The sequence below is a fragment of the Cydia fagiglandana genome, chromosome 13 (assembly GCF_963556715.1).
Source record: "Cydia fagiglandana chromosome 13, ilCydFagi1.1, whole genome shotgun sequence".
NCBI lineage: Eukaryota > Metazoa > Arthropoda > Insecta > Lepidoptera > Tortricidae > Cydia > Cydia fagiglandana.
In genome coordinates this window covers 16,384,609-16,487,140 of record NC_085944.1, presented here as the reverse complement: position 1 = coordinate 16,487,140, position 102,532 = coordinate 16,384,609, and the positions used below count along the sequence as shown (strand labels likewise).

Genomic DNA, 102,532 nt, shown 5'->3' with positions numbered 1-102,532 from the left:
TTATGTGCTTGCTTGCTCTTAAATAAGACTACGTAGTATGCGTGATGTACTAATAGCATTGAATTGATATTCTTTTGCCACTTATGTATCCGAATACAGACGTTACACAGACTGTCGGTCTCATAAAATGTAGATAAGGAATTCATTACAAAACAAAGGTATCCCCTGTAACGAGCTTATCGGCTTGTGTGTGTGCATACAGAAGCTACTACAAGCATGGACACCCCTGGAGAGATATTCCCATCGCTAATCAGACCGGGCAAGTCAACTGCTTAAAAAACCAGCATAAGCGAGGTTGCTATATCACGCATAGTTTCTACGAATGTCGAGGCCTGAGTTATACTGGTCGGCTAGGCTCTCAGCTTCCTCTAGGCTCGGTATGCAAGGATAATACGTAGCCAGGGCAGCCCGCACATGCGCAGAGGGTAGTAACCACACCGATCAAAACAAGACACGACGCGTTTTCCTAAATCAGTCAGAAAACAACATATATCAGTGAATACTGGAAAAATTGTGCTCGATTTGATAAATAAAATACGCGTGCGGATTCGCTCTGAGTCTAAACAAAACAGTGCTTCTGCTATGTAAACATGAACGAGCATAAAATCTTGGTTTTTATCGCGTTTTTGATACTCTATTGTTTGTACTGCCTCAACAGTTGGTTCACGTCTGAGAATGTTATAGAAGAAAACGCTCCAGAACCGCTACCTGATTTGCCGCAATTAATCCCTGAAATATCGGTCCTAGACACATCAGTCACCAAGGAAGATGTGAAAATAAAGATAAAAACAAAAACAAAGATAATTCCATTGTTTTTCTACAATGCCTGCAGCGTTTTAGAAGTGTTTACCGAAAAGCCAGCGCAGATCAAGAAAAACAAAACAAGACAGAAAGAAATAGACAATAGCAGTAACGCTATAGCTGTCATTGGCATAACAGTATTCTTAGTGGCTCTGGGTATCAACGCAGTTCTAGACGCACTGAAAGCTAAAGAAGAAGAGCGTGAGCGGAGGAAACTGAATCCGGATGGGGAAAGAAGGCAATCCTTAGCAGAGTTTGCTAATAAAAAACAGTTGAGACGAGAATCCAGCCGATTTGGGATACAATTGTTTCAAATTGCAGAATCAGTGGTTAGTGGGGAAGAAAAGAGTAGACGCCAGAGTCGTCCGTATACCCGTGGAGATTCCACGAACTCCTACTTGGCTGACAGAAAGGCTCAGACAGACGGTTCCACGCCTACGGAGACAGCGGAACCCAGACTTGTGAAGAGGCAATCGGTTGCTAAGCTCTTTGGTATGTTTTATATCTATTTTGAGATGGTTATTTTTAACTGAATCTTCGATGTTTTTATGAAGTTCACCTACAATAAGTCAAGTACGCTGACGCGTTTATTTGTATACTGGAAGATTAGTTTAAAATCAGAAACGATTGTCTTTATTGGAAAGAACCTACAAAAATATTGATAGATTGCGCAGTTTTCACAAAAATAATCGATACATTTGTACAATAAATCTTTTTTAATTTCGCGCAGTCTATTACAATTAAATTCTGAAAGAAATGTAAAAATAAATGGATTAGTTTATTGTCAGATATATTTCCTTGCATCGAAGTCAAATGTGTTTTAGGATCCTAAGGTTCTAGGTCCTACCTGTATTAATTTTTTCAATGAAGTTTAATCCATTTTCGACTGGCACATACTTGGATTTCATTTATATTTCGTTCGATTTTAAAACAAATTAAATTCAACCTTATTTCCTGCACGGTTGATTTAAAATTCAAATGCATTATTTTTGTAGGGTGAGCCCTTACTTAGAGGGTAAAATTTGATTACTAAAGATGAAAATATTTATAAATATTTAAAACGCGCTTCAGCATATTTGATTATATGTTGATTGAGAATGTTGATGTTTATGTCTAACACTACTGTTTTAACTGTTATGACTAACACTATATTTTAACTGTTATGACTAACACTATTAATTGTTATGTCTATGACTATGTTTAACTATCTAATCTCTACCTTCTGTCAAAGTTTAACTTATTTCACTATGTTTCGAAACAAGGTCTGTCTGACGACTGAAAAAGACTTTCAGGTAAATATACATATGTTATGTAACTTATATATGCATGTAAAGTAAAAGGGTAGTAAATGCATGCAAACCGTGGCTGGTTCCGCCGTCATTACAAGCTTTTATCGCCGACTGTACTTTTTTTTCCACAGGCAACTAATACTGATCGAGACAATTCTAAAGATCCCCACCCACAATTAGGTTTCGTTGTTTTATCACAGAGTTCCTATGGCCACCTCCGGTCTCCATCATCAGATCAGCTCGATGGTACCATAATATTGCATTGACATCCGATTTATATATGCATGCAAAATTTCAGCTCAATCGGAAACTGGGAAGTGGATCAAACTTGCAAGATTTGATTACACGCAGACAGACAGACAGACAACGGTCAGGTGAAACTAAATAAAAGCTTGTAATATATTTTTATGTCGCTTACATATATTGCAAATAAAAAATATAGCTGGTGTAAAGTTGTATCAAGAGATCAAGGATATGGCATATGAGAGGGAAAAATGGAAAATACTCCGCCCACAAGAGGATACTTCTGAAATTGAAGAAGAAGACATAAGGTAAATAACGTTTACCTTATGTCTTCTGACCTAAGCATAAGCACTACCTGACGGCACTACCTTATGACATGTACTGGGACGTGCTCGACGCGGTCCCAGTACATGTCAACTTGAAACTTAAGTCATTATAGAGGTGATAGCAAGGTGTCATGTATTGGGCATTACCATGTCGATCACTAGTACTAGTACGTTTACCTTATACTGAGATTACTGGGTTACCAAACTGGAAAACTGCATTCTACATAATTTTTTTAACAGCTTGTGGCATCATGGTATGTAGCAACTTTAAAAACTAGTACGTTTAGTGAGTTTTAGTTATTAACCTCGTATAATCCCGGCGTACTTGTACAAGTACCTACAAATTAAATTAGTTTTGAACTTTTATAGAAATAAAAGAAAGTTCAAAATTCAAAAGCACCTGGATCTTACAAGATCTTACTATGTTCACCTTTTCCGGGTCACAAATCGCCACGTACAACAGAAGTGGTTACTTGTACATGGTCGCCATGTCACGAGCTTTCATTAAAACAAGTCGAATGTGGCCCCTGTTGGAAAAGATAAAAGTAAATTTACTGCGATACTGCCAAACTGTCGAGAGAGGCACTTAGTATGTTGGCGACATATCGTTCTGGTTTCATTGTAGTACTATTAGGCCGATTCTAATTTCACTATTAAATTTGATATGAGGATATGTGACGTCCCACGGGTAAAGGTACCTTATGGCGGTTGGCGCTTACGCTATCATTAACGCCGCTCCAATATTATTGCGGCGCTATGCGACGTAAGCGCCGGCCGCCATAAGGTACCTTTTTCTGTGGAACGTCACATATAGAGGCTATAGAGGTACCTCTTTAGCCGTTTTTATTTCAGATTAGATATATTATAACCTCAAAGGTAGTGGTGCTTAACATTTTTCCTCCAACATTAAATCTGAGTATAGCGAATCTGAATTACTTATATAATAGTGTTGTTGATATTTCTTATTCAAAAAACGGCCGTCATATTCGGTTTCGTTAAAATCTCTCAGTAAAATCTATTTTCCTGGTTCCTGAAATACAGGCTGCGCCTAATTTGTGGCCGATGGATATTAGCTTAATTGTAAAATCAATTCTTTTTATTAAGTACCATAATACCTTCTTCTCTCTTCTTCTCTCTTCTTCACTCTTCTTCTTCTTCTTCTTCTTCTTTCTTCTTCTTCTTCATTTCTCTTTGATGTCAATTTTGAAAAAATATTTGGTAAATAAACGATTAAATTTGTATTTGTATTTTACATATAACTGTACCGCAATATTAAATACCATGGATAGCATTTCGGAAGAAAAAGTAAATTATCACTACTTTTGAGGTTAGAAAAATTCTAACGGAGTCTAGTGCTCGCAAATTAAAACTTGCCTATTAAAAATGCAATTTCGGTGTGTCAAAATAATCATCTTTAGATTCTGTGCGGAATGAGAAGAGTCATGAAATTTATGGAATCTGATACATTCTACGACTTCTCTTTCCGCACAGACCCTAGCTGCTCATGATGATCGGTGCTGACGAAATGCAATCAGCAGTCATCTTATCTATACTTGGTCAAGCAGATCTTGTCAGTAGAAAAAGGCGGCAAATTTGAAAAATGTAGGCGCGAAAGGATATATTCTCATAGAAAATTTGAATTTCGCGCCTTTTTCTACTGACAAGATTTGCTTTACCATCATTTTGCTCGCACTTAATGGTGTCAATGGTGTGCGCGATGTCAGGGGTGCGAAACTCCTCCCTTCGGGCAAATTCGACTCCGTTCGACTCAGCATTGCTCCAAGAAATAATTAGGCAACTTGACGTCCCTTTGCGTGCACGACCACAGATAAGATAATGGCTTGAATTTTGACAACCCTAAATAGCAGAAAGGGATAGTGCCATATGAAAGGGACAGCATGATTCGACCCTGAACCGCTGTCAAACTTCGATTTTGTAGGAAGTTTCCTTTCTGTACGGTAGTACTATTATTTATACTGTGGCGATGTGTCAGATGACAATGACTCAAGGGCGTATCAAAATAAGATTTAAAATGTATCAAATTCTTAAAACAGAATCCTTCTCCGTGTGACGTGATTGGACAGCCCAGATATTTCCAGCGTTAGTTTTGTGATTGTTTTAATTTATTTGCTATTATATTTATTGCTTTTTAAGCCAAGTATGTATTACCTACTCAATTTATGCTAGTGCCAACTAGAGTAGTATTAAAAAATCTACTTTTTTTGAGAATGTGAGTTTTTCTTTAGTTAGAGCTCATTTAGACGGTGTGAGTAGTCGCATGCCAGTTTCATTACATTGCGGTTTTTGATCGGTCGGTTGAATTGAAACCAACAGTCCGCAATGTATATAACTAAAATCGCATGCAGTTTCGCGTGCCGTCTAAATCAGCCCTTACCACAGATTATATAATCCCTTACGTAGTGTTTTGCATTGTCAGTGATTTTATTGTAAAATTAACTTGATTCAATTGATATTGAACGTTTTTGTTACTGAAATAAGTAGGTACCTGCCTATCTATATACATACCTAAGTACATGATTAATACCCAGTAGCAGAGCCATCATTTACGTCTGATTAGCGTCCTAAATGATGTTCCGAACGACTAATCAAAGGCTTCATATGGTTTCACTAATTTCAGTAGCTGCACGGTGCTTATTAGATATACGTACGAGTAGTTATGTTATGAATATACCTGTTTAAGTAGATGATACTAATTGGAAATTTATTACTACCAATATATCTGCAAAATCTTTACAATCTTGAGTAGGTACTTATACATTAAGTACCTATGTACCTATAGGTTGGTTGGTAAAACAAATATACGGGGTGGCTTTTCAATAACTGCATTCTCGTTGCCAGGGAAGTTTTGGGATTATATTGAGCAACTTTTACTATTGGACCAATCTCGAAATCGCGAAAAGAAAATTTGGCTGTTTCATACATTTTGGCTGGTCCATTTCCGATTTCGGGGTTGGTCTCATAGCAAAAGTTGCTCAGTATAGTCCCAAAACCTCCCTGGCAACGGGAATACAGTACTTTATTTATTTTATTCATATATACCTACATGTAGGTATTTCGTGTGTCATTTAATTAAATAATTTATCTCTGCTTTGTGCATCGTTGGAGCAGATTATATCTTCACAATGTTCATTCTGGAACGCTAGAACAATTAGAACCAGGGAATGTCGCCTCTTCACTGACTTCACCTAATAGCATTTAGAAAATACCTCTCTAAGTTGAATAGCGTCCCAGAATACCGCAGAAATAGCTAGAACGCGTCTAGAAATTAAATTAAGTCCATGGGTAGGGTATGCCTTTCGAGACATTCTAAAGCGATCTTCACATCGGATGGGGATCCGCCTGAGAGCGTTTTACATTGCCCGTTCCGATATCGGATGTCGGATGAAAGTAAAATGTGATACGTACATGTGTTTCTATAATCTTGCACATATTACAAGTAACCCAAAGAGCGATGGAAAGAAGAATGATAGGAATGATAGGAATTTCACTTAGGGACAGGAAAACAAACAAGTGGCTTCGGAAACATAGCAAAGTCACCGATGTAACCAGACGAATATCGAAACTGAAGTGGGAGTGGGCTGGACATGTCGCCCGGAAAGACGGCTCGTGATGTAAGAAGAGGCTGGTAGAGTGAGAATGGGGAGAATCACGCCCAGTAGGAAAACCAAAGATGCGTTGGTATGACGACATCAAAATAACAGCTGGATCAAAATGCGTACAAAGGGCACAAAATAGACCAGAATGGCAAAAATTTAAGGAGGCCTACATCTCAAAGATTGAAAAGGGCTAAAAAGAAGAAGAAGAAGAAGACGAAGACATATGTGTTTATCTGTATTAATTTAATAAATAATTATTACTAAGAAGCGATATGTAACTCAAAAAAGGCGGACGTCATGCGCTATGGCACTCTTCTGCAGCTGTTTTTCTCATCGTACCGACATCCGATATCGGATAAATTTAGCCAAGTCGGAGCCCCCGTCAGCTGTTGAACCGATAGTATTTGTTTGTGTGCGTATGCTCGTGCGTTGTAGTGTGTGTGACCACTAAAGACGGTCTCCTCGGCCCGTATCCGGACCGTTCTATCGTGAGTTATCCTAAATGTCCCGCTCGCATACCGGAGCGGCGTACGTGCATCCAATGTGAAGAGCGCCTAAGAGGTATATCCAGGAATGCAATAATGTGCAGGTGCCATGCATTCGTGCACTTTGTTCATTAAGCTGTTGTCAAGTTTAGTATAGATGTATAAAGGAGATCCGGTTTGGTGTTACGGGGAACTTACTCTTAGATACTAGAATACTTAGAAGAGGTAGGGAGATTGTTTTCGGGTTGCTTACTCCATTTTTAGGGTTCCGTAAGGTAAAAACGGGACCCTATTACTAAGACTCCGCTGACCGTCTGTCCGTCTGTTCGTCCGTCTGTCACCAGGCTGTAACTTATGAACCGTGATAGCTAGACAGTTGAAATTTTTACAGATGTTACCGCCATAACAACAAATGTACTAAAAACAAAATAAAATAAATATTTAAGTAGGGCTCCCACACAACCAAGGTGATTTTTTGCCATTTTTTGTGCGTAATGGTACGGAACCCGTGGTGCGCGAGTCCAACTCGCACTTGGCCGGTATTTTTGTATGTATGTGATTTTGTTGTATTACGCGATATTGTAAAATGCACATCGATACCTAGCCAAGATGACAATCGTTGAAAACGCCAATCGGAATTTAAATAATGCATGGGAATAATCTTATGACTGTTTGTATACTGTCCATCACAGGAGGTCGCCCAGTACCGATGGTGCGGCGGTCTTCCTTCCCCGCCCTGCCGCTCAACCCTGACGTGCAAGCGCTCATGCTGGGCCACCGGCAGCCATCTTGCGATAGCGACGATGAAGACGGGAAGGGACGACGTGTGAGGATCATACGGAGATACTGAATCTCTCATAAAGTCAACAGATACATCGAAGCGGCCAAGGTGTTCACAAATATCTGAGCACGCCTCTATTGTCAAGGACGCCCTATTTAGACGATGCGAGTTTCATTTCATTGCGGCTTTTGATCGGTCGGTTGAATTCGACGTAACCAAGTCCGCAATATAACTAAAATCGCATGCGAGTCCGCGCGCCGTCTAAATTAGCCCTTAGAGTGCTTGTTCAGATATTGTGAACATCTTGGCCGCTCCAATATATCTGATGGTGACTGTGTATGGAGTTTTTTTAAGCATTTCCCCATGTTCCGAGAGGCGAATGTAGATATATATATCCTCCTATTCCTCGCCCTACCCTCCATAGTCTGTATAAGCCATTTAAATTTAACCAAGTTATTTGGAAAATAGAATTGGTTTTCCTTTGGTTCACGTTTTAAGTAAAAAAAAAAAAGAATTTCCAGTGTAACCTCAACCTATTCAAAATTTGCTAAATTTGAAAATCCTCTACTTATCATGGCCAATTTTTTTCATACCTTTTTGGATGTTATAATCCTATAATTTTAGGTCGGCTACATTTGCAAAACTATTCGCCCCTCTAAAGCAGGCCACTGACGAGCCTTCCGAATGGATGCCGTTACAATGGATTCATCCAAATGGACGGCATCCTAATATTAAACATTGTACGTTTTTGACATTCACGGTCCAATTTTGGATTGCAGCCACGCTATTTGGACTGTTGGAAGGCTCGTCAGTGGCCACCTTAGTAAATGTCTAAAACCTGGTATTCGTATTGACTTGTAGCTTTTAGCACTGTTTCTTAATCAATCTTAGTTATTAATTAATTCTTAGTTAAATTATTCGAAAAACAATTGTTCAGCAAAAAACTTCTGTAACTGAACATAAATGTTATTGTTTTTTTGTTATAAAGATAAAAAGAAAAACTACTAAATTGCTAATATTATTGACCAAAAAAAAATCAACGAAACGAGTAGGCAAATGGGTACATGAGAAAGTCCCGAGTGGGCAATGGAATTTTCTTGAAAAGTTTTTTTAGCTTGCAGGCTGCCGCCCTTGCAGGTAAATATATATTGTTATTAGAAAAATAATATATTTCTTTAATAAATTATATAAAGCATTATTTGCCCTAGACAGTTATTATCTTATTTCGAATAATAAAAGTGTTAAAATTTATTTTATTTCCTTAAAATATAAAGTATCGATGTGTGATAAAGATAGGTCTAAAACTTTCAAAATGTATATGAAGTTAGCTAAAGAATTTAACATATCTCTGGAAATGCATATTTGAAAGTCTGAAACTGTAATACGAATGAATAAATGTGATAAACAATTAAACATACCTACATGAGTATGTCTGTATTAGTATGAATTAAGATATATGGACCCTTTACCAAAGCTTTGACTACCTCTGTTATCTTATTAAATATAATGTGTTGTTTTGGTATGATAGTGTTTTTAACTTAAAATTCGTAGGGTTAAGAAAAATGTTAAGCTTTAGGTAAGTACTTAGTACAATTGTCATAGGTTCTTCTCCTTACTTTTCTTGTGTGAGAATAATTTAAAAATATTCAAGAGAGATGTAACTACAAAAACGAGATGAGCTTAATTTCCAGCGTATTCTGATTTTAATAAGGGGGTGTGAATTAGATCTGGATTAGTTATGTATGGATCTGATTTGCCAGTGTCGAAATTGACGTTACTTCAACCAAAAACGTCACTTTCGGCACTGACAGATCAGACACATCCATCTTATTCATAACCTGTCATTAACATAAGAATAGTACTGATTTTTCAATGTACATGTCTGTAACATGTAAATTATAAAATAAATAAAATAAAATAGCATTTATTTATAGAACGAAGAACAGTTGCATTTCCCTCTATTATCTTCGGCAAAGGCCTCCCATGAAAATTTAATTTTTAATAACATTTCTAAGCTTTTCTGAGACTGCTGCTTAGTTACATAGTTACTTCCTATAAAATCTTAAAAACAAAACTTCGGTGAAACACCGACATTATATATTTATTTAATGATGTTATTAAGACTTTAAGAATACCTTTATCCTTAAATATGTAACCATTTTAAAGTATTCAATGGATTACGAAATACATTACTTTAAATATAAATAAAACTAAACACGAAAGAAAATTCAGAAGTTGAGACTTCTTAGGAATGGTTTAAAGTCCCTATACGTTAGGTACCATTTTTGCGGTATGGACTCCTATCTTTTAAATATAATATACAAATATTTATAATAATTCAGGGTAATTAAGGCCGTTTGTGTATTTAATCTTTATAATAATACAATAGCGTTATGTAAGAAAATTAGTCAAATTCTAATACTTTTATACTCTAAATAAACTTCAGCTGATCTAATTTCTATCTGTATACAATAACAGATGTTATAATAATAATAATAGTATTTATTCTAATGTAGACTATAACTGGACTGTAACAAATGTAGGTATACAAAAACTATATACACGTCATCGTATTTCACATTAATTCGTGTACATTACTATATAACAATTACTTTCATTGTAATTAATATTATAATAAGGTCAGATGGGGTAAGACCGTAAGACAAACAACTGGGACAAGACTAACACTTGTAGGAAATTCTCATACTGTTAGTCTTGCCCCGAGTACCTAAATTAAACTATGACTTTCTTACCCCATCTGAGAACCTTACTTTTCTATCTAAAACACGCCTTGAATACCTAATAAGTAATTAGTACGTTGTATTTTGTACATATACTTAGGGACCTCTGATTCCAATGATGTTTTAATTAAATAAATAAATTTGAAAAATTACACTTTAGGTAAAGAGTTTTATTTCTTTCTAATGTATTTCGATTGGTAACTATCGGCCCGATTCGATGTCAGTGTCAAATGTGATGTTTCTTTAAAATAAAACCGGGCAAGTGCGAGTCGGACTCGCGCACGAAGGGTTCCGTACCATAATGCAAAAAAAAAACAAAAAAAACGGTCACCCATCCAAGTACTGACCACTCCCGACGTTGCTTAACTTTGGTCAAAAATCACGTTTGTTGTATGGGAGCCCCATTTAAATCTTTATTTTATTCTGTTTTTAGTGTTTGTTGTTATAGCGGCAACAGAAATACATCATCTGTGAAAATTTCAACTATCTAGCTATAACGGTTCGTGAGATACAGCCTGGTGACAGACGGACGGACGGACGGATAGCGAAGTCTTAGTAATAGGGTCCCGTTTTACCCTTTGGGTACGGAACCCTAAAAAACATCCATTCCAACCAGCGCATGGCCATCTCGCTGGCCTAGCGCTGCGCCAGCACTCGTGTAGAGGAGCCATAACATCTTGATTTGCCATCACGCTGCCTGGCAACATGTCCCGCCCAATTCCATTTAAAGCTTGCATTTCGATTTAATGTTGGTTAGTAATATATATAATATGGGTCTTGTCTTGCAATACCTTATCAGAGATCGTGTTACACTGGCTATACAGTGTGACGAGGCCATTAGCCAGTGACGTGTGTTTGTTTACCTTCGACCGACCTCGGACGCCGCGTTGGACAGGCGCCAGACACTCGACATCTTACGTAACGTGACTTTGGGAAACGCTGGCTCTTACATGTTGGTCGGATCCCTTTGTTTGACATAATTATTGAAAGTCATAAAGTAATGATTGTCAGATTATCGTTAGTCATAATCAGAGCTCGGATAGGGTGAGCTATTTGCCTTATATATGACATAAGACATGTCAAATTATAAGGCAAATAGCTCACCCTATCCGAGCTCTGGTCATAATTCTGAAACCGGTTGTCGGATCCCTTTGTTTGACATAATTATTTAAAGTCATAATATAATCATTGTCAGATTATCGTTAGTCATAATTCTGAAACCGGTTGTCGGATCCCTTTGTTTGACATAATTATTGAAAGTCATAATATAATGATTGTCAGATTATCGTTAGTCATAATTCTGAAACCGGTTGTCGGATCCCTTTGTTTGACATAATTATTGAAAGTCATAATATAATGATTGTCAGATTATCGTTAGTCATAATTCTGAAACCGGTTGTCAGATCCCTTTGTTTGACATAATTATTGAAAGTCATAATATAATGATTGTCAGATTATCGTTAGTCATAATTCTGAATCCGGTTGTCGGATCCCTTTGTTTGACATAATTATTTAAAGTCATAATATAATCATTGTCAGATTATCGTTAGTCATAATTCTGAAACCGGTTGTCGGATCCCTTTGTTTGACATAATTATTTAAAGTCATAATATAATCAGTGTCAGATTATCGTTAGTCATAATTCTAAAACCGGTTGTCGGATCCCTTTGTTTGACATAATTATTGAAAGTCATAATATAATGATTGTCAGATTATCGTTAGTCATAATTCTGAAACCGGTTGTCAGATCCCTTTGTTTGACATAATTATTGAAAGTCATAATATAATGATTGTCAGATTATCGTTAGTCATAATTCTGAATCCGGTTGTCGGATCCCTTTGTTTGACATAATTATTGAAAGTCATAATATAATGATTGTCAGATTATCATTAGTCATAATTCTGAAACCGGTTTTCGGATCCCTTTGTTTGTCATAATGTAATCATTATCAGATTATCATTAAGTAGTCATAACTCTGAAACCGTTAACTTTTCAGGATTTTCGTAAGGATATCCTATAGATAGGTTAGGTTTATTTTATGGCAATCCTGAAAAGTTAGGCATTTCTGAGAAAAACCAAATTATGACTAACGAAGATGCGGACAAAGAACACATTATGACTTAAAACTTTATGGGAAACAATAGAGACCTTATGTTGGTCAATTAGTATAAGTATTATAGTATATGATACGTCGGTGGCAAACATGCATATGGCCCGCCTGATGGTAAGCGGTTACCGGAACATATGAACGCCTGCAACTCCAGGGCGTCATTTTGATTAGAAAACAAGGAAATTGCGATTTGGTCGGTGAAATATTGCGTTTAAAATGTAAGGAATCGAATGGTACCATTATATTTTTTCCTTTTAGGCTGTTTAAAATAACAAACATTTTGAAACTTTGAGGTCTAGTGTTTTTTTTATTATTCTAATATATTTTTAAGTTTCCAATTTATCGCGATAGATTTCTCATTTTCTATCTATATATTTAACTAGATTAATAAAATTCAACATGTGTTTCTATTGGGGATTTTGCAAATGATATTGATTGGGTTTGACTTAGGTCACAGCTAAAACCTAACTTTACGTTGGTAAGTAAGTACTAATCGTATAATATATGTTGTTTAGGCACTTTAGAAAAAAGTAGCCAACTTTTCATCGTATAATCTTGTGATCACGTGTACTAATGTACATAGATATAATTTACTAATAGCTACGCTATGTAGGTATGTGTAATACTAATAACCGGCAATATTTCGCATGCACATAATCGATGCATGACCTTAACTGCAATAATTGGGTGAATATGTAATGTTCATTTTCTTTGTTAACGATATCCAGATTCTTTCAACTCATTGATAAGTACTTTATCATGTTTGGGTAGGTATTGTTATTAAGTTAGTTATTATTTGTAAAAATAAATAAAATTTGTTAAATTTTGAATGCTTGTAAAATGGTATACTTACTTGGGCACTTTCATGCTATGCACGCAAACATTAATATAATAGTCGCCTTAAAAATCTGATCAGGTCAGCTAGTTTTAAAACTCAATCACATGTTTAGAATTATTATCGTTTTTTTAACGTTTCACCTATATTCCGTCTGGCATAATAATTCGTAGACCGGAGACCTTGCTATAGTTTTAAAAATATCACGCTTCGCGCGTTCGCCACGGGATGCAGTACTCGGCCGACGGGATCAAAGACAGCTGCTTCTTCGTTTTATTTTTAAATTCGGACTAAGGCTGCGCAAATCTGCCAAATAAAAACAAAAAAGTGTGTTTAAGTGTAATGATACTGAAAAATGGATTACAGTGAAAATAATATACCAACGGTTGTTCTCCATTGGAATTACAGAGGTTTCACCCAGTTCCCTTTACATTTGCTCAAAGGCGAAGAATCAGAAATTACGGATATATATCTAAAGGAGAATCTAATATCTCGTCTGCCGAGCGACATCGGCAGATTGGAGCATCTAGAGAGCCTTTACTTAAGCGGCAATGATATAGCGGTGTTGCCTCGAGAGATATCGAAGTTGCGAAGTCTAAAGTGTCTCGATGTTAGCGGCAACAGATTGAGATACATACCCGATGAGATAGGCGATGTCAGAAGCTTGAAGTTCCTGATATTGGATGAGAATGAATTAACGGAGTTGCCTTTGAGGATCGCGGAGCTGAGAGCGCTGCGGTATCTATCGGTTTGTGGTATAGTCCTGTTTATTATAGTATGTTGGTGTTGTGCAGCTTTTTTAATTGCAAGTATGTGTAATTGTGTATGTATGAATAAGTTTATTACTTCGCAGTACAATCAATTGGTTATCATTTGATATTTGTTGCTTTTCGGTGAAGGAAAATATCGTGAGGAAACCGAACTATGGAATGCCAATAACTAGTTTCCCCTCTGGGTTGGCAGATGGCAGTCGCTTTCGTAAAAACTAGTACCTACGTCAATTCTTGGAGGCCGTGAGCCGAGACAAAGTGCCGGGATAACGCGAGGAAGAAGAAGAGTAGGTACAATCAATATGTGCATTTTTGCATTGATGCAAAAAATTGACTCTTCCTTAAAAAAATTCAACATCAGACCAGCGAAAAGTATGAAACATCCAATTTTTTTCCGCGTTTTCGGGGTTGGTCTCATAGTAAAAGTTGTTCAATGTGACCTAAACATTAACGGGTTTGAGTATTTGCTTTTCGTTCAGTTACATACCTACTGTATTTTGTTGTCCCTCTTACACGATTTTATTGTTATTATAACTGCACGAGCTCCATAATAAAAACCATTTCTCGATTTAGAATTTGAGACTGCAAGTTAAGCTATAGGAACATAATAGCCTGGGAAATTCGACTGTTCACAAAGGTTACTGGCTAATCAACTTCAGCCCAACCATTATGATTCTGTCCTACGTATACGCGTATCTGCTTCGAATCAAGAGATCAAGTTATACTGTGAGTCGTTCCTAATCGAGAACGAGAGACTTTATGAATAGACCACCGTTTCATCGTTGCCAGCCATATTATACCTTAAGTCAATGTGGTAAGGTTCAAGTTTGTATAGTTGTTTAGTGGTTTAATGTTTGGTGCCTCGGATAACTTACTGTCTGAGATAAATCAATGTTTCCTCATTGATTTGGTTGACCTGTTTTGGGTGGTAATCGATTTATAAGATTTGTTGGGCAGCTAAAACTATTTTCTAGTTAAGGCTGTATTTGTATCCTTATCGGATCTTGGAAGATTTTACAGAATATTTTACAGTCTCTTCGGAAAGAGAACTTTTCTCTTTCCGCACAAATTCTAGTAGACCAAGAAAAGTCTGCAGCGGATTTGATAGCCCACGCAGTGCAAGTGTCATTTTAAACGTCAAACTTCTATGAAATTATGACGTATAAATAATTTAACACGCTGCGTGGGCTATCAAATCCGCTGCAGACTTTTATTTATACCTACTTATTGACGTTTTCACAAACCTGTGGTAAGCAATAGTGATAATTCACTGTGAGGGACTGTGTCTAAAATACCAAATCAAAAATAAATTTACGAGTCCTGATCTTATGTTGTCCGGGTATTATTGGCATGTCCTACTCGGGAGCCTGGGGTCAGCCTGGGGTCCACTCGGTAAACTGATCCCAAGAATTGGCTTAGGCATTAATTTTAAACTGACATCTATGTGACTTTTTAACCCAGCGGACAATCTAGAACTTATTGGGATAAGTTAGTCCGGTTTTGCTCATGGCGTTTTTCTTCATCGAAAAGCGAATTTCGTACTATTAAAAAAAAATTAAGACGCTCACACTAGACCGGGTCAGGGCTTCGTTTTCTATGGAAATCACCACGTGATCACCGATCAGCCGTCATAGAAAATGACATGTCGGACGCCCCGGCCCGGTCTAGCGTGAATCATCCTTTAAGAATGCCTATAACTACTTACATAATTTTATTTGAAGAAAAGTACATAAATGAAAACAAAAAGAATAGATAGTATCAAGTATAGAGGGGTCCTGTCATCGTAAATTTTGTAGTTACTGTAAATTTACTGCCATCTATCGACACACGACTAAAACTCAAAATAAACACGTATAAAATTATAAAAAAAATGTATATACCTATATGGATAAATGATTTTATTATTTTTATATCATTTTGACCTATGTTTCACTGATATCTATGTGTTAAAATTGTTAAATATGAAACGGTGTCGTCACGCCATAATACCTATCTATCCGAGAATGACTTTTACTCGATTTCCGAGGCACGTTTTTTCTTTAGACTTTATTCATCTTATACGAAGTTACATATGTCTTTGATGGAAATGAAAACATTGATTTCTTTAAATTCCAGATAACAATTTGCAATGGCTGCCCCAACGGCCCGTGTATAACCAGCATCACTGCGAGTTCCGATTCTGGAGGAACAACCTGAAGGCGATACCATTTTCCTTGTGGTACCACATGTTCAGGGACCAGCAGACTAGGAGCTTCGGAATGGGGTAGGTTTAGCAATGTACAAATTGCAGAAATGTTCTCGGAAATTTCAGAGAAATTACATGAAAGAAACTTAGAAAGTTCTCTGTGAGAATGTTCCCATGAGAACTTTAACGTTTTGTGTAATATATATAATACATATGGGCCAGTCATCTTAAGCCTAAAAAGGGGGTCAACCTCGGAATGAGAGATAATAAGCTGGAAACTCGTATACACCTTCGTTATGACATTTTAAAGGTTCTCTTAAAAGTCGACGCATATATCATGTGCGCGTCACAAGTTAATCAAGGTCAAAGTTCATGAAAATCGGTTTTTTGCGAATATCAAGATTTCTATAACTCCACCGCTGTTTACATGTAGGGAAGAATTGTAGAGCATAAAATTTGTGACACGTTAAGCATCGAACATTTTTTCATGAGATTAGCCGTTTTCAAGATATAGGGCACAGAAAACGCAGTGATCAGACATAAGTACTATAAGTTGGTTTGATAGTGAATGAGACCTTACATTTTGTGAAGATGCGCTGAAACTTGGCATAGTTGATTTTTAGCTGGTCTGAGTAGATTCTGACCGGGAGACATCGAGAGCCACGGCACATTTAGTGGGGGGAGGGGGGTTAAGTTCGACGCTGCCGCGCTTCAATTGAATCATCATTTCTCTAAAGCTATACATATTAGGACATGTGATATATCATTTCCGGATAAATTATGGATGGGGAATCTATTTATGGAACTAAAACAATGTACTTTCTAACAAAGAAAACGAATAAGAATGAACTTAAAACTACTTCATCTCGCTATTTTAACAACAGATAGAGATTTCGGGAGTTAAATAAAAGCATGTGAAAACATTTTCATGTATTACTAGTCTATTCTATTCTAGTACTTAAAATCTACCTCTTTCCTGTAGAAATACCTTAAGTTAAAGGCTATAAAGCTTAATTTCCTGATTAAACCTCAGCTTATTATCTCTCATTCCGAGGTGAAAGCCTTAATTTAACTGGGCCAATATTACACGCCACATAACAGTAAAGCGGGCAGGCGAAGTATTTAAAATGGCATGTGTCTACGTCGGCCTTGACACGATTAGGTTGTTTATTAAATTTAAGTTCCAGAGAATATTCTTCATAGAAGTTTCGCAACTTAAGAAACTTCTCCTCGGTGCATTGCTAGGTAGGTTATTTACTCTGACTAATCAACTAATTAAGTATATATCCCAGAATATTAGGTATTCAAAAACTAGTAATAGCACTAAATTATAAGGACGCTAAGAATGTGTGCTTTTTTTTAACCGAATCAGGCTGCCATGTGATAGAGGATATTGACATAATTTCATAAAAGTTTGACGTTTATAATAACACTTGCGTGGGCTATCAAAATCTCTGCAGACTTTTCTTGGTCTAACTCTAAAGATTTTTTTTCTTTGAAATAGTTCTTTTTCTTATTTTTTTTCTTTTCGTTTGGCGGCTGAGTCGGTTAACTTCAAACTCGGGTAAATCCATCTGTGTATACGATTTTAGTACCTATTAAGAAAAGGTAATAGGGTAGATAATATTGGCTGAGAGGGTCGAATGTATTTACCAGGGTTTGAAGTTAAGCGACACGTTTGTCGGTGTACGATTGTCATCTTGGCTATGTCTCCTTGGATGCTTCCGAAGAGAACAGTGCTTCTTGCACGCGCCCTCAGATTACTTGACGTCATAATGTAGGTTCTTTTATGTATGCTTTGTTTGTGAAACTTATTCCGCCTTCGTTGAGGAACATTCTCTTCCCTTCAGTGCGTAATGGACATGTTTATGGCACCCAGAAACATCCATTATTGCTTGTTTTGTTTACTTGATACCCCACATTAGCTGAGAATAGATGTGTTTGGAGTTACGTAAGATTTCTTACTATAGGTAGGTACGATCATTTAGAGCTATACTTAATTTAGGCTGAAAATGCTGCAATATCTAAGTTTTGCCTCATCTTCCCGTAAAGCTTCATAAAGGCTAATATTATGTGACTACATAATTATAAAAGTATAAGTACCTAGGTATATACGCCTCCACTCCACCATCTTAAAATATACATACTTAGGAACTTAATTTTTTAATGTTCCCATGGAACTATAGTAGATATGTAAAGTCAGAGCAAGAAAAGTCTGCAGCGGATTTGATAGCCCACACAGTGCAAGTGTTATTTATACGTCATAATTTCATAGAAGTTTGACGTTTAAAATGACACTTGCACTGCAGGCTATCAAGTCCGCTGTAGACTCTTCTTAGTCTGACTCTACCTATATGTAACGTACTTCAACAGTCAAATCCATGCTTTGCTGTCGAAAATTCTAATATCTATTTTTGTTTCAGAAAACCTCAAGCGATTTATACAAATCAACAAGTATGCCGACTGACCGTAGTGAATGAGAATGGTTCATATAAAATAGATATCCCATGTCCACCGCAACACCAAAACATATTAGAAAGTACATATTCCCCACCAAATCTGTACGAACTGTGTCGAAGAAGACTGTATGCAATCATATCAGAAACTGCCAGAAAACTATCAACAGACTCACCAAGCATTTATTCAGATTATTATAACAGAAATGTATCAAATATTCAGAACAACTTCTTAAATTTTAATCTAGAATCTAAAAATATACCCAGCGAAGATAAAAATGGTAATTACGAATTCAAAGTCATACCATCCGTTTTAAAAAATGGGAATAAAACCAAAGAACAAAGAATTTACGCACCATCTGATATAGTGGATAAATACCACAGTTTTCTACCAAATTTTATGAAGAGAGAATTAAGAGTTGGACCTATATCAAAGTGTGAGAACGCCGCTTGTAAGAAACCTACATTTGATTTCGTGTTATATGAATTCTGCCTTGGGTAAGAAATTTCCTGATTTACATTTCGGACGCTCATATTTTGAGTAGGGTTTTAGGGCTTCAGATGATCTAGGCTTGTCGAGAAGGATTTTATGTGATCTGAGTTAGAATTTCGTAATGTAATTTATGGGACGGGCTTAATATTCGTACGATAATATCAATGTCTATAGTTCGTGTTTTTTAGCATTAGAAAGAATTTGCAAGAAGGTAAGCGATCTTGACATGTCTTTTAATAGAAAAACGCTTTTTAAAAATCAGTAACTATTACTTATGAAAGCAGAAGAATATAAATGATCGTACTCGTATTAGATTCATAATTGTTACATATTTGCCGTGACTTATTTTTTAAACATGATTTTCAATAAAAAGACGCATCAAGATTGTTTACCTTATTTCTAATGCTAAAATAAAACCGGGCAAGTGCGAGTCGGACTCGCGCACGAAGGGTTCCGTACCATAAAGCAAAAAAAAAACGGAAAAAAATGCAAAAAGAAAACGGTCACCCATCAAAGTACTGACCACGCCCGACGTTGCCTAACTTTGGCCAAAAATCACGTTTGCTGTATGGGAGCCCCACTTAAATCTTTATTTTATTCTGTTTTTAGTATTTGTTGTTATAGCGGCAACAGAAATACATCATCTGTGAAAATTTCAACAGACGGACAGACGGACGGACGGACGGACGGACAGCGAAGTCTTAGTAATAGGGTCCCGTTTTACCCTTTGGGTACGGAACCCTAAAAACGAAGTATAGGTATACTCGCCTGTCGCCATTACTTATGCAAGCACCATGTTTGTATTCTGTGTGGCAATAAAATAAATAATTATGATTCTTATTCTTATTTGCAGCATATATTCGGACCAACGGTGAATAATTGATACTCGTTGGTATTATTCATGTTTTTTCTTTTCATTTCAGGGAAATTATCCTCATCGATAGAACGGAAACTGTCATTCTGAGTGCTGTATTCTGTTCGAAAACCTGTTCAGAAGTATGGAAGCGAGGTAGAACGAATGTTATACCATGGACCTTAGTACAAAATAACTAATAAATAAATTATTCAAATAAAATGTGTTTTCTCGCTTATTAGGTACTATATAATCTATCCTTCTTCCTGCTTCCTGAATGCGCAAAACACAAGTAACTGCTATAAATGATTCTATTAATTGAATTCGTTCTAGTTATAAAATCGTACACTTTATACACACCTAGGGTTTTAACCCAAAACCCAATCCCTATCTGGCCTGCCTCCATCGATGAACAACTGCTAGGTAGCTTTATTAAGAAGAATATCATAAAAGCACATTAGTGCGTTAGGTACTCTTTATTCCTCTCTAGAGAGTTTCTTTTGTCAGAGGTGGAGGTAAATCCTCTCTGCATACTGCCAGCCCAGCTTCACTAGAGGGGTTTGGTTCAGTTTGGTTGCTAAGATATAGTTTGTCAAACAACTTTGTTAGTAGCAAAAGGGACTGTGGAACGAAAACCCTTCGCGCCTTCCATTTTTTAAATTTGTTGCTTTTTCTACTGACGAATGTCGCTTGACAAACTATACAGGCCTAAATTATAAATTACAAATTGCAGTTCTACAAGTAAAGTAAAAAATAGGTACCTCTGGGTTTGCCCAATTTGATGGTTTTTTTTAAAGTCGTTACACAGTTTGGTTGGTCGACACATTACCAGTGACTGCTTTTGGTGTGAAGGGATTGGTGTCGTGACCGAAAGAGCCGCGGCACCATCAACCCAATTTGATGGAGTTAAGTCTCCTTTTGGTAGGTAATGAAGAAACAAATAGTCTGAATTAGCTCCGGCTTGTGCGGAATGTTTGACTGCTTCTGTTGTCACCTGTCCATACTGACAGACAGCCATCACTGAGCATATAATCACTACGTTTTATCTGACAACACTGACTGTTGGAAAGCGTTATCTCAATATTTGTAAAATGTAAAAAATAATTAATATAATCATGTCAACTGAAAATAAAACCGATCAAAATACAACTAATAAAATAACTGATAAGTGTGAAGATTGGAAGGCAAGGCAGAAGTATTTCAAACTACACAAATGTTCTCTGAGTAACCTGCAAAACAAATATGAGATTAAATGCAATTGGATTAGGAAATTCATTTTGGACCTCAGTTCGGTTAACTTTCACGATATAAGAGCTATCAATATGTTTAAGTGAGTACATAATTATACTTCTATAGATACCTGTCTTTATTGAATATACTTCACTGAATATTGGCTATTTTGTACTAGGGTCACCCCAGATATACCGATGCGCAAGCAGAAGCCGATAGGAAAAAGTTTTAGTTTTATGTCCGCGCAATAAGAGCGAAAAAGCCGTCGACGTGTCGGTAGGCGCCAGCCGATGTGAGCGGAGCCGAATGAGGTCTTTTTCACTCTTATTGCGCAGACATAAAGCTTTTTCCTATCGGATTTTGCCGATTCCGCTTCGACATAATATGTGGCCCCTAAGTTGTCGAGTGGACCCTCATGCTTGCCGAGTAAGCCATGGCCAATTACAAGCTTTCGAGGGCCTTCTAGCAAAAAGAAACCAATATGTTTTTCCAAAAAAATATGAAAACTGGTCACAAACCTTCCGCAACTTGAACATCTTTTGACGTATTTTCTTGGTGATAAGTAGCTGAGCGAATTGCAAGATTTTTTAGCATTTAAATGGCCGAGATTAGTGATTCCATGTGTTTAAAATAAAACATTTTAAAAGGACATTCTTACACAAATCGACTTTATGTTGAGATGGAGTTTATGTTAAGTTTACAGTGAAGATTAATACTGTAGGTCCTACGCAAGCTTGTGCGCAGAAAGGCACCGCCAATTCACCAAGTACCCGTTCACCATACACCCATTCAGCAAACTACGTATGTGGGCTGAGGCGGTCGTTTTCTCAACACTCCTCCTCATGATATTGCTCCTGCCGATCTGGATCTCCAGCACAAGCCCTAGCGATGACGTAAGTATTTAGATTGTGAACAGAATCAGGCGTTACTTTGCGGAAATCCATATTAGTTAAAACCAAAATCTTTGCTAATCCGCGAAAAGATAACGTGCTAGTCAATCAGTGCTAACCCGTTATACTTACGTACTTGTTCCCACACTACCACTACTATTTAAGGGTAGATTTTGTTTAGGTACTTTTATACCTAAAGATACAGAGTAGGAACTATACGGTAGATAAAGGTTATGTTACAGGCCATAACCTTTATCTACCGTTCTAATGAACCGTACGTTCATTCCGTACGAAAGCGAGACAGCACCATGCATTTGTAGAGCGACGTCCCGTTCCCACCTGTCATTCCGTGCGGCAAATATATAAGTGGGGTCCCATACAACAAACGTGATTTATTGCCACTTTTTGCGTAATGGTACGGAACCCTTCTTGCGCGAGTGCGACTCGCACTTGGCCGGTTTTTTTGAAATCCTGTTGGCACCTCAGACAGTGGAAAGACACTCCTGACTTCGGGCAAACCCGGCTCAGCATTACTCCGAGCAATTATTAGGTTTGGCACCACTTGACGTCCTTTTGCATGCACGACCACAGATAAGGTAAGGACTTGAATGTTGACAACCCTAAATAGCCGAAAGGGATAGTGCTATACATTAGAAAGGGATAGCATGATTCATCCCTGAATCGCTGTTAAACTGTCACTGGTGGAAGTATCACAGGATAATTCCAAATCTTTCACACCAAAGTTAAGTTTTTTCTGTCCAAAGAGGAATTCGGTTTTCGTCCGAAAAAAATAGGCTAAAATTTATCCTGACGAAAAAAGAATCTGACGAATGTGTCTTATATCTCGTATTACAGGCCACAGACTGTATTGTCCCTAATAAATTAGTCAAGATCTCTTCGCGCCCAATAAATACAATTCCATGTTTTAGCAGTCAGCTTATTAAGTAATTATATTATGTTTTTCCAGGATCCGCTCTATATTTTGTTATTATGCACCCACGTTGTATTTGTCGCCGTCAATATCCCTATCAATATACTTACCGGCTTCGTGGATGGTAAAAACCGACAACGAATAGAACTCAACCACTACAAGATTTTAAAGAACTATATCTTATCATGGATGCTAGTGGATTTCGTGCAACTGTTTTGCGTGCTTCACGAAACGTCAATGCTACCAGAACCAAAAAGCTACCCTCATATTGTGCGAACTGTGTGCTCAGTTGTTTCCATTGAATACTTCGTTATGGTTAAGTATCATAGCAATATATGCACGGTTTTGAGAATGAAGGTAAGATTCTGTCCGTTGGTATCGTCTTAGGTCGTCCCATTCGTTTTTCGTCAAGTTCTTAAATTAGTTCTATTCTGCATTCGTCACTCATTCTACATTCGTCACAATCGTCGGTGGCTTTCAATGTAGAATGAGTGACGAAAGCAGAATAGGACTAATTTTAAGAAGGAACTTGACGAAAAACGAATGGGACGACCCAAGACGATACCTGTCCGTTTAACCAAATGTTATGACTTTAACACGATCCGTTACTACTCCCTCGCAGCAATAAGGAGCCACGCCTTAAACGAATCTCAGTCCATCATGCGCGCACCAATAAGCGCAAGCCATATCAAAATTATAACAGATTTACAAAATCTGAATTCTTCAGGATTTTTTTTTTTATAACTAAATTATTACTTAGGAATAGAGATGAGCAAAACGCTTCACTGAGTTTTAGACGATTGATTCATATCTTTCGCTCGCGGTGCATGATATGTATCACTCATTTCATTTCGCTCAGTGGACCTGTAAGCTAAAAGCTATATTGTTCACGAGTGAGTAGAGAGAGATGTCAATCAATCAGATACACACAACCATAAATGCGAACAAGATGGAGAATAACGCGATACGATTCGGCCATGTTTTCCCATCACCCTCCGAATTCTTCCGAACCGCTCCGAAAACTATTCGCATCATCGTCTCACGGCTCGATTCGGAAAATGAATTAGATTTCTACTAGACTTCAACAAGTTACGATATGGAGAATTTAAAGATATTTGTAAGATAGATATGTCTTTGACGGTTCCGCGATTCTGGAGGTCCTCTTGAACGATTTCGACAAGTTATGACTTAGATATCCAAGTCACATCTAGTCGATATCTAATGTAGATCTAGTTGGTCTCTAAATCGTCTCTAGTTCTTGTGATTATCTCGAAATCCGAATAGGCCTGTCAGTCGCTCACCCGCTCGTCACGCTCGGCCGGCTCATTCGAATCATGAGTGGGAAAGAGCGAGCAGGGAACACTGAGATCTTATATGAGTTACTGAGCGAAATGAGCGATTTGAATCTGCACTGAGTTGACCAGTGAGTGAGTTCAGTCAAATGATACAGTTAATTTAAATTATTTTAAATCGCTCACTCGTGAAGGACACATGTCTAAAGGAAAGTTTAGTGTCAATCTATGGAACTTAGTAACTATGTAAACAAACCGCTAATAACGCACTGAAAAGTGAAATCATCATTCAGTGGCGGTTTGTTTAGATAGTTAGCAAGTTCCATAGAATGACACTTTAAATGCCCTTATCGGCATTCAAATCCAGGATCGACTAGGTTTGAGATGATTTTAGTCTATAACTTAATAGATTATACACGGTGTAACATGAGGAAACCGAATAATTTTAACCACGCATTTCTGAGGTCAAAAGAAGTAAAAAATGTAATATAAGTTTAGGTCATTTTCGCCAAAATAAAATTTTTTTTTGTTTTGTGTTTTTCAATTTTTTGAACGTATTTGTACATAAAAAATAAATGTTATTGGTAAACTTGTCATTTAAAATTGATTTTTACATTTTTTTTCGTAGAACCTACATTTTGCAAAGCGATACTTGTCACTTTTTGACATCTATCAATAAAGATATTTAGACTACGTCCCATAGCAGCAACATCACCAACAAAAAGGCCTTTTACGCTATGTAACAATAAAAACTTGTTTTTTTTTAATTAATAATATCTCTGAATCTAGGCGAATTTCAAAAAAGTTTATAGGACATTTTTGTCTCTAAATATGATCAGGAATACGCTGTTAAAAAAATATTCGGTTTACTCATGTTACACCGTGTATATGTAATCCAGTAAAAAAATATCTACAGGTGCCCTTAAAAACCGCTCTAGAGGTCTTAATGCACGGGACAACGTATTTGTCTTGGAATGTGTTGATCCAATTCGTGGTCGAGTATTACATAGAGGGGGACTACCAGCCAGTGCAGCCAAGGAACAGCTCCTGGATTACTATTGGAGACTTGTGGGACAAACCGGGGGAGGTGCGGCTCATGTATAGTCTGATGAGGGCAGGTGAGTGTTAACCTTTTGGACGCCAATGACCGATATATCCGCACCGCAGGTTCATCGCCAAAGACCGATTAATCGGTCACAGACCACAGAGCAACATACACCTACGTGTGTACCTATGCATAAAGTTCAATTTCAGTTTTGACACTTCGGTGACCTGGCGTCCGTGTGACAGCTTTTGTGTTTGACATGGCGTCGAAAAGGTTAACAACGGGCCTTTGCGTTTTCCCAGTTGTATCGTAAGGATCCGTGTTGCTCTGTGGTTTGTTTGTTACTTGTTTGTTACCGATTAATCAGTCTTTGGCGTTGAACCTGCGGTGCAGATATATCGGTCATTGGCGTCCAAAAGGTTAAAAAATAATAAAGCATGATAAACTTACGACAGTGTGTGCTTGTGCAAAAATACTAATTCTTTCCTTTCCTTAAGAAAATAAATACTAACGGCTCGATTCGGAAAATGAATTAGTTTTCTACTAGACTTCAACAAGTTACGATACGGATAATTTAAAGATATTTGTAAGATAGATATGTCAAATTTGACGTTTCCGCGATTCTGGAGGTCCTCATGAACGGGTTAGTATCGTTTCGTCTAAAAAGCAGCTGGTCTATGTAGCATCTGGTCTAAAAAGCAGCTCGTCTATATTGCATCTGGTCTAAAAAGCAGGTGGTCTAAAAATCAAATCGTCTAAATAACAGCTCGTCTATGTAGCATCTGGTCTAAAAAGCAGCTCGTCTACGTAGCATGTTGTCTAAAAAACAGCTCGTCTATGTAGCATCTGGTCTAAAAAGCAGCTCGTCTATGTAGCAACTGGTCTAAATAGCCACTGGTCTAAAAGTACCTCCTCCTGCTCAGCCTATATACCTACGTCCCACTGCTGGGCAAGTGGGCACAGGCCTCCTCTCATGCATGAGAGGGTTTGGGCAATAGTCCCCACGCTTGCCCAGAGCGGATTGGGGACTTCACATACACCTTTGAATTTCTTCGCAGAAGTATGCAGGTTTCCTCACGATGTTTTCCTTCACCGAAAAGCAACTGGTAAGTATCAATGATATTTCGTACATAAGCTCCGAAAAGTTAGAAACTAGGTTTGAACCCGAGGCCTCCGGATTGAAAGTCTAGCGTACTACTGCCACGCCACTAGTGCTCGACAAAAAGTACATTTTATAATTACTAAGTGTTTTAAAACGCTGATGATGTAATTAGCAAGCAGTCTTAAAGTAACCAAGTCCACTCTGTATCCAATAAATCAATCTGTTTGCAATTCATATTGAAACTCCTTTACATCGGAAACATACTGGCCACTTTAGACTACATACTGATTCCGTATTTGATTAGATTAATGACAACTACATTCTATTATGTGCTGTTTTCCTGCGATAATGCAATATTATTTTATGGTTATGTGAAATAGTTAACATAAATTATGAATCCCGGACCGAGTAGTGGAGAGCATACACAGCAGGAACTGGTATTTATAGAGAGCCAGAGAGGAGGTAAATCGCTATTACATGACGGCTATAGATACAATTTGAATAAAACTAATAAAGACAGCACTACACTATGGCGTTGCGTAAACCGTGCCGACTGTAGTGCATCTATAAAATTAGGCCCGCAGCGAAACAATGTGAGGACACCCCCAACTCCACATTCCTGCCGAAGAAACAAATTTAGAAATGAAGTAGATTTGATAATTGATTCCTGTAAAAAAGAAGTATGTAAGAATTATGCCCCCGTTAAACAGATTTTTGAAGAACAAATAACTAAATTGAATTTACATGAAAAGTCAAAAAGAAAAATAATAGAAATGGATATGTATGTGTCGAAAAAAGATACACTAAATAGAAAACGAAGAAAATTTCTAAATTTACAAAAAACCAACCCCCTAAATTTAAATGACGTCGAAGTACCTGAAATTTTGGCCACAGACTTTTTGGTATGGTGTGATGGAGACAATAATGACAAAATATTAGTATTTTGTACCAAAAAAAGTCAAAATACAATAAAAAACATTAAGGGCAAACAGTTTTTCGGAGACTCCACCTTCAAAAGAGTTCCCAAACCCTTCAAACAACTTTTCACGTTACAATTGGATATTGGAAGTAACGAAAACCATACGAATATTGTTCCAGTTGTCTATGCCCTCCTCCCTGACAAAACAAAAAGAACATATATCAGATTGTTTGAGGCACTTAAAAGAGAATTATCGCTTGACATAGACTTTTTCAAATGTGACTACGAAGTAGGCCAATACAAAGCGTTCAGAATGGTATTCCCTCAAGCTAAGTTGACTGGATGCTACTTCCATTTTAACAAAAATGTATGGGATAAGGGTGAAGAAATGAATCTCACATCAACAAAGGAAGGACGCCACGCTGTCAGATTGACCGCGAATTTACCATTGATTCCCACCGCTTGTATAGCCGACGCTTGGATTAATATTATACAAATAACACCTGATACGGACGAAATGCGGGATTTCCATCGGTATGTAAACAAGCAATGGCTTTCATTACCCATGATAAGCTGTGCCAAGGAAAGACATCGCACGACGAACAGTGTCGAAGCTTGGCATAGAAGATTGAATAGTCGAGTGGCCCGAAAGCCCACATTTGTTTATTTCTTGCAAAAAATACGCGAAGAATCCAAAATCCAAGACATTAAACTGTGTAAAAACATTTTCAACGTCAACAACAGAAAAAAGGTTGATATAAAATTCGACACTGAATATACTAAGCTGTTGACTGCGTTGGAGGAGGGTTTGATTACGCCATTTGACTTTCTGGAGAAGGTTACAGAAGTGAAAAAGTATTTAAAAATATACAAACGATAGGAACGGGATAGGTGATGCAAGAATATGAGAAATGCCACATTAGGAGCAAGAAAGTTTTTAGTTTAATAAGAAGCATTCTTTAGTTTAAAAAACGCATTTTCTCTTTGATAACAAGCATTTTAGTCCAATAGTTTAATTAAGAATAAAATGTTATTTTCACCTACAGCCTGGCGTATTATTCTTATTTACCTTACTACAGTCGCCATCAGTCGCAAATACTTCTGAGCAGCGTTAACCCATTCATTGCCGACGCTTCATATTTTTAATCATCACAGTGCCGCCTCCTTCCACGCGACGACGCGAATTCGCGTCCTCGGTATCACGTTTAGGCATAGACAGGACGCGAATTCGCGTCTTCGGCACTGAATGGGTTAACGCTGCAACCGGGCGACGATGTATATAATATATATTGACGAACACAAACACAGAAAACATCCATGACTCAGGTACAAATATCTGTGATACTTACACAAATATATACCCTCACCGGGGATTCGAACCCGGGATCTCCGCTTAGCAGGCAGAGTCACTACCAACTAAGCTACGCAGGCCGTCAAAGTTATTTCTAAGTTTCAACTTACGCACTAAAAAAACACTTTTCATATTAAAATCAGTAGGTATTATTTATTATACACCGAGGCCCTGAGGAACCCAAAAGATTTTAACAGCGTACTTCAGATGATATTGATATTACTATTAATTAATGCCTTTATTGATAATAAATATGTACACTGTACAGCAAACTAACTACTTAAATCTAGAAATATTAACTAGCTTAAATCTAGAAAATTAAATAAAAACTTTAATTAATGTTATATCCAATTAAGTATTTTAACAAAATATTGTTTAGAACCAAACTAATTAATAAAGCTAAGCATGTCCATGTGAACAAATCATTAGATGAATGAAAGAAAGACAATACTATCCCTAGGCGAGAAACACGTCCCAATAAGCGGTTTCTGTAGCCTGTGGACGCCTGTGACGTCAGAAACACAATTTAGACAAAATGCATTGTAGACTACTTGCATTAAAGACGAATAGCGTTTTAGACAAGTTGCGTCTTAGACGAGAGGTATTTTTAGACCAGTTGCTTCTTAGGCGAAAAGCATTTTAGACCAGTTGCCATGGGCGTTTTAGACAAATTGGTTTTTAGACCACCTGTTTTTTAGACCAGATGCAATATAGACGAGCTGCTTTTTAGACCAGATGCTACATAGACCAGCTGCTTTTTAGACGAAACGATACTAACCCTCATGAACGATTTCGATATGTTATTACTTAGATATCCATGTCACATCTAGTCGATATCTAATGTAGATCTAGTTGATCTCTAAATCGTCTCAAGATCTTGTGATTATCTCGAAATCCGAATAGGCCTGATAGACGGCATAGACCGGTAGGTACTTGTCTGTAAAAACGGGCTAAATAGCCAAATTCCGACACATAATTTTTTTTTACAGTGAACATGTTAAGAAAGAATTCAAATTTACATCTCCTCCCATACGACGGTGACTTCGAAATATTTACCACTTTTGCCTTTATTATTGCTCAAGTAAGTTTCACGCTCATTTACCTGCTTGTAAAGTTTCTGTACCACCTCACCACGCACACCGCACCACCTCATCTCGTCCCGTGGGTGTCTTATAAGGCGACTAAGGGAAAACTGGCGACAGATATGCATATGAGCAAGGCTCGCCCGTTTTTTTTTTTTTTTTTTATAATAGTGTGAATATGTTCCGGAAACGCGGCGCTATCGGTATACACGTTGCTTCCGGGTGTGTAATTGTTCTAGTCGGGATATGGTGTTTGTGTTTTGTGATTGTTAAGTGTAGTATGTGTATCCTTAGCGGGGTCCTTGCTCACAAGAGCTGTGTGCGCGCCACATCGAAAAAAAAAAGTAAAGTTTCTGTTGTGTTAGGGCCACCCCACACATCTAGCGTCCCTCGAGCGTCGGCGTCTGGTCAGCGCCACTCAGCGCTATGGAAAATGACGTCGCTGCGCAGTTGCGTCGAGCAGCGGCCATAGAATTGTAGACGCCGACGCCCGAAAGACGCCAGATGTGGGGTGGCCCTTAGATTTAGATCACGTATACAGTATCTACATTCATCTTCAAAAATACCGACTACAACTACATAATTCGGTCGTGGTAATCGGTTTCCAGAGGTTCTATTCGTCCTGGGGCCTGTTCCTTAAAAGTTTGTCACGTAGGTACTAGCTTTTGTGAAACGGTCCACATATGGTACTCGACGATTGGCATGGAAAGTAGCGAGGGAAGTTATGCAGAGACGTAGGTAGTGTGGCCATGCCGTCATGCCCATCGCTCTCTTTCCACGGATTTCCACTTGCTACGATCCTGACATACCTCTTTCGCTTCCTGCACTTTCATAACATTAATCATACACGCTTCGCCGGTTTAGGGTGCTCTTGACCTAGCCTTTCTTCAAGATTTCCCCGATCTGATCAGAGAAAGTCCGCCGAGGTGTACCCCTTCCAACTCCCACTTCCACTTCTCCCTTATACACTCTCTTCGCGCTAATTTGCTTCGCGTCGCGATTAATCGCGCGAATAGGTTCGGCATGTCGAACGTGGTTCGCGGTAGGCTCTCAGTTATTATTTTGATTGCAGTGCGTTGTGTTACACTGCACATTAAAATACATGATAGCTCTGTTCGGCACGCAATCCTCAAAGGCGAAGTACTACATGATGTCCCACCAGATTCAGACCTATATGCACAAGAGACGCTTCCCGACGTGGATTAAGAAGAAAGTTCTCAAGTTTTATGCGATCCGGTTTAGGTCACACTTTTTTGTGGTAAGCATACCTATCATTAGAGATAAACGTATTGGTTATATAAAAAAATATGTTATGGTATGACTCACGAATTCGAGCCAATCGACCAATCGCGACCAATGTACGATCGGCTCGAATTCGTGCAGTGCAGCACACCGCTGTAAGTACTGGCCCCATTCTTATTGTCCATAAGGCCTGTCCTTAATGTCAATGGTTAAATACCTTCTAAAAACCCTTGGTATAATTTTGAGCTACTTAAATCGTCGATTCATAGCTCGGTTCCAAAAATAAATGTAAAAAAGGTGAATGAAAAATTTGTAGGATCCTGAATAAACGACCGGCCATTATGGAGATCCCAGGGGGAGATCTGTGTCCAGCAGTGGACGTCTGTTGGCTGAGCCGATGATAGCGTTTCATTCACTAAACATCTTTTTTTTAAAGAATTTTTTTATTATGATATACTTAGAGAACCACTTTTTGCTACTGTTTCTGAAATTCACTTCAACCTTTCGTAATGTTTTATTGACATGTAAAATCTCGAGATATACCTACTTGCAGATTTAAATTTGAATTACAGGAGTCAACTATGCTAGATTGCGTCACCGGCCAATTACACGAAGACATCATAATGCACACGGGGCGGCATATGGTGCGCGAAGTGACGTTCCTCAAGCAGCTGCCGTGGGCTGTTCTCATAGAGATCTCTCTCAAATTCCAGCTTGCTATCTTCATTGAAGGGGACATTATTTACAAGATTAATACTATAGGTAAGCAAATCTCACCGGGACAAGTCCATTTATTACCAAGGAGTTAAGGTACTAATGTGTAATTTTGACGTTGACGTTAAATCACTCAATTATAAGCTTTGGCTAAGCGTGCGACTAACGATGAAAATGTGCCGAGGTCATTAAGTACCAATCGTTTACCAATGAGGGAAAACATCGTGAGGAAACTGGACTAATTCCATTAAGGACTAGTTTCCCTTCTGGATTGAAAGGTCCGATGGTAATGGCCGTGCACGGAAACATTACAATGCAAACGGGCCGGTATATGGTGCGCGAAGTGACGTTCCTCAAACAACTAGGCTGCTCTCATAGAGATCTCTCTCAAGTTCCAGCTTGCTATCTTCATTGAAGGGGACATTATTTACAAGATTAATACTGTGGGTAAGCAAATCTCACCAGGAAAACTCTGTACAGAGGGGGAGAATTTGGCGCTACCCACTAAACCCACTCCGGTGTTTTACCCTCTTTGCCGTTCGTGACACTGGGATAATAATTGGTTTTACAAGGGGGCAAAGTTGTTGTTTAACCGCTCGAGCTAATATTGATACCCGAGCAAGCGAAAAATTCCAAAATTGAACCACGAGCACAGCGAGTGGTTCGAAAAATGGAATCTTGAGCGTTGCGAGGGTTTCAATGCACGAGGGTTAAACAAAATTTGCCCCCGAGTGATACACAAAATTTTTCACCACACCAACCCGAAGCAAATGTTAAATGTAAAATATCAAACAAAACCAAACCAAATCAAATCCAAATTAATGTTATTAAATTTGTATCATCCAAAATTATCATCTAAAAGTCAATTCTACCAGCAAACACAAGAAAACAACTCAAAATTTGCATTTGATTACTTTGCCTCAAATTTTTTTTTTTTTTTTTTTTTATTATGAATGGGCTTACTCATGGCCACAGACTAGCCGAGGCGTAGACGTGGCCTACGATGGAGCGAGCAAAGTTGCATGTGAATAAAATGCAACTTTGCTATCGGTTTTTGAAGTGCAAAGTAAGCTGGTGTGGTGAAAATGTCATTCCACCACGGCGCCCTCCGGCAGCCCCGGCACCCTCACAATGCAGGGAGGGATCAGAAACGCTTGATTACCATGCATTTCCCACACGGTTGTACGTGGACCTTATGCCTTTTGTAATAAGGTCCATTGATGTACAGTTAGGAGTGTTGCTTGTACTATCGATCATTGAAGAACTAACGCTTTCCTGACGTTAACTACCGCTTACTAACGCTTTTTTTGTTCCTGAGTCATGGATGTTTTCCACGTATTTAAGTATATGTATATCGTTTCCTGAGTACCCACATCACAAGCCTTCTTGAGCTTACCGTGGGACTTAGTCAATTTATGTAAGAATATCCCTATTATACATATTTATTTCTTTCTTTCTTTTTTCTACAGGCAATTGTATGTACTTCATCAACAAGGGCACCGTCGCGTTGTACACGAAATCCGGGTATGAGCTAATTCATATTGAGGACGGTGACCATTTCGGCGAGACCGCGCTCATGAGTGAAGACGTTAAATTGCGCTTTGTCTCGGCCGTCGCTGTCACCAACTGCGAGCTGTTTAGTTTGTCGCGCGAGAACTTTGAGATTATCGAGCGATACAGGACGGCGTATGATGAACTTAAGAAAGTTGGTGTCAAACGACACCAGTGGGCGATGGTGATGGATGAACAGTTTAAAGCGCAGTTGAGAGAACAGAAGAATGATAGATATAACTCAAATAGCTAATAACTTAGCTTTGTATAGCTTGCTAAGTCCGGTCACAGGGCGGACACGCCATACATCAAAAATCATTTGCGTTTATATGTGTGCGCGGCACGTCTGTGCATGCGTCATTGTGTATGTGTGACTAAGTCGCTTTACTGAGAAGACGCCAGAAGTCCGCCAGATTCATGTCGCGGCCAGTCGCGGGGCGAGGTAATGCGAGTCGGGGCGGGGCGGTGCGTGGCCATTCTGTATGATAATACTATTACTGATGATGTGGTCCGGTTCATTTTTGCAACTTTGATAGGTACTTATAGTTTGGCCCAAGAATATCTCATTTCAAACATTGACAGAGAGAATCATACTGTCTTTGTTGTAGGTACTAGCACCCAAAAGAAAGTTATGAGTACTTATAGTTTTTTCTGGTTCTGAACTATTAACAGAAGCATGATAAATATAACTCAAATAGTTAAGATGTTTAAGTACTTAGCTCTGTTTAGTTTGAGTAGAAAAGGTGCTTTTCCCTTCAAAGCGGAAAGTATACGTTACCGACTACAAGCATACTACGTAGATCGCAATTAAGTTCATACTACGCTTTGGGGCGTAACATAGACGCGGTCATCAACTCGGTACCTATTGATTTTTGTCAGTGTGTTATTAATGTATAATTAATATGTAAGGTAAATAATTGTCTTGTTGAGTATGAATAAAACGACTGTAATTTATTTCCGCCTTTATTTAAATTAAACTTGCCCAATAATGACAATGATAAATATTATGAAATGACTCGGTCATGATCAGTCTGTAGGCAATAATAGCAAAGAGAATTCGAAATAGATAGTTACTGTTATGGTAAATTATGTAGCTACAGTACATGTACTGCCATCTTTCGACAGAGGATTAAAACTGTTAGAACGCCATTTGACTTTGATCATTATTCGTTCACTGATATGTGTTAGCTTGTTAAATATTAATATTAACGCCATCTACTCGAGAGTAGGCTGAAGGTTATGGCGCCATCGCTAGAAAAGATTGCACCATATTTTTGGCTTATAGTTGAGTAGATGGCGTTAATATTAATATTTAATAAGTTAACACATATCCGTGAGAAAAATGGTGTTCTAACAGTTTTATGTTCTGTCGAAAGATGGCAGTAAATTTACAGTGACTACATAATTTACTTTGCCAATCCGTCTCTATACACTCTATTCTCTTTGATAAGAGCAAAGAGATTGATTATAAGTAGTGATGTAATATAATACTGCCTCTAACTTAGAGAATATAACCAAACGGAGTGGTCATTAACAAGCGTTCCCCTCTGTCGAAAAAAGGCGGCCAATGGTCAACCACATGTCCAACACATGTATGGACTGACCTTTATCTGACATGGCTATGTTGACGTTTCGTATACATTTGATGTGCCCCTCCCCCGCAAGAAAGGGCAGACTATTTTGTTCCGAAAATTATAAACATGGCGTCTCCGTTGGTTATCTCTGAGGCCTCCAAATTCGACAGCTAAGCAGATGGCGCTGTACAGCGCAATTTTTCTTAGTAATTTGCTTTCCAAGCACGAATGTCTTAGAGTTTACATCTCTCCTACAATCATAACTCTCTGATTTAGATAAAACCTACTTGCACATTGCCATAATAGTTAAAAAAAGACTTACACATCAATAATCTCTACAGTCTTAAACTTATCTCAACCCTAACCTAGATTGGAGATGAAAACAGGGGCCCTGTTCCACCACGCTGACAATTGTCGCCTGACATTGACAATCGTGTCGCTTAACTTCAAACTCGGGTAAATCCATTCAACCCTCTCAGCAAATATCTACCCTATTATCTTTCATAATACCAAAATCGCATAATCTGACAGATGGATTTAACCAAGTTTGAAGTCAAGCGAGTCATTTCACCTACATTGCATATAAACGGTACGATATATTCGGTCGTTACTTACAGATGCAGAAATGTACAGGAAATTGAGAGTTTCAAGTATCAATTGTCAAGTTAGTGAAATAGGTGCCAGGGTTAATGAAGACTAAAACAAAAATGCTAGTGAATCATTTATGTTTGTTATTTTAGTGAGCTTTTTAGGGTTCTGTACCCAAAGGGTGAAAAACGGGACTAGTACTAAGACTCCGCTATCCTGTCCGTCCGTCTGTCTGTCACCAGGCTGTATCTCATGAACCGCTATAGCTAGACAGTTGAAATTTTCATAGATGATGTATTTCTATTGCCGACTCGCACTTGGCTAGTTTTTTTTCATGTCATGTAAAGAAAGGACGCTTTGCCCATGGAATTTCGTACATTGACCTGTCCCAATCTCTGTCGCTTATGACGCTAAGGATAACAGACTGCTACTAAAAATATGTCGCTTATAAGCTTAGTCGGGTAAAAATCGTGCCCAAAGGGTAAAAACGGGTCTCTATTACTAAGACTTGGCTATCCGTCTGTCTGTATGCCCGTCTGTAGGAGTGTCACCAGGCTGTATCTCATGAACCGTGATAGCTAGGAAGTTGAAATTTTCACAGATGATTCATTTCTGTTGTCGCTATAACAACAAATACTAAAAACAGAATAAAATAAATATTTAAGTGGGGCTCCCATACAACAAATGTGATTTTTTTTTGCCGTTTTATGCGTAATGGTACGGAGCCCTTCGTGCGCGAGTCCGACTCGGACTTGGCCGGTTTTCTTTAAAGTCCACGGTATTAAAAACGTAATGCTTTAGGTGTAAAGAGCCTAAAAATAAATAATAATATAATTTTGTTTTTATGGTGTATCCCTCTCCCACACATGTAAAGTGTCAGTATACGGTCATATATGTTTTATTTGATCTAAAATGAATTTTGTTTGTTCTAAAATGCAGTATCATATTTCAGATTGTAATCTCAAAAATAGATCTAGCGATTTCAATGTATTTTTCTAAATACTTATTCATAAAACTAACATTCTTCATACAAACATATTTTCCTCTCTGAATATTTCAATGTGAAAGTTAGATTCCAAAAAAATTTAAAAATATATTGGAACTTCGAACTCTGGTACAAATTTGATGCGAAAACATCTTCAATATTTATAGTAGATTGTTAACCAAGGGTTGAAATGGTGCCTTTCACCCGAGTTAAACACTCTACTTTTCATATCGAATGCGAGGAAACCAAACAAGACAAGGCAATTTCGCAAAATTACATACAAGTTTCGCCTTTACCACGATCTCACTAAAATAATTTAGACTTAACCTAAAATTTCTTCATAATTTAAATGTTTCACTTGATTTTGTTCAAATTTGCTCCTTACCACGCTGCATTAGGGTTCATTATCCGCTACTCGTTGTACATGCTGTAATGTCCTTCGGCGATGACTTGGTAGAACATTTCGTTCATGTTGTATGGACCTATAGCCCTGTAAATGAAATAACAGCTAATGAGAAAAATATACCTTAATTCTTTGACATAAGGCTGACATTAAATTGATGATAGTTAGACAAGGCTCAAAACTTGCTAATTTAAAAGACAGGACATTACTGTTTTACATGAGTTTAACGGCTCGGCCACCACATTGAGAGACTTGCGACGGCGGCAGCTATAACCATAGGTTAGAGTGAGACACAGCGATCGGACCTTTCGTTCTCGCTCGACTACCACTCCATTTTTTTGCTCGCCGTCCAGTATAAGAGCAAGTTATTACACAATCTAATTTGAACACTCACCCGTCGCTATAAGGGCCATATTCGCTCAACTACGACTAATATTCTATGCTCGCCGTCCAGTGTAAGAGCAAGTTATTATACAATCTAATTTGAACACTCACTCGTCGCTATAAGGGCCATACTCGGTCGGCTATGACTCCTCCTGCTTGAGGCTCGCCGACAAGTAGAAGAGCAAGTTATTATTCAATCTAATTTGAACACTTACTCGTCGCTATAAGGTCCATACTCGGCCGGCTATGATTCCTCCTGCTTGAGGCTCGCCGACGAGTAGAAGAGCACGCAGGGCGTTTTCCACCACGCGCTGAACTGGACCACTTCTGACGCTGACACTGGGGTTATGCTGCGAATAGATATAAAATTCAATATTAAAAGGGGATACGATACTAAAAAAAGTATTACTGACAACTTGAAATTTTTAACTCAGAAAAAAATGGTCGTCACTTTTTATGTCGCTTACCTGACGCCGTTGAACATGTGCCACTCCTCCCCTATCTGCACGTAAGCGACCAGGCTCCAATTTCACCACGGCTACAATTGTCAGTGACATATGTCGAGCGACAATTGTCAAGCGACATTTTACAATTTTATAAAATATTTTCTACAGAAATACTTACAAACATGACAGGCATTTTGCTACAATTGTATATTACAATTATGTTGTGAAACAAGAATTTTTTTTTCTAGTCGACATATTAGTAGAATTGTCGGTGAATCTTGACAGGAAATTAGTTATATGTCGGAATTTCGTTACAATTGTAGTATTTCTTGTGACAATTGTCATAAACTTAGCAAGAGAAATATCTGTTTTTTTCCGATATAATAAACTTTTTTTAAATAATGTAATGATGGTGGCAAACAGCAATACGGCCCGCCCGATGGTAATCGATAACCGTAGCTCATGGATGCCTGTGACGTCAGCAACAGTGATGTTTTACAATTGTCGCACCTGTCACCCTGGTGAAATTGGGGCCAGGTTCTTCGGGTTATCCTCAACGCATATAACGGCAGCTGACAAGTTGTGTTCTTCTCCTGAAATAGTCGTCGCTTGTTATGTCGCTTACCTGACGTCGTTGAACATGTGCCACTCCTCCCCTATCTGCACGTAAGCGACCAGGTTCTTCGGGTTGTCCTCAACGCATATAACGGCAGCTGACAAGTTGTATTCTTCTTCTGAAATGGTCGTCACTTGCTTCTTCTTGTGTTTATCTCGGTTGTCGTTCGATGCCTCGTTCTGGGGGAAAGCAAATTAAATTAAGGTACTTGAGTCATAAATATTTTCTTAATATTGTGCTTTTCTGTTCAGCCTCCCTGGTTACAAAAGAATATTTGCAAATGGAAATATAAACAACAAAAAAATTATGTGAAAATTGTGTGGTGTGTGAATTATGTGGAATTATTAAGAACAAATTAAATTACTTTCTAAGAAAATATTATAATTTCTGTTATTCCTAGTATTTGGGAGGCGTGCGCGGAGCTGAAGCCACGTAGAGGCCCTTTTGACACTTTAATGAAATGTAAGGGGGACACCGAGCAGATGCCTTTGCCCGTGTCATGGGCAGAGGCAATGTACTAGTTTCTCTTTCGATTTCGGTCCGAGTAACTTTTTGATCGCAGAGTTAGATCCGCTGTGTAGATCCGTGGTATGAATAGATTTGAGAGTTTTGTTTGTCAGCTTGAAGTAGGTTAACTGTACATCGGTGGACCTTATTACAAAAGGCATAAGGTCCACGTACAGTTAATAGTGTGGGCGATGGTACCTTATCATTGATAATGACGTCGCCGTCCGACTGCAACCTGATCAGCAGCTGGTGCGGCAACACGCAGTGAGAGTCGGGGCTCTTGGACGAACCTTGGGACGGACTCGGTCTGTAAATGCAAGAAAACTGTGGGTGGGTCAACTGTTTTGACCGTTTGAACGCCACGCCTATCGTATGTGGCGCGTCGTTGTGAACATTGATGGTATGCACGAAGGTTTCAACCCACAGACAAAACATCCTCTTGACTGAGCATAGTCGCGCTACCCCCTCTGCCACGCATACGGTAATTTTACTCCATGTTCGAATCGAAAGTGTCTTTGTGTGACGTCCGTGTCTTTGAACGGACCAATCACGACACGGGATTTCGCTCACCTCGTCCCGCGCACCTCCGCATTTTTGACATCATCGGTTGCATGAAATAATTGCTCTAAACTCGGTCTAGAGGATTTCTAGTCTATGTTTCAACCTTATCCTGATATCAATCGGGCAGTAGCCGCGCGCGTCATTTGACGTCTTTAGCGGTCAGATGATTAACACAAATTAAAATACATAAAACATCTCAAGTATGATTTTTGTAATTACAGATGTGCAAGTTGCGGAAAGTTCCCAAACAGGTAAATTTAATAAAAGCTTAAGTTTTTAAACTATTTCAATCACAACAGTAACTCGAGTCATATCGTTTACAGCACACGTTCATTCATTGACCAATCTTAATCTCTATTTTAATGACATAAGGACTAGCAATAGTCATATTTATAATCCTGTGGATGTAATTTACCTGTCCGGGTGTTTGAACCGGCAGCCCGGCCTCGCACAATGCATGCCGTACCGGCACGGCTTGCCGCTGCTACCGCGTTTTGTTGAGTCCGGCTGAAAATATTACACTTCGGTCAAATCAAACAAAATATACATAGTTGAGACGAGAGTAAATATAGTAATGATAATTAATTCATATATTGTAAATTGCGCCATTTGCGTATATTATGCATTGAGGGTAGCTGTTTCCCAATTATGTATTTCTAAACTGGTTTAGTTGCGGTTTTCTGTAAAAATGGCTCTTAGATAGGTTGAAGATGGCACTGTATTTAATAACTTTGTCGGGTATTTCAAATATATGTAGATTCGTCTTATTTGGTTTGGGTTAGGTTCGAATGAGGAATAATTTTAACGGTTTAGAAGATATTAGCGAACGAAGTTACCTCAATGAATTGTGATTAAAGAAGTACGTAGTTACCGTCTCCTTCGGTGTGCCTTTAGCCCAGTAAGCTTTCTCGTGGGCAGTGACACCGCCACAGTTTATTGCCAATATCGGCGGTAACCTGTAAAAAATATAGATATTTGCGAATTTGGCTTCATTTTTAAATCATTTGGAAGATACGTTCGTGCGGCTCGTTATCTAGAAGATGCCCAATATTTTACGCCCCAACCACATTTCGTACGTGTCTGTTCTGACAATTGTTTACGTAGGGAATAGTCAAGATTTAAGCTCTGGTTTCCTAGAATAGCGGTGCCGTCATATAGCCACCGTCTCTGTATAATATACTACGATATCAACATTACAGCAGCAGCATTACTTACGTTGATGAGACTCATTTCACGGATCATAGCGCACTACTTTGGCTTCATAAGTTGAAAAACCCACATGGAAGATTGGCACGCTGGGCTATGACACTCCAGGATTTCGATTTCGACATCATTCATATAGGTAGCGGCCGTCTCCGCTATATGACTGCACCGGTATCCTAGGAGAAGCAAGGTTTACCGTATGACCCTGCCCTGCTGCTGCGTGGGCGTGAAGCGTGCGCAGTGGTCGCACCAGGCGGGCGTGGCGCGGCGCGGCGCGAGCGAGGCGCGCGCCAGCTCCGCGAAGCCGCGCGCCGCCGCGGCGCCCATCGGGTACTGCAGCGCGCACGCTAGCACGACGGATGACCGCTCCTCCTGCGAGTACAGATGTGACAGGTCAAATAATAATCCGAGTTGAAAATAGTTATCTGGGGTTAAGTCTGTAGGTAGCAACCGATTCCAGACGAGCGTCGAGACAGATACAACGAATATACAAGTGTGTTAACCTTTTCGACGCCGTGTCAGACACAAAAGCTGTCACTCGGACGCCACGTCACCGAAGTGTCAAAACTGAAATTGAACTTTATGCATATGCACGTAGGGCTATGTTGCTCTGTGGTCTGTGACCGATTAATCGGTCTTTGGAGTTGAACCTACGGTGCGGATATATCGGTCTTTAGCGTCCAAAAGATTAAGAGCTATTTATTTCTGCTGCTTACTTTTTAGTAACACGCTCAATAAGAGCGTGTTAATAAAATCAAAGCGAAGAACTTCCACTGTTTCATCTGTCAGTCGCTCTACGCTGTCATTCGAATCGCGAGAACTACATGCGATGCTTTCTCATGTTTATTTACCGTTTTTCCAAAAGTTGTTACTCCTAAATAACTTTTGGCATATGCATATTAAAATTAAAGGCTTAGCAAGAGAGAGGTTATGTGTCTCGTACATTGTACCTCTTTATATAGCTCTTCAAGCACCAGTGGAGCTGGTTTAAAAACTCATCCTCTTACCTAGTTGAAAGAGGGAGACAAATGGTAGATAAATTATATGACGTAGAATACATTTCCCATGTATTTGTATAACCAACAATAATACCTCCTTATTGCACTTCAAGCACCAGTTGAGCTGGTGTCGGCCGATATCGAACAGTTGCGATATGTCCGACTCTTCTCTGTCCACTTGCTGGTTCGGTAGCTCATCCTCGCTGAGTTGAGAGTCTAGACACTTGGTAGATGTAAACTATAGGAGGTAGAATACATTTCCCACATAATATTACCTCCTTATTGCACTTCAAGCAGCGGTTGAGCTGGTGTCGGCCGATAGCGAACAGTTGCGATATGTCCGACTCTTCTCTGTCCACTTGCTGGTTCGGTAGGTCATCCTCGCTGAATTGAGTCTAAACACTTGGTAGATGTAAACTATAGGAGGTAAAATACATTTCCCACATAATATTACCTCCTTATTGCACTTCAAGCAGCGGTTGAGCTGGTGTCGGCCGATAGCGAACAGTTGCGATATGTCCGACTCTAATCTATCCACTTGCTGGTTCGGTAGGTCATCCTCGCTGAGTTGAGAGTCTAGACACTTGGTAGATGTAAACTATAGGAGGTAAAATACATTTCCCACATAATATTACCTCCTTATTGCACTTCAAGCAGCGGTTGAGCTGGTGTCGGCCGATAGCGAACAGTTGCGTTATGTCCGACTCTTCTCTGTCCACTTGCTGGTTCGGTAGCTCATCCTCGCTGAGTTGAGAGTCTAGACACTTGGTAGATGAAAACTATAGGAGGTAAAATACATTTCCCACATAATATTACCTCCTTATTGCACTTCAAGCACCGGTTGAGCTGGTGTCGGCCGATAGCGAACAGTTGCGATATGTCCGACTCTTCTCTGTCCATTTGCTGGTTCGGTAGCTCATCCTCGCTGAATTGAGAGTCTAGACACTTGGTAGATGTAAACTATAGGAGGTAAAATACATTTCCCACATAATATTACCTCCTTATTGCACTTCAAGCAGCGGTTGAGCTGGTGTCGGCCGATAGCGAACAGTTGCGTTATGTCCGACTCTTCTCTGTCCACTTGCTGGTTCGGTAGGTCATCCTCGCTGAATTGAGAGTCTAAACACTTGGTAGATGTAAACTATAGGAGGTAAAATACATTTCCCACATAATATTACCTCCTTATTGCACTTCAAGCAGCGGTTGAGCTGGTGTCGGCCGATAGCGAACAGTTGCGATATGTCCGACTCTTCTCTATCCACTTGCTGGTTCGGTAGGTCATCCTCGCTGAGTTGAGAGTCTAGACACTTGGTAGATGTAAACTATAGGAGGTAAAATACATTTCCCACATAATATTACCTCCTTATTGCACTTCAAGCACCGGTTGAGCTGGTGTCGGCCGATAGCGAACAGTTGCGATATGTCCGACTCTTCTCTGTCCACTTGCTGGTTCGGTAGCTCATCCTCGCTGAATTGAGAGTCTAGACACTTGGTAGATGTAAACTATAGGAGGTAAAATACATTTCCCACATAATATTACCTCCTTATTGCACTTCAAGCAGCGGTTGAGCTGGTGTCGGCCGATAGCGAACAGTTGCGTTATGTCCGACTCTTCTCTGTCCACTTGCTGGTTCGGTAGCTCATCCTCGCTGAGTTGAGAGTCTAGACACTTGGTAGATGTAAACTATAGGAGGTAAAATACATTTCCCACATAATATTACCTCCTTATTGCACTTCAAGCACCGGTTGAGCTGGTGTCGGCCGATAGCGAACAGTTGCGATATGTCCGACTCTTCTCTGTCCACTTGCTGGTTCGGTAGGTCATCCTCGCTGAATTGAGAGTCTAAACACTTGGTAGATGTAAACTAGAGGAGGTAAAATACATTTCCCACATAATATTACCTCCTTATTGCACTTCAAGCAGCGGTTGAGCTGGTGTCGGCCGATAGCGAACAGTTGCGATAAGGACTGTATCGTTTATTATAAATACAGATAAAACCTGGTCTAACTGTTGACGTGTGTATTATTTTGTATTACTATGTTCTTAAGGTATAATCTGGGGGTATTTTTAAGACATATCTGATATAAGAATGTTTTACATTTATTTTATTTTAGGGACTTTATGATGATTTTAATACCTTCTAGCAAATGTAATTCGGACAAGCCTATCGAGCTTAATTTGAGACTATTTCACCGATTCCTTAGTACGATTTAAAGAAACAAAAGGTTAATATGCTGCCAAAATATGCCATCTAAGTGTCCTTTTCATGATTGCTCAATTGAACATCCACAGAATAAATGTGGTGTATTTTATCTTTACATGAAAACGACTTTTTATGCAACATTTTGGATTCCCGTCAATTTCTGACGCCAGGGAAATGACGGAAACAGCTAAAAGAATCTACCGAAATCCAAAGCCTAACGGACATTCATGGCGTTGAACCATGGCTAGAACAGGTCGATAGAAACGCTCCATGATGGTTATATTGTATACCAAAGTCGGGGTTGTCGTAAGTAACATGCCATATTTTCAAAAAGGCCACCAAGCACAGATCCAAAACTTTTTTTCCAACTAAAAGAAATGATTAGACTATGCCCAGATGTTTCGCTTTACGAATCATATGTAATTGCTGTTTACATAGTACGATTTTTTTTGTGTAATACTTATCTTGTTCGCAAACCGTAAATTTTCTTGTAGTATTTGTCCGAAATCGTTGTAGTTACTCGGGAGGATTGGGTAAATATTGTCCAAACCATATGCTTTACGTGATCTCCCAGGACGAAATGTTACTTATTATTAAAGCACTAATTAAACTATATGTGTAATTTTTTAATAAAAACATAATACCAGAAAAAACGGCTAAGTAAAGTTGTATTTATAATAAACGATACAGTCCTTATGTCCGACTCTTCTCTGTCCACTTGCTGGTTCGGTAGGTCATCCTCGCTGAATTGAGAGTCTAAACACTTGGTAGATGTAAACTATAGGAGGTAAAATACATTTCCCACATAATATTACCTCCTTATTGCACTTCAAGCAGCGGTTGAGCTGGTGTCGGCCGATAGCGAACAGTTGCGATATGTCCGACTCTTCTCTATCCACCTGCTGGTTCGGTAGCTCATCCTCGCTGAGTTGAGAGTCTAGACACTTGGTAGATGTAAACTATAGGAGGTAGAATACATTTCCCACATAATATTACCTCCTTATTGCACTTCAAGCACCGGTTGAGCTGGTGTCGGCCGATAGCGAACAGTTGCGATATGTCCGACTCTTCTCTGTCCACTTGCTGGTTCGGTAGGTCATCCTCGCTGAGTTGAGGGTCTAGACACTTGGTAGATGTAAACTATAGGAGGTTGAATACATTTCCCACATAATATTACCTCCTTATTGCACTTCAAGCAGCGGTTGAGCTGGTGTCGGCCGATAGCGAAGAGCTGGGATATGTCCGACTCTTCTCTATCCACTTGTTGGTTTGGTAGCTCGTCGTTCACCTTGTTGAGTTGAGAGTCTGGAGATACTGAGAAAATAATGATATTAGTCTGTCATACATAAAGACAAGGATAAACGATTGAATTATTAGGGTTCCGTACCCAAAGGGTAAAACGGGACCCTATTACTAAGACTTCGCTGTCCGTCCGTCCGTCCGTCCGTCTGTCACCAGGCTGTATCTCACGAACCGTGATAGCTAGACAGTTGAAATTTTCACAGATGATGTATTTCTGTTGCCGCTATAACAACAAATACTAAAAACAGAATAAAATAAAGATTTAAATGGGGCTCCCATACAACAAACGTGATTTTTAACCAAAGTTAAGCAACGTCGGAAGTGGTCAGTACTTGGATGGGTGACCGTTTTTTTTTTGCTTTTTTTTTGTTTTTTTTTGCATTATGGTACGGAACCCTTCGTGCGCGAGTCCGACTCGCACTTGCCCGGTTTTTTTTTACAACTTTTAATCTTGACATGTATAGTTGTTACCTGAATATTCCACAGGTCCAAATAAGGCTGCATGTACAACATTTACTGCATTAAACGTTAATATAATATTAAATTTTGGACAGGACAGCCGACAGGTTATAACTGGGTCGATCAACTATTTCTTGTTGTTATTCTGTCCCATCAGCCAAGAGACAATAGTAGCATAGTTTGTTAGAAGAACTGGTGCACCATGTTCTACAAACGTGCTGAGTAGGTGTCCCATAATAGAAAGGCCTTATAACAAATTCAAGTTTGGTTCATTTAAATACAGACTATATTTGTCTTACAAAAGAGAGCCATTCGTTCTATATATAATTTAAGGGTGCGTGAATCATTAAGAGAACTTTTTAAAGAAATTAATATTTTAACTGTAGCTTCCCAATACATATATGATAGTATTATTTATGTTGTTAAGAATCTAGACTCCTTCACTAAGAATTCTGATGTCCATAACTATAATACTAGAATAAAAATAAGCTTGCTATCAGAAAGTTTCGTGTTCGTAAAGTACAGAAGTCATTCGTTGGGCAATGCATTCATTTTTATAACAAGTTACCTGAGGATGCTTTAAGATTACCCTTTCCAGCTCTTAAGAATTACTTAAAAAAGTCATTGATGTTGAAGGCTTATTACAGAGTCGAGGACTACTTGACAGACAAACATGCATGGTCCAAACCAGAAACTGTAATAACGACAAGTAGCAATTAAAAACATTGTATTATGTGTAGAGTTAAAGGTGACTCAGCTCAGGTAAGAAAGCACATCAAATTGTATGAAAGCATCTCATAACAATCAGTTAGATTCATATAATATGTATTCTCATTTCTTCTATTGATTTTATTTTCTTTTCCTTTTGTAAGATTTGATTTGTTTTCTGAAAGAGCTACGTATTTGTGATTTCATGTGCATATATGTTTATTTTTTATATCAAATTCTATAAAGTTATGTACTCACTGAGTATAATTGCATGAATTCTATAGTAATTTAAATTGTATTAATTACTCGTAATGCATGTTAATTATAAGATGTAATAATGTTTTGAAAAGATGTGTCCCGCCGAGTTTGTTGCCGGTCCCATATTGGGATACCCTCCTCCAATTGAGGGGGGATTTAAATCTTCTCGGGGCAGAGGTGTACGGTTGGAGCCGGTAAAGGTTTATTTGACGTTCATAAGCGCATTGTAATATGCCTACTTGAATAAACTATTTTTTATCTTATCTTTTATCTTATCTTTTACGAAAAAACTAGTATTTTAGGAGTGACACAGGAGACCGTAACCATGGCAACTAGTGACAAGAAAAAGTTGATTCACCCAACTGACATTGAGAATAATATCAGCTATGGCTTTCTATCCGCATAAGTGCATTAACATAACACCCTGTACTAATAGTAGAGCTATTCAGGTGAATTTATCGGGTTGGGGTGTTGCGAGTGAAAAAACTTCACCTGATATTACAAGTGTGATGACAATATTAACATGATACCTTCTTCCTGACTCAGGTTATGCCAACCGTCTTCTCTCGGCTCGCCATCTTCAAACTCAGTGCTGGGTCCGAGGAACTCCAGCTCTGCGTATTGATATTCTTCCGGATATCCATTCACCTGTTTGGGATTTAAATGATTAAGCATTCAGTCATGTTTTTTAAAATACAAATATATTATATCTAGTATTTTATGTTGCAGTTTGCGAGAGCTCAAAAAAAGCGGGAGATGCATCCACAACAGAGCACAATATAGGCACTTTAAGCATCATTTGAGAGCCATAGAACGACTCCATTAAATATTTTAAACTTTCGCGTTTTCAATACATATTAACTCACATTATAGACGGGTCTAACGCGAATTATATTCAATTACCTTGATTTACCGACGTTTCGACACACGTTTTGCTGGGACATCAGTCACCCGCGACCACGACCAGTGAAACCTGTGTCGAAACGTCGGTAAATCAAGGTAATTGAATATAATTCGCGTTAGACCCGTCTATAATGTGAGTTAATATGACTCCATTAAATATTTACTTGTGGCGTTTTGTCGAGCTAAACGTTATAAATGGAGGTTATAAAATAAGTTCATTCGTCTAAATATTCCATTATGTTCCATTTGTTTTTGTTGGACCCTCGCTATTATCAAAGAGGTTTTCGGAATTTATGTACTAAACATCATTTGATACCAGTAGCTTGTCAGAGACGGAGTTATCCCATAGAAACCCTGTTTACTCTTCGGATTGGACGGTCAAAGGGCAGACACTTTCGTAAAAAGCTTACAGTTATTTTCCATCGTATTTTCACGGAAACTTACGATCGTGTCTTGCTATTTCAGTCAGTCTCAGTACAAAAAGTACGGCTGAGGTCGACTGAAGTAGCTTGACAAATACGACCGGTCTGGCCTAGTGGATATGGGTAGTGACCCTGCCTGCGAAGCTGATGGTCCTGGGTTCGAATGCTAGTAAGGGCATGTATTTGTGTGATGAATACAGATATTTGTTCCTGAGTCATGGGTGTTTTCTATGCATAAAAGTATGTATTTATCTATATAAGTATATTTATATCGTCGTCTAGTACCCATAGTACAAGCTACGCTTAGTTTTGGGCTAGGTCGATTTGCGTAAGATGTCCCCAATATTTTTTTTTTTGAGTGTAATTACGATGGAAAACTTTTGCACTGCATCTGGGCTATAACTACGCCTTCATTGGAGTAAAAGAGAAAGACCCCCGCAATTTGCGAATTTCGTTTTTCGCGGTAGCCCCTCCGTACCTGTGTGGCGGGTGCGATGATGGGAGCTGGCACGCTCCCCCTTGTTTTGGGGGGAGAACTGTTAGCGAGTAGTGCCATCTCCTTTTCCTTCTTCCGTGTTTCCAGGATTTCGTAGTGCATCTGGTGGAGTATGAAACGGTTCCAGCTCTGAAAAAATAATGTAGTGATCATAGCCAATAGGCTCATAATTTCATAGTTATCACTTGTTACCGACTAATTCAAACTGTCATAACATAAGGATTCGTTATCTGAAGAGCTCAGAGGCAAAGGCAGAGTTTAACATAAGCAGTAATCTATTCTATTGTAATTGTAGTCATTATCGATTAAAAATAAGTTTTTGGCAAAAATTTCATTTTTGGTACAAGCTTTTATCGCTGACTGTACTTTTTTTACACAGGCAATTAATACTCATCGAGACAATTCTAAAAACCCCAAACACAATTAGGTTTCGTTGTTTTATCACAGAGTTCCTATGGCCACCTCCGGTCTCCATCATCAGATCAGCTCGATGACACCATAATATTGCATTGTCACCCGACTTACATATGTATGCAAAATTTCAATTCAAGCGGAAACCGGGAAGTGGATCAAATTTAACTTGCAAGATTTGATTACAGACCGACAGACAACGGTCAGGTGAAAGTAAATAAAAGCTTGTAATGAAAGTAAATAAAAGCTTGTAATGACACGATTTTTCGCTCGAAATGGTACGAGTAATTCGTATCACGCCATTCATTTTCCCGTTAGAACATGTTGTACAGCCGACGTCAAAGATATGTTTACATTTTTCGCCTTATTACAAAGGCATAAGGTGCAAAAGTGTAAACATATCTTTGACGTCGACTGTACCTACTTCTCGAATTTATGACCTGTATCAAGGCCTGGAGATTCTGCGAATCCCGTCTGTCGGGAAGAATAAGGCCCAAGGTGGCGGCCTCGGGTACGGTGCGGAAGGCTCGAAGGAAATTAGCTGCCTGACAAGCCTGAGACTGAGATTTCTATAGTTTGTTTTTTTAGCATTAGAAAGAACTTCGCAGAAGTAAACTTTTGGTTCCAAATCCGACACTTATAGCGGTAATAATTTGAAGTAAATTATATGTATTGACCATGCTACATTAGATAATTCAATAATTATTAACAATTAAAAAGCCTGCACTGCACGCTTCTGTGGAGTTCTTCAAAAAAACGAACTATACTCTGTTCCTGTAGGTTAAAGGAGCAGGGTTAGACTGACCAGATATTTTGCTTTGTACCTGTATCAAGGCCTGGAGATCCTGCGAATCCTGCCGGTCGGGTAGGATGAGGCCTAAAGCGGCGGCCTCGGGTACGGTGCGGAAGGCTCGAAGGAAATTAACTTGCCTGACAAGCCTGAGACTGAGATTTCTACTCTGTTCCTGTATGCTAGTTTCTTGCGCCCGTATATTCTGAGGTTAAAGGAATAGGGTTAGACTGACCAGATATTTTGCTTTGTACCTGTATCAAGGCCTGGAGATCCTGCGAATCCTGCCGGTCGGGTAGGATGAGGCCTAAAGCGGCGGCCTCGGGTACGGTACGGAAGGCTCGTAAGAAGTTCGCTGCTTGACAAGCTGCCCCGCCAGATGAGTCGAGCATTCGAAACAGGAAGCCTAAATACAACAAATTAAATTTAAGAATATATACACGAAAAACAGGAGTCTCACAAGGAGATAAAATAGAGGCACGAAACGGAATGTTATTTGTTAGATAGACCCAAGGCGTTAGTTTATTTCCTTTGTGTGTGGTAGAACCACCTAAGCTTAAGTAAAAAACAAACAACTACGGGCAAGGGCATCACAAAAAACGTTTGTTATGCCTAGCCTCGTAAGGCCCTACTATAGGCGGCAGCATAGGAGCCGTCAGATTTTTGACGCGAGGCGTAAATGTGTCATGCTTCCGATGTAGCCTACAAGATGGCAGAAATTACTATGCACAAGGAAACGTACCGACGAGAACGGTAGATGGTAGCACTTGCTTTGGCAATGTACATGTGCACATATGTTTCCTATTCAAGCCACAAGGTGGCAGACCCTCTAACGCGCACGGTCCTTATCACAATCTACACTCCACTTCAATCTAATTAGAACCTTTCATGAACCAAATAAAGTAGCATTTCTTTTGTCTCATTGCTTCTCAAACAAACGAAATTAATCCCAATCTACTATACAACAAGGTTCAAATTAAAAATAGGCAAATATTGAGAAAACGTTTATTAAGATAATGGAGTCGTGTCAATGAAAGATTAGAATAACTGGTTTAGACGATAACAAAAGTGGGTACTTACCTAATTCACAGCTGAGACAGAACTCTTTAGCGCAAGTGTGGGCCAGCAAGGTTGCTTTCACAGCTGGAGTGTAGTACAGAACCTGAAAAAATTATGTAATGCTTTTCAGTTTATATCAGTCAGGAGATAAATTAAATGCACAAAACAGAATTTTCTACTTTCTAAAAATCTTCCCTTCCCCCAGTCTTCCATAAAAAGAAACGCAAAATTGTTTACCTTTTTTATAATGCTAAAAAAAGAAGTATAGGCATTATGAAAATGGATAGCGATTTAAGACGAAACAGGAGTTCAGTTTTAAATATTTTAGGTAAATATACCCGTCACGCTAACGGAAGCGGCTCCTAAAACTAGTGCGATAAGGACAAGGAATTTTCCTCCTCCAAAACTTAACCAATCCTAACCAAACTTGGAAATCTAAATGATTATGAAATTATCTGTGTCGGACCGTTTTGCTTTTTTGGCTAATTGATATAAGTTTTGAATACTACGCCTCTCATTGCGGCATAGTCAATTAGGTCATTTTGGCCATTTTTGAAGGGCTCTAGCGCCTTAAAAAACAAAAATATCAAAAAAAGCAAAACGGTCCGACACAGATATTGACAATATTAATCTGTGTTGAAAAAATCATTGCTCTAACATCAAAACCCACGGAGGAAACAGTCGAGTACGTTTGTATCGATAAATGACCACTCCTGTTGGCTCTTAAGTTTATATTTATTACCTGAAGCATGGAGTTGCAATACGAATTGGGTAAAATAGCTTCTAATCCGGGGAAGCCGGGCTTGTTGCTAGTTTCACTATCTTGCTTGTAACGGCCATCAGTCTGAAAAAATATTGTAAGATATAATTCTTGTTAGGTAACACTAAATGGTATTAAATTTTATAATCAATAAGTTTTTGGCAAACATTTCATTTTTGGTACAAGCTTTTATCGCTGACTGTACTTTTCTTAAGACAGACAACTAATACTCATCGAGACATTTCTAAAAATCCCTAACACAATTAGGTTGCGTTGTTTCATCACGGAGTTCCTATGGCCACCTGCTTTTTCCATCATCAGATCAGCTCGATGACACCATAATATTGCATTGTCATCCGATTTATACATGCATGCAAAATTTCAGTTCAATCGGAAACCGGGAAGTGGATCAAATTTAACTTGCAAGATTTTATTACAGACACAACGGTCAGGTGAAAGTAAATAAAAGCTTGTAAGAATCATTTATTGTCAGGCCACAAAGGCCCTTTGATACATACCTTACAGACACTTTAATATACATACAATAACAATAATCTTAATAACAATGCCTGCTGAGACCGGTTCATGGGTGTCTATTGTTGCACCTGCGAACGGGTTCCAGCAGGCGTTCTACATGACATTAAAGCTCTCCAAGGGGCCTCTACGTGTTGGATCTGTGTCCCCACGCAAGCCTATCAAAAAACCGGGATTATAGGCCCGTGATATCCAAGGAGATACAATCTTAATAATAAGCGCTGGTGGCCTAGCGATAAGAGCGTGCGACTTTCAATCCGGAGGTCGCGGGTTCAAACCCCGGCTCGTACCAATGAGTTTTTCGGAACTTATGTACGAAATATCATTTGATATTTGCCAGTCGCTTTTCGGTGAAGGAAAACATCGTGAGGAAACCGGACTAATCCCAATAAGACCTAGTTTCCCCTCTAGGTTGGAAGGTCAGATGGCAATCGCTTTCGTAAAAACTAGTGCCTACGTCAAATAATGGGATTAGTTGTCAAGCGGACCCCAGGCTCCCATGAGCCGTGGCAACATGCCGGGATAACGCCAGGAAGAAGAGAAGACAATAACAATAATCTTAAAATCTGTCTTTTTTTGCTGAGTGATGTTTTTAAAATTAGTTTTTAGTCGTATGTTGTTTGTTGTATTGCTGATTAATATTGTGTCAGAAGATGTATCCCTAAACCTTTGGTTTCCTAGGAGAGCGGTGACGTCATTAGGGTTTCCGCTCGAGAATTCTCGAGGCGAGAAATCTCGAGAAAATTGAACTTCGTCGAAATGAAAAATAAAAACTCCATGCCTTGAGAACTCGAGAAATAAATCTCGTTTATTCTCGAAAAGTTTTAGTAGAAGCATAATTAAGAATTTAATAATAGAATATGCTGGAATAACTTACGTTTTTATATTTCTGTTAACGCGCCCGTATCTTGAATTTCAATAGCGTACCTTTTGATAGTGCTTTGGCACGGGTTGGTTCGTGAATTTGTTTTCTGTCACTTTGGCAGCGAAGAGGTCTTCCAGAGTGTCTTCTATGTAGGGCATCTGAAACAATAAACACGTACCCAAAGGGTAAAAACGGGACCCTATTACTAAGATTCCGCTGTCTGTCCGTACGTCTGTCTGTCACGGTTGAAATTTTCACAGATGATATATTTATGTTCCCGCTATGACATCAAATATGAAAAACAGAATATATTTAATATTTAAGTGGGGCTCCCATACAACAAACGTGATTTTTTTGCCGTTTTTTGCGGAATGGTACAGAACCCTTCGTGCGCGAGTCCGACTCGCACTTGTCCGGTTTTTATAATATACGTTATTCTACGACATAATTGGCCAATAATGATATTGGGGTCATGATTTTTATAGGGTAACAAAAGGAAATAATCTTAAATAAATTACATATAGTTACCTGGTTTCTTTTGAAAGTTCTAGGGTTTGGAGCGTAACCGATCGGACCCTGCATTTTCATGGTGTTGAGGACCTCTGGGTCTATCGGTTTTGATTTCCTGTGGGACGGTAAAATTGTTAACAGAAAATCATTGGTCACTGTGGAATTGACTATTACCTTATGAGTGTTTTAGCGTTGTCCGATTCGATATCGGATGTCGGAAGGAAGTAAAAATGTAAGATATGTGCTTCTCTGTATTTATTTATCCATTTAATAAATCATTATTACTAAAAACGATAAATAACGCAAAAAAGGCGGACTTAATGCCAATGGCACTCTCCTGCGGCCGTTTTTGTCATAGGCGCCTTCCAACATTTTTCTGTGTCATTCTAATTACGCCTTCATTGGAGTAAAAGAGAAAGATCCCCGATTCCCCGCAATTTGCGAATTTCGGTTTTCGCGGTAGCCCTTCTGATGACTACGCGGACGTAGGATCCTACATCCGATATCGGATCGGACAATGTGAAAACTGTCTAATTGTGATCGTGACATAAACTATCCTGATCGAACGGTGAGGCTGGTGAGACGATTTCTTCTGAACAATGAAAGGCCAAGCCACACCGGCTTGCGTGTACGTGACGTGCGTGTGTGCGTGCGCTAAAATGTTGGAGCCGCACACGCACACGTCACGCAAGCGGCGTGCCGCCTCTCATAAGAATCTGTATACTACAACGCCGCACGCGCACGTGCACGTCACGCACACGCAACCGGTGTGCACAGGCCGTAAGTGATATAGCACTGGTACAAACCTGTATCCCTTCCTAAAGAAGGCGGGGGGTAGTTCGTTGAACCACCTCGGGCCGGCGGCTAGCGGGGGGAGGGGCACGGACGAGAACTGGAAGGTGGCGTCGGTGGGGCCCGCGAAGGGAAGGTTCGGAGGGGCGTCGGCGAACTCTGTGGCTCTGCAAAGTATTAAATCATGAGATTCATGAGTTTCACTAAAAAGCACGGCGTTCAGCTTGACGTCGGAGATCGTGAATTCAATGAGACTTATATCTGTCTGCGGCCGATCGTAAGATCAGGCAGATCGTAATGTTCCTGTGTATTGTTTTGAGGATATAGTTACATTAAACCAATATAAAGGTAAGATAGGTTCGTTAGGTTGCTTCAGATGCCCGAAGGGCAAACTGCCCAGAAATAGGAGCCCCGCTACCGGGGCTCCGTCGACTCAGGGAACGAGTGAAAGATTTTCACGTTTCACGATATGCCTATGAATGTCACGATATGCCTGATCTTACGATCGGCCGCCGACATATCGACCGGGATATGGACCGTGATTATCTTTTATATTGTTTTCGAACTCCCGATCTTTCGACGCAGAAACACCAAAGACAACAAAATAATAAAACAACACTAGTAATTTAAATTCGTTATAAATATAACTCTAAATTATAATTGTGTTATCCAATCATATCCAGTGCAATATAAAACTAGTTTAAATAGGAGAATTTGAAGAAGAGCACAATGTAGGTGGACTCATTTTATGGCTCCTCGTCCATCCAGTTTTCCTTGGTTTTCCTTTGGTAGTGTCTGAATCAAATAGGAGAAAGAGAGCTTACCTGGAGAAATTGTTGAACACGGGCTCGTGATTGTGCTGGGGTGAGAAGAGATGCAAATGTCCCGCTTGGTCGCCGAAGACTAGAGCTTGGCTGGTTGCTGACACGTCCATCACACTGCAGAGCGAGGATTGGGTGTCCACCTGTGAATAAAGAACCATTATTACATACTTCTTAACACTTCTGGTGCCGGGCGTACACATACGTGTTCTTGGCAGTGAATCGCGTTTCCAGTACAAAATGAATACACATACGTGTTCTTGGCAGTGAATGTGTTAGGTAATGTAGGTATATTTTCACTGGATTATACGGGGCAATTGTCCTTTTTGTTGTACATAAGTTTTTGACACTATCAATGTCATTTTTAGTATTGTGGAATTTTTTCGTGTTATGTCAAATTACTGAAAGAAGCAGTTTTGTAGTACATGGATTAAATACATCATTCACAAACGAACAACAGCGTCGCGTGGCATTGTATTTATATCGGAGCATCGTCGTCGTAAGCGCCATCGACAATAAGGTCCCTTTTCATGAATAACGTAATAATTTAATTAATATGTGATGATCTCAGTCTCAATAATCGTAGTTGAGGATTTTAGTCAAAGTCAAAGTCAAAAATACTTTATTCATGTAGGCCTAGTAACAAGCACTTATGAACGTTTTACATAATAATATATTATCTTAAGCTAATTATCAGAGCAATTTATTGAAGTTAATATTATTCCATAGTAATATTGGATTATTATACAGATCAAATTTAATACTAAGAATTTCACAAAAAGATCGTCAAACATAAAAAAAAATTGTATAAAAAATACTAGTCTAGAATGTTTCTAGAATAAAATCTAAATGTCAATAACAAATGTCAATAAAACTTAACAAAGAAGTACATACATTGAATTATCTATTTCGAGTCACAATTAATCCCACGTTGTTTTATCACTCATGTAGTCTTGTGTGGTATAATAAGCTTTAGAAATAAGTTTACGCTTTACATAATTTTTAAATTTATTAATTGATAATTCAGTAATATGGTTTGGAAGTTTATTATAAAATCTTACACAATTACCCATGAATGATTTTTTAATTTTATGGAGCCGTGTGAAGGGCACTGCGAGCTTATGTTTATTTCTAGTATTAATATTATGAATGTCACAATTTTTCCTAAAATTAACAATATTTTTATGTACATACAGAATATTCTCATAAATATATTGACAGTGCACTGTCATTATGTCAATTTCCTTGAATTTATCTCTAAGTGAGTCTCTATGGTTCAATTTATATATTGCTCGAATAGCCCGCTTCTGCAGAACAAAAATGGTATTTATCTCTGAAGCACCGCCCCATTTATTTTGTGGGTATTAATATTGTGTAATATTTTTTCTTTAAATTAATTGACGTGTGTGTAGTTTAGGTTTAATTAGTTTTAGATGTGTGTGTTTGTGTGTGTATTTTTATTTTTGTATCTTATTGACATGTACTTTTACACCGTATTGAATTGAATTGTTGCAAAAATAGGCAACTTTTTAAGCAAGTTGTTTAACAGTAAATCTGGCCAATTGGCAAGTTTTTCATCTATCTTAGTGTAGTGTGTGTGCTATGCCTCACCCACACACAAGCATAGCCAGGGTATATAAGTGCATGTACGTGTTATTTAAGTCATTATACGTCTATACTCAAAGCTAGTTGTTTTCCTTTAACGCCCAACCTCACATGGCGATCCTGCCAGTGCGGCCTTGCGCTGCACTGGCAGCGCGCTGCGCTTGCCAGTCAAGGACGTGGAGAAAAATCAAAATTTTAAGTTGAAGGACTATGTTATTCAAAATTGTGTCGGACATTTCTGAGCAAAGTGAAAATGGGATAAGTGATATTAAAATCGTGCATAATTGGACAGTAATTGCCAGGACTAGATACATATTATTTAAAACGAACTTTACACGCGGAAGGTTCTTGTAAACTTTACACTGTAAAGCATTGGTGGATGACTTTATTGCGGAATAGTATCATAAAAACGGTAAAAGTGGACAGTTTTGATATTTCAACGGAAAGATTCCAATAAAAAGTAAAATGCTGACGGGGGCAAAGCTAGTAATGATGGTTTGCAGCAGGGCGTTATTGGTGTCCTTGGTCGAGTGTGGCGTCTGGAGGTCCAAGGACTATATGGAGCGAGTAGTTTGGTGTGTGGAAAAACGACAAAGTGATAAGTGTAGTTTAGTGCTGTGCCGTGCAATAAGGGACATTTAATTATTTTGATTGCTAATTTTTTTATGTTAGCTTCGTAGTTTAATTTTTTTTTAATAATAGGTACTTTTATTTTAACTTTTTGTTGGACTTTATATTAAAGGTCCGTATGTTAGTTTTTAATGTGGCTGAATAAAATCCTATTTTTGGTAAGTAGAACTCTGCCGCTTGATGACAAAACCACAATATATGGGGTCTAAAATACATACATTTGATAGTTTCGGTTTATTAAATGTCATACATCTTATACTTAGTAACATGACATGATTTTATTCCTTACAACTTACAAATATGGCACATAACATAACGGCGGCGCGTGCACTCCTTAAAGGGATCGGTATGCGGCGTCTGTTATTTCATCTCTAATTTCATAGCTCGTGCACTGATTTAAATTACTTAAACATTATTGTAATGATATTAAATTGAAATAAGAGTAAGTAATAATTAAAATATTTTAAATCTCATACCTTAGAATATAAAAGTATGTCAGTACCGACTTTTAACCATAAGTACAGTCAGCAGCAGATATACCTGAGCGGGCAAGGTGTCCAAGAAAACATATACACTTCAATCGTCACAAAAATAAGGACATCTAAGATGTCATTTTCACGTAGGCTATCAGTTCGTCACATAAACCTTAACTTCTGAGTTTTTCTTTAACACATACACCCTTATTTAATCACAATGACAATAACGGTTAAAAAGTCAGTGGTAACTAAGCAATCAAATTCAAGCTGCTGTCATTAATACCTACACGCACTGCCAATCACGTACGTCAGCAGCCAGGGTGCCACCAGTTGCTAAGCAGTTGTTATTTCAATGGTAACTAAGCATCAACATTTTATATGTTTAACTTTAAAATAAATACTGTAGCACTACGAATTGACACCTCCTTTCTTAAAGAAGTATTTTATCGTTAAGTGTCAAACTTAGACAATAAATAAGTAGGTTCTACGAGAACGATCGGTTTTTTTATTTTAACTGTCATATGCGGCTGTTCTTCCAAACCATAGAGCATATTATATATCTATGTTAGAGTCTGTGCGGAAAGAGAAGAGTCGTGGAATGTATGGGGCCCAATACATTCCACAACTCTTCTCTTTCCGCACAGACTCTAATATATTTATTTAGCCCGCTTATTGTACTAAAATATACTATACAGGGTGGCCCATTTAGATCGGCCAGTATGGGAAAATCTGATACTATAAGATATACACCGATTTCTTCTTAGGAATCATGTCATCGATTTTAGTAACACGAAAAACTGCATTCATACATTTAAAAAAAAATGTGTACTCAGATCGGGAATCGAACCCCGAACGTTTTGAAAAATAAAACTAAGACTATTTCTATTTAGATATCGACTGTGTAGGTCTTAAGCAATAAATGTTACTATGAAACATGATGTCTGAAATTAATAAAATGCTTTGTTTTCATGTCGTTTAATTTAATTTAGTAAGTTTTCGAAGAGACCAGCATTTTTAGGATTCCGTACGGTCAAAGGGTCAAACGAGACCCTATTACTAAGACTCTGCTGTCCGTACGTCCATCTATCCGACCGTCCGTCCGTCTGTCTCCAGGCTGTATCTCACGAACCGTGATAGCTAGACAGTTGAACTTTTACAGATGATGTATTTCTGTTGCCGCTATAACAACAAATACTAAAAACAGAATAAAATAAAGATTTAAGTGGGGCTCCCATACAACGAACGTGATTTTTGACCGAAGTTAAACAACGTCGGGCGGGGTCAGTACTTGGATGGGTGACCGTTTTTTTTTTGCCTTTTTTTGCTTTATGTTACGGAACCCTTCGTGCGCGAGTCCGACTCGCACTTGCCCGGGTTTTATTTTCAATACATTTTACATACTTCTTTTTTTAAATGTATGAATGCAGTTTTTTTTGTTACTAAAATCGATGACATGGTTCCTAAGAAGAGATCGGTGTATGTCTTTTAGTTTTAGATTTTCCCATACTGACCGATCTAAATGGTCCAACCTGTACCTATAGTACTAAAATACGATGCCCCGAATCGATCAAAGAACGAAGGAGAAAATAATTGAATTGAAACGTAACACGTTCACTGACTGCCCCAATCTCGCATGTAAACTTTATGGCTTTGTAATAGAGGCTAGCCGTGGCCCCACGTGAGGAGCACTAAAGGTGTTAAACATATCCAACCTAGCAGTAAATATCAAATGGCATTCCGCACAGGAGTAATCTAAGTAACGCTTACTGCGGGTTCAAATTCAAACCTACAAAGTCCTGATAGAAAGTCGTACATACGCTACATGTGACATATATATCTTCAAAAATTATATAAACTAATGCGAAATTAACATAAAACCAGAAGACACAAATTAATAATAGAAATGAAACCCAAAAAAAACAAAAAGCTGTACCTAATCTCTGGGTGCGTACGACTGAGATTTGAACCCGCGGTCTCTGCTTTGAAAAGCAAACGCCTGTTACTGAGACCACAACGTGCCTTGACAATTGGCTCTAAATTCGGCTTCAGTTAGCTTTTGCTATGTGTCATTCGTCTTGACGATTCTGTTAAAAGAAATAGTTTGCAGTAAGTTGAACGAGAGGCTCCTGTCAAATGGTTGAAGGGCAAAACGTGAGATAGATGTATGTGATGACAAGACTGTACTGCTTTCGATGATTGTCAAAACGCTTTACCTGAAATTAGCATGGCTATCTTTCATTCAATATTCGACCATACTTGTGTGCTTTAAAGTCTATTTTTCCATATTGTTCAGATATATTTGACACGTTGACCGCTTAGATACCATTGGTTTTTTGACAGCTAAGGTATCAATGACTTGTTGTAAGTGTAGAAATTAATGAATAGCGACTGTTAACATATTTGTGACACGTTGAGCGCTCACAAGTAAATACTACCATGACAGTCAACAACTTTTTGACAGTTTAAACGTTTACCTCTCTTTGAGCACCTGGAGTGTATAGCAACTTCTGCTGCTGACTGTACTTACTTTATTTTTAATTAGAATTTGAATTGTGTTTTTTATGATAGCGAGTTACAATTGTATCGGACAAGACTTTTTTTAATTCATGGATTGACATATTTAACAAAGAAAATAATGACGAAGTATTATAATTATGGATATCATGACTTTTAAAGTAAATAGTGGTACCTATTGCAAAGAAGATCAGTGTTATTGTAGGTATGGGCTTGTTTAAGAAAAGATTTAAACATTGGTTTTTAAAGGGCGTAAGTTTCGTATAAATGTTAGTACTTAAATGAATGTTGTGGTAAGTTTAAGAAAGGTAAGGAATGTGAAATAAATGAAATAATAATATGGTTAGCATGGTTGTCGATTGTAATATTAGTAAAATGGAATTTGTATGTTATTGGAAAAGTGATAAAATATTGATGTATGGGAAAACTTAACACGTAAGTTTTTCAAAAGACGATTAGCCTGATCAACTAAGAGTTGCTGAAATTCTTATATGTTAAAGTTTTCATGGTGTTTGAGTTATTATGTGGTTGTATTTTGAGTGATGGTTTATTTTGAGTGGTATAATGAAAGAAAGTAATTGAAAAAAAAATATATGTACCTATCGCATCTTCGGTGGCCCGAGAGGCGGCCTTGAGCGATTAGGTTAGCAAGGGTACGCCAGGATACAAGGCAGGCACGGAATCCTTGGAGGTCTGACCATGATTCGGTCGAGTATCAATCGTGGAGACTCCTTGGACACACGGAATGATATTGTGTATGGATGTGTTAAAAGAACTGCCTGTATGAATAAATAAATAGTATGTGTGCGCGCTTAAAAATAAATACTTATCCTTGTATCCTGAGCTAATAAATAAATATATTATATGTATAGTAAGGTCGGCCGACCACGTATGTAAAAGCGTTGCGTACCCTTGATCTTTGATTTCAGTGAAGCATAAAATATGTCACTATAAATGAATAAATAAAATGAGAAAACAAAGAAAATATATTTAATTGAATGACGTCATATTGTAACATAAAACTATGAAAACTGAGTCTCTGAATGAATATGTACAACATATTATAATATATTATATAGATTTTAATATCCTGTATGTTATTGTAAGTTTTTTTTACTAATTAGTTGAAATGTTAATTAAGGGTTTAATAGTCTAATTTGGTTTATCAAATCGCATTCATATGAATATGTAAGTTTATGATTAATTCCTGTTAAAGATATTTAACCAGTTCTTCAGTTGGTACTGTGTATAAGCTGTGTGTATAGCCATTTTTTTTTTCATCCAAAATAAATTAAAAAAATTAAGAGGGCGTCGAGGAGGGTAAATTTTCAGATTCTGTCAAATTACCCCATTTCACACACAAACGCAGCTCACGCACACTACCTCAATTTACTGGGACAGGTCAGTGACCCCTAATGTTTTTTTAAAGGTGCTGTTTCGAGTTTAGTGTTAACTACTGACCTTCTTTGAGGAATTTAAACTGTCAAAGCTTTCCTTTGTGAGAAGACAGAGAAAAAACACTTTTTATATATAGCTTTCCTTGTTTGTTCATGTCATGTCATAGGTATGTGACGTATTAGGTAATTAATTATTTTCGTTGTTGACTTTTGTATTAAGATAGGTACAAAACGGCGACGCTCTTAACTGTCCATCGGTAGACCTTATGCCTTTTGTAATAAGGTTTATGGACTGTCAGTTAACAGTGTGGTGGTGTGCGATGGTAGGTATGCGGTTTGTAGACATAGACCAAATTAAACCTAGGAGTTTTATTATTAAAGATATAAGAAATCGTCTACTTTACCTACTCGAAAAAAGTGGACTCTATCTAAAATTATCCCTTCATTAGTTATAGGTCTTGTAACATTTTTTACAACTATAGACGCTTATTATATTTCACTTATAACTTAATTTTTAAAGCTCTGTTGATAATAAGGCTTTAAAAACATCTAATAAAATTCAGGTACTACACTTATACTTTTGTAAGTCAGTAAGTGATGCTTACTTAAAACTTATCGGGAAATCAAATAACTCATAACTACCTATATTAAAATATTTAAATTTACTAATTCATCTCATACGTTCAATAAGGCCCGGGACTGGGCCTTGTCACCCGCACCGACAGAGGGCCTTTTTAGTCCTACATAATATTAAAGAACTGTGTCCCGGATAGTATGGGTTCTGGTCCATGACGCGTCCTGAATTAACTTATACAGGGTGTAATTGTTAAGTGTGGCCAGGCTACAATTCCGTAAATATAACAGATATCAGAAAACTTCAAATTGATATCGAAAGTGCGTTACCTAATGAGTAAAATTACATTAATAACTTTTTTTAAATAAATGCAGAAATATCCCAAACATTAACTTCCAATCAAACCCTCCCATACATTTAGTACGACGACTCAGCCCTCAAAGAACGTCGGTGTTGTAAGAGACAAAACTGCTTGAGATTCATTATTTGCGATAATAAACTGTAATAAAATAATAAAACTACCGTTTATGGAATAATAAATCTAACACTTATTTTTTAAGGACGTACATTTTTTGTTTACAGTAGTTTCTCGAAATGACGCCCTTCTTGTGCGATACATTGACGGGCCCCCTTAAATATTTCTAAATTAACTTTGCGGCGTGATTAAAAAATAAATGTTAGATTTATTATTTCATAAACGGTAGTTTTATTATTTTATTACAGTTTATTATCGAAAATAATGAATCTCAAGCAGATTTATCTCTTACAACACCAACGTTCTTTGAGGGGTGAGTCGTCGTACTAAATGTATGGGTGGGTTTGAAGTTAATGTTTGGGATATTTCTGCTTTTATTAAAAAAATATATTAATGTAATTTTACTCATTGGATAACGCACTTTCGATATCAATTTGAAATTTTCTGATATCTGTTATATTTACGGATTTATAGCCCGGCTACACTTAACGATTACACCCTGTATATCATTAGATAATTCATAGCCTATATCTATAGAATAAATCGTTCTTATGAGCGTATTTGGTGGGCATCCCTTATTAGTAAAAAAGCCTACTGCTTTATAATAGGGTGGCAATGTTGGCAGAAACCCATTTCATTTGTAAAATTGTAGGGATGAATGTATAGTTTATTGTAAATCCCAAATATATTAAATTACCCGCGGACAGAGCGACCGATTTTATTATTAGATAATTTTCACATGTATGAGCTCTGTTCTGTGTAAGTAATCCTAGAGCAGCTGTAAGCGCTGCGCGCCGTGTTTGACGGTCTAACGATCCGCCCTCGGCTGCAGCGCTGACAGCGATGTATTGTGCCCGCTTCCCGCAGGCGCAGAGAGCTAGATACGAACGTTGTTATCGAGGCTGTCATACTAAGTTGCTTTTTCCCGTTAAATTTGTGTTTTGTAATTATTATTTGGCTTTCGCTCTTTCTCCTTCTGTTTGTATAAAGATAGATAGATGTGTGTATTGTGTGTCGTAACGGACAGTAAATCGGTGTGCGAAAACGAACGCTTGGTGCCTATTATTTGCTCCTGCATCTGCACCCGCTTACCACGCCTAGCACAACTCTACCTTCCACATCTACAAAATTATCACCTGTAATTTATCTGTAAAATATTAAAACATTGTATTCACACTTTTCAAATGCCAGATTCAGTTTTTTTTTTTAATGTTTGACTTTGGCCATAATTCAATTTGAATAGAAATCATCACCGCCACGCGCTACTAATTAATATTCAGAAAAAATATATGAGTGCCTATTTTTATTTTTTTGACATTTAGATTTTATTCTAGAAATTATAGACTAGTATTTTTTATACAATATTTTTAATGTTTGACGATCCTTCTGTGAAATTCTTAGTGTTAAATTTGATATGTATAATAATCCAATTTTATTATGGAATAATATTAACATCAATAAATTGTTCTGATAGTTAGATTAAGATTAATTACGATTCATAAGAGCTTGTTGCTAGGCCTAGATTTTGCAATTTTTTATTTAGTACAAATCACCACACTGTGATTGTAAAGGCCAAAATTGTCCTAAAATTACATATCATTATCATTTATTGTGCAAAAATCAGTTTATTTGTATGAATCGTTATACCTATATACGATTATTTAAAAACTGAATTCCTCGTCCCTAAATTATACAAAAATGATATATAACTTGCCCTAGTTGCTAAAAGCATGAAGAAAGCATGAAATATAGCATAGATTGGACTTCATAGATTGGAGCCGACCATTTCCCCTCTTCCCTTATTTTTGGTATACTAAGCCACTAGTATTGGGTTGCCTATAATTATTTTTCTTTGAATGTACTCGTAAACCTCTATCCGTTAGTATGCGATTCATTAATGGACGCACCATGGCCCAAATCGGGACACGGTTCTTTAACACGTAATGTTAATAATCAGTGAACATCTTTAATTACGCTCAAATGCTTAAGTTTCAGTACAGGTAAAAGTACATATGAACTGTACTTTTAATGGTTAGTACAATCGGCATCAAATGGAGAGTGACGGCCAAAGTGACCAAATATAGCTATAGGATCTAAATGTGGACGAATAAGGTCAGGTGAAGCATATAAGGCCCACCTTTATTTTAACTGAAATAGTAATATTAATAATCAGGATATTATGACCAAATCAATGTTTCTTCATATATACCAAAATAGTTATAAAAATATTCCGGCGCTTTTGAAAAATACACGTTTTATAAAAAAACCATACCATGTTGGTTCGGAACCGGGCCTTGTTACTTGCACTGACAGTTGAACACTGACTTGAACATAAGTTCAAGAATAATAGAAAATATTACCGGGCCTTATTAGCTTTTATCATGAATTAATTTCATCTTCAATTTAAAATGGTCTATAGTAAAATACGGCCTACATGAGTCATGGAAAAACAAATTGTATTTTATTTAGAAAGTACTTATAATATATGTTGTTCATAATCTTCAGTAAGCTGACTTCTAGGAGTCTATCTATTATAATTAATGTAGATTGACAGTTTACTTAGCAAATTGTACTTTTATACCTTTGAAACAAGCATTTGAGCGTAATTAATGATGTTTACTGATTGTTAATCTTAAATATACCTATTATGTAGGGCACTTAAATTATTTTAGCGGACCGAGCGGATATGTATGTTTGTAGACCACTTTTTTATTTAAATAATTAAATTGTAATTCATTCAAAAAAAGGTTACTACAATTAGGGATATAGATACCTCACCTACCTTATTACAAAGCATTACAAAAATGTCCAAAGGCCAAAGCCACACTGATAAGACATAAGACCTCATAAATACCTATAAATAAACGTTCACTGAAAAAAACCCTAAGGCATTTCTGATAAGTAATTATTTTTCGTTACTGAGTTATCGTTTTGCACCGAATATCAATGAAATAAAAGCACGTTAATTTGATAGATACATTTATATAAAAATCGTCACATGGAACCAATATAGGTACTCGTAAACCAGACCACTGCGGTATTGGCTTTAAATATCGTTCTTTCAACTGATAATATAGCCACAAAAACTCGCTGAGACTGCAGGTCGAGTCTTGATTTCAATTTCTTGATGATATATCATTGAATTAACTTTCAAAGCACGTGATAGCTCTCAGAATAGCAACAAAACTGGTTGAAACTAAGAATTTTATTGCTGATATTATGTGAACAACATTGCTTCGTCTTCATAAATAAAATTTTAATAATTTATATTGTTTACGTTAAAATGTGAAGAAATTTGTTGATAAATTGTCTATCTAGTATATTGACATTATGTCATATATGTTTTTAAAATGACGTAATATGAATGCCAGCACAATGAAAATTTATTCCAATAAGATAAAACAAATCTTCAAACTTTTTTCATTTTTAGTGAATTAGGAAGAAACTAATTACACTGATTTGGTTGTGTTCGTATATTTTTTATATAATTTGTTATATTTTTAAAGTATTATGACTTATGAATAAAAACAAATCAAAATTTTAATGACTCTTGATCTCCGTGTGACATTATTCATTTACCCTATTTATTTTGAACACAGTTTTTCACTGGTATCATCATTCGTATACGGACATGAATTTATGTCATAAATGAACTGTCAAAATGGGAGATTTTAAGTACGCGTCCGCTCCGGACGGCCCACAGCGGGCATCTGATTCAAAGGAGAATTTGACAGATATGGCGGATGTATGGAAATTTTACGAAAGTTTACGTTTACGATTGAGTTTCTCTGTTGTCTTTAAGAGGAAAAATAGGAAAAGCCTGATTCGTTGTAGTCCAGTTATCTGGCTTTCGAAATCACTCGATTTTATAGCTTGAGCATCGAAATTTTTATACAAATTTTACTAAACGCTGACACTCGTTCATCTCGTTTTAGGTACAACTTTGCATGAGTGTATTTATTATATTGTAAATGATTTCAAATTTTCAAGGGTGATTCGTTGTAAACACACTCTTTGGGATAATAATGATATTTATTATAAAAAAAATTATCAAGAGATGTGGACGCTAGCCACTAAACGGTGACTGCCTTTTTCGCTGATTTTGCTCGATGCAGTCTTAATCCACACAGGGCGAAATTTTAACGAAACCTTTGACATTGTAATCCAGTGACATGTACATATGCCATACGATAAATAAATAATCCACACTTATTTTCTTTGGTTTGTTTTCGTGAAACATTTCTTCAAGGTTCATTTATGCACTTTTACTTTCGTTGCTAAAACTGTTTGAACAAACTACTTTATATTAAATTTATAAAAAAAAGATTAAATTTAAATAAGATTAATCTTTTTTTTCTACAAGGGGGGGGAGGTGTAGTGTGTGTGCTATGCCTCACCCACACACAAGCATAGCCAGGGTATATAAGTGCATGTACGTGTTATTTAAGTCATTATACGTCTATACTCAAAGCTAGTTGTTTTCCTTTAACGCCCAACCTCACATTAGCAACATTTCACCTCTCGATTAGCACGATTACCAGTTCGCCGGACGATATCAGCCAGTCAGTTGATCGGAACTGTCACCTTTTGCTTTAACTGACATGCTGATATCGTAGACTGGTAATCATATCGTGAGTGGTTGTCATCACTAGCGTTGACATGGAGGAGCGTCACGTGTCCGTCGCCGGACAGCGCCACGGCCTGGCCGGAGAAGGCGGGCAGGTAGTGCAGCAGCAGCGGCGGACGGAACTGTCACCTTTTGCTTTCAAAAATTCAAAAAAAAAATTCAAAATTATTTATTTTTAACACACGTTTAAAGACATAGGTGCCGAATCCTCCTTTTAAGTTAAAAACTTGTGTTAGGAGGTATTCGCTCTTTCATACAGGGTTCAGCGCTAAAAATAAAATAACCTATAACTTAAGGTAATCTTAAATACTATTGTAAACTAATTACATAAGTATTATATTATATAAGAAAAAGACATAACAGTAGGTTACCCAAGTGGTCTACAAAACAGTTAAGTATCTACTAGCTAGGGTTGAAACATGCATATTTTTACACTAATGTTTAACAAACTGTATCTCACAACCGAATTCAAACATTAGCGTGATTAATAAGTAAGAAATAAAGTACATATCCTAAACAATTACCCGTTTGCATAAACGTCCCTTGTTCCGTACCATCCGTTATACAGTTACATAATTTATTTACCTATCCTATCTATTCTATGAGTGATTCAGTCTCATCATAGTTTTTATTTTTTAACCAAGTTGATAAAAGTTTTTTACACTCTCCATAACTTTTTGTGTAAATGCTCGTTAGCCTGTTCACTTTGTTGTATAGATTGATTGATAATACATAAAATTGTCTTCGTGCAAAAGAAGTCTTAGCTGTATGAAGTTGATTAACTACCGAATGTGGATTACGTTTTTTTATTAAGTTATTATCAATTTTTAATGTTTTGTGTACCTTGAGAACACTATTTAGTATGTAAAGCTGTCGCACTGTAAGCACGTCCGCGTCACGGTAAACGTCGACAGTGCTGTATCTTATTTTTTTACCCAGAAGTGTCTTTAAGATAGATCGTTGCGCCCGCTCAAGTGCTATGAGTTTAGTTTTATGAGTACCACCCCAAACAGGTAAGCAATAGAGAATAATTGATTGTACTAGCGTTTTATATATATGTATATTAATAGTTCCTTATCTGAGACATGCCTAAGATATCTAAATAACCAGTTCAGCTTTCTTATTCGATTAGCAGTTACTTCGTTTTGCTGATTCCAAGAAAGTAGTTGATCTATATGGACACCTAAATATCTAGTACAGGTAACATGATTGATATTGGGGCATGAGCAAGTATCATTTTGTTGATTAATGCAATTGTGAGCAATTAAATTATGTTTTATCCTATCCGGTTGTGTACTGTTTAGAATTGAAAAAGTTATGTAATTGGTTTTTTTAATATTTAATGAAAGTAAGTTGGTTTGTAACCATATCATCACTTTTGAAAGACCAGCCTCAGCATGAGCATATACCTCATCCCAATTTTCCCCATGGAATAGTAAAGCTGTATCATCTGCATAAGAAATAACTAGCCCGTTTGTAAGTTGGATGTTAGTAAGGTCGTTTATGTAGGCCAGAAAAAGAGTAGGATCTAAGACACTGCCCTGGGGCACGCCAAACTGCGTTGATTGTTCATCGGAGCTATATACCTCATTACTTATTTTAACACGCTGTGTTCTATTGTTTAAATAACATGAGATTAGTTTTGAGAAGTTTCCGCGAACACCCATAGATTCTAGCTTTCGAATTAGGACGGGGACAGACACAGTATCAAAAGCTTTTTGTAAATCTAGAAAAATACATAACGTCTTTTTTTTACTCTCCAAGTGCTTTGAGACAGAGTTAGTTAGTTCAAGTATCGCTTCTTCCGTACTCTTACCTTCACGAAAACCATATTGTCGGTCTGACAGAAGATCGTATTTATTAAAATAATTTATCAATCTACGATTTATTATCTTTTCTATGATTTTAGAAATTGTGGAAAGGACTGAAATGGGCCTATAATTGTTGATATCTGTTCTGTCCCCGTCCTTGTGGATTGGGTGGATAATTGCTCGCTTAAGAGCGTCAGGAAATATTCCTTTGGAGAAACACAGTGAAGTCAAATGGCCTAGAATGGGAATTAATTCAGATTTTGCCAGTTTAATAAAAGTTGTTGGTATGTTGTCCCAACCAGATGCAGATTTATTTTTAAGATTTAGGATTGTGGATTCAATTTCTCCCAGATCTGGCTCTATTATGCCAATTGATGACGCATGAGAGTATAAGGAGTTTAAATATGTTGTGAGGTTATGATCGTAGCTCCAAGTTGGTGCAATTTTTTCAGCTAGATGTTGTCCGACAAAAGTAAAATGTTTGTTTATAAAATTAGCTGAAGAGATAGGGGAGTCAGATAGGTTTGCAAGTTCATTGTTTTTACTTCTGGGTTTATTTAAATTTGTAATATTTTTTATTGACTTCCATAATAGTTTGTTGTTATTTTTGGCCTCATTTAGAAGATCACGTTCATATTTTTGTTTTAATTTTTTCACTAGATTATTGCAGTAATTCCTATATCGGCGATAAGTAATTTGAAGTATCTCGTTAGTAGGGTCATGTCTAAGTGTCCTCTGCAATTTATTTCTATGCCGAATACAATTCAGTACACCTGTAGTAATCCAGGGTCTTAACGTCCTTTTATTGCATGGAATTCTAACTATCCTAGAACTTGTTACGATTGCATTATTGAGGTAATAAATCAATTTGTTTGTCAAAATATTGGGGTCGTTTATTTTTAATAACTCGTTGAGATCATTGTTTTTAAATAAATTAAGTGCTTGTTGGTAGTCAGTTATGGTTTTGTGAGCTTTATTAGGCATGTTTTTAGATTTAGAGTAGATATTTAGCAAAGTCATGTGGTGGTCTGTTATCGTAGTGTCAAGTATAGCTGTTCTGGAAAAGTATATATTGGGGTTTAGATTTGTGATTATGTGGTCCAGACAACTATTTATTCGAGTGTTTAGTTTATGTGTTGTCAACAAGCCGTGCGATGCTAACATATTGAGGTAATTTATAGTCGAGTTATTTTGTATCATAATATTAATATTGATGTCCCCGGTAATAATGACATTATTCCCCAAATGGTTGTTTTTTAAATACCAATCGAGAGACGTAACGAAGTTAGTAGTGTTCGTTATCGATGGAGAACGGTAAATACAGAGTATGGTAAAACATGATATAGTAATTTGTATACAAGAAGCCTCGGGTAACATAACTTCTTTTATCTGATGTTGTATAGAATTTTTTATATAAACTGCTACCCCATCATTTTGCGTTGTCTGTTTTGTAGTATTATAGCATGAGTAATTACATTTTATTGGAAGAGGTTTGTCGTGATTAAACCGACACTCCGTGAGTACCAAAACGTCCGGAATCTGTTGGAATAAGGTTAAGTTTACTTCTAGGTCATCCATGTTTTTATAAATGCTTCTTATATTCTGAGTTATAATTGAATATGTAGGTTTTTTTTTAGGCATTAAAGTGGGTAGATCCGTGATCTTACAGAAAAAGCTGCTATTATTGTCCAAGTCGTCCAGTTCGTTTAAAATATCAATCTCTAACATTAAAAAAATATTAAAATGTCCATATTGTTTGCAAAGTCGTTAATTGGTGGGGCTAGTAACATGGTATTAATAAACTGGTAGGGTTTAGGCTTTTGTATCACATTTCGGCAATTAATATATTTTTCTAAACTATTAACTTTAGACATTAGGTACTGAACAATCGAATAGAAAGTTGTCACGAATTCATTTTGATGAGACAGTATATTTAACGGATAAGAGTACTTACTATTTTTAGCGAGCACAGAGTACACAAAAAACAGGTAAACAGCAATGTTGTATAATCGTACATGCAAGTATTCAGTTGCAACGTTTTGATTTGAATCAAAAATAATCGACATAAAATAGGCACAGCTGATGACGGTAAGACATAGTCACGAATTAAAAAGACTTTGCTTTAACTGACAGGCTGATATCGTCCGGCGAGCTGGTAATCTGTGGGCCCCTTTAGAATCTTACTTGGAAAACGGAGTGGTTGTCATCACTAGCGTTGACATGGAGGAGCGTCACGTGTCCGTCGCCGGACAGGGCCACGGCCCGACCGGAGAAGGCGGGCAGGTAGTGGAGCAGCAGCGGAGGCGCCGCCGTGGCGCACGACCACGCGGCTGACGTGGCCGCGCCGCCGCGCAGGCGACGCACGTCCCACACTATCACGTAGGGCTCCGCCACTGCTACGCCGTTTACTCTGTTCACAATATTAGATTCTTTCTATTAAATGTCACGTGAGATATATTGAAGGGCTGAGGTGTTGGTGTAATTAATAGATTAATCGTTTCTTTGTGGAAATCCATAGTAATAAAAAAATGTTTTGCTAATCAGCGAAATAATAACGTGCTAATCAAACCAGTTTAGCTATTTCTAGCCTCCTGTTTAATATTTAACATCTTTAAAAATAGAACTGCCGGAATACTTCGAGCCGTCAAAGCATCAAATTTAATCATAACCCTCCTTTTGCGTTGCCGTAGTCAGTTAAAAAACTGGTCGCAAATTTCATTCGCTACTATAGTCAAGTATAACACTCACGACTGGAAACCGCACGTGATGAGCAGGTCGCCCTGCATGTCCAGGTCGGAGAGGCAGGCGGAGTGCGCCCGGAACGTGTGCTGCGCCGTCGTCGGGCTCCGCAGGTCGCGGAGGCTCACGGAGCCGCTGGCGCTGCCGCAGGCGACCAGGGAGCTCCCGCCGCCGCGAAGCACGGCGCAGCCTTCTTCTGGGATCGGCTGTGGAGATATAAACAGCTTAAACCGACGTAAGTCTTGACAGTAGACGAACAGTAAGTATACTATTTTACAGTGTAATTTTTTTGTTCGAATTTAAGCTGTTGTGAGACATACTAACATTGAAATAATTTTACGGTTTAGACTCACTTGTTTTTAGTCACTCGCGCGACATGACAGGAGACCTAGGCTCTACGAAACGTCGCGCGAGTGACTAAAAACAAGTGAGTCTAAACCGTAAATTATTTAAAAAAATTGTTGTTTTCTATTTATAATTCGAGGCATATACTCAATCGTGCCCGGGACCGTTTTTAGGGTTTCGTACCTCAAAAGGAAAAAACGGAACCCTTATAGGAGTGATCCTCGTGCGTCTGTCTGTCTATCACAGCACATTTTCTCCAAAAGTACTGGACCAATTAAGTTAAAATTTGGTACAGATATGTAAATTCGTGACCCAAAGACGGACATCTTCATCTTACGTAAACAAATGAATTTTAAACATGGAGGCCACTTGTGGGGGTTACATGAATACATTACAAAAATGTTTTTTAAACTATGTATATCGTGTTACAAATCAAATGAAAGAGCTCATTTTGAGAATCTCAAATATTTTTTTATTTGTCATTTTAAAATAAATATTTTATTAGTTATTTAAGAAAATAGCCAAAAAATTGCCATTCCCCCCTTTATCTCCGAAACTACTGGGTCAAAAATTTTGAAAAAAATATACATAATAGTTCTTTACCTATAGATGACAGGAAAACTTATTAGAAATATGCAGTCAAGCGTGAGTCGGACAAAATACTTAGTGTTTGGTTGATGGGTTTTTTTTTTAATTCACTGGCGTTTCACATATAAAAAATACATTGTTAAAATTGGGTAATGTACGGAACCCTTGGAGCGCGAGTCCGACTCGCACTTGGCCGGTTTTTCTTGAGTGATACCACGTAAAGAGGTTAAGGGAAATGTGTGTTGAAGCCTCTTGGACGTCAGATGCTGCTGCGTTGGTGGATTGAGAAGCAGTCTTTTGTATACAAACGCGTAGTTTTATTTTTACATTTTAATAAGAATTATGGAAGAAAAAATGGTCTGTATATAAAATAAAATAAAAAGTTTCATATTGTAAAGAAATACTCACAATAACAGTTTCCACCAGCTTGGTAAGGTCGAGATCTATCAACTTGTCCTGATGTCCGCCCATCATTAGCTTGGTAGAATTCACCTGGTAGAGACACTGCATGTCCGTCATGTTGCGCGACCTGTTGGCCAACTGGTGAACTTTTATGAGGTCTATGGCACAGAATAAATAATAGTACTAAGTACAGAAGACTCACTCTAACAAAACGCGTCTGTTACGATCAGCACAGATATGGCCGCTAGGTGGCGAAAGCGCCACGCGCGGCTTATGGCAAACCCCAAATGGGGGCCGAACGGATGTACTTTTAGCTACCTGTAGCAAAGCGACGAAATCGCGGATTGAGACACGCCTGCCTATGGTTACAAGAAAAAATAACATACCAACTTCATTTGTGACAAGGTAACAAAATCTTGCAAATAAATCAATTCTAACCTACTAATAATAAGTTTAGCTAAAGCTAGCCCAAGTAATAACATAAAAATTAAATAGTGTTTATTGTGCGTTTTTGTTTTAAGTATGATGGCAAGTATGTTGCCGCTACGAACTAAAGGGTTAACCAATTTATTCAGTACTCTATTTGATTTGTTTTAATATGGAGACATGGTAAGGAGCATGTTGTCTCTCACACAAAAAGCTTTTCCGACATATAAATGTGCCCAAAAGGGTACTTAATGTCGGTCGTCTGTAACGCGCTATTTCCATATAGCTACAATTTGAAACCAACCTTATCGACAACCAACAATGTGGTGCCTTTTGGATGAAAGCATAGAGATGACACGGGGGGAGGGGCCAAACGACCGAACGAGATGCACTTATGGAAATTTCAGTAGGAGTAGCAGAGAAAGCGGTATTATTGCTTGTCCTTGTCAGTCTCACTTTTTGTTTGTTCCCCACCAAAAATTTAGTATGGTTTATGGTGGGCAACAAAGTTTTTGGTATGTTGTCAGGAATGTTAAAACGTGTTTTTAATATTGTCGCTTTGCATATGTTCTGTCCCTCACGGAGGCACGCGTATAGCTCATCTATGTAATACTAGGTTTATGGTTGAAAGTCACAAAATGTATGTTACCGACCTGTGAGTATGTTTCGGAATGCCTCTCCGTATCTGATGGCGCAGGGACGTTTTCGTGAGAGCATAAATACCATTCTCCATCGTCAGTATATCCCTCACTTCTTCAGACTCATGGACTTGGAACGAGGTGTACTTCTGCATGGCTGGGCCGTAATACGATGTCACGTGGCCCTAAAATATAGCAAGTTATGATGTTCAATTTATATTTTAGGGCTAAATAGTCTTAATTAATGTCATTAACGGGTCTGATGTGATTAAATTGCATTATTTCACCTTTCCGACGTTTCAGCCAGGTTGAACTAGCTGTGTGTGTGTGTGTGTGTGTATGTGAGAGTTTAAAGTATTATAAATTGTCTTAATACTGATTGGACAATATTTGAAGATGCACTGGTAGCCTAGCCGTATACTGTGGAGCTGTCAACCTGGAGGTTCAGGTTAAACCTAAGTTAATTCCAATAAGATCTCCACAACAAAATAATTTTAATTACAGATAAGTTACTTTTTGGTGAAAGAATAAACATGATAAACCCTGACTCTCTCTCTTCTCCTGACCGATTTCAGCCACAGCATTAAATGTATTATAAGAAGTTTGAAAAGACACCTCTTGGTTACTTCTTGCTTGTGGAATATCAAACTTGAAATTTTACAAAATGAACAAATATTGAAATAATATAAGCCAAATGAAAATTTTCAAAATTCTTGCTTGGGGAATATTAAACTTGAAATTTTACAAAATAAACAAATATTGAAATAATATAAGCCAAATGAAAATTTTCAAAATTCTTGCTTGGGGAATATTAAACTTGAAATTTTACAAAATAAACAAATATTGAAATAATATAAGCCAAATGAAAATTTTCAAAATAAAACATGTTTGAAACTTGTAACTTCAACTAATTATACAAATTTGCATAACACACATACCCCTTGATTACCCATCCAGATTAACTCTTCAAACTTGTCAAACTGCACAGCGGAGACACCAAACCTGTCTCCACCGTCCACCAGTATACTGCTCCGCACTTCATACTCCCCTTCCTGTGACGGCATGATGTACTGCGGAGTGTATTCAGCTGCGTATGGGTCTAGAATGAAGAAGCATTTTGAGAATCTTGAATTTGAATGATTCACGGTTAGTTTCTCTAGACTTATATTGATCGAGGTATGAACTATGATTACCTTTTGTATTGCCTCCGAGCTCCTGATATTTCGACGCAGTTACATGCATATTGTATCGGAAATATTGGGACCTCGAAAACAATACAAAAGGTAATCATGGTTCATATCCTGGTTGATATAAGTCTTAAATTTGTTTGAATGTGAGGTTACTTGGTCAGTTTTATCCTCTAGTGCAGTGTTTTTCAAACTCTAGCAGCTATTAGGCAATACATAAGCGAAACATTTTGTACATAGGTACTAAGGGGGTCGCATCATGAAAAAGATTGAAAAACACTGCTCTAGTGATAGCACCGTGGAAAATGGCAGTCAAATTTGAATCAACTGTTTAGAAAATAGTATTGGTTTAGTTTTAAATAAAAAAAAAACTCTGATCCATTTGGTAATTATTTAAATTGAATTGGCGGTAATTTTTGCTAGTATTCCATGGGACACCAGAGATTATAGTATGAGATCTTTTATACAACATGAAATATTATTTAAATGTGTTTCAATTGTGTAAAATAAAATAAATATCCATCAGAAGAAACAATATGTAATAAGCTTTACAAATTAAGTATAACGGTCATAAAAGTTAAGGTTATTAAAAGTTTGGTTCAAGAACACCCAGAGAAGAATTTCATTTCTATAAATACACTTTGGGTTCTTATAAACTCCTTAGGAGGACTTACTGACTTGATTTAAATAAGAATATGATCTTTCAAAGTTACTTTGGAATCTGTGTCTGCAAAAATGTGAGTTTTCGACAATATTTAAAACTCAGTAGTTGGTAGTTTCTAAATTTACTAATTTCTAAAGAGGGTAAATAGTCAACGGAAATAAACAACCTGACAACTTCAAGACCTTCAAGTATCACTGTTTAACCTGGGGTTCTAACGTCTAATTATTCATATAAACATCAAATTTAACAGCTGGTACTAATGAATCCAAATTACCTGTTAAAAGATGATCGGCAGGCATACACAGATCGTTAAAATGGTACTCCATTTTCAGAACGCGAATGCGATTTTTATTTGAACTCGAAGGTAAGTAACATCAATACATTATGTTTTTAACACATAATTTAAAGAAGCTACCGGCTCTAATTATAATTTACTAATTTAATTACCCGGTGCAAAATACGCAAGCGAAATCGCATCACAAACCAACACAAACCACTTTAACCACTTAAAATAGTACAGTTGACAACATTGTTCTAACGATGTCAATGTTATTCAACATTTACGTCCGTAAAATGATTGTTTTATGGTCTAAAATCTTTGTTTATTTATAAGTTTGTCACGATTTGTGTCGCTTATAGTACTTTAGTGACATGGCGCAGCGAAGGGATAACGGATTGTTTACGCCATTGTGCCCGGTATGCAATGGATGTTGCTAAACGACAATGAATCTTATAACATTCAAAATGTTTTTAAATTGCTGTAGTGATTTTGAGTCATATGGATATTAAAAGAAGTGTCAGCCGCAACGCAAGCGATTGCGTCGTCACGACTGTCAAATTTCGTGAGGTATTTTTATGATTTTTAAACGCTCATGTGTTTGGATTCATCATAGATAAAAATAATAAATATTTTGATTAGATTCTACTTTAAAATATTAAAATTATTGTCCTAGATTGGGACTTAAGGTATAAGAACTCTTCTATACTTGGTCAAACAAATTTGGCTTAAAGGACTCGCATCCAGGCCAAAATTGTTAAAAAAAAATTGGTCAAACAAATCTTGTCAAGTCGTCAGTAGTAAAGGGCGCGAAATTCAAATGTGACGATAACCCTTCGCGCCTACATTTTTTAAATTTGCCGCCTTTTTCTACTGACAAGATTTGCTTGACCATCTATAGTTATAATTTTTAATACCGGCTATAACTTATAGTTTGTCCAAGAACTGTCTCATTTTAATCATAGATAAGACAGAGAGAATCATACTATCTTTGTCTTACACTAGTCATCATCATCATCTCAGCCATAAGACGTCCACTGCTGAACATAGGCCTCCCCCTTAAGGGGGGTGAATGCCATAATCGCCACTAGTAGAAGAGCCGGCCGCAAAATTTCTAACCGACTTGATACCACGATGAAATACACAATGGGAAACCATAAAAGTGATGCTAAGTCCGAATTCGATAGTCTGCCACGGCGGAACTTGCCGAAAGTACGAAAAAGAAGGCCACTTCCGGTGCGAAAAAAGGGGGCTGATTTAACCCATCTGATACCGAAATAATAGTTATGGCAGCAGTTAGAAATTTACATGTAGACACATAAAAGCGAAGTCTGCCAGTAGTTTTTTAGCCGGAAGTGCTTGGCAGACGCTCTCAAAGGTGGTCAACGGGACCCCTAATTTAACCCATCTGATACCACCATGAAACCAATTCCAGTCGATAGGTATGAACCCTAATGTCAGGAATATATAAGTCTGCCAAGGCTATTCCTGCCGAAACACCTCGGCAGACGAGATTATGTAAGCAAGGTCGGCATCGGTTACCCTACACTAACCCATCTGATACCACCATGAAACCAATTCCAGTCAGTGGGTACGAACCCCCATTTTAGGAATATATAAGTCTGCCAAGGTTTTTCCTGCCGAAACACCTTGGCAGACGAGATTATAAGCAAGATGACCATCGGTTACCGTACACTAACCCATCTGATACCGCCATGAAACCAATTCCAGTCGGTAGGTATGAACCCTCATTTCAGGAATATATAAGTCTGCCAAGGCTTTTCCTGCCGTAACACCATGGCAGACGAGATTATGTAAGCAAGGTCTGCATCGGTTACCCTACACTAACCCATCTGATACCACCATGAAACCAATTCCAGTCGGTAGGTATGAACCCCCATTTTAGAAATATATAAGTCTGCCAAGGTTTTTCCTGCCGAAACACCTTGGCAGACGAGATTATAAGCAAGATGACCATCGGTTACCGTACACTAACCCATCTGATACCACCATGAAACCAATTCTAGTCGGTAGGTATGAACCCTCATTTCAGGAATTTATAAGTCTGCCAAGGCCTTTCCTGCCGAAACACCTTGACAGACGAGATTATGTAAGCAGCATCCGCATCCGAGGGATCCGTATTTTGGAATTATACAGATTACGGACATTATTAATAGCTGTAGGCTTATTTATTACTTTATGCTTATACATATTTGTATTATTATCATTTATTTATTTTTCTTCTTAGGCTAGGTCATTTATAACATGAATATAAAAGTAAAATACAAAAACACATAAAAAAACAACAATAAGTATAAACACATTATAAAAAACCTAACCTAACCTTTGTATATTATTATGTTATTAATAAAATATATTTATAATTTATTAAACCTAAACTTAATACATTGGGAATTCATTACCTGCTTACGGCAGTAGTAGGGATTAGTGGGTGAGTTCTGGCTCACTGAGGCAGGCCAACAGTCCCTCCCCTTTTTTCCCATGTTGAGGCCCTGCAACCTTGCCTTGAACCCAAACTTATGTCATTGTAGCTCGAATCTAACCTAATCTATTTTTATTGCTTTTAAAATATTTCAATTATCTACTTTTGCAAAGTTAAATGTTGAATCTCTATTTCGCGAAATGGAATTTTAATGTGACTTTAATGTATGTGCAGTCTACTTAGTAATTGGGTTTAAAGATATAAAAACACACATTTTATTTCATATCCATAGTAACATCATTACTTATTCTGTTTACAGTGGAGAAAACGAATGAAATCATGCAATTTGATTTTGCTATTTTTAAATAAAGAGTAACCAAACAGTATTTTCCACAGTTGTTGGTAATGAAACCATCTCTTACAATTTCTCTTCATGAACATTTTATGATACCTAACCTTCCAGTTTTCGCCCGAATTAATCAAAAAATTCACCAACACCATTTACACCAACCAAATAGAAAACGGGTCCGTGTCCGAATTCGCGATCTCGAGTCCGGGTCCGCGTCCGGGTCCAGGTTCAGGTAGAAGTCGAATTCAAAATCTTGCTTGTTTTGCCAGTGGGGTAACTTGCTTAACAATCAATTAGAAAAAGACAAGTCGTCGAGGAGTTCCGTTCTGATCACCATCAGCAATACCACTTCATCAAATGCCACTGTTCTTAATGTAAATCCTTGTTTGTCTGATGAAAATACAAAAGTCACTATACAATGCCATTCAGATTTGTAGAGTTCCCTCGATTCCTTATGGATCCCATCATTAGAACTTGAGCTTGACGAAAATGTGACTTAAAAACCTAACGTGCTTAACAAACATAACGAAGAGGACAAATCCCCAAACATGAGCTATGCGTCGTTGAAGAGTTCCATTCTGATCATCATCAGCAGTTTCACTTCATCAAATGTCACAATATTGAATGTAAATGCTTGGTTTGTTTATAAAAACACCAGTATCACTATACAGGGTGAAATTTAATTCACTGGCCAAATTGAAACAACCGAAAGAGCTCGAAAAAATATTAAACACGTGTTTTTTCTTTTAATACCGCTCAGTACATTTTTTTCGAAATAACTCATCATCAAGTTGTCCTAAAAACCTCGTACGTTATGGTGAACCGACAACTACCCACTACACTCGCTTTTATCTTATCAGTTAAGGTCATTGACACCCGCCCCTCCCGCTGTTTGCAATCGCGTCACCAATTATGAACCCTATTGCAGCGAGATTACCTACATAAGTTGCTAATTTTTCCTTTCATATTAACGGGCTTTTAATCTAAAATGTTATTTTTAATCTAAAATGTTATTTCTGACTAATGAATGATTATTAACAAAACGTCCGTGGCTTAAAAACAATGAGCAAAAACTAGGTCAGGAATCTTTGCATTCAGGCGTATTTAAAAAATTGAATCAACTTACGTACATTTGATTAACAATCGACGCAATTAACGAAAGTCCCACGAGATGGTACTCTTGGATTCAATCCTTGTCTGCGAAGGCGTGGAACGGATTCCATTTGTGCACCACGTAAACACTCAACACTTAATAAATAACACACCGTACCACTTCGTAATATTCCCGGTTCGAAAACATTTTTTTTAACCTTAGTACGCGCGCGATGTTTTAAGGTTGGCGAGTGACGAGTGACTAATCATTTATGCTTACCGTTATGTTTACCGCTAGCGCGGAATGGTTTAGTTTAGACTACCCTCGAAATTGATAAACCTGCCTACCATCGCCAACACTAACGGGGTGGACTCTATTGCAACGATTATAAGGTTTAGTGAAGGTCAGATAAGGGTTTTGCTGATGTTGTTGTTAAAACCTACTATTAGGTTTGTTTACATTTGTGGTAATAGGGTGACCACGACTCATGGAAAATATTTAAAAATTGAAAAATGAAAATAAAAAAAAAGTGTACTCTTTTTTTTCGCTAAATAGGTTCCTTAAGTGTAACCTAGTGCCGGGAATGAATTTGGCCAGTGAATTAAATTTCACCCTGTATGTTAGGGTGGTTCAAAAAACATTTTTTTTTCCTAAGGGGCACCCCCTTATTTAGTTACACTTATTATGCTGATAAAATACACCAAGTTTCGTAATTTATCTCAACTACAAGGGGGTGCTTCACCACGTTGAAATTTTGTATGTTGTTTGAAACCCAAAAAAAAGAGTATTATTCAGAATTTTATTTAAATATCTGGTTTCACACTATTTGCACATGTGATGTATAAGTTTTGAAGTAGAAAAACATTTTCTTTCAAAAAAATATCTTTTAAATCACACTTTCAAATAAGGTGAAAACTACTACTTACATAAAAATCTAAAAAAGAGTAACTTATTTTTTTTGGATTTCATACAATTTGAAGAATTTCTAAGTGTTTGAGCACTCCCTTGTAGTTAAGATAAGATTACAAACTTGGTGTATTTTGTCAACATAATAAATGTAACAAAATAAGGGGGTGCCGCTTCTTCTAGCTACAGTTTGAATTTTTCCTATACAAACGTGAACCACCCTACTACTATATGCAGCACAACGTCCTGAGTGGCGCAGGCTGGTGCATGACAAAGTGCGCGATTTCGAGAAGCAACGTAAAGTTGACCTCGACACTAAACGCGATGATCTGAAAGTGCACCAGCCTGCTTCCATTCACTACCACTATGTGGCTGGTGTTCTCACGTGCCCTCAATGTGCACGGAGGTTCACCTCCAAGATCGGCTATGTCAGCCATATTCGGGCGCACGAGCACCGAGCTAACTAGGAGTCGAAGTGGTCGCCATGGTCGAAATCGGCCGGAAGGATCATCATCATCATTTCATTCACCTACAAGATTTGAAGAGTGCCCTCGATTCCTCATAAATCTCACCATCAGAACTGGGTTTTGACAAAGACGGAACCAATCTGTATGTATATACTTACAAGTTACAACTCAACTAAAAAAAGAATTTTCAAAATCGATCCCGAAATGACGGAGATATCAAACATTAAAAAAAACCGAATTAATACCTCCTTTTTAGGGTTTCGTAGTCAAATGGCAAAAAACGGAACTCTTATAGATTCGTCATGTCTGTCTGTCTGTATGTGTGTCTGTCCGTCCGTATGTCACAGCCACTTTTATCCGAAACTATAAGAACTGTTTAAACTTGGTAAGTAGATGTATTCTGTGAACCGCATTAAGATTTTAACACAAAAATAGAAAAAAAATACAATAAATTTTGGGGGTCCCCCATACTTAGAACTGAAACTTAAAATTTCTTTTTCATTAAACCCATACGTGTGGGGTATCTATGGATAGGTCTTCAAAACAAAAATGATATTGAGGTTTGTAATATAATTGTTTTCTAAACTGAATAGTTTGCGCGAGAGACACTTCCAAAGTGGTAAATTGTGTGCACCCCCCCCCCCCTTCAACTTCTAAAATAAGAGAATGACAAAACTAAAAAATATATATGATGTACATTATCATGCAAACTTCCGCCGAAAATCAAACTTGTTTAGCGGCGCTGAGCACTTTTTAAGGTGGGGAAAAAATGATAAACTCCAGACAGCGTAACGCGTAACACGCTGACGTCATGGGCGACGGACAATGTTCATCATCATCATCTCAGCCATAAGACGTCCGCTGCTGAACATAGGCCTCCCCCTTGGACCTCCATTCGTACCGGTTGGAAGCGACCCGCATCCAGCGTCTTGCTAGTCCGTGGTCTCCACTCGAGCACTTTTCGACCCCATCGGCCATCTTCTCTGCGCGCAATGTGGCCTGCCCATTGCCACTTCAGCTTGCTAATCCGGTGGGCTATGTCGGTAAGTTTAGTTCGTCTACGGAGCTCCTCATTTCTGATTCGATCACGCAGAGAAACTCCGAGCATAGCCCTCTCCATAGCTCGTTGAGCGACTTTGAATTTTGAGATGAGGCCGATAGTGAAAAACTACGTTTCGGAGCCGTAAGTCATCACTGATAACACACATTGATTAAAGACTTTCGTCTTGAGGCACTGAGGTATGTCGGACAAAAAGACATTACGTAGTTTCCCGAACGCTGCCCAACCGAGTTGGATTCGGCGGTTAACCTCCTTCTCGAAGTTGGACCTACCTAATTGGACTACTTGTCCTAGGTAGATGTACGAGTCAACAACTTCGAGTACCGAGTTCCCAACGGAGACTGGGATGGGCACAACATTGGCATTTGACATAAGTTTCGTCTTGTCCATGTTCATTTTCAAGCCCACCCGTTGTGAAACTCGGTTGAGGTCATCGACCATCATGCTGAGTTCCTCCATCGACTTTGCCATGACTACGATATCGTCGGCAAACCAAAGGTGAGTAATGTATTCGCCGTTGATGTTGATGCCAAGTCCTTGCCATTCCAGGTGCTTGAAGGCGTCTTCCATTACGGCAGTATACAGTTTCGGAGAGATAACGTCTCCCTGCCTTACACCTCTTTGCAATAGAATCACCTTCGCACTCTGCTCCTGACTCGGACCGACATGGTGGCGTAACTATACAAACACTTCAACACTTCGATGTACAGATAGTCAATATTGCATCGCTGAAGAGACTCAAGCAGTCTAGAGGCTAGTTTAGATCTCGTTCAAACCAATTTTCGGTGGAAGTTTGCATGATAATGTACATCATATATATTTTTTAGTTTTGTCATTCTATTATTTTAGAAATTAAAGGGGGGGGGGGGTGCACACAATTTACCACTTTGGAAGTGTCTCTCGCGCAAACTATTCAGTTTAGAAAACAATTATATTACAAACCTCAATATCATTTTTGTTTTGAAGACCTATCCATAGATACCCCACACGTATGGGTTTAATGAAAAAGAAATTTTAAGTTTCAGTTCTAAGTATGGGGGACCCCCAAAATTTATTGTATTTTTTTTCTATTTTTGTGTTAAAATCTTAATGCGGTTCACAGAATACATCTACTTACCAAGTTTAAACAGTTCTTATAGTTTCGGATAAAAGTGGCTGTGACATACGGACGGACAGACACACATACAGACAGACATGACGAATCTATAAGAGTTCCGTTTTTTGCCATTTGACTACGAAACCCTAAAAAGGAGGTATTAATTCGGTTTTTTTTAATGTTTGATATCTCCGTCATTTCGGGATCGATTTTGAAAATTATTTTTTTAGTTGAGTTGTAACTTGTAAGTATATACATACAGATTGGTTCCGTCTTTGTCAAAACCCAGTTCTGATGGTGAGATTAAGGTGGAATCGAGGGCACTCTTCAAATCTTGTAGGTATACATATAGTAGTAGGGTGGTTCACGTTTGTATGGGAAAAATTCAAACTCTAGCTAGAAGAAGCGGCACCCCCTTATTTTGTTACACTTATTATGTTGACAAAATACACCTAAGGGGCACCCCCTTAGGAAAAAAAAATGTTTTTTGAACCACCCTAACATATAGTGATACTGGTGTTTTTATAAACAAACCAAGCATTTACATTAAAAATTGTGACATTTGATGAAGTGAAACTGCTGATGATGATCAGAATGGAACTCTTCAACGACGCATAGCTCATGTTTGGGGATTTGTCCTCTTCGTTATGTTTGTTAAGCACGTTAGGTTTTTAAGTCACATTTTCGTCAAGCTCAAGTTCTAATGATGGGATCCATAAGGAATCGAGGGAACTCTACAGTCAGCAGCAGATATACCTGAGCGGGCAAGGTGTCCAAGAAAAAATATACACTTCAATCGTCACAAAAATAAGGACATCTAAGATGTCATTTTCACGTAGGCTTTCAGTTCGTCACAAATACCTTAACTTCTGAGTTTTTCTTTAACACACACACCCTTATTTAATCACAATGACAATAACTGTTAAAAAGTCAGTGGTAACTAAGCAATCAAATTCAAGCTGCTGTCATTAATACCTACACGCACTGCCAATCACGTACGTCAGCAGCCAGGGTGCCACCAGTTGCTAAGCAGTTGTTATTTCAATGGTAACTAAACATCAACATTTTATCTGTTTAACTTTAAAATAAATACTGTAGCACTACGAATTGACACCTCCTTTCTTAAAGAAGTATTTTATCGTTAAGTGTCAAACTTATACAATAAATAAGTAGGTTCTACTAGAATGATCGGTTTTTTTATTTTAACTGTCATATGCGGCTGTTCTTCCAAACCGGTGATCATATTATACAGGGTGAAATTTAATTCACTGGCCAAATTGAAACAACCGAAAGAGCTCGAAAAAATATTAAACACGTGTTTTTTCTTTTAATACCGCTCAGTACATTTTTTTCGAAATAACTCATCATCAAGTTGTCCTAAAAACCTCGTACGTTATGGTGAACCGACAACTACCCACTACACTCGCTTTTATCTTATCAGTTAAGGTCATTGACACCCGCCCCTCCCGCTGTTTGCAATCGCGTCACCAATTATGAACCCTATTGCAGCGAGATTACCTACATAAGTTGCTAATTTTTCCTTTCATATTAACGGGCTTTTAATCTAAAATGTTATTTTTAATCTAAAATGTTATTTCTGACTAATGAATGATTATTAACAAAACGTCCGTGGCTTAAAAACAATGAGCAAAAACTAGGTCAGGAATCTTTGCATTCAGGCGTATTTAAAAAATTGAATCAACTTACGTACATTTGATTAACAATCGACGCAATTAACGAAAGTCCCACGAGATGGTACTCTTGGATTCAATCCTTGTCTGCGAAGGCGTGGAACGGATTCCATTTGTACACCACGTAAACACTCAACACTTAATAAATAACACACCGTACCACTTCGTAATATTCCCGGTTCGAAAACATTTTTTTTAACCTTAGTACGCGCGCGATGTTTTAAGGTTGGCGAGTGACGAGTGACTAATCATTTATGCTTACCGTTATGTTTACCGCTAGCGCGGAATGGTTTAGTTTAGACTACCCTCGAAATTGATAAACCTGCCTACCATCGCCAACACTGACGGGGTGGACTCTATTGCAACGATTATAAGGTTTAGTGAAGGTCAGATAAGGGTTTTGCTGATGTTGTTGTTAAAACCTACTATTAGGTTTGTTTACATTTGTGGTAATAGGGTGACCACGACTCGTGGAAAATATTTAAAAATCGAAAAATGAAAATAAAAAAAAGTGTACTCTTTTTTTTCGCTAAATAGGTTCCTTAAGTGTAACCTAGTGCCGGGAATGAATTTGGCCAGTGAATTAAATTTCACCCTGTATACCTATGTTAATATATTTATTTAGCCCACTTATTGTAGTAAAATATACTATACAGGGTGGCCCATTTAGATCGGCCAGTATGGGAAAATCTGATACTATAAGATATACACCGATCTCTTCTTAGGAATCATGTCATCGATTTTAGTAACACGAAAAACTGTATTCATACATTAAAAAAAATGTGTACTCAGCTCGGGAATCGAACCCCGAACGTTTTGAAAAATAAAACTAAGACTATTTCTATTTAGATATCCATTGTGTAGGTCTTAAGCAATAAATGTTACTATGAAACATGATGTCTGAAATTAATAAAATGCATTGTTTTCATATCCTTTAATTTAATTTAGTCAGTTTTCGAAGAGACCAGCATTTTTAGGGTTCCGTACCCAAAGGGTAAAACGGGACCCTATTACTAAGACTCTGCTGTCCGTCCGTCTGTCCATCCATCCGTCCGTCCGTCCGTCTGTCACCAGGCTGTATCTCAGGAACCGTGATAGCTAGACAGTTGAAATTTTCACAAATGATGTATTTCTGTTGCCGCTATTATAAGTAACAAGAAATACTAAAAACAGAATAAAATAAAGATTTAAGTAAGGGGCTCCCATACAACAAACGTGATTTTTGAGTAGTAAATATCAAATGGCATTCCGCAGCATTCCGCACAGGAGTAATCTAAGTAACGCCCACTGCGGGTTCAAACCTACAACGTCCTGATAGAAAGTCGTACATACGCTACATGTGACATTATCTTCAAAAATTATATAAACTAATGCGTTTTATGTTAAAACCAGAAGACACAAATTAATAATAGAAATGAAACCCAAAAAAAAAAACAAAAAGCTGTAATATCTCTAGGTGCGTACGACTGAGATTTGAACCCGCGGTCTCTGCTTTGAAAAGCAAACGCCTGTTACTGAGACCACGACGTGCCTTGACAATTGGCTCTAAATTCGGTTTCAGTTAGCTTTTGCTATGTGTCATTCGTCTTGATGAATCTGTTAAAAGAAATAGTTTGCAGTAAGTTGACCGAGAGGCATTTGACCAAATGGTTGAAGGGCAAAACGTGAGATAGATGTATGTGATGACAAGACTGTACTGCTTTCGATGATTGTCAAAACGCTTTACCTGAAATTAGCATGGCTATCTTTTATTCAATATTCGACCATACTTGTATGCTTTAAAGTCTATTTTTCCATATTGTTCAGATATATTTGACACGTTGACCGCTTAGATACCATTGGTTTTTTGACAGCTAAGGTATCAATGACTTGTTGTAAGTGTAGAAATTAATGAATAGCGACTGTTAACATATTTGTGACACGTTGAGCGCTCACAAGTAAATACTACCATGACAGTCAACAACTTTTTGACAGTTTAAACGTTTACCTCTCTTTGAGCACCTGGAGTGTATAGCGACTTCTGCTGCTGACTGTACAAATCTGAATGGCATTGTATAGTGACTTTTGTATTTTCATCAGGCAAACAAGGATTTACATTAAGAACAGTGGCATTTGATGAAGTGGTATTGCTGATGGTGATCAGAACGGAACTCCTCGACGACTTGTCTTTTTCTAATTGATTGTTAAGCAAGTTACCCCACTGGCAAAACAAGCAAGATTTTGAATTCGACTTCTACCTGAACCTGGACCCGGACGCGGACCCGGACTCGAGATCGCGAATTCGGACACGGACCCGTTTTCTATTTGGTTGGTGTAAATGGTGTTGGTGAATTTTTTGATTAATTCGGGCGAAAACTGGAAGGTTAGGTATCATAAAATGTTCATGAAGAGAAATTGTAAGAGATGGTATCATTACCAACAACTGTGGAAAATACTGTTTGGTTACTCTTTATTTAAAAATAGCAAAATCAAATTGCATGATTTCATTCGTTTTCTCCACTGTACACAGAATAAGTAATGATGTTACTATATATGTTCAGAATATTATTTGAATAAACTTAGGATAGGATACTTAGGATAGGAAATAAAATGTGTGTGTTTTATATCTTTAAACCCAATTACTAAGTAGACTGCACATACATTAAAGTCACATTAAAATTCCATTTTGCGAAATAGAGATTACAACATTTAACTTTGCAAAAGTAGATAATTGAAATATTTTAAAAGCAATAAAAATAGATTAGGTTAGATTCGAGCTACAATGACATTAGTTTGGGTTCAAGGCAAGGTTACAGGGCCTCAACAAGGGAAAAACGGGGGAGGGACTGTTGGCCTGGCTCAGTGAGCCAGAACTCACCCACTAATCCCTACTACTGCCGTAAGCAGGTAATGAATTCCCAATGTATTAAGTTTAGGTTTAATAAATTATAAATATATTTATTAATAACATAATAATATACAAATATGTATAATCATAAAGTAATAAATAAGTCTACAGCTATTAATAATGTCCGTAATCTGTATAATTCCAAAATACGGATCCCTCGGATGCGGATGCTGCTTACATAATCTCGTCTGTCAAGGTGTTTCGGCAGGAAAGGCCTTGGCAGACTTATAAATTCCTGAAATGAGGGTTCATACCTACCGAATAGAATTGGTTTCATGGTGGTATCAGATGGGTTAGTGTACGGTAACCGATGGTCATCTTGCTTATAATCTCGTCTGCCAAGGTGTTTCGGCAGGAAAAACCTTGGCAGACTTATATATTCCTAAAATGGGGGTTCGTACCTACTGACTGGAATTGGTTTCATGGTGGTATCAGATGGGTTAGTGTAGGGTAACCGATGGTCATCTTGCTTATAATCTCGTCTGCCAAGGTGTTTCGGCAGGAAAAACCTTGGCAGACTTATATATTCCTAAAATGGGGGTTCATACCTACCGACTGGAATTGGTTTCATGGCGGTATCAGATGGGTTAGTGTACGGTAACCGATGGTCATCTTGCTTATAATCTCGTCTGCCAAGGTGTTTCGGCAGGAAAAACCTTGGCAGACTTATATATTCCTAAAATGGGGGTTCGTACCTACTGACTGGAATTTGTTTCATGGTGGTATCAGATGGGTTAGTGTAGGGTAACCGATGCCGACCTTGCTTACATAATCTCGTCTGCCAAGGTGTTTCGGCAGGAATAGCCTTGGCAGACTTATATATTCCCGACATGAGGGTTCATACCTACCGACTGGAATTGGTTTCATGGTGGTATCAGATGGGTTAAATTAGGGGTCCCGTTGGCCACCTTTGAGAGCGTCTGCCAAGCACTTCCGGCTAAAAAACTACTGGCAGACTTCGCTTTTATGTGTCTACATGTAAATTTCTAACTGCTGCCATAATTATTATTTCGGTATCAGATGGGTTAAATCAGCCCCCTTTTTTCGCACCGGAAGTGGCCTTCTTTTTCGTACTTTCGGCAAGTTCCGCCGTGGCAGACTATCGAATTCGGACTTAGCATCACTTTTATGGTTTCCCATTGTGTATTTCATCGTGGTATCAAGTCGGTTAGAAAATTTGCGGCCGGCTCTTCTACTACACGCTTGGCAGGCGGGTTGGCGATCGCAGTCGAGTACACCGAATTTGAGGGACGCTGCTGCCCGTCCACTGGTGGTCTTGGACGTGGTTTAAGGACATACCCGGGTCCTGGACGTAGTTTAAGGACATACCCGGGTCCTTACACTAGTACTAGCACCCAAATGAAAAGAATGAGTTTTCCTGGTTCTTATTGACTGACAAATTGGTTTGACCAACTATAATTAATTGACCAGGTTCCCAAAATAACTTCATATAAATCAAAATATTCGAGTGGAAAAGAGGATTACGCTTATGCCTATTTTTGCTAAAAAAAAAGTCGCTATACTCAGGCACAGCCTCTTTGGGCACTTTGTCAATTGAAAAGGGCGGCAAATGTGAAAATGTAGGCGCGAAGGGTTGATCTCCCATAGAACATTTGAATTTTGCTCCTTTTTACTGACAAGTTGGGTCTGTTGGAATACAGTTATTTTATAAAATAAATTATAACATAACTTTGTTGAAGCAAATATAATTATTTATTTATATGTAATGATAATAAGTATAAAATAAACTATAAAATATTGGAATAAAATAACATTAGCAGCTTCTTTTTACTTAATTTACAGTAGTTGGTAGAAAATGTTGGTAGTAGCCTTTAGTGAACTCTGTCATCAGGTCAGGCATGGCTTCGGGTAAAGTGGTGACAAAACGGGCAGGGCTGCCGGAGTATCTAGCAAATGAGGGTACTACTGTCTCGGCAGGCAGCACGGAGTTGTCTTCAATCATACAGCAGTCTTTTAGGACACATCTCCTGCCCTGTAAAAAGATATGTGTGTAAAATATTGAATTGTGAGAAAAAACTTATACCTATTTGATACCCAGCTAATGGTATACTAAGTTAACAACACGCGCTGATTATTATTTTGCTGACCGCCATAGTTAGTACTTACTATAACAACATTTTTCCCGATGTACACATAAGATCCAACCACAGCAGCATTTACCACAGTGTTTTCCCCAACGTAAACATGGTCACCCATTTGAAGTGGGAAGAAGGCTACTCTGTAAAGTAAAAAAAAAAAATTATTTACTTTTCTCATACAAACATTAGTAAAAGACATTGACATGGTTTAAAAAATGGGTACAATGAGACATTATGTGTGTGCAATCTGTAGATGTCTAGTTGTTTGTCTAGATTGTGTCCAGACTTGTTGAATGTCCGTGATTTCCAGAACGCTAACCTAGGTGGACAACGAAGCTGGTAAAATAGTAAATCTAAAAATAGAGGGTAATGATAATTCAAGTTTTAGAAACAAGTAATAAGATCACAACTGCAGCAGTACCACAAACTAAAGATCTCTTAAATTATAATATTGTTTATCCCAACCCAACAGGTGTTATGTATCATTCTCAATCACGCAGAGACCAGATTGCGTTTTGGGATGCTGTACTGCTTTTATAGCATTTCATCCTAGTTTGTACTCACCCTTTACTAAACTTCTTAAAAGGTGGTCGTATAACAGACCCTTTACTGATGATGCAGAAACGCCCTGTCTTAACATTCGCCAGGTCGCCTCTTATGATTGCTTCGCTTTGAACGATAACTTTGCCATGTAGTATAATGTTTTGCGAGCCGCACAGCACTGTTTGTCTGCTCACTTTATTACCAGAAGCCTGCGAAAAATAGTTTTATGTTGAAACTGAACTTTATGAAAAAAGTAATTAAAAGTAATGCGAACTCTACAAGCTTACTGTTTCCACATATTCAGATTTATTGTAATAAATATCTTGAAGCTCCATTTTATAAGGTTTCTGTTAAATAAATCAAGTAAATTCCTAATTTAGTGAACAATTACTCATCAACCATCAACAAATACGAAACCAGTCAACTGTCAGTGTCAGGCAGGCTGTCAAAGTGACAACTAGCAATATCTGAGTTACTATTAAAACTGCTAGTATTATAAAGCGTGTAAAGTAAATTCTTCTAGAATTTAAAAATTTAAGTTTATATTTCAAAGGAGTTAATGTCGTAATTCGAGTTGAAGCCACGTAATCTATAATAATTTAGAGTATTATTTTATTATAGTTTTATATTCTATGGGGATTAACTAGATACTGGCAACTTTCGTAAAAAAAAATATCATGTCGTAGCCATTAACTTTAGTAGGTAATAAAAAAAAATATAAGTACAACATATTTTTTTGTCCTATTAATGGCATCCAATATTTTATTGAGCCGTGGTTGCCATCTATTTATACACTTTAGTCACTTTACTGTCTTGTTTGTTTTTATTATGATTGAACTATTAAATATATAATTATTTCTTTCCAAGGTATATGTAATAACATTTCTTATGAATTTAAAATATTTACAAAATTATTCAACGCTACTCAAAAACCTAGTACCCAAGTTAAAAAAAAAAGACTTGGCGCCAATGAAAAACTTTTTATAACGGTTGTGTAACTTGAATTAAAATTTAAAACTCTTCGTGCTAAAACTAATAAATAAATTAAATGGATAGGTATATTATTCGAGAGACACGGGCTGGAGCTGGTGAGATATTATATATTTTAGTCTGGAATCTACAATAAATAAAAACGAGAACGGATATCATTAGTAAAGTACAATATTTTTTTTTTCAGAATGTCTACAGGGAAATCAAATAATAGCTTTCCCAACGAGTATAGCAGGGAATAACATGATGTAAGTATTTTTTTAGGTTCCTTTTATGTAATGAGAGAGAATTTACATATTTCATTACCTAAATTATGTAGAGAAAGTAAGGTTGGCATGGCAAGTGAATGTCTAGACGACGTTCCTTTGCGAACGGTTGAGCCGTTTTTATTATTCATTTGCCAGTTTTTATTTTTTGTTCTAAAGTAGTCAAAAATCAGTTAGATATAAAAATAACACTCGTAACAAATTAATCGGTTTTTTAGACTATTACCTGCGCAGAATTTCATACAAGGTACTGCCTGATAGATAGAAATCGCTACACCTTATAAAATAAAGTCCCGCGCCGCGTCTGTCTCTTTGTATGTTTGTATGTTCACGATAAACTCAAAAACTACTGAACGGATTTTCATGCAGTTTTCACCTATCAATAGAGTGATTCTTGAGGAAGGTTTAGGTGTATAATTTGTTGACCCGTGCGAAGCCGGGGCGGGTCGCTAGTAAATACTAAAATTACATTATCACACAGAAGGCGCTACCTAATTTTGAAATATTCTTGTTAAAATCCAAAATTGTTCAATACTTACTAATTTAGTTAGGAACAATAAAGTTCCTCTACGCAGCTAGTTAAGCCGACACATCTGTTACCCTAATTTACATTCCTAAAAGCCCTAGGTGCCTAACGAAACCTACATTATACCAGATATGAGTTAATAATAAAGACAGACAATGCGTCATATTTATACGGAAGAAAACAAGTTGTTTTTCTCTTAATTAAACATTTTTTCAAGCGGTCGTAATTGTTTCGTTAGTCACCTATAAACAGAATTCATTTTAGTATAAGCTTTCAAAAACTGGCTAGCCTTTAATAACTAGCCACATACTAAAATGCATTCTATTTATAGGTGAATAGAATTCATTTTAGCTTAGGGTGGCCAGTTACTGGCGAATTACCCTAGTTGCCTTTTTAATGATATAGGAGGCAAAAGAAAGAGCAGCCTGATAGTAAGCAGTCACCGTCGCGCATAAACACCTGCCACACCAGAGGGGTTACAAGTGCGTTGTCGGAATTTAAGATAGAAATGCGGCCTTTTTCGGGTTCCGTACTTAAAAAGGAAAAAACGGAACCTTTATAGGATCACTCGTGCGTCTGCCTGTCTGTCTGCGTGTCTGTCCGACCATTCCGCACCCTTTATCTCAACTATTGAATATACAATTTTGAAAAAAATACACAGCATAGATCTTTACCTATAGATGACAGGAAAACCTATTAGAAATGTGCAGCATGTGTTAGTCGGACTTTTGTTAAAAATTGACTGTTGTAAGTATCCTTGGAACGTGAGTCTGACTCGCACTTGACCGGCGTTTTTAAAGTTTTGAAGGTGGTATCAGTCCGGAAATACCGCGGGCGACAGTTCATTCCACAGTTCACAGTCTATTATACAGGGTGTGGCTTGTAATAAGAGCAAAAAATTAAAATATACGCCCTTTAAGTAATGAGGAATTAAGTCCAAATAGTTTCAATTAATTAAAATGAAAAAATAATTTTCTGTTATTTTCTAACAAAATTAATCGTGCCCGCAATGTACTGCAGACGTTATGTGTCCAGTCGGAATACTTGACATTGACATTTACGATCGTTTTCAATAATATTGAAAATCCTATTAAATGTAATAATATCGCTTTTTAAACGTATGCAATTTTCAATTACTGTTCAGTACTTAATGTGGAAATCAACATTACTTAACAGTTTTCTTATCAAATAGGCCTAACGGACAAAAGGATGAAATGAGTAAAACGCTATAAAGCAACTTGAACTGTTTATTAAGCAGTTCCAACAAAAATTGTGCAATAAAATCACTGATAAATGATAATAATTATGCCAATCTAAATGAGATAACTTGCACTTTTAAAATTTTGTAAGGATGATTCTTTTTCACGACAACGACTACGAACGATGGTACAACCTGTTCTCCGTTTGACTCCGCTCCGACACGACATCAACATGTGCAATACTGGGTGGAGGTGGAGGGCCTTCTCAAAAATAACGAAGAATTTCACTGCTAATTCATCTGGCTGTACAACTGCGATCACAACCAAAATTACAGTTGGTGCAACCACAACCCACATTCGTAACTCTGATTTGACAATAAAGCTCGGTTTTCATTTACTGTTGTTTCGTTAACATATGGTATGTTTCATATTTCACGTGCATAATTGATTAGTTTACTAAATTAATATTATTATTTGTAAAGTTTGCTTTATTTTGATAAATTAGCAACTTGACGTACATTGTCATGTATGTTGTAAGAGAGAATAGATTAAACAATCTAATACATGGTTTAGGTTACTGTGGAGGTTTATTACAATATTTATGATATTTTGAAAGGCGACGTACCCCGGCAGAAAACAGTTGTAGAGTTGGACCAAAAAAAGTCTGCAGCGGATTTGATAGCCCACGCCACGCAGTGCAAGTGTCATTTATACGTCATAATTTCATAGAAGTTTGACGTTTAAAATAACACTTGCACTGCGGGGGCTATTAAATCCGCTGCAGACTATTCTTGGTCTGTCTTTAAACAAACTGTTTTTACGTATTCTGTCTTTATTATGAATACTTTTTATTTAAACCAAAACATAATTAATATCAAAGTTACAATAAAATGTATCCTAAAATTAAAACAACCTACAAAACTAAGGCCTTAAAATAGAAAATACAAATTGAAATTAAAAACTAAACTGGATAGATAGGTACCGTCTTTATTACCTGGCAATAATAGAAAGGGACACACTGATCCTGTTGTCGCTAGAGTCAGACCAAGAATTGTCTGCAGCGGATTTGACTGAAGTGTCATTTAAAACGTCAAACTTCTATGAAATTATGACGTATAAATGACACTTGCACTGCGTGAGCTATTAAATCCGCTGCAGACTTTTTTTGGTCCGACTCTATCTTTACCGTCTCGTTGCCCTTTACTTTAAACAAACTCTTTTGCATAACTCTTGTAAACTCGCTCACGCTTATGGCGGCTGTACACTCTCGGCAAGACACCCCGAGACAGGCCGAGAGCGAGTGTGTACAGTCAGTTCTCGTCTTGTCTCGGTCTTCCTTGTCTCGTCTCGTCGTTCTCCGATTGTCATGTGGTCGGCTTTTTCCGGCCGAGTCAAAGGGTCTCGCTGCTCTCGCGAGGACAGCGGGGCAGAGCATGTACACACTCATTGTTAAAACAGAAATTTGTGTAACTACCGGACCAAAACCTACGAACAAATTGGAGCTAGACATCACAAATGCAAATTACGTATGTTAAATATTATTATCGATAATTAACCGGTGTGTTTCTGTAAAGACGTTTTGGTGATCAGCCGTGCAGCCGTTAAAATGTGGTCCAACGAGACTGAATTGCAGTTTTTAAAATTTTACCAAATAGAGCCAGTCGTATGGAACCCCAAAAATTTGAAACATAAATATTTTTTATGATATAGGCCTAAATAATTATAGTAGCTAGCAGCACAGAGGGCAACGGTTTCTATGTCCATCGTGGCGGCCTCCGCGGTGTGAATGATTCAACGAGTGTGTACATGGTGTGCTCTCGTCGACAGCTTCTCGCCCGAGACTCTCGCGTGGGTATCAAATCCGCTGCAGACTATTCTTGGACTGACTCTAAGATCATTTTGGCCACCTGTCCAATGTGTATTTTGTCTCACATTTTGCTTAATGGCAGAGTGACACAAAATGACAAAAAATTGGACAGATGGAATACCACCCTTAGCTACGCCTATTGCTTCATGTAAATAATTACATCACATAGAAAAAATAATAAACAAAAACGTACAGTTACTGAGTTTATTAATCTTGAACAACTACATAACACAAGTACTTACATTTCACAACTAACAAATTAATAACAAACACTTTTCAGTTTCCATTCATAATCTGGCTGATAAATTGCTTTTTTGCTTTTTCGATAATACGATGTATCAGCAGTAGGTATCCTTATTCTTTCAAATGACTCTGTTATGAATCAGGTAGGTACTTTTTCTCCTCTAATACGACTTCTGTGACAGATCCATAGAATACACATAGTTCTGTTTTTGGTACTGGTGGTTGTCGAAATTGCAGACTATTATTTAGTATAACGCCACGCTGACTCGCATATCACCGCCTGCACGCTGGCTGAGGCTGCACCGCCGTCCGGACAGGCTCGTTGTCCCGCAAACGTGGCACTACGTTCAACGTTGACGATGACACTGTCAGTCTGCCTCCGATCGGGAAATCGTTTGCGATGCAACAGCTTGGTTTGAACTTCTTCTGGCTCCACCGTTCAGTCATGTAATTCCATCATAAACAAGATTGGATTACATAAATAATTGTTGTGCATTCGCTTGACAGTTGTCAATATTGACAAAGTTCAAAGCATTTTTCAAGTAGGTAGGTAATGAAGTTAAGTGTATTATGGAGGTTTTTATTACGAAAATAAATTATTTTAAAAACTATTTCCATTACATAGCAATAAAAAGTATTTCGAGTTTGTCAACAAAACATAACGTGTCATTGCATATTGAATGAGTTCTGACTTCCTAATAATAAGAGCTACTTTTCTCTGTATTCATTTTTAAAATAACTTGTACTAAAAGGCGCGTACCAAGACGTCCCGGTACCATGACATCTTACGACAGTTAAGCGACCGTAACGCAATGTTAAAATCCATTGCTTGCTAAACTTGACTTTAAATTTAAATTTCTCCTAAAATAAGAATTTTGAACCATCGGGACCACTTGGTGGTAACTTTGGGTACTCCAAGGAATCTCCAGTTTGATTTTTTGCTCTTATTACAGGCCACACCCTGTATACATGTCTCTGATAATATGTCACATTGTCCCAGCCCCGAGCAATTCTACACGCCATACGGCTCAGAATTCCAGAATGCGCGAGAGAACAGATATGGTCTGCCACAAAAGTCTTACGCTCCAACACCAACAAATGTAAGTGCATCACTTTTAAATTAAAAAAGGGGATAATTTACCGCTTTGGGCCAGATTCGGACTTGTGACCTTTGGGTTCATCCACATATATTATTACGTCACAGCAATAGGGGGAGGGGAGCTCATGCCAACTGTGACTGTATATATTAAAGACCTATCTCTTTCCTATGACAATGTGTGACAAGGGGGGAGAGGGATCTAAGAAATCGAATTTTTGTGATGTAGGTAATTAATCATCATCATCATATCAGCAAGAGGACGTCCACTGCTGGACATAGGGCCTACCCAAAAGAGTGTTACAATGGCCGGTCTTGCGCCACCCGCATTCAGCGGACTTCCGCGACCTTTACCAGGTCATGTCCACCTTGTGGGGGCCTCCACGGTACGTGGGGTTCCAGTACCTGGTCGCCACTCGAGAACCCGATGTAATTAATGGATGACCCCTTTTGGAACACCGGTCGTTAGCCGGAGACAACAAGATGGCCGTTATACAATCTTCTATTTGTTTTCTCTGAAAAATCGTCAAGTTATATGTGTAGTATACACAAGAAAGAATTAAAAATACAATAAGTAAATACTAAAATAATTTCAGATGATGCAAGGTCAGACTCAAATAATGTCTGGTATCGATCCTAACTACTTGGCAGCGTATTCAAGCTCCAACGCTCAATATACGGCAGGTAAGCTTAATGCCGGCTGTACATACTCGTCGAGAGCCTCTCGCCGAGTTTCGGTACGCTCCGACCCAAGAAGAAGGCGAAAAGAGACGAGTAAGAGCTAGACGAGAAGAGACCAGTATGGACGTTCTCGACCGGTATCGGAGTCTCTCGACGAGTGGGTACAGCCGGCATAATATTATTCGCTTTAACCCTTATCTTGGCATCGTAACACCCGTGATACATGGAACTTAAAAAAATCTAGCAAGTTCACTTTATTACCTAACAAAATAATTCTACCATCAATATGTCGAGCTACCCTCCTTACTTATAGAAAAAAATAATGGGCACGAGTGTCATTGTAAATTAATTAGTAATAATCAACATGGCGCCGCGGAAACAATAGATTTCGGTTCGTACAGGAAGTTTTGCATTTATTTCTTATGTTAGTATATATTTTTCCATAATCTACATTTTGATGTCTTTACTGGCTCTTAATGCATACATATTTACAATGCCTTTGAATTTAAAAACATTTAATACATAGAACCTTACATGAAACTGTTATGTATTATATTTGATACAGTGCCAAGAACTCAGAAATGTACATATCGAAAGGATTGTATTACATTTAATACATTGCCAAGTTATCGTCAAAATAGATTTACATGATTTTTTTATTTTTTTATTTTTGTGGGGTTACAAAACATGCTTCAATTATAGAATATTAGTTGTCGTATTATTTAGTTATTTAACTTTGATTTTTTTAAGAACTAGATGTTATTTAACTATATATTCGTACGCTGTAGCACTATTGCTACGCCGTAGCCCGTAGCACGGAAAAATATGTGTATGGCAAAAAATGGCCCCAAAGTAAAAAAAAAAATATTTTTTTTTACTTTTAATTATTTGTTTACTTTTCATATTTTACTCAACTTTTTGCTGACGACTTTTTTGAAACTTTACGGGATTAAATTTTCCGCCCATGTGATCAGGTATTCGTAGATATATTTTATATTTACAGGTTTAATAGTCATCTGATGCTTTAGATTGCGTTTAATTAGCAGTAAATGCTAATTTCTGTTGCATTACATGTTTTATTTTTATTAAAATCTACATTTTTCTTTTAAAAAGTAGGTAACTATTTTGTCGAGTTATTGGCACTGTATCAAATATGATACATACGATTTTCCGAAACTGGAAAATCCTGGATTTTTTTTCTTATTTTTTAATAGTCTAGTATGCTCAATAGGTGACAAAAAACTAAAAAAATGTTTATATTTAAGATATTTTGAGCCTTGCCAAGATAAGGGTTAAAAACTAAATTATCTACTACGTATATTTTGACTATATTAAAAATAAATTATTTTACACCATACAAGTAATAAAGCACCAAAAGATTAATAGAGAAACGTAGACAGCAGTTATTTATAGACACAATTTCTATTTTAAAACCCGTATCAATCTCACAGAAATCAATCTATAAAGAGTAGGTAATTTGATCGTGACGTCACATGCTAGAATTTCACATAAATTCTGAAACTGATTTGACTGTCAAATACCCTATGATCCACAACATTCCATGCTTCTAAATTCAAAACAGCTATCAGTGCTATCACCGTTACACAGAAAATGTAATTTCATAGGGCATCAACATATGCAAAGAGAGGTGCAAATGGAAAGGCAAATGCAATTCCGACCGGAGCCGGCGTTCGGAAGCGACTATCAGAATCGCAACTTGACTGGCGTCGAGAGGAATAAAAGTTTCGCACAAACTCGTTGCGGTAAGTACCCCTTAAGAAAAAGTAGGTATCGAAAGAAAATTAGAGTTAGACCAAGAAAAGTCTGCAACGATTTTGATAGCACACGCAGTGCAAGTGTTATTTTAAACGTCAAACTTCTATGAAATTATGACGTATTAAATAACACGTACTGCGTATGCTGCAGACCTAAATCGCTAGACTTTTCTTGGTCTAACTCTAGAACGACATTTCGTGAAATACCGTAAATCCATCCCAAGTATAATTCAGTTTCACATGTCTAATACGTAATTAAGTCTAAATACCAATGTTCTACACCGGATGTCTTCTCCGAGACCACGGGGACAACGCCGTCCTCGAAACGTCGGAGGTAAATCTTAAAACTTAAATACGTACTACGCGATTAAGTCCCGTTGTACAATTTAATAACGTGAAAAAAATCGTGAAAGTTCTAATCAGTGTAACCAATAATCTCTTATTGGGTTTGGGCTAGAGTTTCCACGCTGGCCCAATGCGGGTTGGGGACTTTACATACACCTTAGAATTTCTTCGCTATAGCTTGACCACCCCACCTTAACAAATTTCTGTTTAGCCCAGTGGTTGAGTGGTAGAGAATGCCTTATAGACCGGGAGATAGTGACACATTTTACTGGGTCATTTGTACCAGTATGGCGGTTCGTCAGGGGTCTAAGTACGTAATGAACGAAATAAAAATGATGGTCATAGCGCTGGTACCGGCGGCCCAATCGAGTGGGCGTTAGTCGAACGTGTCGGATAAAATACGAGTGTCGAACGATTTGTTCCACAAAAATCCTCGTATTTTCCGATAGTCCATAAAAAAGAAGTAGGCGGTAGCGTAATGCCATACTTCTCCGGTGTGACTTACAGCCCGCCATACTGAGGCAAACACATTAATTAAAAAAAAACAATTCAATCATTTGTGCCAAGCTAATTTTTGCACAGGTGATCATCGTCGAGCAGCCATTCATGGACATCGCCATGCCATACTTTTCGGATGGTTCCAAATGGCCGCCATACCGCCGTAAGGGAGTTAATTTTTTTATTGCTAAACGATTTGTACCAGTATTGCATTTAAATTTTTGGAAAGTATTTGATAAAATGTGACCGTTATTATAATTGCCATACTTATAGTAGGGGGAAAAAGTGCTGCCATACTTGAAAAACTTATTTAATCGACACGTTTCAAAAATATGACTATGTATACGTAAAATAATTTTTTACAGCATGGCATCATCATATTCTGTTTGTTTGGATACAATTATACCTATAAAAATTATTCCAGATTATAACTACGGGGCGGACGACTGTGAGACTTAAGCCAAGACTTAAAGCAAAAAAAAATTTTTTGACGATTTGTACCAGTATGGCATTTGGATTTTTGGAAATTATATGATGCAATGTGACCATTATTATATTTGCCATACTTCTAATAGGGGGAAAAAGGGGCACCATACTTGAAATAAAAAAAATATTATACACATTTGCCACCTCCTACAGGTATGGCATTATGAGATTTCCATTTATGATCACACAGAAAGTCTTGAAAAAACATTTCTAGATGGTACAAATCGTTTAGCAATAAAAAAAAAATTAACTGCCTTGCGGCGGTATGGCGGCCATTTGGAACCATCCGAAAAGTATGGCATGGTGATGTCCATGAATGGCTGCTCGACGATGATCACCTGTGCAAAAATTAGCTTGGCACAAATGATTGAATTGTTTTTTTTTAAATTAATGTGTTCGCCTCAGTATGGCGGGCTGTAAGTCACACCGGAGAAGTATGGCATTACGCTACCGCCTACTTCTTTTTAACCGACTTCCAAATCCCAAAGGAGGAGGTTATCAATTCGGTTGTATGTTTTTTTTTATTATTTTTTTTATTTTTTATGTTTGTTACTCCATATCTCCGTCATTACTGGACCGATTTTGAAAATTATTTTTTTGATTGAATGTATATGCATACAGATTGGTCCCGTTTCTGTCAAAACCCAGTTCTGATGATGGGTTCCATGAGGAATCGAGGGAACTCCTCAAATCTTAAAGGCATACATATAGTGATTTTTGGGTTTTTATCATCAAATCAAGCATATACATCCAAAAAAGTGACATTTGATGAAGTGAAACTGCTGATGATGATCAGAACGGAACTCCTCAACGACGCATAGTTCACGGTTGGCGATTTGTCCTCTTCGTTATGTTTGTTAAGCAAGTTCAGTTTTTGAGCTACATTTTTGTCAAGCTCGAGTTCTGATGATGGGATCCATGAGGAATCGAGAGAACTCCTCAAATCTTAAAGGCATGCGTATAGAGATTTTTGTAATTACATCAAAAAATCAAACATTTTCATTAAAAACTGTCGCATTTGAAGAAGTGGAACTGCTGATGATGATCAGAACAGAACTCTTCAACGACGCATAGTTCACGTTTCGCGATTTTTCCTCTGCGTTATGTTTGTTAAGCAAGTTAAGTTTTTAATGCACATCTTTGTCAAGCTCGAGTTCTGATGATGGGATCCATAAGGAATCGAGGGAACTCCTCAAATATTAAAGGCATACGCATAGATTTTTTTGTATTTTCATCATAAAATCAAGCATTTACATTAAAAACTGTCGCATTTGATGAAATGGAACTGCTGATGATGACCAGAATAGAACTCTTCAACAACGCATAGTACACATTTGGTGATTACGAATTTCGATTTTGGCTTGGACTGGGACCCGGACCCGGACCCAGAACCGGACTCATACCCGGACTCGGACCCGGACCTTGACCCGGAAAACCACTATGATACCTTAACTAAATAAACCACTATGATTACCTACCATAAAATGTGTAAGTATATAAGTATGATGATGCCAATCTTACTAGCCCCTCCCGCTTAAACCCCCGTACACCGCACCGCGTGCGCCGATAAGTGGGTTAGGTTAGGTTTGAACTGCGATCCTCACAGAACCGAACTGCTATCAGAGAAGTGGGTTAGGTTAGGCTAGAATTACGACCC

The 102,532-nt window shown here is 37.7% G+C and overlaps 5 protein-coding genes and 1 long non-coding RNA gene across 7 annotated transcripts; 4 read left to right on the top strand and 2 right to left on the bottom strand.

Moving 5' to 3' along the window:
- Positions 1–328: 328 nt before the first annotated feature.
- LOC134669820 (uncharacterized) lies at positions 329–7,676 on the top strand. 2 transcript variants are annotated; one of them, XM_063527440.1, is made up of 3 exons: positions 335–1,293; positions 2,064–2,093; positions 7,454–7,581. In XM_063527440.1, the coding sequence occupies exons 1-2, from the start codon at positions 591–593 to the stop codon at positions 2,078–2,080; spliced, it is 720 nt and encodes a 239-aa protein (XP_063383510.1). In that variant the 5' UTR covers positions 335–590; the 3' UTR covers positions 2,081–2,093; positions 7,454–7,581. The 2 variants fall into 2 exon arrangements, with proteins under 2 accessions (XP_063383509.1, XP_063383510.1); XM_063527439.1 differs by lacking the exon at positions 2,064–2,093 and having other exon boundaries at positions 329–1,293; positions 7,454–7,676.
- Positions 7,677–13,551: 5,875 nt separating this feature from the next.
- Positions 13,552–20,189, top strand: LOC134670363 (leucine-rich repeat-containing protein 28-like). The gene is made up of 4 exons (XM_063528182.1): positions 13,552–13,984; positions 16,115–16,262; positions 18,608–19,138; positions 20,057–20,189. The coding sequence occupies exons 1-4, from the start codon at positions 13,585–13,587 to the stop codon at positions 20,184–20,186; spliced, it is 1,209 nt and encodes a 402-aa protein (XP_063384252.1). The 5' UTR covers positions 13,552–13,584; the 3' UTR covers positions 20,187–20,189.
- A 1,119-nt stretch (positions 20,190–21,308) lies between these two features.
- Positions 21,309–33,615, top strand: LOC134669907 (potassium/sodium hyperpolarization-activated cyclic nucleotide-gated channel 4-like). Its single transcript, XM_063527523.1, has 8 exons — positions 21,309–21,316; positions 21,938–22,109; positions 23,074–23,394; positions 25,246–25,447; positions 29,736–29,827; positions 30,901–31,086; positions 31,643–31,832; positions 33,254–33,615. Exons 1-8 carry the CDS (start codon positions 21,309–21,311, stop codon positions 33,586–33,588), a joined length of 1,506 nt encoding a protein of 501 aa, XP_063383593.1. The 3' UTR covers positions 33,589–33,615.
- Positions 33,616–34,308: 693 nt separating this feature from the next.
- Positions 34,309–76,488, bottom strand: LOC134670362 (PAN2-PAN3 deadenylation complex catalytic subunit PAN2). Its single transcript, XM_063528181.1, has 24 exons — positions 76,267–76,488; positions 75,080–75,240; positions 74,157–74,326; positions 73,084–73,204; positions 71,752–71,948; positions 71,188–71,413; positions 54,898–55,037; positions 54,088–54,240; positions 53,300–53,396; positions 52,834–52,929; positions 51,355–51,456; positions 50,634–50,715; positions 49,808–49,959; positions 48,335–48,481; positions 47,062–47,179; positions 45,578–45,604; positions 44,982–45,118; positions 40,799–40,974; positions 40,271–40,355; positions 39,815–39,906; positions 39,037–39,145; positions 38,341–38,510; positions 37,485–37,619; positions 34,309–36,972 (listed from the first exon to the last, which is right to left on the bottom strand). Exons 1-23 carry the CDS (start codon positions 76,316–76,318, stop codon positions 37,514–37,516), a joined length of 2,916 nt encoding a protein of 971 aa, XP_063384251.1. The 5' UTR covers positions 76,319–76,488; the 3' UTR covers positions 34,309–36,972; positions 37,485–37,513.
- A 13,558-nt stretch (positions 76,489–90,046) lies between these two features.
- Positions 90,047–91,337, bottom strand: LOC134670416 (dynactin subunit 5). Its single transcript, XM_063528264.1, has 4 exons — positions 91,191–91,337; positions 90,925–91,112; positions 90,389–90,500; positions 90,047–90,254 (listed from the first exon to the last, which is right to left on the bottom strand). The coding sequence occupies exons 1-4, from the start codon at positions 91,236–91,238 to the stop codon at positions 90,054–90,056; spliced, it is 549 nt and encodes a 182-aa protein (XP_063384334.1). The 5' UTR covers positions 91,239–91,337; the 3' UTR covers positions 90,047–90,053.
- A 5,657-nt stretch (positions 91,338–96,994) lies between these two features.
- On the top strand, positions 96,995–99,535 carry LOC134670425 (uncharacterized). The gene is made up of 3 exons (XR_010099058.1): positions 96,995–97,094; positions 97,687–97,774; positions 99,397–99,535. It is a non-coding gene; the product is annotated as an uncharacterized LOC134670425 (long non-coding RNA).
- Positions 99,536–102,532: the final 2,997 nt, after the last annotated feature.

Bases quoted from the DNA above. Each gene is read 5' to 3' on its own strand.
- LOC134669907 (XM_063527523.1), top strand. The intron at 31,087-31,642 runs GTAAGCATACCT...TTTGAATTACAG, and splicing joins TTAGGTCACACTTTTTTGTG to GAGTCAACTATGCTAGATTG. The intron at 31,833-33,253 runs GTAAGCAAATCT...TTTTTTCTACAG, and splicing joins TTACAAGATTAATACTATAG to GCAATTGTATGTACTTCATC.
- LOC134670362 (XM_063528181.1), bottom strand. From the start codon at position 76,318: ATGGAGTACCATTTTAACGATCTGTGTATGCCTGCCGATCATCTTTTA. The intron at 71,414-71,751 runs GTGAGTGTTATA...TATTGTGAACAG, and splicing joins ATCACGTGCGGTTTCCAGTC to AGTAAACGGCGTAGCAGTGG. The intron at 40,356-40,798 runs GTAAACCTTGCT...TATTTTTTACAG, and splicing joins CAGCAGGGCAGGGTCATACG to GTTACCGCCGATATTGGCAA.
- LOC134670416 (XM_063528264.1), bottom strand. From the start codon at position 91,238: ATGGAGCTTCAAGATATTTATTACAATAAATCTGAATATGTGGAAACA. The intron at 90,501-90,924 runs GTGAGTACAAAC...TTTACTTTACAG, and splicing joins TTTAAGAAGTTTAGTAAAGG to AGTAGCCTTCTTCCCACTTC. The intron at 90,255-90,388 runs GTAAGTACTAAC...ATCTTTTTACAG, and splicing joins TCGGGAAAAATGTTGTTATA to GGCAGGAGATGTGTCCTAAA.
- LOC134669820 (XM_063527439.1), top strand. From the start codon at position 591: ATGAACGAGCATAAAATCTTGGTTTTTATCGCGTTTTTGATACTCTAT. The intron at 1,294-7,453 runs GTATGTTTTATA...TGTCCATCACAG, and splicing joins ATCGGTTGCTAAGCTCTTTG to GAGGTCGCCCAGTACCGATG.
- LOC134670363 (XM_063528182.1), top strand. From the start codon at position 13,585: ATGGATTACAGTGAAAATAATATACCAACGGTTGTTCTCCATTGGAAT. The intron at 16,263-18,607 runs GTAGGTTTAGCA...TTTTTGTTTCAG, and splicing joins ACTAGGAGCTTCGGAATGGG to AAAACCTCAAGCGATTTATA. The intron at 19,139-20,056 runs GTAAGAAATTTC...TTTTCATTTCAG, and splicing joins TTATATGAATTCTGCCTTGG to GGAAATTATCCTCATCGATA.